Below are 132,334 nucleotides of genomic sequence, written 5' to 3'. Positions count from 1 at the left end.
TCCTATTTTGGCGCCTTCTTTGTACGGCTTCAAGTACAACACACTTTTACAGCGAGATGTAATTTTGCTCTTTTGGTCGATAACTTAGGTTCTAATTAAATTAAGTTTCCTAATAAAAGGAAGCCGTCCTAATTAAGATTTATAATACTTCGCTGTCAAAATACGCTTAATTTCGAAGACACATCCGCTGATGTCAGCGCCAACGTGCAAATCAATAGATATTCCATGGAATGGGATTGATTAAAGTGCTGAGATTGTGGACATGTGATTTCCTATTAATGTGAAGTGAATTTATGTCAATACTTTCTCTATAAACGTCTTCCCAAACTGTAGTTATACACGTGTGGTGCAACCCGCAGCAACCAAATATTTCATGTTATATGCTACTCCAGCTCCGCTGTTCAGAGAGCAAATAGCTACGCAGTCTTTGAATGATATGTTTTTCTTTTGAAATAAATGAAGTGTTATATTGAAAGGCATTCTGATCACATAACTTGCCTGAAATATTTAAACGGTTTGTCCTTGGAAAACCATCGAAGTATAAACTGAAGAAGTGTGGCATATCTTGGTTGTGTCTAATACTAACCTGATATGTCGCATTTTACTGATCATGTCCTGTAGTTGAATAATACCACAGCTGTGAAGTCAACTACGGGTGTTGGTAGAGATTATGAAAACCGCCATCAAGAGTCGGAGGTTTCATCAAGATGTTTTCGCGTCCCCACAAATGAATTAATTAATTTATTAACCAATTTATTTATTTATTCGCATGAGCGGGTGCCGTAATTAGATGTAAGGCATTTTATCATAAAAAGCAAAGTTAACCTGAATTAACCTCGTGTGTTTGAAATGCGATACCTCTGCATTTGTGCAATCCAGTGCATCCTGTTTGTGAGGAGTAGGCGGTTTTGTTAATGAATTTCCAGAAAAGATGAAAAACACTTCAGGTACGGGTGACAGGACCTGGCATCTGTACCATGAAGCTACTCTGTAAATGGGTTCCCATACGTGGATTGATCTAACAGGATCGATCCATCTCTAAGGGGTTTCTCGCTTAATTGCTTTCAGCTTAAGCGGCTTAGATGTCTGGCACGCCTACTGAATAATTATTTACCCCTTAACAGCGTTAGTATGCTTGACAAAAATCTAAGCCGCTGAAGTTAATTGTAATTAAGGGAGAATCCCCTCGGAGCTAGATCGACCCACAGTTAGTACGACAGGGTCTGGGAACGGTCCCTATTGCTTCCTACTTATAAGTGAACTTTTTTAAAAAAATCACTTAAGAGTTTTGTTTTGTCGATCGTTATATATATCAACGATATCATGTTACCTTAGATTGTTGTTTAAAATAGATTTACCTTTTTTCAGTCAGTTCAACAGCAATGGACGTTGCCGTCTGCGCGTTCACATTTAATCCCTCTCAACTCGTTAAAAAAAACCACAAGTACATGTATATTTGCGCTGTAGATTTGGTGACTGAACTGAATCAATCTTTGCATGTAAACGTTATTGTTCGTCTCTTGTTGTTTACATGCCAAAGTGGTTTGTTCGACTATTTGTCGCATACAAATTTTCTTGATGGGTACATTTGTAAGCCTGAAAGCGATAGTGGAAAAAGTCGCCCTCTCTCGCGTGTTTAGGTGTAGTCTGTATGGTGCGGTAAACATTAAGGAATCCTATGGCTTTCTTAATATCCCTTAAGTCTCTTCGTTCCGGTTTCCAGTTTCCTGCCTTTGCGTCCACAATGCCTGTTAAATGATTTCTTATGGCGTGTTGAGGTGTACCGTGTGTATAGACTGAAAACCATTGTCATGTTGTAAATGACATTATCCACAAAGATAAAGGTTGAGATGTTAGTATTACTACTTTTATGAAGTAAAGATGCTTTTATTCTGTCATGTCGTATCTAGAACTCATGAGGATATTTACTGGGAAAAATCAAACGCCTCTTGAGTGGCTTTACTTTATTCAAAATAAATGAGTAAGAACAGACCTCATAGAAATTTATAGCTTAAATACGTCATAAAATATTGAAATATATATATATATATATATATATATATATATATATATATATATATATATATATATATATATATATATATATATATATATATATATAAAGAAAAGGACTTTCGGATGAATTTCAAGCCTTATTAACATGCATGATAATCTATTCCCCAAAAATTAAGTTGGCTCCATTCACGTTTATGTCAAAGAAAAATCCCTCGAGTGAGTGAGGGAGGGAAAGTAGATCAAAGTCCGAGAGCATGCCTGTAGCCAGCAAATTCAAAAGGTTTTTTCCCGAACAAGTGGACCTTTTACAATGAAACTTATGTGTACCTAGATAAAATTTACCCAAAATAGACCTTTTCCTGACAAAAAGGGCAGTTCTTTCGAACCCCCCTCCCCCCCTCCCCCCTCCCCCCCCCATCCCGGCTACGGGCCTGGAGAAGTTTGAAGAGAGAGAGGGTTTGAAATATTGGGACCGATGTTAATGCCCGCCGCACACAGAACGATTTTTCGTATAGGCCACATCTATCACCTCTCTGTCATAATCTTGGACATCAAATCCTCTCTGATGACGATGTTTGATTATGACGAAATAGTTGGATATTATAGCTGGCATCATTTCTGTTCACAAAAGTCTTCTCAACTGTAGCCTCCGAGCTAACCCGACGCCACATTTGAGAGGACCCTACAGCAGAATACACACTACATGTCGGCCCGGAGGGAGGGGGGGGTCAGGATAACGTCATCCCGAGGTGTTGATCTCCGCCCTGCAGGGGAGGTGGTGTGTGACGCGGCACGTCTTTCTGCGCAGTCTTTGATTAAGCTTGACGGTATTTATTGCTGCTGTAATTATCTGATTAATTTATGAAAATCCGTGCAAATTACTTGGGTCGTCAACGCTGTTGTCCTGTCATGGTGTTTTATAGTCATGGCCACTGAGGCCTGCCAATACACGGCTGTTTGGATCACCTCCAAGGCCATGGCTCTCCCAACAACGGGGGCAGAGGAAACGTTCACTTTTCCTCTCCCTTCTCCCCTTACTTCTTCTCTCAAAACTCCCCTTACTTCTTCTCTCACAACTCCCCTCATTTCTTCTCTCACAACTCCCCTTGCTTCTTCTCTCACCCCCCGCTTCAAACGTTAATATCATGAGACACACGGACCAAAACCAAACCATTTAAAAATATTAGACAGCAAACGTACACGTGATCTAGTCGAACAGACATTCACGTGTTTGTAGTTATAAAACAAGGCTGTGGGGGATTGGATTCGAATTTTCTGCAAACTTCCTACCAATGGATTAAAAGTCAGCCACGGGTGCAATAATAATACGCAAATGACATGAAACACAGTAGAGTAACAGAAAGTATTGCAATTTTTATCATTTATAATAATAATAATAATAATATTTTTGTCCGTCACCGTTTCAAAAGCTACAAGTTCATGAATAGACACATTGAAATGTGTAGCACAAAAAGCAGACTCGTTTAGTCAGATACTTAGGTAAAACGTCACTGTAATGCATGCTTTCTGGGGTCTTTTTTTATTGACAATGCTATTTGTCAAGAGATGTTTCAATGTATTGATAAGTAATGTAATCTCATTAAAGGTTCATTGCCTCGCGTGTCTGTGCCGGTGACTTCATTACTCTTTCAACTCTAGGGTCAATCAAGAACGGTGCATTTCGCGTAGGCTATAAGCACTGACATCGTAAGAGAGACGCGCGTGTTAATTAATCAACAGTCACATTAGGTTTGCGTGGACATAGGGTCCGCTATCTGTATATTCAAGGGCTCCAATGACTACTGCTTTTAAATTCCCACCCGGCAGTAAAAAATTCAACCCGACTTTATTTCAATTTAAAACTTATTTTATTACACTGAAAGACATGCCATTAGGGAAAAGCGGTAGGTATGAGCATAGTATGTGACCCCGGTTATGCGCACAACTATGAACGTATAGCCTCGGTCACAACCGGCCGTACGGGCTCTTACGGGCTGTTTACGTCCAAATTTTGCGCAGAATCTCACGTCCCACGCAAGTCCTTCTTACGCAAGTTCGAGTTCGCAGACAGCCCGTAAGCACGTACGGAGGATGTTGGACAAGTCCAAAAGATTCTACGAATAGCCTGCGAACAGCGAGGCCGCAAGCGTAACTTGCTCCCCTCGCACGGAGTTAGCAAGACAGACGCGCGTTGTGCAAGACGCACGTCGCAAGCAATGAAGGAGCAAGTGCTCTTTGCGTGTTGAGTAAGGCGCACGCCCTCACAACTAACGAACAAAGTCGAGAGCACACCGGGAATGCGTCGCACGTGCGTCACCCCCACGCCTGGTGTATAAAAGGCGTGCTCACGACGCAAGCTCGTGTATATACAATGAACGTTGACTGTGAAACGCAAGGTATAAAATCATTCTGATTCCAGCATTTTGACATAATAACATATGTTGATATAAACATGTTGATATAAAAAGAGTATGAAATCGTTCTTTAAAATGCAAAAATGTTGTATCCCCCTCCGGGTCTGCGAACGTGCACCGACGTTTACCTGCGTACGCCAAACCTATACGACGTTAAGTCTAGAGAATATCTTGCGTTTGTGTGCATATGGGCCACTTTTCTCATACGGTGGTACTATACACTATAGTGTGACAGCACCTTTATATGTCACCGCGTTCAAAGCGTGACTTAAACTTGAAGGTAAATAAAAATCCAGGCACACAGCCGTCATTGTTGTACATTGACACCCTGTTGAAGTGGTTCACGTGACCTTGGCACTCCTGGTACACGTGACCTTTCGAGGTACGGGACCCAGGTCTCCGTGCCTGGAAGCCTTTTGTGTGCGCGACAAAATGTTTGGGAGGATTCTGGGATACATGGCGTTCTTATATAACTTAAGAAAAAAAAACAGGCAGAGGGCTTTTATCCGGAAACATGCCGGGACATATCAGACCCTATTATAGCGTTTACATGGAGACGGAGATGGGACACATAATGAATCTACGTCAGAGAGTTTGGAATTTAAATGTGCAACTTTTATTCAATATGGAAATGCCTACACGAATTATACTTAAACAATAACACAATTCTATTTGGCATCGCATTCATCGTATATTTTTTTTTCTAATTTGAATCACAAAATTGCGTCACATTTCCCAAAATTTTAATACTGGATTTTGATTAAATATACCATGCCATTGGTCACCATGCTCCTAAAGTACAAGATTAAATACACTGCTCTAACAAGGGCTTACTTAAAGAACCTACATCTGGCGAATAAGTATTGACGCCCTCCCCCTCCCCCCCTCCCCCCCCCCCCCCCCCCCCCACACACACACACACACTTAGAACGTAATGTTCTTCAAAAAGCTTGGCCTGAATATAAGCCGCTTTACAGTATCTCTTGTGAGAATGAAATAATCATTTAATTTGTATTTTCGTAATTGTACCAATTATATGTCAATTTTCCACAGAGTGGGTGATTCCGTGACCAGGTCAATAACTTGGCGTCACTCCGTGCAAACCCTTGGATAATTAATGACATGGGCATGGAAGGTATCGCCGCGCCATCTATACGATATTGTGGAAACCACGGTTACACTCACTGCAGTAGCTGAGAGCACATCTTATTAGAGACCGAATATTTTTAATAAAATGGTGAATTCCATATCATTTTTCAATATACATGTACATTAGTTTCACGTCATGGAAGGGCTCCGATGCTAGAGCAATTTATGTATAAACTTTGAATGAAAAGTGGATTAAAAAATTCACCTCTTTGCCTGGAGATTACGTCTGGATTTTCGGGTTTTTTTTTTTTTATCCGTGCAAGCCGCTTTCATATTTCACGAGTGAAACGTTCATAATACTTGCCGTGATCCGTGTACCATCCCGTTCCCGTGACTCGTGAATGCGACTTTTTTGTTTTCTATCCTTCGTGAAGCTAAATCATTATACCTGGTGATTTGTGATTTGCAACTCTCATTTTTAGAGAGGTATTAATTTCATTTAAATTTGATATAATATGTCCTCCATCTTGTGTCCTGACATGGCCTCTCTCCAGGCTGCAGGTAGTGCTATATCTCTGGCCGTGTCTCAAAAAAGGCGTCCTCACAGCGAGGCGTTCACAAACCTCCTCCATTGTGAGACGCTTTTCACCGTCCTCGCTAACGAGAACTTCAGAACGTCGATGTGCGCAGTCCTCGCTGTTGATATGTCGTCAGTCTACAGCTGTTTGCACATTTAACATTCTTATAAAGGCAGCTAAGAATACTGTAAACAGGTAGGCCTACCCCTGTATATTGTAATTTAATTTTTTTATATAAAAGGCATTTTCAAAGGGCAAGGTTGTGTCTTAATTTTTTTTATTACCTGTATACTGACTCTCTGGGGCGCACCTTTTTATAGGGTCAGTTGATATTAATGCGTAGCACTGTTTCAGTTGATAGAGGAGAAATGGCGTTCACAGCAAGAGATTAAAAAATGATTGTGCCCTGCATCGCACCGGTATGACAGGAATGGTGGTCCGGGGACCTATACGTTTTTATCACAGTTAAGGGTTAGTCGGTGTGGCAGGAATCGTAAAGTCCAAGAATTGGAAGTCCGGGGTCCCATATGATGAGTACAGGTCAGAGTTAGTTGGAGTATTGGGATTAGTATATGGGACGAATGTCACCTGTACAAAGTAATGGGACACGGACTAAGACTCCTAAAGGACTACATGTACTATTCTTGTCACACCTTGTCACAGTTGATAACTACGCAGTTCTGTTCCATCGTGTCAGGCTTTGACAAAGGACGCCATATGGAGAGGAACGTGAATACACCATTTCTCTGCGCCAGATGCTGTAATTTGAACTAAAACAGTAACGATTTGGACCCGATTGTGAGCCTGCCCCCCCCCCCCCCCCCAAAAAAAAAAAAAAAATGGCGGCTTATATTGTATACGCCCTTTTTTTCTCGTGATTGCTATAGGGGTGCCGGGGGGGAGGGGAGTTTTGATGACTTTGCGTAAGTGCAATGTAGGTCACATACCTGTATGTATGCAAGAAGAACAATACTGCAAATGTAAATAAAAAAGATGAATAAAATAATAAATTAACAAGTTTTTTTTTTTGTCTAAAAACGTATTTAACGTCCCATTCCTATGTACAATTGACAGTTGGAGTAGTATTATATACTACCTGTATGTCGAATGCAAATAAAAAGGATACCTGTAAATAAATTAATAAATAAATAAAAAAGCTTTTGTTTAAAAGAACATAATGTGCAGGAATAGTAGTCCGTTTCTCATTATGATGTACAATTAACAATTTTAGTACTACATGTATTCTCAACTATGTCATTAATTTTGATAGTTGTGAAGCTTTTTTTAAAGTTTTATACAAAATTCCAAAACTTATTCAGGATCTGAAAGAGGACGTCTTCATTGATTTGACTACCGGTCGACGTGACGTAGACTAAAACTGACCAATATGGCCGGCAAGGATGACCCCCTTATTAAGATGAACTGCAAGGCAACACCGCCAGTAAAGACCGTTATTAAGGGTAAAAATACTAGCCTCTCTCTCTCTCTCTTTCTCTCTCCCTCTCTCTCTCTCTCTCTCCCTCTCTCTCGCACACACACACACACACACACACACACACACATATTAAACTTATTATTATGAACAAAATAAGAGCACTGATCTCGACGTAAATTTACCTTGGTACCTTGGTTGTTTGAAAACTGACATTGCTTCGTTTCAGGCACAGTCCCTGCGGATCTCAGCGGCTCTCTACATCGTGTTGCTCCAGCCAAGTTTGAAGTGGGGAATTACAGGATGCGCCATTTCTTTGATGGTCTGGCAATGGTGTATAGCTTCACCATAGAACAGGGCACCGTACTATTTCAAAGCAAGTAAGTCATGGTGAACTGTTTTCTATAACATTTTTCAGTTTTTAAAGATTTTTTGTCTGGAAAAGAAAACGGCCATGGTGCAGTTCAAACATGTACTGTAACAAAGATTAGCATAACCAGGCAAATATTTTACACTGGACTTCAGAGAAACAGATCGAAAGGAAAATAATGTTTGTTTAGATATGTTGAATTAAGGTCAAACTCATGGCTTCTTTTCTCTTTAACTTCGTGAAAATTTATCACAACTATGCATCCATAACGTACAGTATTTCTGTCTGTTACTATAAAGATAGAATGACAGAATGGCTATTAACAAGGGCAATGTAGAGAGTGGGCTGCAGATTGTTTTCTGGAAATTAATTGTTCTTTTTCGTTTATTTGTTCAACGCAAAACTGTAGTTATTTATTTATGATATTGAAGCCGTAATACAGTAGTACACGGTTGGTACCAGTTGTAATGTGTGCGAGCAAGGTGAAGGACACGTGGAGACAGAACAACTTTTGTGTCCATCTATCTATCTATCTATACATATAGAAAGATAGATAGATAGATAGATAGATCGATAGATGCGTATAACAGGAGTGACGCCCATATTAAGGTACTGCAGTTCATATATATATTTATGCGTTGTTCATATTTCAGATATATTGAGAGTGAAGCCTATACCAAAGCCATGTCGGCCAACTGTATCGTCTACTCAGAATTTGGTACTGCTTGCTTCCCGGATCCCTGTAAGAACATATTCTCCAGGTATTTTGCCTACTTCTCCGACGACAGAATAACTGATAACCCATCTGTCAACCTTCTTCCCTGCGAGAACGCCTTGCTCGCCATTACTGAAACTAAGTACTGGACCAAGTTGGACCCAAAGACTTTGACAACAACGGAGAAGAGGATCGACATGTCGCGACTTATCAGTGTGGCCACTCCTGCACACCCGCACATAGACGCCGAGGGAAATTTCTATAACTTTGGTACGTTGTATGGCGGGAGGCCGTCCTACTGCTTGTCCAAGATTCCACCACGTTTAGACGTGATTACCAACAACGAAGGTCCCAAACCAGATGAAGATAAACCCCAACCAGAAATTCTTGCCAAGATTTTCGGCCAGTTCAAAGCGTTCCCAACATATTTCCACAGCTTTGCAATGTCGGAGAACTACCACGCGCTCGTCGAGCAGCCTTTGGGCATGAACGTGCTGAACTTGATGGCAAGGAAGGTGACCAGAAAGAGCTATCAAGAGGCAATGGAATGGTATCCAAACATCAAAGCACGGTTCCGATTGGTCAATCGAAAGACCAATGAGGAGGTAGCACAACTGTTCACTGCGGACCCCTTCTTCGTCTTCCATCATATCAACGCTTATGAAGAGGAGGATCACTTGATAATAGACCTGTGCGGGTACAATGACCCGAGCATCATTGACGCCTTCTATCTGAAGAATTTAGATCCTGAAAGCGGGTTGTTTTCGGACGAAGTGTTCCCCGAAAACACTTTGCCGGAGGTCCGTCGCTACGTGCTGCCTTTGAAACCGACATCCGACGCGATCTCGAGGAAAGAGAATCTCATCACCGTGGAGCGTTTCAGAAATCGAATGGAAGCTCGGCGTGACATGACAGACGGGAGCATCCATTGCACGTTCATCGTGATAGGCAAACCTGGTCTGGAACTTCCCCGAATTAACTACACCAGCTACAACGGTAAGAAGTACCAGTACGTCTATTGTTGGGGCTCGTTCGCAGGGAAGCACAGCTATCGAAATGCCGTAGTTAAAGTGGATATGGAGAGCGGCACGGAAGTGGCATGGCGCGGCACCTACACCCAGTACCCCAGTGAGCCTGTCTTTGTCCCTCTAGCGTCCGCCGGGAGTGATGAGGACAGCGGTGTGGTGCTCGCGGCAGTAACGGACGTTGGTCAAGGAAAGCCGGACTTCCTGCTGATATTGGACGCCAAAACTATGGTGGAGTTGGCCCGGGCAGAGGTGCCTACTGATGTTAGCGTTCCGTTCGGTTTACATGGGCTTTTCACTTCTTAAGAATGGGGGGAGAGCTTCATCAATGGAAACAAGGCACATGTCAGTAGTTATGGATATTTTAAATAAGCTTTAGAGACAATTTTTAGATGCGTTGAGTAACTGTGCCTATTAACTCCGACGACATAGAAATGACCGCGTCGTCGACGTCGCTGTGGCAGTGCCACCGTGACTGATCTCGTTGCCCTCACTGTCCAACACAATCAACTAAATCAAGGTATATAACAGCAGTAGCATTGCGTTTACACAATTTTCTGCAAACAAACCGTAAACTTTAACCAAGGAAAAAGAAACTCCAAAAGATATGCACTGTCTTTATATAATTAACAAGTTGATGGATTTGTTTTGACAACGAAAATTGCGACACATGGACCAATGCAAACAGTGAAACTGAAGTCAAAGCTTTCCCCAAAAATATTAAAAAAAAAAAAAATTGGAACTGCTTGAAAAAGGACGACTAAAGTACACGCTACTTTAAATATTGTTCATATATTAATAAAATGAAATGAAATATATTGAAGGGTTAACAACTGTTCTGGTGGTTAAGTGCCATAAAATTAATTTTTCTTTTTTTTTTTTTTTTTTTTGCCACAAAGGATCCTGTGTGACAAGCAGAATAAATCCATAATAATTGCGATGGCCGCCGTTTTTGTGGTAAAATTAATAAATAGTTCTATGTATTGTTTACAACGTACTTATTGTGGACTATTGAATCTCGTATAAAGAGCTGTTATTATTTTAAGAAAAAAGGGACACTGCACAATTTGTGGCATTTGCAATCATTTCTGTATTTTTCCACCATAATGCATTAAATCGGATTGATCGATAGCTGCAGCACATACATTACATTAGATAACTGTATAATATATATGAGTAGATAGTTATATGATATATATCAATAGAAAGGTATATGATGTAAATCAACAGAAAGGGTGTCGAGGGTTGACCTTGACATTTAACAATCTTCCCTTTATCCTTTATTCAATTTTACATGTGACAACGCATATAAACCAGTGAACGTTTGTATTTTTTAATCCAAAGGACATATCCTTTTAAAGCAGTTGAGCCAAGGGGTTTAACCACCATAGATGTGTTTATACATATACATGTACATATACATATACAAAGTTTTTGAAAACCACTTCTGCTTCTGGTGTATGACAGGGAACATTCTCACATTCTGGTAGAGTGTTTGGCGCATAGTTCTGTATCCTGTATATTCTGCTTTTTTTCAAATAAAAGCCCGTGGTGTTAGGTTCAATGGTTTTCAATGTATCTCCGTCGCAGATCGCGGTCTCTTATTACATACAAAGGATGTTTTATTTTGCAGATACAATTTTTTAATATGAATTTACAGCTGCATGCAACTTAAAGCAAAAGCATGACTTTCTTTTAGTAAAAAAACGACAAATCACTCTTTAACGTCTATCTCCGCGTCCCTTTTTATACAAAATTGCAGCAATTTATTGCACAATCCAAACTGCTCGACAATCACCTCCACTGGGAGAAAATGTACTCCTTAAACATATTTGATTGCCAAATTACCTCTCAATCCACATCCTTATGACGCAACTAATTGGTTATGGAACAATTCGGTCATCAGACTTTACTTGAGAAATAATGTCTCTCCTTCGGAAGCGATTACGTAAAGTTTATGGATTAATACCAACGTGAATATTGTCCCTGATCCAATTTGTGTTAAACAAATGACGGCAGCGGTTCTCCTCATCTGTAATTGCTGGCATCGCTTCAAACAGACCTGTGGGGTATTGCGTGCGAGCAAGCGGATTTCCAGTAGAAATAGAACAGCACAGCTCATTTCACCTCAGCAGAGCTGTTGTACAGTAGCCCTATCCATTTAATAGTTGTTTACTATTATGAAGAATATGAATAACTCTGATACTGGAGTTTACATTTAGCAACTGACCGACGTTGCGGTCTCATTCGCTGGACTGATCGCCTGATCATACGGCCAGGAATGGTCACCAGTAGCCCGACCAGTGCCCCATCTTATCGTTCTTATCATCATATCGACGACTTACGTTGAACTTATACAGGGGCCGGTCCGGGATAATTTGAAGGGGGGGGGGGGGGGCGCGGGCTTCGGGGCCTGCTGAAGGGCCGCGAAAAATTGTTGGTATTTTAGAATGGGAACGGTGCCATTTGCTACAGATTAGAAATATGATTAATCTAGTTAAAATTCTAATTTTAAGAGGGGCCATTGTGTTTTCAGAAATCAAAGAGTTGGGGGTCAGGACCCCCCTGACCCTTCCCCTAAATCTGCCACTGAACTAATAATAATAGGTTAGTAAGTAAGGTGGACCCATGTATATTGGAAACAGCCGTGGGCCGCGTTGTGATCTGGTTTTGAAGCGTGCGTAGTTCAACAGTAAACTTATACGAGGAAGTAATTTACTTTTTGATCTAGAAAGTAATTTTTTATTGCTGGCACTTCCGCACCAGAAATTGATGATGCATCGACTGGAAGCCTTTAAGCCCCATACAAGAAACATCAGCGTCATGTTATTCAAGTAAAATATCTATGGGACTATTCCCAGACCCTGTCGTACTGACAATGGATCGAACTGTCTCCTGGAGGATTTCTCGCTAAATTCAATCAACTTAAGCGGCTTAGATGTCTGTCACGCCTGCTGAAGCTGCTAGGGGGTAATTAATCATCGTTTAGAAGCTTCAGTACGCATGCCAAACATCTAAGCCGCTTAAGTTGAGAGCAATTTAGCGATGGTGATTTGTGATTTGCAACTCTCATTTTTAGAGTGGTATTAATTTCATTTAATGTCATTTGTGCATTGATTTTTATTTGGCAAACAGTGATCACAAACCCCCTCCTCCCCCCCCCCCCCCCCCACACACACAAAAAAAAAGGGACCCTCACTTTAAGCCTGGGATTTTCCACAAAAGAAATGTGGATATTTTTCTGACATCACTGCTTCACACATGTTGTTTGGTTACTACATAACTTTCTCTGTCTCTTATTTCCCCTAATACGCAAAGGTTATGAAAACAATACAGAACAATGCGCGCCTGAGATGGCACATAGAGGAAAATATGCTCGTTTACTGGCCTAATATGTTCTCCATCTTGTGTCCTGACATGACCTCTCTCCAGGTTGCAGGTAGTGCTATATCGCTGGCCTCGCATCAAAAAAGGCGTCGACCCTTGTGTAACAGAGAAGCGTTTACCCACCTCTTGTCTAGAGAGACGCTTTCCGCCGTCCTCGCTAACGAGAACTTCAGAACATCAATGTGCGCTGCCCTCGCTGTTGATATGCCGTCAGTCCACAGCTGTTTCCACATTTAATATTCTTATAAAGGCAGCTAAGAATACTGTAAACAGGTATTGTATTTTAATTTATTATATAAAAGGCAATTTCAAAGGGCAAGGTTGTGTCCTTATTTATTTTTATTACCAATAAGCCTCGCTTAGGTGCACCTTGTTATATGGTCATGTGAAATGAATGCGTAGCACTGTTCAAATTCTTTGAGATCTAGAACTAGCGTTCACCGCAACAGATTATACAAATAAACGCTGACTGTGCCCCGCATCCCCCCCCCCCCTCCACACAACTGGTGTGACAGGAATGGCAGTCCTTGGAATGAAATCCCGGGGTCGCGTGCGGTCATCTTACAGATTAGGATTACTCTACATAGTCGGTGTGACAGAAATGGTATAGTCCAATGATTGGAAGTCCGGGCTCCCATATGATTACTACAGGTTAAGTTAGTCGAATGTCACCTGTACAAAGTATAATGGGGAACAGACTACGGTTCCTGAAGGACTACTATTCCTGTCACGCCTTGTCACAGTTGGTAACTACGCAGTTCTGTTCCGTCGTGTCAGGCATTGGCCCAGGACGGCATATGGGGAGGAACGTGAATACACCAATTCTCTGCACCAGATTTAATTTGGACTAAAAAAAGCGTTAACGCAGCCCAATTGTGAGCCTGGGATAATAATGTATAAGCCCTTTTCTACGTGAATGCTATAGGGGTACGGGGGGGGGGGGAGTTTTGATGATTTTGCGTAAGTGCAATGTAGGTCACATACCTGTATGTCTGAAAGTAGAACAATACTGCAAATGTAAATAAAAAGATAAATAAAAATGGATTAACAAGTTTTTTTTTTGTCTAAAAACGAATTAACGTTCCATTACAATGTACAATTGACAGTTGGAGTAACATTATCATAGTACTCCAAATAAATACATAAATAAGTAAATAAATAAATAAATAGGGGAGACCGGGGCTAGTTGGCCCAGTCAGACACTTTTGGCCTTGTAGAGCCAACTAGGAATGAGTTAGAGTTAGTGAACCAAGCTACGTATGTAACGTCATTATTTTTCAAATACATATTGCCAGATGGCTCACAATTTGACAAAAAAAAAAAAATGCAGTTGACGTCAGGGGGCCAAATTGCAAAATGAAGTAAATAACCCGTGTAAACGCCTTGAAAATACTTTTTTTATACAATTTTTTTCAAATTTATTAAATTGATTTTTGAGAGTCTTTGATGAATAAATAGTTCAAATGAGGCAGATTTATTGAGGTTTCTGAACGTCACGTTGTAGGGGGGGGCTATGTGTTGCAAGAACCAAAATATCTATCAATAAATTTGTTTTGTTTTAATAAAAAATAAATTAATAATGGTATAAAGCAGGTTTTTAATGAATGAAAACGAATAATACATTTTCGCTTTAAAAGAAAGTTACAAATTCAGTTTTAAACCATTGAGTTTGTTTCAACAATGGTCTCTAGCTCTGTTTCGCGCAAAGGTTTGTGGGTAATATGAAGGTCCAACTTGTCCGAGTCAAGGGGGCCAACTAGCCCCGGATGCACACTTTTTATTTTAAAGGATGGCAGCCATTTATGGTGCTAGAATGAGCAACGATGATCCATCTCTGTGAAACTTCAAACAATGAGCTTCAGTTTGATGCCCTATACATATATTATCTTCGATCAAAAGCCTATGAAAATAGATTTTTAAATCTCTTAAACAAAATTACTTATAGGTGCAAGAATCGTTTATTTTGACTCACCGCTGAAGCAAAACTTTTAAACGTCCGACACTTCCTTAGCATTGTAGGCTACGGTCACTTTAAAAGAACATGTGGCCATTTTTTTCACCTCGTAGTTACTTTTTCATAAATTGACGGGGGGGGGGGGGGCAACTTACCCTGGGGTCCGACTACCCCCGGTCTCCCCTAAATAAATAAATAACAAGCTTTTGTCTCAAAAACGCAATGTACAGGAATAGTAGTCCCTCATTATGATGTACAATTAAATATATTGTACTACATGTATTATCAACTATGTCATTAATTTTGATAGTTGTAACGCTTTTTGATTGTAACATTCGAAATCTTATTCAGATCCTGAAAGAAGACATCCTCATTGCTTTGACGTCTGGTCGTGACGTAGACTAAAACTGACCAATATGGCCAGCAAGGATGACCCCCTTATTAAGATGAATTGCGAGGCAACACCGCCAGTGAAGACCGTTATTAAGGGTAAAAATACGAGCCCCTCTCTCTCTCTTTCTCTCTCACTCTCTCTCTCTCTCTCTCTCTCGCACACACACACACACACACACACACTCACACACATATTAAACTGATTATTATAAACGAAATAAGAGCACTGATCTCGACGTAAATCTACCTTGGTACCTTGGTTGTTTTGAAAACTGACATTGCTTCGTTTCAGGCACAGTCCCTGCGGATCTCAGCGGCTCTCTACATCGTGTTGCTCCAGCCAAGTTTGAAGTGGGGAATTACAGGATGCGCCATTTCTTTGATGGTCTGGCAATGGTCTATAGCTTCACCATAGAACAGGGCACCGTACAATTTCACAGCAAGTAAGTAATGATAAAATGTTTCTAATGTTTACTTATGTTTGAAATTTTGTTTGTCTGAAGATGTAGACGGTTATGGTGCAGTTTAGTCATGCACTGTAACAAAAATTAGTATAACCAAGGAAATTATTTACACTGGATTTAGAGAAACAGATTAGAACATAAACTGTGTTTTTTAAATACTAGGGATTAAGGCTCAACTCAAAGTTTTTTTTTTCTTTTAAACTTTATGAAACTTGATCACAACCATCCAAAATATATATTATTCTCTCTGTTACCTTAAAGATTGAATGGCACGATGGCTAAAGAAAGGCAATGTACATAGAGAGTGGACTGCATCTTGTTTTCTGTTTCTTGGAAATTAATCGGTCCTTATTTATTTCTTCAAGTATATTTATTTATTGATATATTATATTGAAGCCGTGGTTCTCGTTCACTCGACTGATTGACCAGTTGTGATGTGTGCGAGCAAGGTGAAGGACATGTGGAAACAGGCAACAACTTTGATTTTCGTTTGTATTGAGAGTGTAACTTATACTAAGGCGTTGCTGTTCACATATCTTTATGCGTTGCTTATCTTTCAGATGCATTTCGAGTAAAGCCTATACAAAACCATGTCAACAAACTGTATCGTTTGTCTTTCAGATATGTTGAGAGTGAAGTCTATACCAAAACCATGTCAACAAACAGCATTATTTGTCTTTCAGATATGTTGAGAGTGAAGCCTAAACCAAAACTTGTTAACACATTATATTATTTGTCTTTCAGATATATTGAGAGTGAGGCCTATACCAAAGCCATGTCAACAAACTGTATCCTCCACTCCGGATTCGGTACTGTTCGCTCCCGGATCCGTGTAAGAACATATTCTCCAGGTATTTTTCCTACTTCTCCGACGACAGAATAACTGATAATCCATCTGTCAACCTTCTTCCCTGCGAGGACGCCTTGCTCGCCATTACTGAAACTAAGTACTGGACCAAGTTGGACCCAAAGACTTTGACAACAACGGAGAAGAGGATCGACATGTCGCGACTTATCAGTGTGGCCACTCCTGCACACCCGCACATAGACGCCGAGGGAAATTTCTACAACTTTGGTACGTTGTATGGCGGGAGGCCGTCCTACTACTTGTCCAAGATTCCACCACGTTTAGACGTGATAACCAACAACGAAGGTCCCAAACCAGCTGAAGATAAACCCCAACCAGAAATTCTTGCCAAGATTTTCGGCCAGTTCAAAGCGTTCCCAACATATTTCCACAGCTTTGCAATGTCGGAAAACTACCACGCGCTCGTCGAGCAGCCTTTGGGCATGAACGTGCTGAAACTGATGACAATGAAGGTGACCAGAAAGAGCGTTCAAGAAGCTATGGAATGGTACCCAACAATCAAAGCACGGTTCCGATTGGTCAATCGAAAGACCAATGAGGAGGTAGCACAACTGTTCACTGCGGACCCCTTCTTCGTCTTCCATCATATCAACGCTTATGAAGAGGAGGACCACTTGATAATAGACCTGTGCGGGTACAGTGACCCAAGCATCATTGACGCCTTCTATCTGAAGAATTTAGATCCTGAAAGCAGGTTGTTTTCGGACGAAGTGTTCCCCGAACACACTTTACCGGAGGTCCGTCGCTTCGTGCTGCCTTTGAAACCGACATCCGACGCGATCTCGAGGAAAGAGAATCTCATCACCGTGGAGCGTTTCAGAAACCGAATGGAAGCTCGGTATGACATGACAGACGGGAGCATCCATTGCACGTTCATCGTGATAGGCAAACCTGGTCTGGAACTTCCCCGAATTAACTACGCCAGCTACAACGGTAAGAAGTACCAGTACGTCTATTGCTGGGGCTCGTTCGCAGGGAAGCACAGCTATCGAAACGCCGTAGTTAAAGTGGATATGGAGAGCGGCACGGAAGTGGCATGGCGCGGCACACACACCCAGTACCCCAGTGAGCCTGTCTTTGTCCCTCTAGCGTCCGCCGGGAACGATGAGGACAGCGGTGTGGTGCTCACGGCAGTAACGGACGTTGGTCAAGGAAAGCCGGACTTCCTGCTGATATTGGACGCCAAAACTATGGTGGAGTTGGCCCGGGCAGAGGTGCCTACTGATGTTAACGTTCCGTTCGGTTTACATGGGCTTTTCACTTCATAAGATTGGGATAAGAGCTTCATCAATGGACGCAAGGCACATGTCAGTAGTTATGCATATTTTAAATCAGCTTTAGACACAATGTGTAATGCGTTGAGTAACTGTGCCTATTAACTCCGACGACATAGAAATGACCGCGTCGTCGACGTCGCTGTGGCCTCACTGTCCAACACAATCAACTAAATCAAGGTATATAACAGCAGTAGCATTGCGTTTACACAATTTTCTGCAAACAAACCGTAAACTTTAACCAAGATAAAAGAAACTCCAAAAGATATGCACTGTCTTTGTATAATTAACAAGTTGATGGATTTGTTTTGACAACGAAAATTGCGACACATGGACCAATGCAAACAGTGAAACTGAAGTCAAAGCTTTTCCCCAAAATATTTAAAAAAAAACTTGGAACTGCTTGAAAAAGGACGACTAAAGTACACGCACTTTAAATGTTGCAAAATTGATTTCTTAACATTTGAATTCTTATTCAAATATCAATAATTTAGTATTAATTAAATATATTGAAAGGATAACAATTAAGATGGCTAAGTGCCATAAAATGGATTTCCTGGGGCAAATTGCAGCAAAGGATTTATGAATCCAATCCAATTTTTTTTTTTTTTTTTTTTTTTTTTTGCCATGAAGGTCCCTGTGTAGCAAGTGCAATTTCCAGAATAATTGCGATAACTACCGTTTCAGTGGTAAAATCGAATTTGTTATAGTTCTATGTGTTGTTTACAATGTATTGTTATCCTTTCAAGAAAAAGGGGACACTGCACATTTTATGGCATTTGCAAGCATTTTTTAAATAGTTTTGCACCAGAATGCATTACGAGCAGATTGCTAGGTAGTTTTATTCACAAACATGCATTATATATGTATAGTCTTTTAGTAATATATACGTAAGGTAGTATTACGATTTATAAAAATAGAAGAGTACATGATGTAAATTAATAGAAATAATTCAATATAGCATGTGTTAACAAATGTAAACCAGTAAACGATTATTTTTTAATTTAAAGGACCTATGCTTTTAATGCAGCTGCGTCAAGCGGTTTAACCTCCCTAAGTGTGCGTATACATATACATGTACTTAGTTTTTGAAAACCACTTCTTCTTCTGGTATATGAAATGGAACATTCTCACATTCTGGTGGAGCGTTTGGCGCACAGTTCTGTATTCTGTATATTCTGCTTTTTCAAATAAATACCCATGGTGTTAGGTTCAATGGTTTTCAATGCATCTCCGTCGCAGATCGCGGTCTCTTGTTACATACAAAGGATGTTTAATTTTGTAGATACAATTTTCTTAAATACAAATTTGTAGATGTATGCAACTTACAGCAAAGGCATGTTTTTCGTTTAGTAAAAAAAAAACGACTAATCACTCTTTAACGTCTATCTCCGCGTCCTTTTTTATTCAAAATTACAGTAATTTATTGCACAAACCAAACTGCTCGACAATCACCTCCACTGGGAGAAAATGTACTCCTTAAACATATTTGATTGCCAAATTACCTCTCAATCCACATCCTTATGACGCAACTAATTGGTTATGGAACAATTCGGTCATCAGACTTTACTTGGGGAATAATGTCTCTCCTTCGGAAGCGATTACGTAAAGTTTATGGATTAATACCAACGTGAATATTGTCCCTGATCCAATTTGTGTTTAACAAATGAAGGCAGCGGTTCTCCTCATCTGTAATTGCTGGCATCTCAAACAGACCTGTGGGGTATTGCGTGCAAGCAGGCGGATTTCCAATAGAAATAGAACGGCACAGCTCATTTCACCTCAGCAGAGCTGTTGTACAGTGGCCCTATTCTTTTGATACACACACTGGACAATAGAAGTATCACAGTAATCAAAGTTATAATGCCTGGTCTACTTATAATGTGACTAATGTGTATAAAACCGCTGTACCATGGAGTTTTATTGTTGGTCTTTTTGTCAAATTTGATGTTTATAAAATGATACCAGGAGCATATCATTCCACAGTCATTCATCTCCTTCAAAGTATTGGTTCAGTAGGGGTGACACTTCTATTGTCCAGTGTGTGTAGTTGTTTATTATTATGAAGAATATAACTGACCGACGTTGATTTCTCCACATGAGACCTTTCACTCTGTAAATGACCTGGATGAACTGGTCACCAGATCATACAGATAGGAATAGTCTCCAGTGGCTCGCCCAGTGTCCCATTTATACGTGCTTGTCATCATATTGAACACCTACATGTATGTTAAACTTATACAGGGGCAGATCCAGAATAATTTGATGGGGGGTCCGCCGATGTGAAGCCCTCCTCTCCCCCCCCTCCCTTGGTCTGGGGTTTGGGGCCTGCTGAAGGGCCTGGAAAATTTTAGTATTTTAGAGGGGGGGCGGTGCCATTTGGTACAGTTTAGAAATATGATTAATCTAGGCACAATTCTGATTTCAAGAGGGGCCATTGGGTTTTCAGAAATCGAAGAGTGGTGGTCAGGCCCCTCCTGAACTAATAATAATAGGTTAGTAAGTAAGGCGGGCCCATGTATATTGGAAACAGCCGTGGGGCGGCGCTGTGATCTGTTTTTTGAAGCGTGCGTTGTTCAGTAGTAAGCTTAATATACCAGGAAGTAATTTATTTTTTGATCCAGAACGTCATTATTTAACACTGGCATTTCCTCATCACACAATGATGATGCATCGACTAGAAGCCTTTAAGCTCCATATAAGTAACATCAGCGTCATGTTATTCAAGTATGCTGGTACAATATCCGTGGGACCTTTCCCAGACCCTATCGTATTGACTATGGACCGATCTATCTTCGAGGGTAATTGCAATCTGCATAAGCAGCTTAGATGTCTGGTACGACTACTGAAGCTAGCGTACCAGTAGACTACAGACATTTAACCCGTTTAAACTGAAAGCAATTGAGCTAGAAACCCCCCCTGGAGACGGATCGAACCTGTTAGATCGATGTAGGTATGGGAACCCAGACTAAGGGACCGTTCACATGGAAAGTCTATTTTCTAAAAAAATCCATTTTCTATTCGCGGTATCTTGTGATCACGGTCTGTGCCCTGAATATCCCGCGGCGTAATTACTGGCAGCGCGAGCCAGTTACTTCCAAAGCTGTAATTAATTCTCGGCTGTGCTCGGAGTGATCACAAGATACCGCGAATAGAAAATAGATTTTTAGAAAAAAAGATTTTTCATGTGAACGGAGTCTTTATCTCCAGACCCGGTGGCTCCACGTTTTTGACGTGTTACTTTTGCACGTACATGGGTCATGAGGTTTCACGAAACACGTCGTTTTAGGCGATAAAATAGGCTAGAGGGAGGTGACAGCCTACAGAATAGCTTTGGATTGAATCGATCACAATAAAATGAAAAATCAATGCCAATTTGCTTAAAAAACGCTCAACGGGAATAGACGGGGTGTTTTATGACGAACTGATTTCAATTATAACACGGACAATTTCCTCCGCTCTAATTCCTCTGAGTCGCTTCAGTTGATTTACTTACTTCTGAATTTCATAGATAATCAATAACAATTCCTTCCATCGATACTGCACGTGACGACTCCTCACACTGACGTATGTGCTATGTTTCCTTTTCGTCCATTTATCTAATTACCGCGGACTTTGGCAAGTGCAAGCTCAATTAGCGCTAACGACAAAACACAATTTATAGATAAATGAATAGAACTGCAACGATTTGCCACTGAATCTGAGATTTTACACATTTGAAAATTAATTGCATGCGAAGTGGAATTACTGTCCTGGAAATGCACTGTAAAAGTACGGCTGACCCCGGTGATGTGATGACGGGCTACAGGATATTTTGTCTGTCTCAGCTCTAGGGCACTTTCACCCGTCGATATTGGTTATCTGAGGTCAGATTTACGCACGCGTATAGTGGAAACAAGCTGGGCCTGTATCTCGAGAGCATCGCTCGTTGCGAGCGGGCGCAAGCATGGCGATTCTTTGCTATCCCATATCTCGAAAGCCTCGCAAATCGCGACCGTGCGCTAAAAACGAAATCATCATTAGTTTCGAGGGTATTATTTGCGTCGAGTAAAACCCGTCGCATTGGCCTCTGCGTAATTCGTCATTTTGGTATGCCTTTCATGTAATAAAGAATGGCGGCAAGTTTGGGTTGCTAGTCATAATAGCAAAATATAAAACAAAAACATGGAAGCTTATAATAGATTGAATCACTCGGTACCTCTGATAGAAAAACTTGCGGTATTTATTCTCGTGAAGAATGTTAGAGTCATGTTTTATTATGCATAAAAATTTCAAATTTAAACATTTCATACATCATTTCATATATAATTCATCTGTGTAGTCTATTGATATTAATCATAAATTTAAAAGTGTCATTTGCTACACAAAAAATAATTGTGTCAGTCCAAGGTTCGCTTATTGAATTGTTTTTGACATTTTATTGGTGTCGAACACTTAGCGGCTTCAGTAGGCGTGCCAGACAAATAAGCCACTTAAGCTGAAAGCAATTTAGCGAGAAACCCCTTGGAGATGGATCGATCCTGTTAGTTAGATGTGGGAACCCAGTCTATTACATCAGAGAATACTGCTGTAACCGGTCATTCAGATAAGAGCATCGGTCACGTTTTTCCCTGAGATAGAAGTGACAAATCAAAATCATTTGTTAAGGATAGTTTTATATCATTATTAAAATCACTGTGCACTAAGAACATATGTAACAGCCTTCAGTTTTCCTGAACTAATAAAGCGACGGTAAAACATCACCGCCCGAGACTCCCTGTTACTGTTGAGCAGGAAGTGCGCCCTCCAGCGGCGAGGCATTGGGGTAAAATCATTGCCAGGGAACCCAAGAGAGCCTGTTTTCTAAGGAAATAGACTAAACCAGTTCAAATGATTGTCGTAATCCGCCATTTACGCCATTTAGTTGATACACTGTTCATTAATCGGTGACATGTTTTTACCTTTGCTGAGTTTGATCATCTGGCGTTTACTGTGGTTTTCTGATTGATGTTGTCTTTGCCGACACGAATACGGAATTTTCTAGAATGAAATGATTATAAAAATTTCAAGGGTATTGATAACAAATGATGTTTCGAAATAATATTTCTATCAGGAATATCAGGTGAAATGTACGCTTACGCAGTAGTTGGAGGAACAAATATTTGATTTCATTTGTATTCATATACATATTCTTATATCTCTTCTTGTTGGAGTTATTGTTGTTATTGTTAAGATATTGTTGTTGGTAATAGTTACCGTGGTGTTGGTGTTATGTTGATGTTATTGTTGTTATTGTTAAGATATTGTTGCTGGTGGTGGTTACCGTGGTGTTGGTGTTATGTTGATGTTATTGTTGTTATTGTTAAGTAGTTGTTGTTGGTGGTGGTTATCGTGATGTGGGTGTTATGTTGCTGTTATTGTTGTTATTGTTAAGTTATTGTTGGTGGTGGTGGTTATCGTGATGTTGGTGTTATGGTGCCACGTGGGTACATGTAGCTAGTTGACTACTTGAATTATCTGTGACACAATGACAGATAACTGTTTGCAGTTCACAGAAATTGAATTTTAGTTTTTATAGTCCATTGTTTTACTGCAGGGGTGTGAGCGATAGACGGCTATCATAGGCGGCTATCATACCGGTGTGACAGGAATGGTAGTCCTAGGAATTGAATCCCAGCTCCCATATGATTAGTACAGGTTAGGGTTAGTCGGAGTATAGGGGTTAGTGTATGGGACGAATGTCACCTGTACAAACTTATGGGGAACGGACTACTTCCAGTCTTGTTACACAGGTCGATGGTCTTCTTAAACAATTATAAAATATAAAACTCTCATATATAAACGCAATTATTAATTTTATCCATTTTGACAATGACATATTTTGACAGTGATCAATGATTGTCGCACTTTGACCAACAAGGATGTCGATATCACAGGAGAAAGCTTAGCCCTGAAGACTGGTCTAAAATTCGAAAATATGTTTACACTTAGGGTCTGACAAAATCCTTCTATCTTCGTAAAAAAAACTGCAAATGTGAAAATCACAAGAGACGTACGTCCATGTTTTTGCGTCTTCCCGGAGCTGGAGAACAAGGAAATCATTAACCACACACTGTTAAACTATCGACTATCTGCTCAACAATAGGGTTAACTATTGATGAACAATTACCAACGCAACTCTTCACAGCTTGCTGTCAGACTACAACCGGTATGCGATAATTTATTATTTTAAAAATCCCCATCATCTTGAAATAACTTGTTCGAGGTACCATTAGATAGCTAGACAAGAAACTGGAATGTTGCCTTTGAAAACTGTTGCTAAAAGAACCGTTACTCAATATTCAAACTGGATATAGTTTTAATGTTCTCTTGGTTCCTGCATTACCCACAGTGTCATTGACCGTAAAGCACGCTATAAGCTGGCGCCTCCGAGTGGAGCAGGCGCCATTTTAGGTGAAAAGGTGTTTTGGAGGCAACAAGTCTAGATGCAATTTGTCAGCCGATATGCCTCACTTGGTCATTGAAACGAGGCGACTATGACGAGAATCAGATTAGCTAATGGCCCGTTGTATCGCATAAAAAGTAATAGCTTTGAATTGTGAAATGTCATCGGATGTCAGCTTTGTGGAGTACATAAACGTCTATTAAAGAGAGATTCTATCTTAATAGTTTGGTGTTTTCAAATTGTTTTGACATTCCGCTCAAGGACAGCATAATCGTTATGTAATTATTTTGATTTATGGGACAACAGCTGTGAAAAGTACAGACGATTTGAAGATATTTTAGCAGTAGGCGCCACATCGTGTGAACAGAACGATAGCGGTGAGGCTGAAAATTCGACTTACCAGCTTCATATTATCTCTTTCTGCCTTAATTAACTGCTTGAGTCAGCGCAAAGTTGGGCAAGGTGCACTAATGATAGTGTTTTTGATCAGTTTCTATTCATATCAATTTTGTAAAGCATTTTCCATTAAGATATTTCTATTGGAATCAATAAAGCGCTGCTGTCAAACATGACCTCGCTTTAGATGAGCAAATGCTTGTGATATACCTAAGCGTAATTTTCTCTGTAAACTTTCTCTCCACATGATTCAATCTCTTACCTAAAAATCACCGTGATTAAATGATATCCCAAGCGATTTTAAGGTCATATGCTGCTGGCTATTTGTACCAAATTAACGGCGCAAGTTTGTAATTCATTATATAAAGTTGACCTCATAGACAAATGTGTAGTGCGCGTACATAATATGGCTGAAATAATGGTATGATGTAGGATCATGTTCGCTAGAGCGTATATTTCTATGGTGATTGGCGGCCATTTTGAATATTTCACGTTCCCCATGCACGGATGATATGGGACTTTTAGTATGGTGCTTTGGGGACCTCAAAGAAATATATGATGAACAAATAAATTCTGTTGCGTTTTTGTTCAGGTTCACCCCAAAAAATGGCCAACCCCGTCTGGAATACTAAGGATGCTCCCCTTGTTGTTCCTCGTCTACTGATTGTTGTTTTTTGTTGGTCGTTTATCAATTTGGACGGAAATCAAACGTGACATCAAAATGCAAATGGAAAATCAGGTTTGCTATTATTTATGCATATGTCAGGCAAATTGCCTCTTGAAGTGCTTCCAGAAGTTAGCAGTGCTCCAACATACAAATTATTAGACTGAATCAAATACATAGCAATGACAAAAACAACGACCGCATACTTAATTAGGGGTTTTCAGGGCAATTCCCTTGGTCTGCCTTCGTCAGCCAAATGCATCTGTAACAGAATCTGGTAATGATCGTTCATCTCCTGTTCAAGTCGAGGTCGGGTTACTACCTGACCACTGGAAGTGACATTTAACTGGCGAAACCAAAATAGATTTTATAATGTCGTTCCGTCTATTAAGAAATCTGAGAGTCGTTTGAAGGCGCATCTGGTTACATGTAATGGGACTGTGTATTTGGAGAGCAGGTAGCTTACAGGAACTTGGACAGACGAATGGCAAAACCCTCGGGCCAAACTATCTGTCAAACGACTACGGTTTAACAACTGTGATCTTAAGTTCAAAGCTGCTCCAGGCTGGGCTGTCAGCTCGCCGTAATTAACACCTTAACCTTGAGTTCCCGGCCAATCGCTGAAGTAAACATGAGCATTTTTACCTCAAGGATCAACAAAAAAAAAATGAAATTTGTTTCCGGGCAGTAACCCCCAAAACAATGTTTTGCCTTCAGTATGTATGGCTGTACATGATGTTTTTACGTGTTTCTCACAAGGTTATGATGGCAGTTCATGTACTTTAAGCGCCAGTAAGACATCTTGATATAATAACAGAGTCCATTCAAATATCCTTTTAACTTAAAAGGCAAGCAGTGAAAGAGTCTTTAAGCTTTCCCTGTATTAGTGTCTGTGTTTCTGGATATCTGTCTGTTTGCGCTGGTTTTCTAGCTGTTAATTGTTACCTCAGCTTTCAACGATTCCAATTCCTTACTCTGACACACATGGGTGGAAAATTGACAGCGGCTTCCCCCCCCCCCCCCCCAAATCCTGTTCAACACATTTGTGATCAAAACATTGGTATAATCAATCTTTATTTTATTTCGGACACAATGAAGTTAACCAGGCTTGAAGGAACCTACGGAATAATCACTTCACAATCGCGCGTGCCAGCGTGAGTCTTCCCTTAATCCAATTCTCCCTGGTTTTATTATTACATTAACGCCAGCGAGCCAATGGGGAGTATTGCGTCAGAACACGTCATCTGATTGCAGCAGCAAGTCATACAAGGTCAACAGGGTGATCCAACGTGGTCCAGGTAAAATATCTCATATCGTCGGTCCTGTTTGCATTCAGCGGCGCAGCTGTACTCTAAAGTGACATTACTGATTTCTGTGTTACAAGCGGGCTTCATTACATCATGTTTTTAGAACTTAGTCCAAGGTGAGAGAGACAGGGTCAGAGGTCAGAGGTCATGTGAACCCGAGTCAAGGTCAAGTTCAGTGTGCTATCCTGGCTGAATCACTTGACAATAGTGCCTTGATGGCAATGGAGAAGCGCACAAAGAATCATGTCGAGTAATTGACTATTACGCAGTGAAGAAGAAGGTGGAGTCTTCACTGTCTGGTAAGTTACTTTTGGTGAACATATGCCTTTCGATGCTTGGATGTAGATAAATGTAGTAAGCAACATTTACCTTTCTCATTTGAAAGATTCGCGGAATGGCAAAAATCTAGCAATAACGCAGTGTTAAAATACAGGTTCACGTCTTCGACTGAAGGAAGTATTGAGGTGATTACCGCCGTTTTGGATGCTGTACAACAGTCATTGATTTTGCCGTTCAATTTTCGCTTGCAATATTACGAATATAGTTAATTTTTGCCTTTTTATATTATTAGTTCTAAAGCTCCATCACAGAAAAGCTTGTCAGGGGTTTGTCTTGAGTAGGTTTACCAAGTACTGACACGGCACGCTTGTGAACGCAGGGGCTGGCATTTTAGTCCACGTAACGTTATGAATACTGCAGAGATTAATCTTTCTTTCTATGGTTGGTCACTAATTGAAAGAGCTATTGCGTGAGCACACTTAATTGGACTGGGATATTAGGTTTGATGAACTCGTTGTAATATAGGAGAAAACGCGAAGGTCGTGCAATGGGATATCCATTTATGCTATAATATAAGACTTGGAATAATTTCATTGCATCGACCATTTTAGCAGAATGAAGATGGAAGGCAATAGTTTGCCATCAGAAAGGGATTTAGTTGCTATGATATGGCTGATATTCTGCAGTAATTATCTTTAAGGTTTAAACACCCCAAGCACGGCATAGCTGAGGAAAGGATCTGAGCTCTTTGGGATCCAGAAATGTTCCAATGACAGTTACATGAAACTCTGAAAAAAGCAATGCTCATATTCATTAGGGCTAATACAATAACGTATATTCCAATGAGTATGTTTCATTGCATGTATTGTGTTTATGTATAGACCCAAAATGCTGCATGCACAATATGCTGTAAACTTGCAAGGTATTTGCAGAGGCAATAACTTTCCAAGGGCACTGAAATACATGAAAGCCTATATGTCTTCACCCCGGCCAGAATATAGTTTCCCCCATATCAAAACATGCCCATAGTGTCCAGTAAAAACGGCTATTGATTGACGTTTACTGGTAGTGTGCGTGGGCTCAAGTTTTACATGGTAAACAAATCTCTTTCCACAAATAACTCAACAACGCCTGGTATCTAGGTATTCTTGTGCGTTTGTATTTTGGAAGCGCAACCTCACTTTTTGGTATTTTGATTAAAGATAAAACTTGCGTTTTCATCTTCACTCAGGTAGCGTTTCTGGCTAGAGTTGGCGAGAATATACCTCAGTTCATGCTATTTTATCACTCATACATTCATTCATTTGTTAATTAATTTTATTATGGTATCCCAGTTATATGCATAAGGAAAAAAACAGCCGTTCGGGCTTATAATAACTTCAAGAGATACCCATTGTTCATGTTGTCCAAAAATGGATTCACCATGATCTCCTACACTTACCAATAGTTAATGCTTCGGACATTCATAGTTAGTCCCAGTTTTTTCTAATTTTTTTTTTTGTAATCATCTCCTAAGAGTTTTTTTCAGAGGGAAGCCATGTGTAAATAAAATTAATTATATTTCTATGAGTAATTTACATTGTATTTATTGTGAAATATGGATCTCATACGAACAGTTGTTATCCCTTTAATGTATATAATTGCTATTGTCTTAAGTTAACCTTCCATTCAGTTCTAAGTGCTCATAGTTATATTTGATGTTCCAGCAGGTATTCTGTCAATGAGTGTTTGTCTTCAGTCTTTCTTATGGCGTATTGTGCCGAGAATCACTGGCGTTATCAGTGGTTTGGTTTAACATGTAAGTGCATGCACGCCGACATTGTTAGACATGTACCCCTACCAAAAACTGCCTGCCACAACGGCACTTTTACGCAACCATGATTGTTATAGTTTGAACTTATGAAATCATGCTATTGGACCACGAATTAAACAGCAACGATTCACTCTTTAGGCATTCAATATGCTTAATGAAAAACGAGTTCATTAGGACTCCCACACACACGGCAGTGACAGTTAGAGCCAGGAAGGGGGAAGGGAAAGGGGGGGGGCGGTGAAGGGGGTAAACACGCAAAGTTCCTAGAGGAGGGGTTTGGAGACATTTGTGATATACACACACTGGACAATGGAAGTGTCTATCCTTCTGAACCAATTCTTTGGGGGAGATAAATAACTGTGGAATGATATGCTCCTGGTATCATTTTATAAACATCAAATTTCACAAAAGAAACGGTTCTGACTGAACAATACAACTGTATCGATATTTTGACATTGCTTATATTCCGCCTCTTCAGGTTAATAACTTTGATTACTCTGATTCAGGGGGTGACACTTCTTTTGTCCAGCGTGTGTACTTTTCCTGGCTCACCGCACCAACTTCACTTGTGTAAATAGTTTATGTTTGTGTGCTGGGATTTTTTCTTCCTGGATAGATTTCATTATAGTCATTTAAATTATAATGATCATCTATGTGAGGTTACCAGTTTCAGTGTTGGTATATGTATTTCCTTCTATCATGTTTACCAACTATTAAAGTAATAACCTTTCATGATACATTTTGATTTGTAGTAAATTTCATTCTAAATGGAAGAAAAGAACTATTTTTAAACTTAGCTTACTGCGATGGTAGCTGATTCCACACGATGTTGAGATGTCATACGTTTCATTGTCGGCATAACAATGCTTTATTTTAGACTACTCATATCCTACGCATTCGTATCAGAGTCATAGCTGAATATAATAAAACACAAACACACAGAAGGTTCTCTGTCATCTAACCATTTATTGACTTCTCATATCAAATATCGGAACTAAATATATAGCCGCAAAGAGTTTAAGTGGAAGAAAAAAATATCAAGATAGCCGTGACGGATTCATTTCACCATGCATTGTATAGGTTCGGATGTGTCTACTCCAGCACAGCGGTGGTGTGGGCGGGGATACTGTTTATGTGAAGTAGCTACATTACACAGTACACAGGGAGGTCAGGAAGGAAGAACCTGGAATACTGGTCATTACAAAGACGCCCAGCGGATATTAATCCTCCACCGCAACTTCCTCTGTTAATGTTGAACGCCATTCAACCTTTAAAACATAGGAACGCATGACACATTTTGACTTAAGTATCAGAATACTGCCTTTGATCTTTGAAATAGTCCCTCCGTGATTCTTCCTCCGCTTTCCGTTATGTAATATCTCAGTTTTTTTTTTTCTTTGTTGTTGTATTGTTTTTTTCGTGTGCGGCGTAGAGCATTTTCAGTGAAAAAATCCATTCGTGGCACCGGAGAGCATCCGGGACTGTTTGAAATGACAGAACCAGGCGCAGTCATGGTGTGCATATTCTAAATGAACGCTTCTGCAACATACAGTACATGATGTATTTACTCTCATGTTTACAATGGAGTTAGGAAGCAACTCTTAATTTGTCTTTTAATTAGCTATAGTTTTGAAAGATTATGCAAGTATATTTTACTTGGTTGGTGGGAATGGGTTAAGGCTGTCTGTCTCCAGTACATTATTGATTATGAAGACTGCAGGCAAAGAAGCACAATGAAGCCTTTGGCAAAAAAAAAAACAAGAAATATACTGGGTTTAAAGAATGATTAAAGCTCAGCAGAGTTTGGAGTGCAACGTTGCTTATGAAATAGAATATTAAATATTAAGTATTGTTCTCATTCCAATCGTCCAAATGTTACAGTATTATTAATTAACAATTGCAAGATTCATTTTAAGTCGAAGTGAATTATTTGCGGTTATCATGTTGTTTTACAGCTTATGTTCTGTATAGTTATTTGCATATGTCGACGGATATCACTATTTTCCCTTCCCAGCCAGCGTCCACGCCAAGTAGGTGGGGTAGTTTTTTAACCTGACTATACCCTGTATTTTTTTCATTGTCCATGTCTGTAAAGTCTTTGTGTTTTTTGTTAGTATTGCTGTACTTTGTAGTATTGTTTCTCTATTTTGTTTATTGTATACTGTTAAGGTATTGGTGTGTGTGTGTGTGTGCGCGCGCGCGCGCGCGCGTGTGTGTGTGTGTATGTGAGTGTGTGAGAGAGGGTTAATATTTATTATATATTTTCTGCTGTAAATAAATATTACATTTCTGCAATAAATTTTTTAAAAGTAGGTGGGTAGTGACTGGTGTCATATTTACTTTAAAATATTCAAGAAGTATTTATTTATAGAAAGATATTTATCATTCAGTCAAAAACGATATATCAGGTGTCAAATTGGTGCATCCAGGTATTTATTGTATGGTAAAACATTATCTGTTCATTAGCTGTCTTATATTTCCTGTCATAAAGAACAGCCCACACACAGACATTACACACATCACCGTTTGTAGATCTTATTATCCTACATAAACGTACTTTCACGCGGAAAAAATCGTCTTTGTTGTCAACATTGTACGATGCAGTGCACACAGGAAATTATTGCGTAAAATGTTCCTTTTGAAAATGTTTGACTAATTTATCAAAGTGGATTACACAATGCGAGAAGCTGATATTGAAATCGACTGTTTTTGCACGAAAGCGGAAGGATATCTGTGTATTTTTCCAAGAATAAACGTGGGAAGCAGCAGTTTAATCAGTCGTTACGTGTGCGGCTGCAAAGGACAGTTCTTTAAAAGGTGTAGAGTCAGAACGTTCCATAGGAAATTACAATCACAAAAAAAGGCAAAATGCATGCCTGGAAATATTTGGTTATAGTTCTTTCTTAATATTTAAAGTAAGTCACGCAAGGTTTAGATTGCACAAAGAGTGCCTTGATATCGATTGAAAGCAGCCACAATACATATGGATTACTTGTCAAAAGTGCAAACGATTAAAATTATCAAGGTGTGGTCGTTTTCCTACAGATCCAGATTGTCAAGGATATTTTATAGTGCTGTTTATACTTCCATAAGTTTCATTTGTGTCAGAGAGCTTAATCATACATATGCAAAGTCATCTTTTTCTATCTTTATATTTATTTCCTTTATTTATGATCCGTAGCCTGCAAATTCAAGAGGGGGGGCTTTCTGAAAAAGTGGAACATTTACAATGAAACTGTCCAAGATCTAATTTTACCCAGAGTGGACGAAAAAGGTTCAGTTAGTTCTACCCCCCCCCCCCCCCCCCCAATAATTAGTGGTGTATAGTTATGCTATTCCGAACAAAAGTTTATGAAAAAATATCTTGTAATATGAGTTAGAGTAAACGCCCCGATCAACATATGTTTGAAATCTTAATTATTTCATTTCTTTTGTGGCATTTATCTATACTTTATGTATGGTTATGAGGCTAGAAGTATCTGTATTTGTGCTTCGCTTTCCCTGCTGAATATTGGGAACCGACAGTGGCCACCTTTCCCCGTTTTCGTCACAACTGCTACTGGCTGCGGCATGAACGGATGCATTTGGTGAGTCCTCCTAGTTTTCATAATATACAAAAACCTTAGTGGTACCATTTAACTGCGTTTTTATCCCCAGTGATGCTTTAAAATGGATTATTCTGCCAAAGTGTTTTCTCTCGGTGGAACTAATATGTTCTTATGTGATACCTTTTTGGTTTAAAACTGTGTAAACTGTCCACTGGGCATAACAACATGTGTTAAACGACGTCTGTCTGCCTTGTTCAAGCGGGGTTTAAAACACTAGAGAACGCTGTCGTTTCTTAGAGGAGGATTTTTTTTTAGTTTAACGGAGAATGGGTTGGTCATATGCCAACCAGACTAGGACCCCACAGACACACCAGTGATCCACGCAATTCGACCCAGCTCTGCAGGGAACCTCCTCCTTTTGTTCCAATGTACTTTTATAATCATCATCTTTGCTGCATTCTATTGAACGCCAGGAGCTTGTTAATCTGTTAAAGTGATTGCCATCTGTGAGAATCCCAGCAGTTTTGGGTCGTTTCACGCACCTGTAGACCGATGTTGTCTATATGGGAATGGGTCCGAAATGATGGCATGTTGGCTCACCCATACGTTAGTATAAATTCTTGTTGACGACTGATTAGTACGTGGATAGACGGCAATAGATTCCAGTTTTCCTCTGGAAAATACATGGACATTTTGTGGCGTACGCGAGTTTTGATATCTATCTGTCTGTCTGTCTAACTCTGTCTTCCTGTAGGTCTGAATACATGTTCTTTTTTGTCCATACTTAGGAATGTCTACAGAACTGTGTGTGACAGATATATTAAAAAACAAAGAGCCGGACCCATAAGATAAATAGCCGATCGACTAATTGGTCAGACTGACAAATACATGTGTATGTATAAAAGAGTCAACCCGGTCATAACTCGGGGACTTGCATATATATGTGCATTGGATTCCTGTTATTTTCTAAAATCAAAGAAACAAAAGCAAACGACAGATAATTAATGTGTATCTGCGAACACGGAACGTTAACGGGAGGAAGACATCTACAACATTGAGGAGCGTCATGACGCATTTTAACTGTTTTTAAACGTAGACCAAAGTCCATGTTGCCGTCTAGATATAGATAGGGGCCAGTGAAACACGTGGATGGGTACAGTTATAAACAATGCTTCGATCACTGTAGCTTTATATAGGAACGCAAACCGGTGGTCAACAAAGCACTAAATGGCACGTGATCTTAGTTTGGTCACACTGATACCGCAGCTTCCATACTTCGTCTTATTGTCTTATAAGACTTGGATTGGTTGCGATATTAAAGTCAATTCTACTGTGGCCTGGTGTAGTCTAGGTTGAGAGAACCCTTCCTCAACGACTTTTGTAACTTATTCAATATCTCTTACCTTGAATTAATACAGAGTGACGAACACTTAAGGATTTTTATTAAAAGATGTATTAGTCAACCAAATGTAACTATAGTTGTTTACTTTCAAATGGTATAACTTATAGAAATACTAACAGCCGTCGTTTCATACCAAATGATAATTTAATGTAATTTTCTGCTTGTTTCTGTGCTGTTTATAAACGGAGTAGATACCTAGGCCAGAGAAGTAGACCAAACTTACGACCAAAATTTGAAGAAAATGCAGTTTTAAGCTATTTTATGGCTGATTGAGTGATTAATTCGATGTATCCCTTGGCATGTAGGCTTTACTTGAGTAACATAAAGATAGTAGAAATAGTAAATATGCGTTCCTGGGAATCCACGCATCATCTACGCTCGGTTCAAATGTACCTTTAAAATACCTGACACCCAGTGTAATTGGTATGTACGATAAGGTCAGCTGAGTTCTCGCGGTATCTCGTGTCAGTTGTTACGCACACCGCTTCATCAGCGATTCACAGCCGCACAAGGAAACCAACTGGTAACACGCTGTTTTTTTATGACTTGGTGTATCTAATCAGAGAACAGTTAAAGCGAAATCGAAGACATATGAGAATCTAAACGTGAACTAACTCGGGATAATGCGCCGGATAACTTACCTGAATTATGGAGCAAGTTGAAAATAATTTCCGTTATTTTTCATGTATCTAAACGGGCACTAAATGCCAAGCGTCTATGGTGCGTGTTTCGGATAACGATGCTGAATAATAGGATCGATTATTTCCAGAACATGCATTCAGTAGACTGACGTTGATGAGGGCGTTATGTTTCAATTTCGTAACGTAGAATAATGCGTGTTCCAGGAAATAGCACCCTTCTTACCATGGAGTCCAGATTTACTTACAGACAACCCATCTCATCCCGTCATCCTCGCCACAAACAGGTGTATTACTTACACTGAACGTAAATCTGGACTTTGCAGTTTAAGCTTACACTAGTACTCCAGTTCACCCCTTAACCCCTTAAACCCCCTAACCCCCGATACTAATGCACTCCACTCCACCTCTTACTTCTTAATTCACCCTCGTACTATTAGCCCAACCCACTCTAACCTCAAAACCCTTGTACTATAGCTAGTAATCTACCCACCCTAACCCCTGTACAAGTAGTCCACTAATCCCCTAAACCCGCTACCCCCCATATCCCAGCACCAGTTGTCCACCAACTCACCCCAAACCCCCCTAACCATTACTAATATATCTCTTGTACCAGTATATACCACCCATCATAATCCCACTTACCCCCAAACCATTGGTCATCCCAAACCCAAACCCACTAACCCTGTACTAGTTGTGCACCCCCCACCCCCGCCCCCGCCCCTCACACACCCCCTAAACCTCGTATCATTTCTGGCCAGGCAGAGTGTTGTTGTGAAGCAGGCAAACTCAGAGTGCACGTCTCATATATGATCAATCAGTTTTGGAGCGGAAGAATATTTCACGGAGATAGCGTCTCATTTAATACGCCTAATCACCCATCTTAGAAATAAAATCAGTGAATCGTGTTACAGTAGCAGGCCGTATCTGCCGCTCTCACTATGCCGGGTGGTATTAAGAGGCGCCGTAGTGTACTGCAGCAGAGACGGGCTTATTACCCGCTCCGGGGACACGCTGCATGATACGTCTTCATTTTCTACCTTCCCCGTGTTCATGTTCAGCTAACCATTGAGTATCCATGGTGCGCCTGTGTGGGGCCGCAATGTCGGTCGTATCGGGCATAAGGGCCGCGCTTCAAAAGAAAAGTCTGATATTCATTGTCATGGATGTGAAAGGGGGAAGGCGGAAATATGACGGGTTAGATTGATGCTAGCAACCTTTTAAAGTCTTTACTCAATTACCAGTGTCTAATTACAAATTAATGAAGCCTGCTGTAGCCAGACAAAGAATACAGCGAGAAGAACTAGATTTCTCTCTCTTTTTTTATTAAATCTCAGCCGGCTTTTATGGCCAGTAAAGAGATGTATAGACCCTTAGCAGTTAATTACTTCAGTTGTTCGCAAACAACACAAACAACATCTGTTGCGCGTTTTCCTTGGCCGTCTTACAAATTGGCGGATAGCATTGAAGGAAATAACCTGACGAAAAAGAGCGTAGTAAGGTCAAGTATGTTTGGCAAGTTGATTCATGTATTTTGGAAACTTTCCCCGACTAGGAGGGCATAACACCCTAGCAAGCAATATGATAAACACGGACACGGGCATTCACACATTTTGATTTCTCCATATAGTGATTCACTGCTGCAGTTTGTAAATGGACATAATCTAAAATTTGTCTAATTGTTGCTGCTGCTGTTATGAAATTGACAGGTTTTAGGCTAATGTGTCCATGGTGACGCACTGCTGTTGCTAGTAAAATGGCGTAATGACAGGTTTTAGGCTGCTGTCTCCATGGTGACGTACTACTGTTGCTAGTAAAATGATATTTTATGGCTGCAGTCTCCATGGCGACGTACTACTGTTGCTAGTGAACTAACAGGCATTCAGTTAACGTGTCCATGGTGGTGTACTGCTGTTGCAAGTAAAATGACAGGTGTAAAGCAAATGTGTAGCTGTTTTAACGTATTATAACTAGGAGGAATGTTCTTATTTTGTTGATGCAACATTAGAAAATGTCCAGTGTTGTTTCGAAGCAGATGCATTTTCTACCAGTTAAGCTAATGATGAGTCGTTTCAAAGACTGGGTTCCCATACTTAGACTGCATCCCTCAGATTTTTAGAACGATCTATCCCCGCGGGGAGTCTCACTAGATTGCTGTCAGCTTAGCCGGCTTAAATGTCTGTCCCGCCTTCTAAAAGCTGTATGGGGATAATTAACTTCCGTGCGCGCTCGGCTGACAGCAATTTAACGTGGACCCCCAGGGAGTTAGGTCGATCCAGATGGATCGATCTAAATCTGTGGGAACCCAGTCTTAGATGGGGGTTCACGCAAAATTGCTATCAGCTCAAGAGGGCTAAATGTCTGTCACGCCTACCGAATCAGATAGGTGTAAAAGATAATTACCCCCTAACAGTTTTACTAGGCGTGATAGACGTTTAAGCCAGTTAGTTTGATAGCAATTTAGTGAGACTTCCAAAAAAATAGATCGACTCAAATATCTGTGGGAATGGTCCCAAAGACACGTACGGCTTTGTCCATCTTATAAAACGTAGCACATTTTTTTCTACGACATTATTAGGCTTCATTTTGTTACACTGGTGCTGACTGTAAAGGAAGTTCTCCATTTATCGGCGTTCATCCATCGAAGCAAAGTCTTGGTTTCCTGATCTTCCTCTTAGTAGACATGTGTTATGTCAAACTAAAACAGCGTGGCAAACGAATAGATCCACAAGCAATGTAACCTTGGACTGGAACAATTTGTTATTAAACCTTATCTATTGCCTTTGGCCATAATTAAGGTTATTTTGTAAACAAGGATGAAATGCATTTATTAAAATATTCCAGTAAGTTTAGTAACAATCTCCAATTTATTCAGTCTCTGCAATTATTATTATTATTATTATTATTATTATTATTATTATTATTATTTTATAGCAATAAGTGCTCGGGCTTGTCTACTCTTGATGGACGATTGTAATATTCTTTTATTATATACATTCAAAGAGAAAGTCATCCTTACTGCATTAGTATATTACAGAAAACACTGATAAGTTCAGTTACTTTTCTGTCCCTATAAGACGTATAAAAACAAAAAAGTGTACAGCTCACTTTACCAGCCATCAAGTGCATGTCGCTAGTGTGTACGTTAGACATGGAGTAATGAGGTTAACGTCGCCTGGAAGGTACCCATGTGTTCTCAGGTGTTCTCAGGTGAAACTTACTGAACTTTGGCTTGATTGCCAGTCAGACGGAGTACATTGCATTAGAAAAAGCGTGAAAATGATTACTTTTGATTTTGTGCCAAATTACAAAGATATGTATATGCATATTGGAATGACCACCTTGTGTTTTAGATCCGCAAAAATAAACAGATGTTCTGATACTAGGGCAAGATGTTGTAGTCAGTGTTTGAATAAACTAAAGCTGACCTTCCTGACGGTTTCTTGATCTTCGTTAAATTAAGAAGTATTATGGACTAAGAAACAAAAACTCCAAACGGTTCGTGTTGACCTTAAAAAAGTTGGATTAACGTGTGGAATGAAAAATAAAAACAGCGTTGGAATCGCCCCCAGAGGGATAAGGCCCTGAGCAGACAAGTAATTCCACAGCTGTGGAGAGTCACTGCGGGTAAGCGGAGAGCTGGTGTAGTCGTGCTTTGCCTCGGGTAAACCAGGGCAGTGTTGTCGTTGTCACTAAAGCATGTTTGCCTTAGGGCATGAAGATTCAGGTGTACGAGAAGTGTGACACATACAGGAATACATATATCTATCTCCACGACCATCGTGTCTTTTTGTCTTTTATCTTTCTATCTTTCTATTATTTTTTTTTTTTTTGCATTTCTTTTGCCACCTATCCATCCATCCATCTATCTATCTATCTATCTACCTACTGTATCTAAACACACGTGAACTATACCAGCATTGTAGAACACATATACAAAATGTTTATGTTTATTATAATTTAATGAGTCTTTATTTCGTGACGAATGAATTTTAAAACTTCTCTAACATCACTTGGTTTTCATTTTCGAAAAATGCAATTAAAACTTTTAAATATACCCCCACTCCCCCGTGTTCTATTGGGTATTGGTCTTTCTACAAACTCCCACAGTCGCCAGACTTGTACAAGGAATGGGAACAAATTCTGTCTAGAAACATGAAATATAAAGACAGGTGACCGGATTCGTTAACTTTGGTCGAGACAGTGGACACTGGTCAGAGAGACTATCCACGGTGTCAGCTTGGAATCTAGTCAAGATAAGTCACCGCTAGAGGTCAGCACAGGGCCGTGAATGGGCCAAGTAGGCTCTGGAGGTCATCCATTGTCATTAGGCTGCTGGTCATTTACAGGTCCTTAGAGGATTCAGGTGAAACTGAGTTCTATGTGGTGTTATCTATTTACTTATTTTATTCTATTTTTGGTCATTATTTTTCCATTGACCCCCATCAGTTCTTGCAGGCAACATTGTGGCATGTGGCTACACGATATGCGAAACAATACCCTATAGATAAGGGATTCTTTTCCAAGTTGAGTGAACAGTTATTACAAAATTAAATTTAGAAGAGCAAAGTGACGCATTTTAGTCTCGACTGAACTTGATAGCAATTACCAGAAAGCGTTTACGTGTTTGTCTACAAATTGAACACTGCCCACTGCAGTAGAGGAGCTAAAGAGAAGCATTAATCTTCTTCACTGCAGCTTAATATCGGCGACTATGACCAAATTAGTGTGGAAAACACGCATCTCTAACAGACAAAACGAATGTCGTTTGATAATAAATGAACGGTTGAAGACATCATATGTATTTGAGCGCGGTAAATTGACTTGACAAAACGTCTTGAACGCCAATACAATGACAAACAAGTCCGCAGAGGTTTAAGCAACCGTCAATAAACAACTTGTTTTAAAGTAAATTCCAAAATTAACTTTCGTAAAAACAAAGGGTGATTAGACTGATCGATTGTAATTGTAGACCACTGAGATGACTTGGCGTCGACCAGTTGCAAACTTTTAGTACACACTAATTGTGCAGAACTAGGCAGTGAATAAATCAACCAAACACTGTTGACCTCCTTCTATACATGTAGTGTGACGGACATCGAGATATTACAAAACAATCACTGGAATATTACGTTTCAGTTAGATTAGCTGTTTTTGTAACCGCTCTTATAACCAGTGCACGCACGGCGGTTGATGACGTGTGACGTGTACACGTATAAAGGTGTATGGAAGACCAGGGCTCCGTATCTCGAAAGCATCGCGAAAATCACATAGAGGCTACAATGTATTATACGGGGCGAGTATGGGCGAGTTATGGAATCGAGAGGTTTGCTTTCGAGTTACGGTTCCCTGGCTTGTCAACGCAGTAGCATGCAGTGCTTGGATCATGTTGATATTTTAATATATATGAACGGCTTTTAGGATATAATAAATAAACAAAAGATTTTTTTTTTGAACCAGGGCAGGTCTTTTACCTTTTCAATGCGATTCCTATTCAGGTTAAAAGTGTATTTGAAAGCACACATAAACAACTACAACAAGTACAACAATGAAGTTATAGTGATATAATAATAAATGTTACACGGACCGTCAAAAACGCCAATCACTTTGTTAAGATATTGTAGACCATATGAGATGCCAGTCGGCGTCCTCAAAATAAGATGATTTGTTTATTGCACTTGGCCATAAAATGACAGCGTGAAGCATACCTTTATCATTGGTCCAACGGTATCGAGTCCCTGATAACTTCACGCATGTGCAGCAGTGGCAAAGTATCCTTTTCTAGGCTTTCAATAACTGCTTGTCTCAGAAGCTGCAGTGGAAGCCAGAGCGTGAGTTACACAAAACAGGGCGGTCTACTTCCAGGCTTTTATTATCCTTGTGACAAGTTCGCTCAGGGTAAGTTCGTTTATTTCATAACAAGTCTCAGATTATATATATAGACCAGGGGATAATTATATTATATGTTATCGTTTAATGTAACTGAAGAAAAAGGTCAGTAGACAATGCTTCATGTGTTGACAATGTTTGTGGGTTGTTTACCCGCTGAGAGGAAAACCATGCAGTTTACACGCAGCTCCTGGTCCTGTGATTGTGTAACCAGGGGGGGTGAAAGACCCCGTGCATTCATGTATACTATTCTTGAAAAGTTCAAACTGTTTTATATTTAAAAATATTCAGGCTAGGCCTTTTTTCTCTGTTTACTTATTAATGTAAGTCTTGTAAAACAGTATACCGTCATATAATGGTACAAGTATTTTATTTAATAACTTTTCATAATAAATGATAGAAAGTCTAGTTCATCATATCCAAAACACTCATCGATATGGGAAGTGAAGAAAGATTTTTCTATACACCAGAGCTAGTCTACTTGGTTCTGTTCTAACACGCCATTTGTAGTAACTATGGAGGCAACTGTCTTTCCAACATACAACCACTGATATGAAATACGTAGGAGCAGGTGTATTCTCACGATGTCATACTATAAGAACCTGTTGTTTACACACACACACACACACAAACACACACTGATGTAGGTTTTCAGCTAGTGCCATCAACAGCTGAGAACACTATTTTCTTCACATTAATTTTTCCACTGTTTATGCGGGAATCATTCATTACATGTTTTACACAGCTGTGGTGTTATTGTATTAAAATAGCGGATGCATTCCTTAAAAAAGAAATCCATTGATATATTGATATATTCGAAAAGCACATGACAAGGCCTTGCCGTATGCTGTGAGAATGGGTGAAGGATATCCCCTACTTTTTTCAAGCAGGGAATTATGTTGGTTTGCTAGGGGATGGGAGTGGGGCGTTTGCTACTTATTTAAACCACGTGAATGATGAACTTTAATGATGCTGGTCATTGTTTTTTTTCCTAGATGGTTAGAGTTTGCTTCCTGGTGGGCATTATTGATGTGTGTTATTGTGTTCACTGTGTAACGTTGGGAGCTATGCTGCATTCATGGTCTGTAATAACCTTAACCGCATTCATACAGTGTTTCACATTTTATGGCGCAACAAAGGACCAGACGTTGTTGATCCGCCCACATATTTATTATTACCACCTCTTAGCTATGCAGCATATAAACGTGATCTTAGGCCTAAGTGTGCACGCCATCATATTGTAATATTTTATTTTAAGTAAAAAAGAACACGTTGGTTTTTAAGATGGCTTCTATTTTGGGAGAACAGATACATTGTAGTGGACTATAAGGCTGGACAATGGTTCAAACCCTTCCTGCTCTCTCCTCCTAATTGTTAATTAAATTATTCGCACGTTTTTGATTGAATGGCACCATTTTGAATTACGACCATTTTAAACCATAAGCTTGTACTGGGTTAATATGTCAAAGAATTATTTAAAGCAAAGCTGCGTTGAACTTAATGCATACATCTTGCAGCACAAACATATTTTCGTGTGCATTCATGAAGTTTTTATGTGTAATTATACCGGCATGTTTGTACGTAATAGTACTCATTTTGACATTCACCTACGTACTTTTATCCTTAAAACATCGATATAGCGGTGGTAATAAAATAAACCTCCACTGTCAATACACATGCTGATCTGCAGTATATATGAAGTATAGAAAAGATGTTATGTACATTCACTTTATCCAAATATACAACATGTTAGGATGTGAAGATTTGGTGCACACGATGTTACTATGATACTATATATATTATATATGTTCTTGCAATAGGGGCAGCAAAAGCAGTAGCATTAACGACTTCCTTACCAAATGGAATGACCACTTTTTAAGCAACGCCTCAACCCAGAGGGTCAGAGTAAGTAGTGACCACCTCCCCTTCGATTTCTGGTTCCCTCTTGAAATAAAACTTTTGACTAGCTGAACCGTACCAAATTGAACCGTTCGCCCTCTAAAATACCGAATATTTTTGAGTTTTTCCGAGGCCTTTCGGCGGGTCCCGAACCCTACGCATCCGCAGACCCCCCCCCCCCCCCCCTTCAAATAATCCTGGATCCGCCCCTGCAGAGTAACAGAATTGCACTACGAAGCTCCCAGAGGTATTTTCATACACTTACACCGTGTACTTGTTTCCCCTCAAATAGAAGAGGGTAATTTTTACCCTCAACTTGTAAAATCCAATCCTGATAGCCCGTAATTCACGTAGTGGAAGGCATTCGTCAGAGTTGAAATAATTGATCCAGTTGTCATCTCAATCAAAACACTTGGCAAAATTGTAGTCATTACCAAAATAATTTGCGTTTTTAATTAATCTCCGATGTGATGTCTTGACAACTAGATTGCAAAATACATGTTTGTATGTCAACATTTCAGACGTGCTGTTCTCCATCTTAAACAATTTTTGTTAGACACATTTTTATGGTGAGAATATCCTTTTCAAAGATGCATTTGAAGTCAAATTGTTGCTAAAAAAATTAGATCAAATGCCACCATATGGTCTAAAATACATGCAGTATTACTTAGAAAAACGGCAAATGATACATTTTCAAATTACCCGAAAAATGAGATTTAAACGGATAATATCTGCTTACTTTCTGTGCTCTCAATAACCGGTACAGACACGTAGGCTAATTAATAATGTCCTAAGATTTGAAGAAGATATAGTTTTAAGCCTTTTTTAATGCTGATCGAGTGTTTAATTCGGTTTATGACTAAGCATGTAGACATCACTTGAGTTGGATAACAGTATAACTAGTAGAAGTGGTCTATGCATGTATTGGGAACTGGGATTCCACGCTAAGTTCAAATGTATATTTCAACTTCTTTGTCATTCAGCGGGCTTTGTTTTAATACAGGATTATAGTTACAAATATTACAAATTAATGACAGCATCAAGCTCAAACATGATTCATTTATTTTCTCCGAAAGAAAAAAGGGGAGCAGGTGGCTTTATGTTGTGAGAGATTGACCTGACCGTACTTTGAACATTAAAAAGTTCATTTGAGCGTGGCACCTTGTCAATGTCTCTTTTATACGAAGATTGACCAAGAAGAGCCCAGGATGAGAAAATATAGCTGGTGATTACTCAGTGTATGCAGTTTACTGAGATATGAGAAACAAACAAGTCTTCACACACACCCCTTCTCTCTCTCACTCTCTTTCTCTCTCAGCCCTTAGTTTCGTATCTCTTTGTCGTCAAAGTACTTAATTACCAGGTCATTTGTATAGTACACCCGTTCAAAGTCCATTTGGCGTGACGACCGCCTGTCCGGTGCCTTGCGGGCTGTTTGTTGATGCAGTGCCTGAGACAGGTAACTAGAGACGACATCAGCACGCAAAACTGACGTTTCTAATGATTAACATGACCTAAGGGGAAAGGAACGCTCACGCTGTATCCCTGGGGGTGGAGGAAGTTCACCTGAAGAGAGCACTGGGCATGACGAGGGTTGTTTGGAGCAGGTGATACAAGTACTGCAAATAGAACTCTTAATTCAAAATAAGATGACACATTCCATATCTGAGTTCACAAAACTATTCAGTGACTAATAAAGTCGTGTATTTCTAGAGTAAAGTGATATTATTACGAAGTGAAAAAAAAGGAAAGGCAAAATCGCGGTATGAACCGCCTGAACAAAAAACAAAACCTGACTAGATGACAGTACAATACCAAGCACAGGAAGACAAACTGCCTTCGCCGTGTATAAAAATCTACGATGAATGAACGAGGTATGAACGTCCACTTTACAGAGACAGTAGTCAACATCGCTGTATGTAATCGCCCATTATAACACAAGTTAAGAAACGTCTCTGCATCTCATTCTCTTCACCTTTGTAAACCTTGGACTCCTACACTGGGAGTTGCTTGGACATCTCTGAATGCGCTCTGGGGCATGATATCAACCGTATATTTGGGCAGCTCTCCTCAATATATACCACTGAACATTTGGCCTGGTTGCCATTTTACTGTAACACTGAACATACGGTGATGTTGACTACTGTCTTTGTACCTTAAACACTGAACATACGGTGATTTTGACTACTGTCTTTGTAACTTAAACACTGAACATGCGGCGATGTTGACTACTGTCTTTGTAACTTTAACACTGAACATACGGTGATGTTGACTACTGTCTTTGTAACTTAAACACTGAACATGCGGCGATGTTGACTACTGTCTTTGTAACTTAAACACTGAACATTCGGGGATGTTGACTACTGTCTTTGTAACTTTAACACTGAACATGCGGCGATGTTGACTACTGTCTTTGTAACTTTAACACTGAACATACGGTGATGTTGACTACTGTCTTTGTAACTTAAACACTGAACATACGGTAATGTTGACTACTGTCTTTGTAATTTTAACACTGAACATACGGTGATGTTGACTACTGTCTTTGTAACTTAAACACTGAACATACGGTGATGTTGACTGCTGTCTTTGTAACTTAAACACTTAATTGACGGCAGTATTTGTACTGTCTGAAAATATTTTTTTTTTTTACTGTTTTATGTCACTAAAACACTTGTCAGTCCGGTGTAACATCAAAAGTAGGCCCCTTCGGAACCGTAGCCCGTTCCCCATAAAGCCTAGGTCCCAACTACGTTTTGGACGCACGGTTTTTAAGATTCCTTGCGTCCGGCCAGGACGTAGCTAGATCGCAGGGAAGGAATCAAGCGGCTGTTGATCATGTTGAAAAGTATCTGCGTGCTGTTTGCGTCCTCCAAAAGTCGCACGATGGACGTGCTCCTCACGCACGAACTCCCACGTTTTCCCCAATTTTTGGCCGTAGACCACACCTAGCAGCCCGTACGTTCGGTTGGGACCTAGGCTTTACTTTGTATAAGGGGCATTCGTCACATAAACTAACCCCAAACGTTTGAAAATCTTTGAAAAAAAATCGATGAATTGTCTCCATGATGAAGAAACTCGGGTTCCTGTGGCTACATACCACAAATCATATGATGGCTGAAAAAAGTTTTAGAATCGTGATGAAATGACTGTGTTTGTGAGGTTTTGAATATATTTGGTATACATGATTTCAGTATGCCAAATTTACGGTGCATTGTCTATAATATTAACATTCCGTTATATCGCAGGTAGAATAATGAAAAAAAAATAATAATAAAGAACTGTTTATAAATAAAGCTATTATATAAATATCTATTGATATATTGATTCATTACAAGACCTCTTAAAACAAATAGTTAAAAGCGTGGTCAATCCGCATAACCTTATTACTGTAAACATTTTATTAAAGATGTTCAATTCACAAGATACCATCTACGCTGTCACTACTATATGAGTCTCGGTGTATCTCAGTTTAAGAACGACCTGTCTAGGTCAGCCTTACATTCTTTGAAATAATTAATATGAAATGTAAGTGCTCTCTGAGGCAGACTGTCTAGACTGTACTGTAAGTGTGCGTAGGCAAGGCTGTATGGAAGAAGATCTGGGCTGCACGTAAATAGATATCACTTGCAATCTTCCAGGAGTTAGATCTGGTGTGACAGGAACTGAAGTCCGGGCTGCCATATGATTAGTGCAGGTTAGGGTTAGTTGGAGTGTTGGGGTTAGTTTATGGGACGAAATGTCACCTGTACAAAGTAATGGGAAGCGGACTAGGGTTCTTAGTGGACAAACATTCCTGTCACGTCCGATTAACACGTACAATTTCGTTGTACAAGTGTTTGAAGAATATTTCAGGCATTTAAGTCATGTTTGAAAAAAAAGTTGTGGATATTATGATTATGCTGATAAGCTCTTGTGTGGTTCGAAAACCTTTGGATGTTAAAATGAAAACTGCTGTTTCCATGGCATCTTTCGCATCGGTATTTTGCATACTTGGTCTTCAATCTGAAATTGTCAACATGCTTTCACCTTTTACTGTTGTCTGGACCTGTGGATCATGTTTTGACAAAAGTTGTTCTAATTTCAATTATTGTTGTATATCTCTAGGTTTTAATATTCAAATAAACCTATTAAATGTATCTGGAAATAGGCCAGGCCATTGCCTCAAGGAGCCACAGCAATGTGCTAGTCATATTTCGCTCTTTGTACCATGTTGTATGCTGTGAGTCTTATATCTTTCACATCTTTGCAGTATTTGTCAGGTTCATTACACAGTAAATGTTCCGGTAGTGTTCTCTAGTATTGCCCATTTATTATTTTTTTTCAGATCAGTCACATATCGCTTAAACAGGCGCCATATGGCTTGTACTCGGTGATATGGCGATTTCCAAGTGAGTTTATGGTTTTATTATATAGCGACAATATGTTTCATAAGTAGCCGAGAAGACAGTTTACTGATGGTGGATATATTTGCCACTTGAACCACAATCCAATAGACACAACAAGTGCTTCAATCCATAAAATATCTCAAATCGATATTTGGTAGTAATTTTAAGAACGGAAATATGTGTCGATAATAATGCAGGAAATAAACATCTGAAGTAGACCATAAAATCAAAATGGCTAAAGTGTAACTGATTGCAGATACAGTATGCTCAATGAAGTCGACTACCAATGATCGAAGTTGACTACTAATATTTCAGTCTTGATCAAATTAACCAACTGATTGCACAACGGATGCAGTATGCTCATGGAAGTGGACTACAAATGCTTCAGTCTTGATAAAATTAAACTATTTTTTCTTGAAACACTGACGCCAACTACCAACATATTTATAGTTTAGACAATACAATAAGAAACCGGGGACACACTCTAGAACTCAATACATTGCCCATACCCATCCACCCAAACACCATCCAACCCCTATACACACCCTACAACCCCATAAAGCACCCTCCAACCCCATTTTCTCCCAACCCCACACACCCTCAACAAACCCCACACACCCCAAACACCCACACACCCTCCAACGCCCACATACCCTCTAACCATCACACACCCTCCAACGCCCACATACCCTCTAACCATCACACACCCTCCAACGCCCACATACCCTCTAACCATCACACACCCTCCAACGCCCACATACCCTCTAACCATCACACACCCTCCAACGCCCACATACCCTCTAACCATCACACACCCTCCAACGCCCACATACCCTCTAACCATCACACACCCTCCAACGCCCACATACCCTCTAACCATCACACACCCTCCAACGCCCACATACCCTCTAACCATCACACACCCCAACCCTCAGACACCCTCCAAACCCCACACACCCCCCAACCCATATTCTCCCTACCCCCACCCCCCCCACCCCAACCTCACACCTCTATGAGCAACATTATCTTATGGATGACATTGAGTTAAACATTGCGGGGAATATTTAATCACTATTTCTTTTTTACTGCCAGTATCCAATGCATTGGTCTCTCAAAAGCGAAACCATGTTTTTTATTGTTCTTATGTTTGAATTTATACTGAGCCAGCATGTCGAATCCTACAGTCTATGTTTTCAAGCAAAAGTGAAAATTACTTAGGGTCTCGGTGTTTTTTATTGCTAATTGTTTTATTTTGATTCAAAAGATATGCAATTTTCTCATTTCAATATAAAACGATGTTAGTTTACGCATTCAAAACACTGTCCCAAACCGGTCTAATTTAATGGCCTTCAGCTGTCTACGTTTAAATGACTTTTCAGGGAAAATCGAAAAAAACTTGATTAAAGATTTTACTTCCGTGAAGCAATAGTTTTAATCAAATAACGTTAACCATAGTAAATGAACTTAAACCACGTTGTTGGAAAGTTACAAGAAAACCTGTAATAATAAATCAAGCTGATTTAAACATTGAATTAGCTCTTTTATGATGGCAATAATACGCTAAATTATTACGTTCTCTTCTTAGCTTGTCCTGCCTCAGGTTTAAGTGAGGGAAAACATATCATCAGCACTTGAACACTGGGATGATTGCATGTTCTTTATTATTTCATTATTGCTCTATTGCGTGTGATTCGTCAACTGTAACAGATCGTTCTAGACATAATCTGTCATGTTCTTTGAGGTAAACACACAGACACCGGAGAAGATGTTACGATTCATTGAACACATTACCAGTACATCTGGATAGTGTACGTGTTTAAATGATGATGCACTCATGGCGGCACAAAGATATAACTCGATTTGTTTAAAGTGGACATTTTATCCAAAAGCAATTACATAAAACCATGTTTTACACAAAAATGATCCATTTTACTAACGTACAAAAGATGTACTTAAGATGAGTGTACTTGGGCGTAAGGAAGAATTGATTACATGGAGAGAATATTCTATAACTTAAGCCCCTAAGAATATCCAGGAATATACAAAGAATTTACATTCCGACGGCATTCTACTAGTAGCTCATTCCGCCTCTAATGTGACTTGGGTATTAACACAATTTTTCGCGGAAACATTGAACGAAGCGATTCATAGCGACACTGTCCGAAGTTGACATCGTGTTTTTACTCATATCATTGACATATACGTGAAAGTCTGCCATGGCATCAAAACCTACTTTAAGTTTGGTAAGTTTTAAAGCATACTTCAAAGGCAGACTATAGTCAAAATAAGTTTTTCTTTCAGTCATCCTATTTAAAAACAATGATAGTTACCTTTAGTAATCTACTAAGGACACTGACCCAAGGGCTGAAGCTTAACACAATTAACTAAAATGCCATCCATTTACTGATACAGCAAACACTGCAGTGGAAACATTACAGTGGTTCAGGCATCAGACTGACGTTTGGTCGAAGAAAACCATGCTCACGGCGGAAAAAGAAAGAATTACCAGTAAAACTAGCAAAAAACAATGGAATACATAGCTAAAGTATTAAGGGCCAAGGGCTACTTGATATGGTAACCTAATTGTACTTTAGGTCTGAAGACGACCTAATAGTCTAAAACACGACTTCCAGTGTTCAATTATTTGTGGACTCGGACCCCAGGGGTTTACCACAGAGATGGGGAGGGGTGGTACAGATGCGGCGTATGTTACTGATTTCGACTCATTGTAGTACGGTAAATCTCAGAGCACAACCTTTCCATGTACTGCAGACACACAGATCTACTTGCCTGACAGACTTCAGAGACAACGCTTCCCACTGGGTTGCTCATTGCGTAAATATTTCTGTTCCCTCTGGTTCACCAAGACCGCAAAGCAACTTTACTGATTATTCTAACCTTGAGATAAAGAAAAGAAAATCAAGGCCACAGACTATCAATGCCATTTTCATTACGTTCACGCCAACAGGGACGTTGATATCTTCACAAATGAAGAAACGACCTCGATCTCATAGGCCAAAATGAATATCTATTGCATAATGTAGTGAATCAGTTTGGTCTCAGCGGCTCAGACACTAAACTTAGCCAGTTTCATTTCACACCTACTTGACTAAAACAGTAGAATAACTTGTCTGTCAACATAATGAAAAAAAATGGATTTAGATGCAGTTTTTTCTTAGGCAGGAAATTCAATATATATTTATTTAGTTCATTTACAATAGTTAAAATTAGTTAATTTTGTTAATGTATTTTAACGTACCTTAATCAATTAAATAAGTAACTAATCAATAATAATGATAAGTACGTTGAATGATTAATTGATCAATCAATAATAATAACGATAGTTGAGCTGCCTTGGCGGAGGTCTGCGCTATCTAAGCGTTACTAACTGCAGTTTCACTTTTTTCGTGGATCATTACGCCTTCCAAGAGGTCGTTTTTAATATCTCCTACAAACTGCGCCAGTTATGATAATTGACCTATGTGAGGTGAATGACCTAGAGAGGTTAGTGACCCACGTGAGGTGAATGACCTAGTTGAGGCAGTGACCTATATGAGGTTAATAATCTAGGTGAGGTCAGAGAACTAGGTAAGGTAAAAAAATCTAGCTTTGCTACTTTGTCTTCCATACCATATCTCTGATGTAAGCTATTGGAAATATACAACATATCTACTTCCTTATAACGGCAAAAAGTACTGTAGGTTAAAATATTATAATTCATTGCATTTTAGTATCTTATTAGTGAACGATTTGGTTACCCGATTAGCTAAGTTTACTAAGCATCATTGACCGCAGACATAAGTTGAGGGTAACACACGAATAGAATTATCTACGTAAAGGAGGTCACATATTTACATGCAAAAACATACTCGCCATACGCATGGGTATCTTCTGATACTACGGTGGTCCTTGGTATAGCCGGTAACAAAAATGAAGAAGAACCTTATCAGGAATTATGTAACCGACTGGTAGCGTCCGTATGTTCAGAGATTAGTCAGACCATTGGAGCGTATACCCCTGTTCCGTTGATCTGCTGGTCTCTTGGCAATATTCTGGTAAAGGTGATTTTGTTGAAGGTTTCGGAAATTGTGGGGAGTGGACACAGTAAGAAATGGGTGTTTGTGTTGTTGATTCATCTGTTAATATGTTATTATTAGTTTAAGGTTAGTCTGTCTGACTATGTAGGATTTTCGGAAATGTAGATAAGAAATGGGATATACTAATTTATTATTGGCAACTTCATTAATTTGGTTCATTGATTTATTTTAACTTATATTATTCAGTTTTATAATAATTGTATATTATGTGTGTTAATTAAGCTAATAATTAATAAATATAAAAGCTTAGTTCCTTTTTTTGGCGATCTGTGCTCTTCGAGTGCTTTTAATACATTAGTTTCTCTATTTTCTAATGGCTCGTCATAGCACCCATGGGGTGGTCTTTCATATCTCTTTCAAACTGCGCCAATTGTAATTATTTTCTGACCTCCCGCGGCCATTCTGCTACTGCGGACAAGTGGATGCCGTACAACCAAGTGTAAAGATAACCTTAAATCTTTCTTCCCAAATTAGCCGACTGAGATGATTGTCTAAACTATCGCGGCTATTGAAAGCAAGCGGCCTACGTCAAATTGAATTATGGCGATAATCCCATCAGTCCGTGGGTATCGCCAGTATGTGGCATCAATAAGGCAGTCAATGAATTCTGAGGCAAAGATTGCTATTGTTGCTTCAAATAGAGATTGGCTGTCATATCGGCAACAGGTGGTCACTGCTTATTTGATGCTAACTTAAAGAGATATTCTTAGCACAGAGTATTCCCGTAGGCGAGTGCAACAGTGACCTGATCTCGACCTTGATGGTTCACGAGGAATATTAAGTGTTAAAATTAAATGAGTTTTGTGCTTGCTAACCAAACCATGACTACAGTTTACCACGAGGAAGACGCGCTCATTACTGGTGGTAGTATGTGGCAATGGTAGAACACATAGTCTCAAACAAAAAAGAAATGTCAAAACGAAGAATAAGGCTAACTCAATCATCTGCGTACTAGCAGAATATCCTTTAATCTACCTAAATACTGAGGCTTGACTTGACGGTTTGACGACAGAACAAAGCTAAGCGCAGTGCTCAGTGACGTCTTCTAACGTATTGATCCTTTGATTGGTTGCATCACCAAGATCAAATCTTATAGCTTTTCTTCATATGGTGTCTTTATCTCTCGTCGCGTATTACCCATAAATACAGATGCGGGGAGTGATAATACAAGATGAATGTCTTCACCCACCTAACGTATTTTGTATAAAAAAATCCTCCCCTACATGCATTGAAGTCGATGCATTACTGAAGTGCCTTTACCCGTAATAGAACGAGTGCGCCGTAACTGGTCCTCGTACACGTACATCATTGTGTGCTTTAGCGGAATTTCTATACGACATCAGGAATGGGGACTACATGAAGTATTTCTTACTTGTAGATAAGATTTTGTTTATCACTTCCTGTTAGCGTTCAATAGACATGGTTTTAACAATGTACGTGTACTTATAATGCCGTATTGTGGCAGTTACATAGCCAGGTGCCAGCGTTGTCAGGCGAGACAGAGAATGCTCACTGGTAATTAATGTTATAGAACATCACTTTATGTATCTCCACTAATACTGCTCGGGGGATAAATGAAGTTAATTACCTGTTAACGTGTTATTTTTATCGTTGCATCTTCGTTGCCTTGGGCATGGTAAAGTTGTGTGGCTTTCAATCATTTTTATTTCGCTGTACCTTTTCATCTGACCGCGGGCCTTCATACGGACGTTAACATTCGTTAAATAGAAAACGTGTCAATTTATTGGCATGGAATTCTCCATAAATCGCATATTTATCGCGTTTTCCCTGCTTTACCCTTTACCAGCTAATCTTCATTCATTTTAGCACTTTATCCAAACCCGTCTTCTTAACCATTCCTGTCACATCTCTTCATTATCTCCCTTATCAGCTGCCTTGCGTGATCGCGAATGTCGATTGTTTTTGAACAAGTAGTGCTGTAATGATTTAATGTTTTAAACATGGCTAATAGAAGTCAGACGGTATTAATCGATCACAAAACGCGTCATCTTTGTCTTTTAAGGAAATGTCTTAGTGTTGGAGCCTGGCCACAGAAGTTACAGAGGATGCCCTCCTCCCCCCCCCCCCCCCCCCCCCCCCCCCCAACACACACACACAGAAATCCCTTTCCAATGACTTAGGGACCATTCATAATGGATGATCCGAGTACTAACTGATACGCCGACTAAATATGGAAACCACAGCCGATGATCTCCCCTCCTCAACACGCGCCATAAAACTGATGAAATCTCGGCTCCGAGGTTAAATTGCTGGGCCTCCGCGCGTGTGAAGGCGGGGAGACAATCACGGAATTAGCGGCATCGCTTTTGAAGTGGGGTCGGCCATATTTAGTCGGCGGATCAGTTCGTACTCGGTTCATCTCTTCTGGATGTCCCCTTACCTGCACTGTTGTACACACAGAACCAAGGTGAATGTCGAGGGGTTATGTTTTCCTCCCGCTCCTGACTCCCTGTTAGCATTCCACAACAGACACTGCGTGTGTTTGTATGTATGTGTGCTTATGTGTATGTACGCGCGCGTGTGAGTGCATGTGGCAACAATTAACTCGAACACACCACGGAGTGAAACAACATGAGCAGCACGACAGTATCCTCTTTAAAGGTAACATAGTAAGGGTTTTAAATCCATTTACGCACATTCGCAACTGTTTCTGCGAACAAATACATTCTACAATATCTAACAAAACAATAAACTTCTGTAGCTTGGGTCTGAGGCTGTCTATAGCTTCCAGTTGATCGATTTCTTTACATAGTTAACAATTGACTTCTTTATTAGGCGAATCAATCAACTGGTTTGAATTGATTTGCAAAAATACCAATTTTCTCCAAAGTGTTGATGCCCGATATAAAGTTGTGAAGGAAGATTCGCTATGTCAAAGGTGTCGCTTTATTTAGCTGTGTCAGCTTTTCAGTGAATGCTATGGTTTTCTCATTCATGCGTGAAGTAATAAACTGGCAAAGAATTCAGAAGACTAAAATACCTGCAGATCTACACATTAAAAAAATTCACAGCTTTTCTTAACCCACCGTTGTTGCCCGTTTTAAACGCACGGGGACAGACTTTCTGTGATGACATTGAGGCTTTATTCAATTTTTGTATTGAATGCAATAGATTTGCCATTGAGGAGCAAGGTAATTAACTGTCCAAGGACACATGTGTCAACCTTAGATAACAGGTGCCTCACGTCAGGGGGCGCTCTACCGACTGTCGTGATTGACTGAGGCGTCATTTCCTACAAAATGTCGTCCCCACAGGAGGTGAGCGATTCTTTCCAGGAGGAACGCTTTGTCACAATTTCGGTGACATTTTCACGTCCTGCTTCTCAGATGTTGGCTTTTGATAATAATCCGCTGAGGACGCTTTAAAGTGCCTGATTAATACGGATGACGTGCGTAAATGAAGTAGTTTTTTATAATTTCGTCGTTGTTTACGTTACCTTGAACAAGATAAAGAACTGAGACATTGAAAAACAAGGTACTTTAAAAGAAAGCACATGATCTAGAAATATCGTTAATTCAAATTAGAAGTTTACAACTTGTTTAAGGATGGAGCTACTCTACATCTGACCCCCCTGACTCCCCCTCTCCCCCCTCCCTCTCCCCTCCCCTCCCCCAACCTCCACTAGAATCATCGCCGCTAAAGGTTGTTGATAAGCAAATAATTTGCCAGTTTTTTTAAACTAATTGAAATAAGCATGAGTGCATGGCAATACTGTAAAATACCATAAAATATCTCCTTCAATAATGCATTACACCCATCCAATACACACCGTCACGTTAATAATACATCATATGATGTCACTAGGCGGATATATTAATACAACCAGTATAAGAGATACTTGGAAACAACCAACGATCAAAGGAGACTTATTAACACGTGATTCTATTTTCTATCTTCGCAGTTGGCGAATGGCAGCGAAATGAAGGAAGCGGTCTTGCCGCAATTACTTAGGCCTCCTCTTTGAACGTAATTGGACTTCATAACGCACGTCATCGTCATATCAGAAGTATAAATATGATAAATTGTTCGCCATTAGATTACTGATCTAAGATCATCTCTGTTCAGGTAAGATTTTTTTATCTCTGCTCACATCAGTTTTCTTAATTCAAATTACTACTACAGCGTCTTTAAACAATAAAGGTATCTGAATTTTAAAACAAATCTTAAAAATCCACGATTTATGAAATATTTGATGTGATGCCTATACGTATACGTGTCGGGGACGTTTAGAAATTCACAGTCTTCGTGAAGTTACCGAAAATGGTATAAATGTTTTAATGTCCCCGACAGGCGAGAAAAGAGAAGCTACATTGTACAACTTATGTGCATTTGACTAAAGGTGAGGGGAGGTGTATGCGAACAATAAAAACAGAAGATGTTTGAGAAGTAGCAAAGACTCACCGTAGAGACAATTTGCTAGTAATTTGACCAGAGAGACTGCTCTACAGAGAGACATTAACAGTTGTGACCAATAATTAGAATTTGTCAAAGCAGATATGCGAATGAAAACCACTCTCACGCGCACGTAATGGTTCTCAAAATTCGACATTAAAAGGATGTGATAGATTGTGCGCCATAAAATTACTAATCGTGGATCATCTGTATTCAAGTAATTAGATGACTTCTCTCTGCTCACATCAGCTATCTTAATACAGCCTACTACGGCGTCTTTAAAAATATAGGTATATATCAATCTTTAAAATCCATGATTTATAAAGTAAATATTTTACATGATATGTTTATAACGGCGAAGAAAAGAAATTTAACAACTTAAACTTTTAACCGACTGCAAAGGCGTTCTGCAAAAAGAGTTTGAGGCGTAACGAAGACTGTCAACGCTGAATCAATTTGCCAGTAATTTGACCACGGGACAAGACATTAACACTTCTGACCAATTCTCAGAATTTCCTAATGGATAAATAAACAGATATGCGAGTTAAAGCCACTCTCATTGCAGCTTTTGGTCGAATTGTGTATTTTAACCCAACACTCAAAGGAACAAATTATTAATTTCCTACGACGTCACATTACGGAGTAGAGAAATAACGTGAAACATGAACACAGAAAACCCACAATCTATTGTATGGCGCAGACGACACTGAGCAGAGAGGAAGACAGTTTTATTATGTATGACGTGATGCCATTCAACTACTCTTAGACGTACATACGTCCATTCGGAGAATTTACTCATGATTTAATTCAATATTCCGAGAAAAGGTTGACGTGGTTTTGTCATTTACTCCTGTGTGATAGATTAAATCTCAGTTTTAGGTAAAACAAAATAGTACTTAAGTCATGGTACTAGGACTATATATGTCTTTGTTTTTGTATATGCAATGCGCCTTGTATAGGTAGAGCATGACATGTATCTACTTTAAGTGGCGAAGTTGCTTAGAAAATAACACCAAAACCAGAAAACTCAGAAGCAACTGTTTAATACCATTTTTTTATCAAATTGAACACGACCTGAAATCCCAAATAGAAGATAGTAAATGTGAATAGCCGGCATGTTCCCATGGTTCAGATAATTTGGTTTCTCTGTAATCCCTGTTTCCCTGGTGGCAGGATTGAACATGGAGATCTGTCTAGCATGGCGCACATTGTGCAACAGGATAGGAAATTATAAACCTCCAAGGTACCGGTGGTATTTGGAGAGATTGAGATGATACGCTTGGCCTTGAGAGTCTCAATAAAAAGAATAAAAGGAATAAAGATGAAACGAAGGAACTAGAATATATGAAGCAATAAACTCAAAAAGTGTACCCATCATTTACAGTCATACAGTTACTTTTTATCCTGAATATGAAGCTATAGATCGTGTTTGGTACCAATTATTGACTGAATGATTGTAAAGCCTAGATTACATTTGAAATGCAATGCCCGTGCGGTGCACGTATACTGCCAGTAATACCCTTTTCGTACGGCGTCTGAGCGGAGGTAGACGGTGGCAGTGCGAAATCGCACGGAATCTTTCGGATTTAAGGCCATGTAATGTAAACATACTCGGCGTAGTTCGTAGCTCCTTACGATTCCAAAAAATAATAATAATAATAAAATCGTACGGACAGTTTCATCGCACGGCGCCCATGTAAAGCCTAGGTCCCAACCGAACGTACGGGCTGCTCACCCAAACCCAATATAGAGGTGCAAACGATGTCACAGGCATGTTCCTAAAAATATGTAGTGCACAGATTACAAACTATGTTTGATTATTTTAGGGTCCCACATAAAGAAGTTTGTATTAAAGTTTCACTTTCCTTGAACCACGAATAATAAAAAATAATTCATCATCTAACCCCAAAAAGGAACATACGTTACTGTCACAAATGCATAACGTCTAGCTGTGGAAACGTTTTAATCACTTTGAAAATTCGATCATCACGGGTTTTGTTCTTTAATTTATCTCCTACAAGTATAACGTTGTAAAAAATTACGAAAAGCTTTTGTATAGAGCAGTTAATTGTTTTTTAGCGACTTAAGTTTGCCTGTCACTGAATATTAAAAAAACTGGGAAAATACACCCTACCGACAGTAAAATAAGCATTTAATAAATTATTTTTCCCCTCGTGCTCCAAATATTATATCTGAAATGTCAAACTATCATGGAATCACTATATATTTTTCTGGCAGCAAAAGAAAACATTGTTTTCTCTTGCACCAAGTACTTGTAGAAAATGAAACATTTTGTCAATTTTCCTAGGGAACATACGTTACCTAGTATTAGCTATGACGTAGGCCCCATTAGTTATGGTTTAAATGTTTATAAAAAACGTCCTTACGTCATGTTTAATTTAACATGATCGAATCACTTTAAAATATATAAGAACACGTTATGAAAATAAAAATTAGGTGGCCTGGAACATACGTTACCGGAACATACGTTACCAGTGAAAATCTACTTGTGCCCGAAACTGGCTCCGAAAGAAAAATAGCTTCTGTTTGTGATGTCAGGTGGTTCTTTTTGACGTCTGCTCGAGCTAAAGATTAGATGAGGTTAGTTACAAGTGTAAATAAATCCATAAAATCCTCAGTAACGATGTCAGCGAAGTGAATGATTTTGTCGTAATAAAAAATTTAATTCAAATACAGAAATGAATGTCAAAGACGGAAATAAATGTCAAACAAGACTATGGAAGGAAAAAATAATCGCCAACGAGCGCAGTGAGCGCAGTGCCAAATACATTGATACCGAACGGAACATCATTATTTCAGAAAAAAATGCGAAACCAGAGCTGAGATTTAAAAAAATATATCGATCTCGTAAAAAATCGAGGGTGACGCTTATTTGGAAGCGAAAGAAAACGGGTTCAAAATACTATGTAGGCCTACCTTCCGCCTCCTTATAAATGTCGTGAAAGACAAAAGAGGCATGCGAAGACTAAATCGCAAAAACGTAGACTTCACCAAAGGAAAGAAGAGCTCCTAGCTGCTATAGAAGTTGCCGAGGCAAGTCCACAGCAATCACCAGCTGAGAGACTTGTTGTGTGTGCGAGGTGGCCACAATGTGGAAATGATTGAGAAGAAACTGAAGGCAGTCACAATGAACAATTAAAGAACTACAATCACAGGTTAATTCCGCAAGAAAGAGGGAAAATGCTATCCGGCAACGTTTAGCCATTGTAGAAGACGAAATACGGAACCACCTGAATTTCCCACATGCCCCAAAATTAAGACAGAACGCATCATACAGCAGGCTATAGACCCAAGCTAACACTAGTACTGTGCAGAAGCAATTACTTTTATGTCTCCTCCATCCCAGTGTACCACAAACTTTCATAGTCTTATTTATAACAAAAAGAAGGCAACAAAGAATATCGATTTGGTCAAACAATTTATTTTATATCTTATAACCCCACTACCCTAATTATTTTAGCAATAATAACAATGTAGCAAATTGTTGCCTTTATCCTAAGATAAAAATAATATTATATATACACATAATATTCAATAAGACTCATCATCCTAAAAATATGATGACTTATAGAAAATGTTTTTAGCTACAGTGGGTCAAGTTTAACGAGTTACACCAAGAAGTAAGATGAACATTTTGCATAATATAGTGGCTGAGAAGATTGCGAAGACGTACCGTTGTCTCAGATTTCTTTCCGCTGCTACTGGCATTTGCCGGAATCGTTGGTCGAAAACTCGCGAAAAGGGGATGAACTGATCGAAAAGTCGACGGATGGGAGTAGCAGGAAAAAAAGGCAAGCTGTATACATTTGAACGAGACGACTATAGTAGAGCCCAAGAGCACCAGTAACCAAAAAAAAAAAAAAAAAAAATCATCCATCACACTGTATGAACATCTAAGAAATCTCAAGGAAACTTTTACAACATATCATGCAGCCTATAATGTGTCTTAAATAGCGACTGATGAGGACCGTAGAGACCCTAGAACTCTAAAGTGATACCTGTTTCTTATACCCACTCAATAGAAAGACTTAAAAACGTAATTTTGTGAGCCACTTACTTTTTATAGATGGAACAAACATTATATATATACATTTTTTTTAATTCCCAAAAGTGCCGAAATCCGCAAGACAATTTAGACCTTTCAGAGAGGATAGTAAAGCTCATTTTGAACGAATTCTCTACTGTATTTGAAAACCTATAGGTGTGTTGAAAAAGGCTTCGTTTAAAGAGGTGGGAGGTTAGATGTTTCTGGGAACTGTATTTCTTTACATGCAAATGATTAAGACGTTTGATACGCGGATCGTGTTTGTGTAATAGGTTAGCACGTTTGATGTCTGAGTTACTTTTAAACACCTCAATAAATTCTACGAAAAGACGCGAAAAATTTCTTATCAATATTTATTAAACTCGTGTCCAGTATCTTTTCTATGGCTGTGGAACATACGTTACATTACGGTATGCGTAGGAAGCGAGGTGTAGTTGGTATTGTAACTAATACACCCAAAATTTGAAACTGTCAATGAGTTTTAAATTCACGACGAATATGACCAGTGGTAGATAACTTTTAGGTAACAAAGTTTTCAATTATCTATACAATTGACAATAACTGCTATTGAAAGAGTCATCAACGTGGACATTGTAATGAAAAATGATCTTTAGTTTGAAAGTAATTTTCCTAGATCTGGTCAATTTAAAGGTATTTTCCTATCACTTTTCCATTATTAATGACTCATAGGGTTCTGATAGTGTTTAGCTTGCACAAATTTCCACAGTGCTCAACTAATGATCGTGTTTGTATCAGGCGATTCAGTGGTAACGTATGTTCTTTCTTACGCTTTTTTCACTTCAAACGGCTATCAATTTATTTACTTACAAAAGAGAAACCCGTGGGCGTAAAATTGGGACATTTGTGGGTTTTTGTTCTATACACATGTAAGTTTTAAAAAATTGGATAATACATCGAATTCATTCAATTTCATTTTTTAAGACTTGAACTTGTGAAATGCACCTCTATATTGGGTTTGGGTGTGCTACGTGTGGTCTACGGCCAAAAATTGGGGAAAACGTGGGAGTTCGTGCGTGAGGAGCACGTCCATCGTGCGACTTTTGGAGGACGCAAACAGCACGTAGAAAATTTTCGACATTATCAACAGCCCTTCTTGCTTCCATCCCTGCGATCTAGCTACGTCCTAGCCGGACGCAAGGAACCTTAAAAAACCGTGCGTCCAAAACGTACTTGGGACCTAGGCTTAAATGTAATCTAGGCTTTAAGAGTGAAGTTAAATTCAGCATGGCCGGGCACGTATAAATTTTTTTTCTGTGCAAAGTAATTCTTGTGAGGGAATTACCCCATTGTCTCTACCCATTGTTAACAGTCCAACTAAATAAAACAACAAAAAGTTACATTTGATTGATTATTTCAGCAAATCTACCACGGCATGGATATGTGCTGATTGATGGTTATAATTGCACATCTGCATTTTCCCTTTGCATTTTGATAAGACCTTACATTAACCAAGAGTCGGGCATTGCCTTTGATCAGCGGGTCAATACACTGTAGTCTAAATCTGCCGCTCTCTAGGGCCCGGAGATCAAGTCATTTACCACTGTTAATGTGCCACTCTGTGTTGAAAGAGTCATTAATCAAAGTGCGTATCTTCCTCGCCCAGCACAGGCTTGTGGCTGTGAGATACAGATGGAATCGCTTGACCTCTGACCCGGCATGTGACCTGCCACCTGACCTGTGACCTCGATGTCAAGACAGCCTCGATTTCAGTTAATACAGTGTGCGCTATTTGACCTGAGATTCAATGGCGCGTTAAAGGTAAAAGAGCATCAACAAGAAACTACCAGAAATTTCTACAAATAACGGAATAAGTGGTAAAGTGGTAAAGTGGTAATTCAACTTAACCTCGCCATTAAGAGTATCTATAATATCAAGAATAACAAGGATAAGCTGAATTATCTTTTAGCCACCAGATCTTACAGAGACCTCAGATGTTACCAATTCAACTTTAATTTGCCAAAAAAATCAAGATGGAACGTTTCCGTAACACTCTCATCTGCATGTAGTTTTCTTTAACTTCCTTTACAGGTCCGTGTTTATTTTGAACTTAATTTTGATCTTAATGTAAATCGTTTCTTTTTATTTTTGCTTGAAGTCAAGTATCTGTTCGAGTTCAACCTTTTCGTTGCAATAATTTTGAATAAACCTATCATGATAAGAAAGGTCTGATATCTCCTCTCCGCTGGTGCCCCGCTATAGTTACATTACTTTAGGGACAACTTACAAGTTTTATCTAACTGATTTTTACCTCTTTTAACCTCAACTCATTAAATAAATAAATAAATAAATAAATAAATAAATAAATAAATAAATGCCTGTTATGATGTTCATTAGAAAACTAAAAACTGAACCTAACAAGGATTCACGAGCGCACACATGTACACACGCACGCACAGATACCCCAGTATCTGATAAAAGCAAAATCTATTTGTGACGTCACAAGACTGGAGACGCAATTCAGCCCTGGGGATGTGAGATCAAAGCTACCCCCCCCCCCCCCCCCTCTTCGCAGCCGTTGATTTACATCAGTTTACCGCCGTTTCCGTACTTACCGCCTCCCCTTGATTAACACCAGGCATTAAGAGGTTTTTAAAGCCCATTTCACTGATTTTGTTGACAAACAATAGTTTGATGTCCCTGTGGGAAGAGAAAACGTCAGATAATTCGCTTAACACTGTTTGCATATACGTAAAGGATTACGTACATTGTCTAACATCAAATGCTCACATACGTGTTTCCTGTTCGCAGACAATCTCTTTACTTGAAAACCAATTACAGTAAGTGCGGTTTACTGCCACCAGTTTTACCGCAATGAATTAGTTCTTGAAAACGTTTATACGGTTACCGTTTAAGTCAAGTCGCCTCAGAAGGGAACAGTACGGGGAATTGCTAGATCACGAGACTGTCTTTCTCGTTTTTACTGTCGGGGTATTTTAACACGTTGAAAGCCACCAGGTTAATTTGACAATGATTTGCTAATTCTTGGTCTCTCTATACAACAGTACCAAAGTAGGAGAAGGCAGGAGTCTGTGTAAAAATATGTATGCATTTATATAGCCTTTATATATATATATATATATATATATATATATATATTTTTTTTTTCACTCATGACCCATGTCTTGTCGCCCCTCTGTCCTCTTTCAGAGTGCCGTCTGATAACACGAACTCCATTAACGTTAAAGAACTTAGCTATGCTTGAGCTGCAGTGACATTTACCGTTTTCTTCTTACGTGTGTCCATAGGGAAATATCTTAAGATGATGCGTCCAGGAATTGCGTGCTTTTTTCTCTTCACAAACCATAAAAATAATCGGCAGTGATGTTTGAAGTGCCTATCACACATAAATGGACGTCTGTGGATGTTTTTACATTGTGGCATAAACGCTTTTCTTGTAAATCACATCAGGTAGTAAATATCTGAACCTCTTGTTTATTCTGGTTTCATTAAAGTGGCATGTTGCTCGCCGGCTGAAGTATTCAGTGATGTGCAGAAACACCGGAAGTCATCCATTAGATATTACCAGCACAATCATTATTGACAGCTTGAAAAGAAAAAAAAAGAATAGAACAGAACAGAAAAAACAAAACCTCAAACCTTACATTTTGATGGAGGTACAATTAGACACCTTTGAGTTTCGCATAGTATGGCATCTTTTTGTTCGAGAAGTCAGATGACAGTTGTGCTTTCAAGAAAAGAGGTGAAGAATTTCAACACTGAAAAACAGCAGCCAGCTTTGTGTCGTTCAGAGGTTAAGTGTGGACGGGACTTTGACAAGTGGAATCTGATTATGGAAACACTTCCTGTCCACTCTCACACAGTAAGGTCAAGGTCAGAGATTACGCGTCTTCGTACCCATTATCTCCATGCAGCATTAGAGAATAGTACTTATATGTAATTTGGGTATTGAGGGGGGGGGGGTACAAGTTTGTTTTGCTACTTTTCTAGTATATATTTGATGAAGTAAATAGATTGTTTTGTAGTCTTATGTTGTGGTAGTTTGTACAGCCAAGTTATCTTTGGAGACGTGTTTCGTGTTGTAGACCAGAAACAAAGAGAAAAAAACATGACAAATGGAACATAACCCGACCGCAATTTGTACGGTGTAACTGTCTAATGTCTTTCTTCATTTTATGAAAAAAATCGCCATCCTCCCGACTGGTAAATTCCTCAAATGACCCGCACTAATTCCAAATTGATGACTGGATCTGTCTACGATGATGGATGGTTGGCTGCAGGGAGCATATCATAGCTGTGCAGCGCCACTTTTTACAAGGAAGTTCTCTTTTTAGGACGAGACTATTTCACTGCCATATGATATACAGCTTGATTGATTGCCTTGCTGGAGTGACATATGATTTAATCCATGCATCCATCTACATTTAATTATCCTTTCTTTTTTTCTTTTTATCTTTATTAATGTAATCCGCGCATCCACGACATTTAATTAATCTTTATTTACTTATTTATTTATTTATTTATTTATTTATTCGACATCTGAAGTAGGAAACGTACAGACGTTTTGCGTTTTCTTGCAGTAACCGTGTGATCGTTTCGTACAGCAGCGTGTCTTAGTTTAACACATCATGCTAGCTGGGTCGGTCCAACTCTGCAGGGGATTCTCACTTAAGCCCGGGCAATCGGTGGAATCAGCTTAATTGTCTGATACGCCTCCACAAGCAGCTATGAGGTAATTAACTATCTTGTGCTGATTAAGTTGATTCCGCTGTTTGCACTTTAGCGAAAAATCCCCGACCGATCTAGTGCGATGTAATAATCTGAATGACCGTAATACACGTTTAATAGTTACGTTGGTTTTTGTTTTCTTATTTTTTTTTTCGTAAGAAAATGGTAATTTTATTGATAAGGCTCAAAGTGTTGTATGTCTTGTACAATCAAATGCCTCATCAGCCACAGAATACAGAAAACAGATTAGCTAATGGCAGGAACGTTTTCCATAACGTCGTATGTCATACACAATTGTCTGCTGATCAAATTAGGAACTAATCAAGCAATTGTGCGTCGCACCTCTGTCCGATCTCGCAACGTGGAAGCATGCATGCTCATATCCCTGATAAAACATCACGTGTATCAATCTGCACGGTTCCCAGTTCTTACGTAACCATTCCTCTCCAGATTAAACAACCTCCAGTTGAGTACAAGCATTAATATAGACGTGTTCAATTAAGACATTTTATTTCCTATTTCTTTTCCCAATCATTCTGGGAACCTTATTAAAATGTATGAATACATAAATGTAAGATCTAATGAAGTTTCGAGGTATCCAGAGACCTCAGAATCATGACCCTGACTATTAAGTGTAGGAACAATTAGTGATTGTTCCCATTAGCTCAGCCTCTAGTCACCTGGAGGAAATGTTCAACAGAATTTTGTCTGCCTGCTGTAGATGCCTGTGCGTCTTGCCGTGATTATTAAATAGGTTGTTTGGTACAATGCTGTCTTTATTGGAGGAATACTGTATTTCTTGACGTGACTGTGACATAGTTAATGTGGCACAAAGCTGTTTTGTGATTGATTGGTTGCTTCATTGATTGATGGATTAATTGATCTATTGGTTGCGTTAGGGGTGAGCAGAGTTCACATCTTTATTGAAAATTGATCACAAACTTTCCAAATGCTTTATTAGATACGGGTGACAGCCGGTACAGGGATATTTCAACCCTAAACCTCAGCTTTTTCTGCCTTGTCACTTTTGAATAATGTCTCCATGTCATTGCTCTGTCTATAACATGTAGATCCCAACAGCCATCACTCTGCGGTTGAAGCTCAATGTTTTAACGGTTCATAACAGTCGACCGAGTACTGGTAGATTGATCAGGGTTTTGGTTGAGGATGGTAATGGGGTAAAAGCTGCCTTGTCCATTTATTATATTTGCTATTTTAAATCATTGTTTATCAGTGACAGATACAACGCCTTAGGATCCCAGTGGCGCCACTCAATCCAATGAGCCACATGGGGTAGGTAGTCTGTGACGTCATATCCACCGGACCGGTGAAACGAAACTGAGGGTTTGCTCTTCATATAGTTATGATGGTTAGGGATAGCCTGACACGAGTGTGTCAAATTCTACTTACCTGTACCAATGAATGGGAAGCGGACTTTCTATCATGAGGGACTCTCTGTCACGTTACACCATCGCCCCCTGAGCGACAATTCCAATCAAAGCGCTTTGTTTGAGTATTTATTTGAAAAAAATATCTAAAGACAAGTCACTGTGACGTCAGAAAATTAAAAATACCCCTCAAGTGCTGTGCTCCAGCGACTACCCTCTACCAGGGCGAGTGATAGATTTTTTTTACAGATATTCTCAGATATGTCTCTAGCTAGATAGATGGTCATTTAGGGCTCAACTCAGTTCACTTTTTCAGAAAAAGAACCCCCCCCCCCCTTTGAAATTGCTGGCTACGGGCCTGAGTCTAATGTGCTTACATCCACGTGTTTTTCACGATTTTCACGCGGTCACGTGTATCCAGGTGTAAATAACATACAGATTGCCATGTGACAGGATCCACGTGTTTTCTCGGGGTTGAAGTCGTGGATGCAGTGTTCCCACAGTAATCGACATGAAAAGATCGTGATGGATGACCACATACAAAGAGTTCAAATGCAGGCCTGTAGCCAGGGGGGGTTCGGGGGGTTCGAAAGAACCGCCCCTTTTGCTGGGAAAAGGTCCACTCTGGGTAAAATTTGTTCTAGGTACATGAAGGTTTTATGGGAAAATGTCCACTTTTTTCAAAAAAAGAACCCCCCTTTTGAAATTGCTGGCTACGGGCCTGAAATGGATGGCTATCCAGTCCTCTACCTCCGGTCTACACATTGTATTATCATGGATAGCTATATGCAACAAATAGCATGATATTCTTATATAGGTACTAGGTAGCATAGCACAGTAGGACGGTATAGTGATGGCTGTTTCATTTTCAGATTTGACGCAATACATGCAGGTTATCACACAAATTGTTGACTAGGTCTCGCTGTAAATACCCTTAGTGTGAGAGCAACGTAAAAGCTAGCTTGCTAAATATACCTTGTGGTGGAGTCGCTTTTACTAGTATTGCTACTATGGGTTGTATATGAAATCAAGATTGAGCCGGCAATACCGGAATCTAGAACCTAGGTTAGCTGTAAAATGCAATGGCAGGAAACTCCAATATCACCAAAGATAACATGAGGTGTGAAAAGCCACCTTATTTTGTGTTTGGATTTTGTAATTACTCCGTCGTTATCAAAATAAAGAGACGATTGCGGGGGCTGACACAGAATAAACATATTATGTAACAAGGATTTCTATGTGATTGCCAGCTCTAAAATAAGACTCAATATAAATATTAAAGACACCTTATGATATCAAATCACCCCCCTTTCTGTCGGCCACCCTCCCTCTCCGTCTTCAACCCACATCTCGTAGCAAATTAATAACCCGCTCGTTATGTATCGTCCACTGCTGCCATGTTAGTTGCCAAGGTAACATCGTGCTCAGATTAATGTTGGATAAAAAGTTCTGATATTAATGTAAGATAAAAACCACTGAGTGTAAATTGCGCCTGATCATCACCTGCAGTAGAGTGGTATCATCCGCTGATAATGGTTGTCGGTTCCGTGAGGGTAGAACGTCAAGCAGTTACTTACACGGTGTGAAATATGGATATTAATCGCGTCCCTAGATCTAGATGATCGCAGTCACACGTCATTTGATACGAGGATTTATAAAGCTTCACCAGATATTGACAAGCCTTTTCAGTATTGGTGCCGTGTTGGTCCCTGTTGATGCCTGTCGCCACGGAGACTTCCAGCGGGGTATGTTTTTTTTTTTTTAACAAATTGCTCACTGTCTATATAGTTATCGTTTTATGCTGTCTATCTCCCCATTTAATCAAATATATATCAGAAAACGTATTAAAACGTTCATTCCGTTTGGTTGGAGTTAGACCTATTACGTTTCGTTAACTTTGGCTGCGGTTGCTGATATGGAAGGTTATTGCGTAGTTAACGGGACGTTGAAAATAATTATTTTCCCCTTAAATCTGATTAGCGGTAATACATTGTTAATGTTACAAAGGAGAGATTTATGAAACAATCTTGGTCAGAAACTCTCTGTTTGGCTACAAATGCCTGAAACAGCCATGACGTAGATCCATTTCTATGCCAGTTAATAGCATAGTATTAAAGGCGGCCATAGAGGCTTTTATAAGGGAAAATGTCATTTACCTGGAAATGTCAATTTACAAAACCGAGGTATCAAATTTTCACCACTACGGTTGACATTCACCCCCGATACTGTTTCGTGAGTGCCACATGAATTGGAAACTTACTAGTTGAAAAGGATATCGTATATAAATCGTAGTTTTCACAGCAGTTTTGTGCCGGATATGATTACATAGTTATGGACAATTAATTAAATATCTAGGATTTATTTCCCCTTTTTAATTCTGTATTTATGTATGTTGTGTAATGTATTCATTGCACTGAGCGCCTGCATATAAGGAATATACAGTTATTTGATAAACAGTATCTATTTAATTTAATTCCTTCTAAACTGAATCATTTCCCATGACGCAATTGTACCCTATTTGGTTCAATATGTCTCGTCGATATAATGGTTCCAGTCGCATAATCTAAATCGGATTTAATATCGAGTCTTGCACTGGTATTTTAATCGTTTAGCAGTTAAAATGGCATGTGTAATCAATAACAACTGCGTTTCATCTCTCTCTCTTTCTCTCTCTCTTAAACACCATGCACCACCGCTTTCTTTTTGACTGTGAAATCGTGCTCATTGCAAGGTAACTGCCATGGTTGTCCAGTGTTTATTTAATAATGAACAGAGCCGACTGAAAATGAGCAAGGTGTATATGTATGCAAGTATGGTAATTAGAATGGGTAGGTACAGCGTCAATTCCAGTTCCCTATAATGTCTTCTACCCGTCAATTCTCACAGGCAAAAGATCACGTCTAGAACACGACAGCAAGAAACCATGCCTCCATACATCATAATTCTCACTTCTCACGTCTCAACGGCGTCTGAGATTTATTAAGTCGAACGCCTTGATGTTATTACGCCATATCATATACCAGATCTACTTGTATTTGTAGAAAGACAAAGGGATCGAAGAATACTTTTTTTTTTCACTTCTAAACACATCGATCGTCTCAGGATCCAGTTTTGTTATGCAACGGCAATTAGATAAATTCAAATGGCTTTGCAAATTTAAACAGGAATAGAAGAAAGACCCATGAAGCCGTGGAGGAACAAATGCCACCATGGAAAAGCACAACGAAGCCAGACAAAAACAAACACTAAAGAAAATCGTGCTTTTCATTTCGGTCGGTCAATTTGAAGATGAATGGATACCTGAAACACAGCACTTTCATGAGACACTCGAAGAAAAACAAAAGGAGTAGATACACAAAATTCAATTGACGTTCACTTATTATAGTTTTTGTGGTATTTTTTTTTTTTTTTACCTTTTGTGCACCCAAACAGGTTTTTAAGTTGTACCCAGTATATTAAAGCTTCTTTTCCTGCCTACTTTTTGCAAATGACTAATATATCATCCGCACTTAATGCGCATTTTTTTTCTTTTCATATTTTAAAACTGCGTATAAACTGACATCAAAGTTTCCTGGACAGAATCAGTCATCTACGTGCCAGCCTTACATAATAGCCGTATCGATCAAAACGACGTGATGAGAAAACGCTTGAGCACAAGTACTTACCAATTTATATCTATTTGTACATGTATTTAGGTGATATCTGTACACGCGTAGTGTTAGAGTGCCAGATATGAAACTGCCTATAGGCTTGCTGCCACTGATACAAGCCCAAGGTACGTTATGAGTATCAGAATTTATACAAAATGTTTTTTTTTTTCAACATTTTTTTCTTAATCACCGAGGCATGCCAACTGTATTAGACTGGGTTCCCATACACATATCGGTCTGACAGGATCGACCCATCTCCAAGGGGTTTCTCGCTACATTTAGTACGATAAGGTCTGGGAACGGCCCCTTAAACACAAATTTGGGTACGAATCGTTCTGTTGAATTTTCTCCACTTGTCGCTGTATTTCAATGTTTGGTAAAGGCCCTGTCTGAATATGAAATTGATTATATACGCACAGCTCTTAGCGTATTCAGTCAGCCTTTTTCTTCACCGTATGAGAATAAGCATACAAATAGCGTTTAATTTTTTTAACGGGCGCAAAACATTTTATCTCCCTCCGCTTATTCAAAACACACATGTTCTCCAACGTGACGTATGTCTTACGAACCCCTAGTGTTTGTCTGCGTATAGGTAATTTTCTCTTATATATAAGTGCTGTAAGCTGGAGTGTGATAGTATCTTAATTATCGCCTGATATAGGAAACCAATTGCAACCAGAGATATTAACATTACAGACATTCAGCTGTCCCAGATAACGATTCCGTTCGACTTTGTCCAAAACTGAACAAAACGCCTCATTAAAACAGGATTATAACAGTAGCAGTAAGATATTGGAAGGCCGTGCGTCATTCTACACCGTAGATTCTCACGAATGCCATGTTGCAAAGTTTTCATATAACCACATTGATAAAGAATGCGTGCAATAAATCTAGCCAGACAAATGAAAGGTATTCATTTTGACAAAGACAATAACAGACGTCATCGAGTACGCACGTCGGTTGCCTGCAATGACTAAATAACAGGACTCAGAGTCAGCGCTTTATAAAAAGTGACGTATATTAAGATACGGTACGAGAGACCAAAGTGTGTGAGGAATTCATGAGTGCGTTTCACGTGTGGGGTATGACGTAGGATCTGGGCTCCGTAACTCGAAAGCATCGCGAATCTCGAATAGCGATATCACATTTTAATTCGAGGCTATTATATGGGGCGAGTAAATCCCGAGTTATGGAAAAGAGACGCTTGCGCTCGACGGTCGCAATTCGCGATGCTTTAGAGTTACAGAGCCCTGATGACGAGTGTTTTGTATGAACTTAGCTGCTAGATGTTAAATAAAGCATGCAAACATGGAATACACGTAAGAAAAAATAGGAAAACAACCAGATTGCAATTCTTTGACGTGGGTGTACTCTGTTGACATTCTCCACACGTTTATTATGTCTTCATTCACACATGATAAACAAGCACTGAGCTAGCATGCTATATTAGTACAACAATCTCTGAGACGTGTTCTAGCAGTGCAGTAGGAGCATTCCAAGTCCCTTTTCTACTGCCGCGGTGTTGTGCCCTTTCTGTTTGGCATCATTTAAGCCACTTTCTTGGAATTTCTCTTTAGATGTTTGTGGGTGCGGAAGTATTAATTTGATAAAGAGAAAGTTTTATCCAATCTTTGAACAATCCGGGGCATTTGATACCAATCACTGGGGTCACAGTTTGGCATCGTTTTCTGATTCTCTTTTATTTTCCACGAAATGACGTCAAACAGGAATTCTTCCAGGACAAGAAAAAGAAAATAACATCCCTTTTATCTGGCCATTAACTTGAACTGTAGCGTCCGTGGTGCAGTCTCATTTAAATCTATTTATAGTCCGGAGTAATGGATTGTAAACATTTCAAGCGAACTCCGATTGCACTGCCTATCACACAGTTCTATTGATATTGATATTGGTATGTGTATATGTACATGTATATGTATATGTAGTTCTATCCTAAGACATTTCACATTCGACCACTAAAACTTCAGGGGCGGATCCCAGGATTATTTGAAGGGGGGGGGGGAGTGTCCGGAACGAACTTTATCAAATTAATACTTCCGGAACGAAGTAGACAACCTGGATGTGGGGTTCAGGGCCTGCTCAAGGGCCCCGAAAAAATCTTGGTGCTTTGGAGAGCCGACATTGCCCTTTGGTACGGTTTAGAACTATGATTTAGCTAGTCAAAATCTCCAATTTCTAGAGGGGAATATTGATGTGACATAGTTTTCTGAAATTGCAGGGGGGGTCAGGAACCCCATGACCCCCCCCTCCCTCTAAATCTGCTTCTGCAATTGATGACATGGCCATATCGACCAGCCCGCTTTCTTCCCTGACCATCAGTAATTTCAGCTAAGCAGTGTGAGTTCTACATTTATTTTGCAAAATAGGTCAATTTCCTGGGATTTCCAACCAGTTTCCCTTTATCAACAACGGGCATCGTAGCCAAAACAGTGGAGGAAATTGAGATCTTCCACGTGTAACACGGTTTCTAGTTTTATATATCTATCTTTATCGTTGCCAGTGAAATTTACCTGTCTCCATTTCTTTTACAATAGTTGTTCAAATTGGGGAATTTAGAACTCAAGTTTGATTTTGAAGATCGTCATCTTGCTGGGACCGGTATGCCGTGGCGATAGTTGAAGAAGTATCGTGTTTTCCAGGAAAAATTTAATTTAAAAAAAAACGAGATAAAATGTAGTCGATACTTAGACGTAAAACCATGTGGTTAGTTTGCTGTTGACGTTGACATCCTGTTGACGCCATTCTAAATCTACTCACTTCTATACTAGTACGTACACCAATCCGGATACTGTACGTGTGGGGATATATGTATACCCCAGGTTTGTTTTAATGGGCATTTCGGGCATGAAAGTTGCTAAAAAAAAGCCAATTCAATTTAGGGGGCATTCAATTGCAATCACAATGTCTGTCACGCCTACTGAAGCTGCTGGGGGGTAATTAATTATCTTTTCGCAGCTTCAGTGGGCGTGCCAGACATCTAAGCTCCTTAAGCTGAAAGCAATTTAACGAGAAACCCCTTGGATATGGATCGATCCTGTTAGATCGATCTAGGCATGGGAACCCAGTCATAAAATCCTTGTATCTAAACTATTAAACTACGTAGCGACATTTATGGCGGATAAGTACATTAAAATAATTTGCAGTATGTGATGATTGCCTTTCTAACGCTGCAAAACTGCACTCGGGGACTAAAGGTAACAACAAAAAGGTATAGGGTTGTAAGGAGCGCATTTGTTAATAGTGGGCAGGCCATGTATCCTAAAAATAGCAACAAGGGGTGATCATCTCCCTTTAATTTCCACTTAATTTCTGCCCTTATGGCTGAGGTAGATAAAATGATGAGAACACACAGCTATAGCTACAAAGCCAACCCTTATACACTGTAAATACCCTCTGAATTCCCGAACATTAAAGACGCCGCAGAAGCCAAGGTCAATCCAGTTTGGCCTTTCCAAAGTACGTGCACCCTTGACTCTACAGAAGAACGCAAGCAGATGGGATGCGTTTCAACTTGCACTGGATTAACCTTTTGTCGTTAGTTTTGATCAACCCATGAGAAATCACTCCGGCTCAGTCCAGGATATCATTAAAGCCTGACTAGGCCATACATACTTCGGTTTGTCCTCAGTACTTAATGTCGCGCTCTCCCTCATGACTTGCAGCGTCCGTGACCTTAAGCTTAATACTATAACAGCCAGCCAATCCACTTAATGATGACAAGGGGCTTGTTTCACATGAGGACTTTAGTCCAAAAATTAGCCTTAACTTTTAGTAAAAAATCTGGTGATGATAATATTCCATAAAATTGAAATCAAGTATGTATTAGACGAAAATATGTAGCAATGTGTTTCTTGTTCTAGTACAGGCAGATAATATCAGTAATTTCTAATATCAGTGATAAAACAAAGCCAGGTCCACGTACACTTAAATTCCAGACAAATCCTTAATCGGTTTTAGACTAAAGGTATCTTTTAAAAACTGGCCCATGTTGTAGAGATTCTAGTTGCTCAGTGAGAGAATAATTATATAAAGTTATATAAAGTATTAGTGACTATGTCATACAATCTGTTTTTCAGTGATAACTATAAATGTACACATGTATAAGTGAAGTATTAGAGACAATATCATTACCTTTCGTACAGTGATAGTATAAGTGTATTATAAGTGGTAAAGTATAAGTGATATTAATACTCCATGCCATAACATGTCATTTAACCTGTTGCCAAAGGTCTAAAGGTCAAGTTTTATTATATATATATATATATATATATATATATATATATATATATATATATATATATATATATATATATATATATTGGGGGGGGGGGGGCAGGGGTCCCCCTATATCCAGTTCGTGAAACGTATCTGTTAAAATTCCAGTGGTAACAATTCTCCATTCGTGTCTCGTCTGACTTCATCTCCCTCGGTTTTATAGGCAATCCTCAAAAATCAAGCCGAAGAAGACGCCAAGCGGCAAATTCTGATTCATTCAGTTTGATAAATAGTAGGTCACTGCAAATTGCTACTCTAACTGATTAATTAGGCTGATTCCGTAGAGGACCAGGTACCATAATTGCCTGTTTCGACCCATAGGTATATATGGGTATGTATGATATTAAAGGCGCGGACCAGGAAGACGATGGTGTTCTTAAGAACAGCTTGCCATACTCTTCGACTCTAACTTCTTCATATTGATGACATCAAATTGTATGATTTTTTGTTTCGGTAGAAGATTAGCTTTTAAAACAATTGCGTACAAATGCACTTTTGTTAAACGTCAAACTGACTGGCAGCCATAAGGTATATCACTTTTCTTTCTAATGCAATCACACCATCGCACACGCAGTGGCATGTTGACTCGAAACAGCAGCAGTAAATTAAATTTGTTTTTTTAACAACCTCAGGGGAGCACAAAGACGCAGAAATTGAGAATTTTTGACGCAAATGTTGCTTTTCGGAAGGAGATATTGTGTTGTCTGTTATTGTTACAATCCTGCTAAGAGTATGCTAATTTCTTTTTAAAACCAAGGAATGCCATTTCCCAGAACATGTTGCCATAAGACGCATTTAAGGTCGCACTTGCCATAATTAGATAACCGCAAGGTAAATGCCACAGGGAAAAGCCTATACTTACAACGTGAGCAAGTATTGTTTATTGATTCGAATAAGAAATATTGTGACGGGCTTTAGAACTATAATAATAAGAACGATGAGATAGATTTCGAAAACTGTTGTCAGCGGAGGCTTTGAATTAACAAAAAAAGATGAAATGTTCCTGCCTGTCAATACACTTGAACGGAACTGAATACCAGAAATACGATTTCCCCTGTGCCAAACATGTACTAGAACATACTAAAACTGTATCGTCTACTATGCTTTTAATACGCCAAGGCATGTTATTTATGTCATTTACCCCCCCCCCCCCCCAGCATATATAATCTTCCATCTTTCAAACAACGGTGCATTTACAAGACCGTATCTGTAACTTAGGCAACGTGGGTTCCCATGAAAATATCATGGCACGCGACCTAAGGATTCCACATGTTACAATAGTAACATTGACTTCAATGTCATCTGTACTCTTGTAGAAACGAATCATCAGTTTGATTGAAGGAGGAATACTTTGGTTGCACTCATCACGACCTGGTCTGAAGTGGTTCCATTGATCTGCAGCGACCAAAATACATTGCGTGGCAGATCTAACTGCACGGAGTTTGAAGGGGAATAGATTTGTCAAAACGCTAAGGAATAATTTGTAAGGAAACTCTGTCGAGTTGAATGCAGCCATGCGTTGATCTGTCACCGTGTGAGCTTGCTCTGAGATGAAGGTCGGCTGCAGCCAGCCTTTGGAACCAGTTTCAGAACACGGTATGAAGGGAATGATGGACATTCCACACCACAAGCAGGAAGTAAATATATGAATGATGAGTGAAAATTTAGACCGACGGTTGATTTATATAATTATACGACGACGCGATTAACCTTTAGCAAAGAAGATCACAATGTTCGGCTTCAGATTTATGAACGGGGCCTGAACCTCCGAACTTGTGGTCTGTGTGGCGAGGAAAGCAGGGTTAGAGTGAACATAGGTTCACCTGAATGTTAAATAATCTGCAGTGCTCAGCAAGAATGACGGCATCAAGAACGAAAGGTATTGTTGCATTTGTGCTTGAGAAAGAAACACTTTATTCCGTTCCACTAGTTTAAGAATTTCGATTTACATACATGTATACCGTGCTGAAGCGCATATTTTCAGACAGCGCCATGCATATAAAGGCACCAGATTTATTTGGACTTTTTTCAAGAAAATTTAATGGCTCTCCAGCTTGAATGTTTGGAAATGTGACTGAATGAAACACCGGCTGTGGATTGTTCTATTTCTGCCAGTCATGTCATATTGACAGAAAACGGTATCTCATAATGAGTCGGTCTTTTGATGACCAAGAGTACATAATTCCACTAAAAATTGTTATAAAGAGATAAACCGTGTATTATTAACCCGGTGGCTACAGGTAGAGATGCAGTCATCCACTTACTGAAATCGGTCATTTGACGTGTATTTTTCTTATTAATATTACTTTCATGTTGAGCCAAGATAAAGACATGATTTTATTAAAACACTGTAAAAGAGGCACCCAACGGTTTGCTACTTCCTGACTTTAGACTATTAACCTCTGTAAAGTAATCTTGTATATGTATTAGGTGTCTTAATAGCCAATCATGTGCCCCTACTAACTATTCGCACTCTTCTTCATAATTATAACGTAGTCGGAGGCGGGACGCCAGCCAAGCTGCTAAGGCTGTTTAGGTAGCGTGGCCCGCTTGACCTGGTAATTCTAGGAGAAAATCACCGTATTTCGTGACAGACAGCGCGCATGACTTGTCACCTGTTGTCAAACCTGCTCCAGGTGTCACTGGCCGCATAATGAGGCGACTGTCACACTGAAAGGGTGACGCAGTTTGAGTAGTTATACGAAGTTGAACCACGGCTAGCCCTTAGAACGCCTGCGACTCGACAATACACTCGTAATATTTCACGTAAAGCTCGGCGACTCGTACTGTATCTATCACTTAAAGTCATAATAACTCTTCGTTTTGGCCAAAAATTGGATTTTCCTGGAAAAAACGGCAATTTTCCCGTACTTACCAATGGCCAACGACCCCATTCCTGCATTCAAAGTTAATCCAGGGTTTTTTTCCTAAACGTACGGTTTTTTGTTAAAATCTCTTAAGAGATTTTAACTGACGGAGCTCTCTCTGACATTGCAAAGTCACTGGTGACCTACTTAAAACCGCGGGAAAAGCAGACAACACCAACACTATATAAGATTCATGAGATATATTCGTCTTTTTGTTAAAAATGCATTTATATCCACAATGTGTGCCATTCTGGGCTTTTCGTTATCCGACGCACTGTACAAAAACTCGCAACTTACGTCTGCGTCTGCACTAATGCGTTTGGCGCCATGTTATTTTGGTCTCGAATGAACGCGAGAATCCGCGTGACACCATTACGTCATTAGCAACGAATGCACTTGTCGACCGGAAAAAAGGCATCGTAAGCCCTATTGACAATCACAGGTTTTAGTTTTCCTACAATAACGGCCGTTTTAGTGGTAAAATACAATAGAATATATTTCCATGCGTTTTTTACAATGTATTTCATGCGGATTTTTGAATCTCAAAGGAAGAGTTATTATTGCTTTAAGGCAAAATAGACTCTGTACATTGATCAGTATTCTATAATTCGGATCTGTATCAAACGAGGCATAGTGTAAATAATCAGTTCATGGGAATGTGATCTATATGCGATTGTGGAGCGAACACAGCGTGTTACGTGACACCCCTCGCTACCTTACCGTCGGAGATACAGCCTTCTACCTCAGTATACCAAACAAAATAAGGCAAAACCAAACGATCCCCCAATCCCAGTGCCATACACATTAAGCTTTCTGTAATATCCATGTAATCAGTTCTTTATCCGTTTAAAAGTCCGGGATCCCCAAAAGTACGTACAACGGATGGCTGTAGACCTATCCGCCGAATTTCAAGGTTTGACTCAATTTGCCTGATATGATACCGTGTTAATATCATATGAACAACAGCTATAACTACAATAAATATACTTATTGCAATAAAACGACAACAACAAAAACACCAATAATAATAATAATAATAATAATAATAATAATAATAATAATAATGATAATAATAACGATGATGATAATGATTATTGTAATCTTGACGTTTTTTTGTGAAATCTGTCCCTGTATAGAAGGTAATCTGGTAGACATTTCAATGAGAATGATGTCACTATTAACCTCTCAATAGACTCTCACACAAACATACATACACACACACATACATACATACACATACACATACATACACACATACATACACATACACACACAAACACACTTGTTTCCCGGTGAAGGTTAAACTGGCCGTCTGTCCAGGGCAGTGAAAAGTCAATGTTGACGTGTGTAATGAAATAAGCTCAAAGAGATGTTTTCAATCTGTTTTGCTAAATGAAGTCGACATCGAGCATCTGAGACAGACAGAAGAGCTAAAAAGAGCACTTCAATCGGGATTAAGATGAGTTGAAACATGTTTCATCTATAATACACATATTGTCTTGCAGTTGACGCTTTAGGAAATGTCTTTTTTTTTTCAAAATAAAGCTAGTACGGGAACTGAGAGCCAGTGTGCTATTTTAAATGACCTTGTACAGACATATCAGTAGCAGTAGGTGTGGAAACAAAACTAAATTAGATATTTAGAACTCCTAACGTGCTCGTATATATAACACAATATATATCTAAGTTGAACATAGTGTATATCTATGACGTGGTCATATGTATAACACAATATATGTCTAAGGTGAACTTAGCGTAAACCTATAACATGGTCACATTTGGAAAAATGATCTAAGTTGAACTTGGTGTTAAACTATATAACGTGTTCATATTTAGAACTAGAAAACCTCTAAGTAGAACGTTCATGTATTATGAACCTGCGTTTCATATTTAATAACAAAATTAACATTTCATGGATGAATCTTGACTCTGAATGGAAACATATTGTTCTGTAGGACTAACTGTTCGTATTGAAAAAAAAAAACACATGCCGTTTCCTGCGATAACGAACAAATCTACTTATACGCTCCAATGATTTATGACAGTCAGTATCTTTCATATCATTGCTATATTTGCGTCTCATTTAGTATTGGTCTTCAAATTGTTATGGCAGAGTCCGTCGTTTTACTTTTATGCAATATTCCCAGATATCTCGTCTATATTCAATTTGTGTCGACATAATTGAATAACTGGTAAAGTACGCTACGGTCATTGGTGATGGTGACTATGTCGAGATGAATAAAATATGTGTAGAAAAGCATCATGTTTATTTACGTCTGGTATCCATTGTTTATTATGGCTCCCGCATTTTCACACTGCAAATTATAGTCATCATGTCATTAGGGAGCATCATTATAGAGATAGAAGTGGAGGTAAACTCTGTACTGATCACATTTGGAATATTATAAAGTGATGTTCGTATATATTATACACTGAAACAGTACAATGAAACAGGTTAGATTCATGGAGCTTAGAGCTATTTTATTTATTTATTATTTTTTTTTTTTTTGGGGGGGGGGGAGGGGACTTGTGCCAAGAAGATAACCTACTTTGATATTGAAACAGTACAATGATATTGAAACAGTACAATGATACTGAAACAGTACAATGAAACAGGTTAGATGCATGGAGCTTAGAGCTATTTTATTTATTTTTTTTTTTTTTTGGGGGGGGGGAGGGGACTTGTGCCAAGAAGATAACCTACTTTGTTATCAAAAGCAGTGTAAAAGTATATAAATAAGAGTTTCAATAACGGATCGTGTAATTTGTCCTCTAGCGTACTGACATGTATATTTGTCTCTTTGCACTTACTTTCATTATTAAAAAGCCACGTTCATGGCAACTATTGTCAGTGTCGTATATAGGTGATATGAATCTTGTTGTACCGAAACCACAGTACCGATTATTAGTAAATTAGAGAATCGTTTCTTAACTGACTGAACATGTATTTTGGCTATGAGGCTACAATAGTCGAGTCTCATGAGATTTTATTGACTTCCTTTACTATCGTTACACAAGAGGCATTAAAAAACCTCATCGTGTACAATTCTTGTTTTTTGTTATTTGCAGGAAATGCAACATGCCTGAGCCACAGTCATTAGTGCTCAACGACGACGCAGTCTTCAGATGAGAAGTGACGTCAAGGTCTTTCTCGCAGTATAAAAAAATCACCGTGACGGTAAATGAGTGCCACATAAAACATGTTCATACAGACACGGGGACTTAGCGAGATACCACGTAACTAACGTCCACAGCACAATGTGTACTAAAAATATGTGCGCAGTGAAAGTGCCCGAGATAAAAGAAAGCAAAAATAGAAAAAGACAGATTGACTGTTACATTTCCAATCCACCTACTTAAAATCTTCGACGCGTTAATGAAGAAACAGTACGCAGACAGAAGGTGCTGACTAAATCCGCATTAAGAGCTTCATTCAGCAGATCCAGAGCGTTCCTTGGTGCCGCTTCATATGGTGTATTTCTACAGAAATGGATTACTGTTGTCCGCGGCAGAATACATGGATCTACCACTGGTTTTGTGAGGAGTAACACCAGCCCATCATGATCACTAACACTGTGCCTACCGTACGTCTCATCCAGGATATCCGTACAGAGTGACGTTATTTTCGATTAACTCCAATTCTCGGAAGGGCCATTTTTGTAAATCTCACGGTGCGTACGAACGCTTTTTTCAATTAATCCCAACAAAATTGACCGGGAGACGCGGCTACGTGTAAGTGATAATCACGAGGACATGGAAAATCAATTGGGTTTGTTTGCAAAAAAAGCATGACGCTACTGCGGTGTAAGAGTGCGTGAATTAGTAGATAAAAAGGAAGACATTCAGGACCTTCTTTAGCTGTCGTAGTGCCAGCCAGGTGAACAGAACGCCCAGAGTGATTCACTGTGCCGATGTTTTACTGTTCGCGGTTTTAGCGGAGTTGTTGTAACCGAGGGGCATTTAAGGACATTTCAGACACATTTCCATAGTGATTACGTAAAACACGTATTTGAGGTATCAAATACAAAACAAACTTAAAATAGCATTTTATATGCTGGTAAATATGTCAGTTGATGTTACCGCCGGAAGAAGTGAACCCAAGAGCCCGCCAGGCTGGGGATGTATTGATAACCTGAGCTAGTGCGTCAATGAAACTTAGTGAACTGGAAGATGTCAACCCTGAACAAATGAAGTGCAGTTTGTCTAGCAAACATTTGCGTTCATTGCAGGAGTTTAATGAAGACTAGGTAATTACAGTATCAGTGAAGGCTGGCAGTGTTTCGGGACATTCTACGTAAATAGATCGTTGATCGACAACGGCTGGAACGAGGACAACGAGCTTGGAAAGAGATTTTAATTACTCCCAGTGTCCTGCCAGAAAGGACTTTAAACTGTTATCTCAGCAGCCTACAATAAAACATCGGTGCCATAACGTGGACATAAAATAAGGCAACTCATATACAGCGAATAGAGAGTTACCGTCAAAAGACATTTATGGTACTGGGTTCTCTCATACTGAAAAGGGCAACAGACGAACGGCGTTAAAGGGAAGGCTAAAAAAACAACAGGTTTATTGCACGATACAGTTGACTGTTGCTTTGGATAGACCGACATCGATCTTTGTTATAACGTCTTGTCAGTGAGCTTTAATTAGACTAAACATGCATTTGCAGTAATCAAAGTGCTATCAATCACAAGGAGGAAATGGACGCATGGCGCTCGGCTTTTCTGACACCGGTTTCAAATAACGGTGTGAAAGTGCGTCTCTTTCTTGAACTGTAAGAACGACCTAGAACGCCCCCCTAGGGTGCTACACAGAAGTACAATTAGTACAATAATTTCGCACGAAACTGGTTAACATTAGTGTTCAATCGGCGACGGCATTTGGAAGTGGAATAACATCTGTTTAACACGGATTGCATATATGAAAATGTATCAATGGAAATTCACGTCAACCGCGGCAAGAAAACGAACCCAGGCAGCAACAAGGCACTAAGGTAGCGATAGTCGGGGTCCTACTGTACGTTATTGAGTGTATGGCGACTATCTGTGCTTATTCATTTTTTTCTCATCGGAAACGTAGTCTAGATATTGCGTCTGTTCTTTCAAGCGTTCGCTCCCCCTTTGTTGCAGCGCCGATAGCTTAATCAAGGGACTGATAGTGTATCAACATCATCTCAATCTCTCCAGCCAGGCGGACATACGGCGGATAACTCAGTATTTTGACAGTGAAGCGAAAAACAGACATTCTTTGAAAATTGATTTGTTCATAAAAAATGTATCTAGGTGGCGTATGCTTGGTGATCAATTACTCGCACAAGCAGTGAAGACTTGAATGCCGTCCAAAAAAGGGGAAAATTACAAATTTACTGGAATGCACTTCCTCTGAATTTGCGGTTCACCAAAGCCTTAGGAAAGTTCATCCTATAACTCACGACACCTTGATGTCCACTTGAACGAGTGGACACACAGTAAAAACGAGGTTCAATTAAAAAGGATCGCGTAAGTGTACACTTATGTTAGTGTATTTTTCAGGAGACTCAGTTATCTTAATGGTTTACCTCTGAAACTGTTGGACGTATTGTGTTAGTGGAGGAGCACATGGACTTTATTTCTCTTTCATAAGGAACTTTTCAATTAATTAATACTCTTCTATTGTTATGATTCAATATAAACATTGTTCAGTCGCCATGCAGGGAGGATTTTTTTTTTTTTCAAATAAACCAAATAAATTGTACGAGAGACAAGTTTCCTGTGATTCATATTCAGTATTGAGGAAGGTCACGTTAGCACTAAAGAGAAACTGAAGAAAAAAATCCTGGAATCTGTGAACGACGTTAGGTGATCTCTTGCTCTCTTTCTAAGGATCGCAGTTGAACTCGCTCAAAGGATGAATAATATAGTGTCTTAAGGGAAAATACTTTACATTTACACACAATACATAAACATCACGGTAAAAAATTGGATTTGCCAGCTGTGTGAAAAGGACACGTTTCATAGTGGAAAACTTTTGACGTGCCATCTACCAATAGCCGTGTGGTGTAGGATTATGACTCCCTACACTTCGCAAGGGTATTTGGGTGAGTGAGCAACGAAACGCGTGAGGTTCTCTCAGATTTAGTTCTCTTTTAAGGATTAACGACCAGTTCGAGCAAGAAAGGCCAGTCGGGTATCTAAGTCACATTAACGCGTGATACAAACACAAAGCTAGTAGTTTTATCAAAGGTGGACAGTTAATAACTCCAACTGACGGCATTGTAGAACCAGACAGGCAGCAAACTGCTTTCGGTCTTCACAAACGTAGACACAGTTTCACAGGAAGTGGACACGTTTTCACAGATTTTGCCGCCAACCATGGGGACGTCACAAAGTCTCCATTATGAAAGCACGGGTTCCGTGACGTTGTCTATATCCGCGGCCGACGTCACTAACAACCGCTCCGACCACGTGGCCAGTCCACTGGAGACATTTGAGACGTGGTATGCTGGTTACCATGGCTTCGTCAGCCTCGTTGTGTGTACCTTTGGCATCATCAGTAACATGTTCAACATCGCGGTGTTGACGCGGAAAGGCATGCGGACTCCTACTAACCTCATTCTGACGGGATTGGCAGTGGCCGACATGTTGACCATGATGTCGTATGTTCCGTTTGCCTTTCATTTTCGAATTTTACATAACACATCGCCAACTATAACCCCCGAGAGAGATTCCTACGGATGGATTGCTTTTTTGTTATTTCATGCTAATTTTGCAGTCACCACGCATACGGCGTCCATCTTCGTAGGAGTTGTTCTTGCCGTATTTAGGTACGCTTACATCCGGGCATCATCTTCTGGTTATGTCACATTTGGAATGGAAAAGGCGTTTTTCTCCGTCATGTTCGCTTATGCATTGTCCGTGGTTTTTTTAATCCCTAATTATCTTGCCCAATCTATTGTCCAAGAAACCGACAGAGTGACTAATAAAACGTATTTCAGATTAGACGGATCTCTGTCCGAGGAGCTATTCCCAAACATAAATCAAATAAACTTTTGGATCCATGCGATTGCCATTAAAATAACACCGTGCATATTTATGACTGTTTTTGGTGGTCTTCTCTTGCATACTATAAGACAGACGACCGCTAAAGGGAGAGAGATGCAGAGATTCGGGAGCAATAGGAGCCAAGCACTCAAATCTCGTCTGCGGGAACACTCGAGAACGACACGCATGTTGGTTGTCGTAATTATTTTGTTTCTTTTCACAGAATTCCCCCAAGGCGTTCTGGCCCTGTTGAGCGGGGTCCACACGGAGTACTTTGAGTCCGTCTACTCGCCCCTTGGAGATCTTATGGACATCGTGGCGTTAATCAACAACAGTATTAACTTCATACTGTACTGTTCAATGAGTAAATCCTTCAGACAGGCTTTTCTTTGCCTTATTTGTAGCGGTGTTAAGAAGTGGAGGAATACCAGCGTGATGGAGAACAGCCGCGAGGAGGACTGTACTTGTAACCAATACACACAGCTAGAAATGAGAAATCGGATCTCAAATAACTACCGCAGAGTGGACAGGACAACTAAAGGAACCTGCCTCAATGGAAGTGTATCGTAGTGAGATTTCTTTTTATTTCGTGTATTGTCACGTATCTGGTGTGTATAAGTGTGTACTGAGCGGTTAGTGTCAGTTTGCACTAGTTTACATAGATTTTAATATAACCAAGAACTGTATGGAACAGAGCAACAGATGCCTCGAACACTTGCAATGAGGAGTATACATGTACAAGTATTTTGTGTTAAGAAAGGGGGGGGGCGTCAAAATTAAGGACAATGGTTGATTCAGCAGCATTACATGTCATATATATGACAACTTCTGAACCTTTGCAACTGTACTGGCCGTGCAAGATACACAGCGATTACTCAGCAGTCTGTTACCTATTGTTGTCCAAGGTCCCGTAACTCGAAACCATCGCGTATTGCGAATAGCTATAGAGGCTACAATGTATTATATGGGGCGAGAATAGGCGAGTTATGGAATCGAGATGCTAGCGCGATTCTTTCGAGTTACGGGCCCAATTTGAAATCGAACAATAATGGAGTTACGAGGCGGGGGGGGGGGGGGGGGGGGGGGGGGGGGGGGGGGGAGGCGGAGTATTGGGGTATAGGGCAAATATCACCTGTACACAGAAATGGGAAACGAACTATGGTACACGCCTTCAGCCTGTTTAGTTTTGGGTGTTCAGAGGGTATTCAAGGGATTAGAGAATAGTTTGGATATAAAATATGGCGCATTGAAACTCGTTTGACTGGAACATTTGGCGCCAGAACCCCCCCCCCCCCCTCCCCCGCATTCCTCATTACCTAGCGGTTTTATTCTCGTGGACATTTCCTAATTTTAAGATATTCACTTGGTCAATAACTGCACCCAGTACAGGTGCGTAGGTTCCTAGGGTGGAAGACTGGTAGTAAGTAAGTATTCGAGATGTTCATCCACACCTCTTAGTGACTATATTGTGTAGTGCATCACTTATGTCATGTTTATAGAATGACATATTTTAGTATTATATATTATATTGAATTTGGTCAAATGTAGTGATTAAATTAAACTTGGTCTAAAGCAGCACCGTCACTTTTAACGTCCTTTGTGTTTTTTGTTTTATTCATTTGCTTGTGTATTTGTTATTGTCTATGAGTAACTATCAATTTATGCATTTATAAACATTTGTTTATCTCTAGTTTCGTTTGTTTTTACGCTTGCAATGTTTAGGGTATTGCAAACATCGCGTTTCGTCTAGTTTTCTCACCGCAGTGCAAGCTATAGGAATCTTCTGCGACGTTGTGCTCAAAAAACCTCTAATTTTAGACCCCATTCCCACATATGTTAGATCGATCTGTCCCTGTGGGGAGTCTCACTAGATTACCGTCAGCTTAGCCGGCTTATATGTCTGCCCCGCCTACTAAAAGCTGTAAGTGGGTAATTAACTACCGTGCGCGCTCGGCCGACTGCAATTTAGCGTGAACCCCCAGGGAGTTTGGTAGATCCGGACGGATCGATCTAAATCTCTGGGAATGCACTCTTATTCTTCATTGCAAGTTGACGATCCTCGTTCTGTGCTATTGCCTTAATTACCCGGTAGTTTGAGAACCATGCAGGTGGACGCTTTTAGGGCGTGAAACGATTAAACAGAAAATTAACCCAGAAATTCCCTAGTTAATGGACATTCTTACATTTTCTCCACGTGCAGTTTACGTCAGCAACGCCATAGGGACAATGTGCTATTCAAACACCATTTCAGAGCATCCTATTAACTTGCGGGAGTATGAATCGGGGGCAAAATTAAATGATAAAAATATGTGTATTGATGTATTATTCATTGCAAAAATAGAATTAATTTGTAGTAAATGATAAAAAGCCTCTTAGGCAAACTCCCGCGAGTACTCTGTTCTCTTTTTATATCAAAGATGGTAAATGATTAATGCAGCAGGACAAAAGAGCAAGATCAGGAGTAATTCAGTTCTGAAAAGTTCTAGCAATTGGAAAGCTATTAGGTGCCGCCACAAATGACTCAGCAGCTTTGGAGCAGGAAGTTTTGTATTAATGTATGTGTCTCAATAAAGTGACAAGCCTGTAATGAATGAATATAGCATCAAACGCCGATCGAGAGCCGCATTACGAAATGAGATTTTTTAAACATTTTCTGTCACTTTGAACGGGGATAAAATCTGTATCAGATCAGCTGAATTAATTAATAAATAGAAGCCTTTTATTCAATTTTCATGTACAAAACACGTCTATTTCTAGACAACTGACTGAGGCGGCTTAAACAAACTAAACGTCGATCTTTACGATAAGTTAAATATTATACTTTTATTTCCTGATCAAACATAATCTACTTAAATAAAGGTGTTTGCCTTCCACTGTCTCCATATCAATATCAATATTCCTTACACGCCAACTGATACGTTTGTCCGTTCGTCCACTAGGTAATCGCTCGTAGCTTTTCTTAATATTTGAACATATGCTGTATTTGCTCAAATCTGGCCGACTGTGAAGCACCTTGCTAATACCTTGGAATGCGATTTATAGTGCTTTTAGTGAGTACAAATCAATCAGCACGGACACACGTGCGGAAATGCGACTTAAAATAACTCTAACCTACGCATTTGTACCAGTTTTTTAACGACCATCATCAGTAAAACCTTCGTCTTCTTTGAACATCGTACCACGCCCTCATGCTCTTGAGCTTGAGAGTGGGGAATTATGAACTCCCTCAGTAAAAATATGAACTTAGTAAGCAGTGAGGCTGAGAGAGGTGGGCAAAAATGACTTAGTTCCAGTGTTGAAAGTTTTATTTCCTACCTTCTTCCCTAAACTGTGTCCTTTACGTTAGCACAGTTAAAAGTGAAAATAGTTTCACTGGATATCAGTTTTGAGTTAAAATCGTTTTCATTCAAGATTAATCCAAATTATTCTGGCTTGCCTGCTCACTATTTCGTCTGTTCACTTATTCTTCAAGGTTTGGGGGTGGTTAGGTTTAGTCTGACATAAGTGGGTCAATCTCTAAGATGGGGCTTATCCATCATTGGGAATTGGGCTCCGTATGACCTTGAATCACGTAACACCGGTGTGGCAGGAGTACACGTCCTAGTAACGCAAGTCTGCCCGGACACTAAGTCCTGGGAATGCAAGTCCTAGGGCATGCATTGCTAGGAATGAAAGTCCTAGGGCATACGTTACTAGGATTCAATATCCGTAGGACAAAGGCTCCCAAGTAATGTAAGTCCTACGTGTAGTAATGCACGTCCTAATGGGACGTGCGTTCCTGACATTTTAGTAACGCATGTCCTATAAAGTTTACACCAAGAAATGACATGATTAAATAGATATAGAGACATACTAGTTTTTTAAAGATATAATATTGTTTTATTCTATTTATATGACATTTTATCTTTATATTTTACAATGTTTTCAGATAGGCAGTTTATATGCATATTAATGAAGAAACAAAAGCAATTTATTTATTTTATGTGTATTTTTTATATAGTAAACGCAAATTTTGACGTGTTAACGCATATTTGTGGCGTACTCCTCCCTCAGTGCACAATATGTATGAGCCTGGTTTGCCAAATATTTTTTTAAACAAAATAAGGCACCATCCAAAGACATCCCTTATTTTCATCCTTTGAGGTATATGTACAGTGTATATTATTTAATGTCCTTTTCTACTGGGGTGAACCTTTTGTGTTTTGCGTCGAAATTCTTATTTTCTCTCCCTCTCTCTCTCTTTCAAAACTTTATTCCTAAGAGAAAAATCACTTTACACAAAACGCGGGATCTCCGTTCTTAGATTTATTTTTCGGTTTACACTCACTGATATGAAAAAATAACCTCAAACTCGACGGAAATTTGCTCTTGGAAAGTATGGGCTGAGATTTAAGACAAATCAAGACAGTTTAGAAATTGAAAAATGCAATATATGTATATAATGTTCTGTAATAGCCCTTTGCTATTTTGGTGCTTTGACACTTAAAAGACAAAACAAAAAAGTTGTACATGTAATGAGCACGGAATTTCGAACAAATATTAGACATTAAAAACACCATTAAACATTTTGCTACAAGTAATAAATAGTGGGAAGAGTGGCGGATGGGGGGGGGGGGGTAAGGTCATGTCAAAGGTAGGTCTCGAACCCATAGATGCAACAGAACGGTTCATAGATTCTTACCTTATGGTCTTGCACGCTAACCTCGAGCTGAAGTTGCAAACCTCTCATTTTTTGTCTGATATATGGCTCACCAGAAGGATTTCATATACATTTATAGTTTTATCATTTAACAGTATTATTGGCTAAGGATAGGGCTTTCAAATGGCCAGACTTTTATTACTGCCATAGGTGTAACAGGAATAAAAGTCCGACAGTAATACAAGTCCTACTTACTATAATTATGAGCCAGGAACCTAAGTCCCTGTAGGACTATTATTCCCAAGTAATGTTAGTCCTGGGGGACTTGGATTAGCCTAATGTTACCCCGGTTCCAGTTCCTGTCACCAGGAGTGCCATATCGTTATGCTGGACATCTAAAGTGTGCTAGGTGTGACTGATGAGCGACGACAGAAGATGTGAATGCATTTCCGATATTGATATTAAGTCCCACGTTCAACGTAAACTAAAGTGAGAATCTGCGGTTCCAGGTCGAGAGCGGAGTCAAAATGAAGGAAAGGTGACCCATATTTGATCAGCTGACAATGTTTTGTAAAGAAAATCTTTCTTTCTTTGTTTTAACCATTTTTTTCACTACAAAGCAATATGCCTGTTTAGACCTACTGGTAGGCCTAAATGATGCCCAACATAACTACGTGACTGGATCAGATATTGGGCTGAGCAATGTGATAGTTTTAACAATGTGGAAAAATTGACATTAGGAAAAATTGGCATTAATTGATTCTGACAGAATGTATTGTTGTGATTACGGTTGTGGCTTGTATTGAATAAAGCGCCATCTATTAATATGATGTTGCGCCACCTAGCAGTATGAGATAGACAGCGGAAAATTTGAGAGCTATCTTCACTCAACCATTCCACTGAGCGACCTCGCTAGAGAGACACCTCCGTAGGATCAGCACCTCCTTTGTATATATTCTTCACTAAGCAAATATTCCTAAGTTCTTCCTACTAGACAGATCCAATTGGTACAGATTGTAGTGACAGACTAGGAGATTTTTGAAGTTTGCATAGGAGTCCAGACAGTGGAAATTTAAAGGTAAGTTGTTCATGCCCCTGATCAGGGTGTGTCAGCCGCCTTTGTGTATCACTATCATTTAGACTGTAGTTATCACGAGAATAAGTGAGTTTAGCCACTCGGGTTCACTTCATTTGGCGACAAGGAAAACCGAGTCCGTTTCCTGTTCTTTGATCAATTTTTGGTGTGAGAAATTTTTAAATTCCTTTGTCTGCCGCCATATTGGATAGGTGGGGGGAGTGAAAGTTTATTTAACTCCACGATCCGTGTGCAGGGGTGGCAATACTTTTTATTGTCCAGCATACCCTTGTACGTCCACTAGGCGGTATATGAAAGTAATGATTTTGGTTACTAAATTTAAAGATTAAAAGGAAATTCTTATATCTAAATTTGATTATAAAGTAATCTTACTTATTCTTGGGGATAACGTGAGGACCCCCAGACTAATTGGTAGTGATCCCCCATATATACTGCTTATATCTGTTTCTTAAAGGTAAGGGTTTATTTTTACTAAATTTATCTTAAAAAATTACCATATTTGGAGATTTATTCAGGGTATTGTTTCTTATTTCTTTGTTTAGGGTTAAGTTTTTCGGGAATTTTGAATTAAATTTTTGAGGGAAGGTATTTTTGGGTTTACATTTATTTTCAATTTTTTACAAATTTTTAAGGTCAAAAGTGAACCTTTGACTTCATTTATTATATTTCCGGCTACATTTAGCCCAAGAACAGACAGCAGTATATATTTACATTGCCCGTTCCCTTGTCTTTTACAAAAGTACCCCTCAGCCCTATTTTTGACCCTTTTCCTGACCTTCTCGGTGAAACTGAAATTTCCGGATCACTAGAAGACAGGTCTTCTTATTAATTCTCACACTAATTGTGGACAAAAAGTGCCTCTTTTACAGAAAATAGCTGGATTAGTGTGATCTTTTGTTATTAATTATGGCAATGGCAAAAGAATTTATGGTAGATCTCACAAATGCTACCATAAATGATTTAATGAGAGTACCTGGCATAGGTCAGAAGCGTGCAGAAGCTCTTTTAGATTTCAGAGAACAGGGTATCTGTTTGGATGAGAATTTTCTTCTACAAAAATTAGGGTCCAATCTTTCATCTAAAGTGTTCCCCTATTTTCATTTCCAAAATAATTTCAGACCATCTAAATCTTTTGGGGGGGCCAGACCCAAAGAAAGAAAAGAAAACTCTTCCCAATCTCGTCCAACAAAGATGCTTAATCCTGTTACCGAAGAGCCGACGCAGCTATCAACGTCTATTGACCTATCTATTCCTGATGCTGTAAGCCATGAGCAACGTTCTGAAATAGAACAACTTTTATACCAAAACGAGCAATTAGAAAAACAAAAAATGCTCAATTTTTCAATTCTCAAAGAAAAAATTCAAAAATTTAAAAATCAAAGTGAGCCACCTAAATTAAAAGTTCCACCTAAGTCAGCATTTGAACCAGGTAGGCCACTTATGCAAGACTATCAGGAATTTGATAGGGAACTAGACGACATTACTAGACGTTTTTCTTTGCCTATTGACATTTGCTCCAATATTCCCCCACCTCATGGTGGTGGGAATCAACCCAATTTTGTTGGTACAGCGAACATTTTGGGTGAAAACAAAACATCAACTACTGCCCAGAACAGAGTTCCGGATCATGCTTTGTTTAATCCTCAGGGATATATAACACCTATCAATCCCCCTACTATAGCAGATCCTAAGCCACAGTTTTCAAACCCTGATCTTGATGATTCGCTACCACATTTGAGAAATCCAGGCCCCAATTTGTCCCAATTGCCCAATGTCCCTAAAACCCATTCATTACAAATACCAGGCGCCAATAATGGAGTAGGTGACACGCTTATTCCGGAACTTGGTATTCCTCAAAATTTTGGTATAAACCCCAATAAAATTTCAAAAACAAACCAATTCAATCCACCGGATGCTGAGCTTGGTAGGGGTACAATTCCCTTTCCAAGTGAAATGTTCAGTGTTCCCCAACCCGCTAAAACTGGATTCTCAAAACAATTGGGCCCAGCAACACTGACTGAAGAAAATCCTGTTGAGAGTTCTCTCCCACCTCTTTCAACTCTAAATTTTTTAGAGCCCCAAAAGGCAATCAAAATTAAACCATCAAATTTGCCTAGGGAAGAAGAATTATCTCAAAATATGCAGTGTTATCCAAGGTCAGTGAAATCCTCTGTCTTTCCCAAAGCTCATGTTACAGCCCCCCATGTCATTCAACAAGATAGGGGGAATCCTATTGATCTTCCTAAGAATCTCTCCTTCAATGGTAAAGAGGATTGGGAGGACTTTAGGTGCATGTTTCAAAGCTACAGGGAAGTAAATGGATGGACGGATAGTCAGTGCAAAGATTTCCTGCATTGGAGTTTAAAAGGGAAAGCCCTCAGTTTCTTTACGAAATTGACCCGCTCCAATCCCCTTATCACCTTCCCTGCCCTGATGAATAAACTTGACATTGTGTTTCGAAAGGAATATATCCCAGAAACTTCCCGTGCTGAGTTTCATCAGGCCGCCCAACTACCAACTGAGACTTTAAATGAGTGGGCATGTCGGGTGTTGTTACTGGCCACAGACGCGTACCCAGATCTCCCTGAATCTTTCACTCTTAAAGAATGTATCACCAAATTCTGCCAGGGTTGTATTGATCAGGAGGCGGGTAAATATGCGCGACTGTCTCAACCTAACACCTTAGAGGATGCTATGAACAAAGTCAGTTATTTCCAACATGTGTCCAAAGACTCTCTGGATTATAAAAGAAAAAACAAAAAGCCCAAGGAAGAAATCTCAGTTAATCCAGTTGGATTAAACTTGACTGAGAATCCTCCCGACAATACCCCAAGCTTGTTGGCCAAACCCCAACTTTCTTCGCTCCAAATTAATTCCATGTCTGAATTAGAAACCATTGTTGAGCAACTGATAGAAAAACATCTTACCCAGGATTTTCGGTGCTATTTTTGTAACAGCAGTGTTCATTTCAAAAAAGACTGTCCCCAATACCAACAGTGGGTAAGACAAAAATCCTATGTTCAGCGCCAAATTCCTCAAGTTCCTCAACAACAGCCACCAACAAGAGCTTTTCGGCAGCCATTTCAACAAAATCAAAATAGACCATTTTTTCAAAATCAAGCCCCTAGAAATCAATTTTCTCAAAATCAGTTTTCTCAAAATCAATTTCCACAAAATCAATTCTCCCAACCTCGATTCTCCCAACCTCGATTTCCTCAAAATCAAAATACCCAAGGCCAATTTTTTCAAAATTCACAAGTTGGGAGAAATCCACAGTCACAAAATACAAATTTTCGCCAAAACCAAAATAGATCCAGACAAATGAGTCAAAAAGGCAATTCTGGAAATTCTTTAAACTGACTGGGGCCAAGGTAAGCGACCGCATCCTTGGGAACCCTGTTCATTTCAGTCGGTCAGTACTACAACCTGAGGCGTTATCTTGGGAAAGTAATGGTGAGGACAATGATCCCTTGATCTCAGATGTCCTTCAAACTGGTACTCAGTATGTTGAAGCTAGTCCTGAGAGTAATCCAATAAGCGATTCCAGGCTGGTTACGTCAGCTATGGGTTGTTCTGTTGGGGGTGTCCCATCATATGCTCCAAATTCTGCTGATGCTGGCAAGTCAAATGTCAATTTTTGTATCTCTTACCAACCTGCTGGTCGGGGAAGTGAGGGAATGGAATTGACTGACAAAGCTGGTGCCGGTGGAAGGAGGGGACGGGGACGACCTTTTTGCTCTAGGGGCAAAGGCCGAAGATACTATGTACCGGAAGAGGGTGCTGAGAGTTATTCAAAAGGGGGAGTTGACACCACTGAACTAAGATCGCAGACTATAATGTCATCTCTCAGAACAGAACCAAGCGTGACCCAATTAAGCATAGTTTCATCTTTTGTCACAATGAAAGTCGGAAATATTAAAGTTAAAGCAAAAATTGACACTGGCGCAGAAGCTTCTGTTTTATCATCCAAAATTTATCAGCAATTACCCAATCCTCCCAAAAAACTTGGCGATTGCCAAATGCAGCTGGCCAGTGAAAAATCAAAAATTTCCGGCTTTGTGGTGTCACCAGTTTACATGGAAATAGGACCTGTTCATTTTAAAGAAAATTTGTATGTGGCACCCATTCAAGATCAAATGCTACTGGGTCATGATATCTTACAATTTCTTGGGGCAGTACTTGATTTAAAAGATCAAGCTTTGATTATTAACAACCAAAAAGTCCCTATTCAAACTCAAACAACCGGCAATGATCCCACCATTGCTCGGGTAAGTCTGAGTAGGGGTATCACGGTCCCTCCTAGATCAGTGTCTCGGGTCACTTGTAATATTAGTGAACCTGTAGAAAAATATTACATTGAATCGACGGAGGAGACTGTGTTAATCCCTCGTAGTATTCAGACTGCCTGTTCTAACCCGGTGGTGTGCATTGTCAATCCCACTGACTCTTTTAGAAAATTCAAAAAGGGACAAATTATAGCTAGAGCAGTGGAATTTGATCAAATTTTGTACCAAGTACCCCAAGGTTCTGTTTCTGAAAATACTACCAACCCGGCCTGTGATGCGTGCTTTTATGAAGGAAAATTTGATCTTGGGGGTAAGTGTAATCATAGTAGCACTACTCCTAAAACATGGATTGGATTTCCTGATGAAAGTGCCATCCCGACTCAATTACCCGATCATGACAAAAATTGGAGTCAGATATTTGGTCAAATGACTCTCCCGATGGATCCCAGTGATGAGACTTTGGTCAAACAATCTGCCCTTGATTCAGACACCCTTAGGAAACATGACGTTCCTAATCAACGCCCTATTAAGAAGGTTACACGCCAAATGTATGGGTATAAGTCACATACATCAAGGAGTCATTCCTGTAGGCCGTGTACACCGAAACCCCCCAATTCAAACTTGTTCCCAATGGTCAATGTGATTCAATCTGAGTCGACCCCTTCAGATGTAAACAATGATTCTCAATTTCTTCAAAATCTACCCGAACATGTCAAACCCGTTTTTCAAAATTCTAAAAATTTCATGTCCCAAGATCAAAAACAAATTTTATTTCAAATTTTACAAGAATACCAAGATGTTTTTGCAAAGCATGATTATGATCTTGGCAATTTTACAGAAATTGAACATGAAATTGATACAGGCGATGCAAGGCCCATCAAACAACGCATGCGCCGCACACCAGCCTGTTTTGTTAATGAAGAAGAAGAACACCTAAATAAAATGTTAAAGGCTGGTGTTATTCAAGAATCTACATCTGATTGGGCGTCAGCTCCTGTTTTGATCAGAAAACGTGACGGTAGTGTACGGTGGTGTATCGATTATCGTGCACTAAACAATGTGACAGTGAAAGACACATTCCCTCTTCCCCTTATGGAAGATTGTCTCGATACTTTGGCAGGAAATAATTGGTTCTCCAAAATTGATGCCAACTCTGCTTATTGGCAGGTTAAAATCAAAAAAGAAGACCAAAAGAAAACTGCTTTCGTGACAAAATATGGCCTGTTTGAACATTGTAAAATGGGGTTTGGGCTCACAAATGCCCCTGCAACATTTTCCAGGGTTGTCAATCTGTTAATGAGGGGTCTCACTTGGAAGACAGTTCTGGCATTCCTGGATGACATTCTGGTCATGGGAAAGTCTTTTGCTGATCACGTCACTAATCTGACAGAGGCTTTAGAGAGATTTCGAAAATACGGGATAAAGCTAAAGGCAAGAAAGTGCTTATTTTTTCAGAAAGAAGTAGAATTCCTAGGGAGGGTGGTCTCTAACAGTGAATTGAAAATGAATTTAAAAGATATAGAAACAGTCCAGTCATGGCCAAAGCCCAAAAATTCAAAAGAAGTAGAAAGGTTTATGGGTTTAGTAAATTATCATCGCACTTTTATCAAAAATTTTGGAGAAATCTCTCAGCCTTTGTATCAACTGACCGGGAACAAACCTTTTATCTGGGACTCAGACTGTGAGGGAGCATTTGTTGCATTAAAAAGGGCTTTAGCTGAACCACCTGTGTTAGCTTTGCCTAATGATACAGATCCATTCATTTTGGATACTGATGCTTCAGATGTTGCAATTGGTGCAGAATTAATCCAAGTCCAGAATGGTCGGGAAAGAGTTATTGCCTATGGTAGCTATGTCCTGACCCCTGAGCAAAGAAAATACTGCACTACCCGAAAAGAACTACTGAGTATTGTGAGGTTTACTCGCCAATTTAAATACTATCTTTTGGGAAGAGTGTTTACTGTCAGAACAGATCATTCCAGCCTGACTTGGTTATTGCGTTTCAAAGATCCACAGGGGCAGCTAGCCAGGTGGATTGAGGAGTTATCTCAATACCACATGATCATTACCCACCGGTCTGGTAAAAAACATACTAATGCCGACACCCTTTCTAGAAAACCAGATCGGTTAGCTCCCTGTTCTAATTATATTGCCGGCCTAAAACCCAAAGATCTCCCTTGTGGCGGTTGCAAGTTTTGTGAACGTGCCCACAAAAATTGGGGAGAATTCTTTGAAAACGTGGATGACGCAATTAACCTTGCTTCTGACGTAAATGTGGTGAGTCATGCTTCACATGGTAGTGACAGTCTGAATTTCCCAGAAAGACAAAGTCCCCAAATTGACTGTATTTCACAGCTCGTACTCAATCTTATTAGCAACTGGGATGAATGCCACAACCAAACTCATGGGCCTTCTATACAAATTTTAAGTTCAACAGGGGAGGTCAAATTAACATCTATTGCCCCCATTCAAGACTCCAGTCAAAATTCATCATTACAATGTTGGGGTTATTCTGTTGATACCTTAAAAGAAGAACAAGAAAAAGACCCTGATTTAGGTCATCTCCGACAATGGTTGCTAACAGGTAAAAGTCCTGAAAAGGGAGAACTCTTCGCAAGCAGTCCTGTTGCAAAGTGTTACTGGCTTAACAAAGAATTTTTCATTCTTTCACATGGCGTTATTTACAAAAAGAACATCAAAGCAGATGACCAGAAACTAGTAATTCCAGCTAGTTTAAAAAATGAAATTTTATCCCTACACCATGATATACCCACTTCTGGTCATCAAGGAATCTCCCGTACCAAATTCCGCCTGAAAGAAAAATTTTACTGGGTCAATCTCAATAAAGATGTAGAAAACTTTATTAACACTTGCGACTCTTGTAACCAAAACAAGAAAAAGGACGCTTATGGGAGAGTACCTCTAATTGAGTACAGAGCTGGAGCCCCAATGGAAAGGGTCCATATTGATTTCATGGGACCTCTACCAAAAACATCAAACGGACATGAGTATTGCCTTGTTATGGTTGATCAGTTCACCAAATGGGTAGAGTGTGTGCCTTTGCCTTCACAAACAGCTGAGGTTACAGCTAAAGCGGCAATCGATAATTTTTTCTCTAAATTTGGATATCCACTTAATATATTCTCGGACCAGGGGCGAAATTTTGAAAGTAAATTGTTTGCTGCTATGTGTCGTGCTTTGTGCATTCACAAATCCCGAACTACACCCTATAGACCTTCCGCTAATGGCCAGGTGGAGAGGTTTAACCGTACCATCATGGATGCTGTTCGTTGTTTCATCCGCAAGGATCAACATGAATGGGATAAATACATCCAACAAATAGCAGGGGCTATAAGATCAACCATTAACCGGAGCACAGGGTACACGCCCAATATGCTCATGTTAGGGAGGGAAGTTAATATCCCAGCCCATCTGATGTTTCCCCATGAAACAAGTAAGCAACACCAGGATTATGGTGAATTTGTGGCTGACCTGGTGCAAAGAATACAACATTCTCATACAACAGCCAGAGAGAGACTCCAATCTACATCAAGGAGAATGAAGCGGGATTATGACCTTAAGATCTTACTCCGACTTTATGGTGAAGGGGATCTTGTCTATGTATTAGACAAATCAACACCTAAAGGCAAATCTCGCAAGCTACACTCACCATGGAAAGGACCTGGAATCATTGAGGCTAAGCTGAGCTCATATCTGTATAGAGTAAAGTTAAAGAATGCCCTTGTCGTCTTAAACCATGATCTGTTGAAACCCTGCACTGATAGGAGAATTCCAGCATGGATAAAGGCGCATAATGCAAGGAAATCTCAAACTGACACTCTTAATGATACTACTGACACCACTTTATATTGTGTTTGTAGAGAACCATATGGTGGACGGTTCATGATTCAGTGTGATTTTTGCGATGAATGGTATCATGGGTCCTGTGTTAATATCACAGTGACTGATGCCTTGGATATTGATAAATATAAATGTCCTCGTTGCAAACAAACTGAACAACATATAACCTAAAATCTGTGTGTTCATTTATCATTTCAGATGGCCCAGCAGCAACAGTCCAAGAGTAAAGTTCTGGATGAATTGGAAATATGGAAGAAATTCCGTGTATTCCCAGCCATCCAAGCCGGGGACTTTGTCCAAAATCTTGTAGAAGCTCTGCCCGGTAAAACTGACAAAATCCAACAGTCAGTATTAGATGTAGTGGACTTGTGTAAAATCCAAATGGCCAAAGCTAAGAAGAAGGGTGAGTATTACTCATGGCTGCGCGAATTGGCGTCTGAGGTACTCTCCAAGGGGATTTCCAATAGAAATTGGGTGGAAAAACATATCTCCAAACTCCCACCTAATCCTAAGACTGGGAAATCCAGGAAACCAGTGCGACCCAAACCTATTGGGGAGCCAAGTGTTTTCTCGGGACCAGTCAGGGATATAAGGTTGGGAACTGACCCCACTATTACCCAAACCTCTTTTGTGGTGTCTGGGGGAGGGGGGACTTCCACACCAGTTCCTTCAACATCAGCAGAGGCCATGGAGGTGGACATCCTGGAGGGGGAGGTCTATTCTGGGGAGTCTGGCAATTCTTCGGAATTGCTTGGATCCTCAGATGGATCTGCTACCAAAGGGAGCCCTAAACCCCGTGAGTCTCCTTTGGAAAAGTCCCCAAGCCTTGTGTATTCCATGGAGGGTAGTAGAAGGGCAGCCTTGGCGCGTATTGCCGCGAATTTACCACCCCCATCTTCTGCTTCTGTCTATGTTAGTACGGGGGAGAAAGCCCATTCAGTTGGGCAAGTATCCCAAGCCGGAAAACAAGAGCCTGCCAGTACGGGGGAGAAAGCTCATTCAGTTGGGCAAGTATCCCAAACCGGAAAACAGATTAAAAGGCCAATTCCATCCTTAATGAGCCTCTCCTTCCCTTCCTTGCCTAGTACGGGGGAGAAAGCCCATTCAGTTGGGCAAGTATCCCAAACCGGAAAAAGCCTTTCCTTCCCTTCCTTGCCTAGTACGGGGGAGAAAGCCCATTCAGTTGGGCAAGTATCCCAAACCGGAAAAAGCATCAATCCCTTTTCTGAATCTGCGAGTACGGGGGAGAAATCCCAATCCGGAAAAAGCAGAAAGAAGAAAAGAAAGCCCAAATCAGCAAAATCGTCCAAGTCAGGTCAGTCTGTGCAGAAGCCAGCGACTGTGGCTGCATCTGGGGAATCTCGGAAACGAGAATCTCTGATTGAGTCTGTGGGGGAACCTAGCCTAAAAGTGGCTAAGGTTGAACCCAAAATGACAAAATGTCAGGTCCCTGGATGTAGTGACCCCAATATTGAAAGGGGTGCAGTCAAGGTACATGCTATGACCCATATACCTGAAATTTTTGACGAGGGTTTGGGTACCATCCCTGAAATCGTGGCTCTTAGGGTGAAAGCATTGGAGTGCGCCACATCGCTCATTTTTGGCATTAATAAACCTTTACAAAGCCTATGCGATTTTATATCTGCATCAGGCGAAAAATTTGGCCTCAAAAAGATCAGGGGGTTTGGCGAAGCCCAACGGCAAGCCATGCAAGCCTTCTGTAAAGAGCTTGGTGTCACTCTGCCCCAGCAAGTAACCCTAAAGCCAGCCAACTCTGTGGGTGCACTTGTACATTGGCGAGCTGTGCTGAAGCTAGCTTCATGCATGAATCCAGTCCAACGGGATTTATGGCTCAATAATTTCAAGGTGCCTGCAGGTATCCAGAGGACAACAGTGGCAGACGTAGTGATGGGAGTCGGAGTCCAGGCTTTCGATAGCCATTTCCACTTGGACAGGACTCTCCAAGCTTATAATCTGCCGTCCAATGGAACCCTGGAGAATCTGAGGGAGAAAGTTCCTGTGCCAGAGGGTAAGGAGGTCAATCTGGTGGGTTCGGTAGCGGTGTATTGTGATCCGGAGAGGTATCCAACTCGGAGTGCCTTGCTAACTAAGCCGGAGAACATGCACATAGCTATTGGATTTCATCCGAAAAAGGCCATCCAATCCCCTGCTTTGCGGGAACAGTATCTCAAAGACTTCAGGACGTTGGTTAAAGATTCACATGTCCAAGCCATAGGAGAGGTTGGTCTCGATTTCTCAGAGTCCTCCCATGTCTGGCAGGATCAGGAAGATCTGCTTAATGATTTACTGCCCTCAGTAGTTGACAGCAAGGTGTTAGTGCTGCATTGTCGTGGGATGGGTAGTGGTGACTGTGTGTATGCCATCAGGCATCTGTTGTCAATCCTTCAAAGGAACAACATCCCTGAGCATCAGCCCATCCATTTCCACTGTTTTACAGGGAGCAAGCAGCTCATGGAGATGTGGTTGCGTGTTTATTACAACACGTACTTTGGCTTCACCAGGCTGGTGAATACCTTCAACAAATCCCAGTTGGAGGCGGTCAAAGCTGTCCCGGAGTGTAAACTACTCTTGGAATCTGACGCACCATATTTTCATGCCCAAAACATCAGGGCTTCTACACCATATTTGCTGTTTGAGACAGCGGAAATCATAGCAGAGGCTAGGGGTGTCGAGGTTAGGCATATACTCGACATTACTGTCACAAATGGTATTAAATTATACCAAAATGAGTAAACTGGTCATTTACCATCTTACCAAAATATATATATACCATCTTACCAAATTACAAAGTACAGCTTTTTATTTAGTTTTTTACATTTGTATATATGAATATAGAACAAAAAACAAAAAGAAAAAAAAAATATATATATATATTAAAAAAAAAAAAAAAAAAAAAAAAAAAAAATATGCACTAATGTAGAATATTGCACCATTATTATAGATATATTTATTTTCATGTACATAGTTTGTACAAACTGTTTATATCAAAAAGGGAAGAATTGTCCCATATTTTAGTTAACAAGTAAAGCAATTTTTATGCAAAGGAAAAATATTCCATGATATCACTTCATTTGGCGACAAGGAAAACCGATCCCGTTTCCTGTTCTTTGATCAATTTTTGGTGTAAGAAATTTTTAAATTCCTTTGTCTGCCGCCAATTTTGGATAGGTGGGGGGAGTGAAAGTTTATTTAACTCCACGATCCGTGTGCAGGGGTGGCAATACTTTTTATTGTCCAACGTACGTCCATTTGGTGGTATATGAAAGTAATGATTTTGGTTACTAAATTTAAAGATTAAAAGGAAATTCTTTCATCTAAATTTGATTATAAAGTAATCTCACTTATTCTTGGGGATAACATGAGGCCCCCCAGACTAATTGGTAGTGATCCCCTAATATATACTGCTAGCATCTGTTTTTTAAAGGTAAGGGTTTATTTTTATAAAATTTATCTTAGAATTTACCATATTTGGAGATTTATTCAGGGTAAAGTTTCTTATTTCTTTGGTTAGGGTGAAGTTTTTCGGGGAAATTTGAATAAATTTTTGAGGGAAGGTATTTTTGGGTTTACATTTATTTTCAATTTTTACCTAGTTTTAAGGTCAAAAGTGAACCTTTGACTTCATTTATTGTATTTCCGGCTACATTTAGCCCAAGAACAGACAGCAGTATATATTCACATTGCCCATTCCATTGTCTTTTACAAAATACCCCTCAGCCCTATTTTTGACTTTCCCCCTGACCTTCTCAGTGAATCTGAAAGTTCCGGATCACAAGAAGACAGGTCTTCTGATTAACTCGCACACTAATTGGGGACAGGAAGTGCCTCTTTTACAGAAATATGCTGGGTTAGTGTGACCTTTGACTTGTCAAGTTATAACAATGTCAATGGGATCTAAGGTAGATCTTACCTACCTATGATGAGCTAATTAGAGTGCCTGGTATAGGTCAAAAGCATGCTGAAGCTCTTTTAGATTTCAGGAGTAATAATAAGGTATCTTCTTGGATGAGCACAAAAATTTTGGTCAAAACTAAATCTAAAATGTTGCCCTATTTTTATTCTTCGAAATTTTATCAATATTTTAAAGAGGGCAAAACCCAAAATACATTATTTCTCCCCAACCTCTTCCATTTATGATGCCTAAACCTGTCCACAAAGAGCTAATGCAATTCCCCACATCTATTGATTTCTCATTATCTGATGTTATAAGTAATGAACAAACAGCTGAAATTTAACAATTATTAAAGTATAGTGAACAACTCAAAATAACAAAGTTATAAATTTTTTTTGTTTATAAAACAAAATTAAAATTCTAGTGTAAAGTTTAAGTAAAAGTTTAAAGTAAGCCACCCAAATACAAGTGTAATACTCAATCAAAAATATATATTTAAAAACAGCATATCATTACTGGACATTCAGGAGTTTGAGAAAGATATGGATGAAATTACATACTGTAGTCTTTGCCAATTAATTTCTGCACTTTCCCCCAGCCCAATGTTATTGGAATAGTGAACATTTTGGGAAGGGAAAAAACATCAGCTGTTACCTTCTTTTAAAATTCATAATTTATTTACCCTTTAGGATATTTAACATCAACAAATCCCTTAATTCAAGCAGGTTTTTGGTGACAGTTTCCCAACCCTGATCTTGATGATTTGCTACCAAACTTGAGAAATCCAACCCAAAATTTACCCCCACTTTACAACCCATCCCTTTCAAACATCAGGCACTAATCCCAACATGCTTATTCTGGTGCCTGGTAGCCCCCAATATTTGGACAAATTTCTAAAAATCTTTAAACCCAAACCAATTTAATACACAGGGTGCTGAACCTGGTGGGGGAATAAACCTGCTCCAGGTGATGTGCCCAGTGTCCCCCATCCAACTATTAGTGGATTCTCAAAACCATTGGGTACAGCAGCTCTGACTGAAGAAAATCCTGTTGAGAATTCTCATCCACTTTTCCTACTCTTAAACGTTATTGAGTCAGAAAGGGCAATAAAAATTAAACCATCTTATTTGCCTAAGGATGAAGAAAGTTCTCAAAATATACAGGGCTTTCCAAAGTCAGTGAAAAACCTCCACCTTTCTCCAAGCCGAGGTTACACATCCCCATGTATATATATATAAAAAAAGGGGAAGTTCTTTAGATCTTCTTAAAAATCCTTTAAAAATGAGGAGGACTGAGAAGACTTAAGATGAGTGTTCCAAAGCTACAGGGAGGTAAATGGGTGGATGGAAAAATTAGTGCAAAGATTACCAGTATATACATTGGAGCTCAAGATGTAACATCATTAACTTATACACCAAATCACTGTGCTCCAATTCTTTTTACTGCCTTGATCAGTGAGCTTAACACTGTTTCAAAGGGGAAATCTCCCAGAAATTTCACATACAAAGTTCTATCAAGCAGTAAAAATCCCCAAACTAATCTTTAAATGAGTGGACATGCTACATGTAGGTTTTCTTTCTGGCCACAGACGTGTTCCTAGATCTACCTGAATCATTCACCTTAAAGGAATGTATTACAAAATTCTTTTGGGGGTGTTTGGATCGGGAGATGGGAAAATATGCACGTTTGTCTCACTTTACATCAATAGAGGATGCTATGAACAATGTCAGTTTTTCCAACAAGCCCTAGAGGCAACGTTGGGAATAATTAAACTGACTGGGGCCAGGGTAAGCAACTGCATCCTTGTAAACCCTGTTCATAGTAGTTGGTCAGTAAGATAAAAACCAATTTGCATTGTCTTTGGGAAGTAATGATGGTTAACAATGATCTTTTAATCACAGATGTTCCTCGGTCCGGTGCTGGGCATATGAAGCTAGTCTCATGGTGGTCCAACGGAGGGTTCCTTACTGGCTATATCAGCTATCGGATGCTTCGTTGGGGGCTGTCCTATCAAATGTTCCGAACTCTGCTGGTTCTTGTGGGCAAAAGCTTAAAAATTAAAATCTCTCTAACAACTCTGCTGGTCAGAGAAGGAAGGGAGAAATAATAATATAATACAGCTTGTCCATTTGAATTTGGTGGAGGGAGGAAATGGGGACAACCTATCCTCTTGTGTAGCAGTGGCTGAGTGTGTCTAGGCTTGGCTGTAGGTGCTGTGAGTTTATAAAAAGGGAGAGTTAACATCACTGAACAAAGACCGTAGACAAGAGCAGTCATCTCTCAGAGCAAAACCTGAACAGAATCTCGTTAATCATGCCTTTATCTATTTTCCATGCCATGTTAAAAAATCATGTCATTATCATTAATATTCTTCTCCTTATCATCATCCTTTCTGAATTTCACCTTTTCTTTTCTTTTTCTTTTCTTCTTTCTTTTCCTTTCCTTTTCCTGCTGTTATTAGACCAAAATCTTTCATAATTTGTATTTAGTCTGTATCTTTTTCTTTGTCCTCTAACTCTTTATTTGTAATTTCCTGTTTTGTATCTCTTATAATTTTTTCAAGTAAGGAGGCTCTTAGTTAGCCTGTGATTTGTCAGGCATTGTTTTGCTTTGCTTTGGTTACTTTTACTTTACCCAAGTCAAGCAAGGAACAAATATATTAATTCTTTCTATAACCCTATCCGTATAATAGAATCAATAAATGGATTTCTAAACAATTAACCACACTACAGCTGGTTGGCCACAAGTGTGATGTTTTCATCTATTTTTACATTTGACAATTTTTGAGACAGGGAATAATTTATATGGGTAATTTAGATTTCAGTTTGGTTTAAAGGTGATATTTGATAAAATTTCTACCCAAATAATGTAAAAGTCAAAAGTAGTTTTTGTAATAAAAACCATTGGCTTTGTAGTTTCACCAGCTGGCATGTTAATTGTCTCCAAAATAAATAAGGAAAATGCACATATGTACAGTACTTCCAGTTTGGAAATAAATAATTTTTGGTCATAGTATTGTATAACCTAAAGGGGTAGAATTCAGTTTAAAATTATTTGAGATCTGTCTCAGAGGTTCTGTTTCTGTAAATTTTAGACTGGCCATTACAAAAGATGTGTGCTCTTTGGAAGGAATTATTTGGCCTAAGGGGTATATGTAAGCATAGCAGCATTACTCCTAAAATATGGGCTAAATTTCCTGATGTACCATCTCATCTAGACCTTAAGTGGAGAACAGTTAGTAGATTAAGGTAAATGTACCAGTGACATAACCTAAAGAGATCCTACTGTCTTTCCCACATATTTGGCCAGGCCATTCCCAAACAGTGACAACCATGTGATAGGATTCAGATATTTGATGAGACTTCTCTCGCATCTGATCAATGCGACTGACTCTGATTCAATTATTCTGATCCAACCCGATTTATACCAACTAGCATAACCAGTTGTTCCTGTTGGGGTATGTGTTAGTGTGTATACATGTACTCTATCTCAGGGGAATTGACGATGCTAATATTACCCGATTGTGAAGGTTACACGCCAAAAATATGGGTATAAGTCTCATGTATTTGGGAGTCTGTCCCATGGATTGTGTATACCAAATTACCCGATTCATTCCCATTCCCAATGGTCAATATGATTCAAATAATGTTGGCTCAATTGGATGTTGAAAACTCAAAACTTTTTATATATATATTTAGTGACACAATTAAAACAACTCGTGTCACATACCAGCCTATTTTATTAGACAATAATTTAAAAAATAATTGAAAAGTAGCCCATTTTATTCACACAATAATTTAAATAAAAATAATAACAACAACAAAATAGTGCAAGGGCTCAAAGGTTGGTGCAGTAAAAGTCAACATCTGATTGGGATTCGGCTTTATTTTTGATCAGAAAATGTGACAGTAGTGCGTGGTGGTGTTATTATCATCGTGTACTACCTAATTATGTGATGGTGAATGACATTTCCTCTTCCCCTTATGGAAGATTGCCTAAATACATTAGCAGGAAAACTTGAGTTTCTAAAATTGACGGCAATTCTGTTTTTAGACAGAAGATGTCAATAGGAAACCAGTTAATAACTGCTTTTGTGGCAAAATAAGGACTAGAAAAGGGGTTAAGGGCTCACTAATACCCCGCTATCTCTAGATTTGTAAGTCTGTTACAGAGGGGTTCCATATGGAAGACAGAATTTGCATACCTAGATGATATTCTGGTCAAAGGAAAGTCTTATTTCACTTATCATGTCACTGATCTGAAGGAGGTTTTAGAGAGATACACAAAATACACAATAATAATTATTTATAAAATTTATTTCTTCCAGTACAGTATCAAGGTTCAAGTTTTGCAGTAAATGTATAGGTCCTCATTTGTAAATTTATATTTATATTTGTGTGTTTGTGCATATTAAAGATATATTGCACATCAAATATTTAATAAATTCAGACTTCAAAACAGTTTGGAATTAAAACTGGAGTTTATCAATAACCAAATCATTGAAAAAGTAGCAAAATAACTTTCTATAAAAAATTTCTTTTTTTTTTTGTTTTTGGGGAGGAAATCCCTTATCTTATTTTTTTATAAAATCTCTCAACCTCTGTATACACATCATTTGACCGGGAAGTAACTTTTTATCTGAGACTTGGACTGTGAGGGTGCAATTGTCATATTGAAAAGGTTTTGGCTGAACCATCAGAGTTGGCCATACCTGCAATTGGTACAGTATTAACCCCCAAGAACTACTGAACATAGTGAGGTTTACTCACCAATCTAAATGCTACCTGTTTGGGGAGAATAGACTTACAATCAGAAAAGATTGCTAACATCTGAATTCTGGTAGTTCTGGTGAGGAATACTTCATTTGGTAGTTTTAACAGTTCAATGCCTCAGAGGGAGAATCACCAAAATAAGTTAGCATTTTCCAAATTTTGCTCAGTTTCATTTACAATTTGGATGAATACCTGCATAAAAAAATGTATATATGTATGTATGTATATATGTATATATTTGTGTATATGTAATATATATATTTTATTTATATGTTTATTGCACAATTGCACTTTTCCTTTGCATAAATCAAAATCTGGGTATTCTCCGAATTGGATGAATTAGGTATAAGTCCTGATACAGGGGATCTAGTCCAGTATGCCCATGGAGAGGTTCCCTTGACTGAGAATTGGTAAGAAATGCAAGATAACTGTGGTGAATAAATAAAAAATGCCATTTATTTTCATTTATTCAGCCAAAGGTGATGATCCGAAATCTGGTTGATACTCTGCTTGGAGATTGTAGTTAAATTGACTCTCTCCAAAAACATACAGAGTTAAACCAGAGACCATTTTATTATATATCCCCAAAGACTATAACATTTAAATTAATGGGCTGGTCCCATTTGTTTAAACATATAATAGGCTGGTCCTATTGTTTTTAAAAGGAATTCGGGGATATTGTTTTAAAAGGAATTTGGGGAATCTTTTTATAACAATCTTTTAAATTAAAATTTTTATAAGTTCAAGCATTTCAAGGCTGGTCCTTCAATTTTTAAACGTGTATATTCCCCATTTTAGAAAATATGCAAAATTGGGATGGTCCCTTTTTTAAAAAAAAAATTATTATAAAATGGGGGGGAATGTTGTGATTGTGAACCAGTATGTTAAGGTTGTGGGCTGTCTTGAAGAAGCGCCATCCAGGTGTCGACACACGCTGAAGAAGCGCGTGATATGAATTGACTAACACTCGACTACGAGACACCGGACAGAACACACCTTGGGCGTCAAATCCACAATCTGCGAGTATTCCTTGACCAATACCATACCTACTTAATTATACCACTATAGCTGACATTCAGCAATAGTGCCATAGTGGATATTGATCATGGAGCGGTTGTGAGACCGTACCAGGATTCCTATAAGTGGAATATAAGGTAAGCGGTCTACGCCCCTGATCAGGGCGTGACAGCCGCCTTTATGTGTATCACTGCTAGTTAGACTGTAGTTATCACAAGAATAAGTGACTTTAGCCACTCGGGTTCACTCCATGATTGCATTTCTTACCAATTCTCAGTCAAGGGAACCTCTCCATGGGCATACTGGACTAGATCCCCTGTATCAGGACTTATACCTAATTCATCCAATTCGGAGAATACCCAGATTTTGATTTATGCAAAGGAAAAGTGCAATTGTGCAATAAACATATAAATAAAATATATATATTACATATACACAAATATATACATATATACATACATACATATATACATTTTTTTATGCAGGTATTCATCCAAATTGTAAATGAAACTGAGCAAAATTTGGAAAATGCTAACTTATTTTGGTGATTCTCCCTCTGAGGCATTGAACTGTTAAAACTACCAAATGAAGTATTCCTCACCAGAACTACCAGAATTCAGATGTTAGCAATCTTTTCTGATTGTAAGTCTATTCTCCCCAAACAGGTAGCATTTAGATTGGTGAGTAAACCTCACTATGTTCAGTAGTTCTTGGGGGTTAATACTGTACCAATTGCAGGTATGGCCAACTCTGATGGTTCAGCCAAAACCTTTTCAATATGACAATTGCACCCTCACAGTCCAAGTCTCAGATAAAAAGTTACTTCCCGGTCAAATGATGTGTATACAGAGGTTGAGAGATTTTATAAAAAAATAAGATAAGGGATTTCCTCCCCAAAAACAAAAAAAAAAAGAAATTTTTTATAGAAAGTTATTTTGCTACTTTTTCAATGATTTGGTTATTGATAAACTCCAGTTTTAATTCCAAACTGTTTTGAAGTCTGAATTTATTAAATATTTGATGTGCAATATATCTTTAATATGCACAAACACACAAATATAAATATAAATTTACAAATGAGGACCTATACATTTACTGCAAAACTTGAACCTTGATACTGTACTGGAAGAAATAAATTTTATAAATAATTATTATTGTGTATTTTGTGTATCTCTCTAAAACCTCCTTCAGATCAGTGACATGATAAGTGAAATAAGACTTTCCTTTGACCAGAATATCATCTAGGTATGCAAATTCTGTCTTCCATATGGAACCCCTCTGTAACAGACTTACAAATCTAGAGATAGCGGGGTATTAGTGAGCCCTTAACCCCTTTTCTAGTCCTTATTTTGCCACAAAAGCAGTTATTAACTGGTTTCCTATTGACATCTTCTGTCTAAAAACAGAATTGCCGTCAATTTTAGAAACTCAAGTTTTCCTGCTAATGTATTTAGGCAATCTTCCATAAGGGGAAGAGGAAATGTCATTCACCATCACATAATTAGGTAGTACACGATGATAATAACACCACCACGCACTACTGTCACATTTTCTGATCAAAAATAAAGCCGAATCCCAATCAGATGTTGACTTTTACTGCACCAACCTTTGAGCCCTTGCACTATTTTGTTGTTGTTATTATTTTTATTTAAATTATTGTGTGAATAAAATGGGCTACTTTTCAATTATTTTTTAAATTATTGTCTAATAAAATTTATCATTATTTTTTAATTTTCCATAGGCTGGACCTATGGTTTAAAAGGAATTTGGGGAACTCCTTGTACATATTCATCACCATTATAAATTATGGGCTGGTCCCATTTTTCATTTTCAAAAGGCTGGTCCTATAATTTCATAAATTTCATTCCCCTTTTTTATTCCAAATTGGGCGGGTTCCCAATCTTTTTTAAAAGAAAATGGGGGGGAATGTTGTGATTACGGTTGTGGCTTGTATTGAATAAAGCGCCATCTATTAATATGATGTTGCGCCACCTAGCAGTATGAGATAGACAGCGGAAAATTTGAGAGCTATCTTCACTCAACCATTCCACTGAGCGACCTCGCTAGAGAGACACCTCCGTAGGATCAGCACCTCCTTTGTATATATTCTTCACTAAGCAAATATTCCTAAGTTCTTCCTACTAGACAGATCCAATTGGTACAGATTGTAGTGACAGACTAGGAGCTTTTTGAAGTTTGCATAGGAGTCCAGACAGTGGAAATTTAAAGGTAAGTTGTTCATGCCCCTGATCAGGGTGTGTCAGCCGCCTTTGTGTATCACTATCATTTAGACTGTAGTTATCACGAGAATAAGTGAGTTTAGCCACTCGGGTTCACTTCAGTATCGAAGAATCATTAAGTAAGATAAGCCCAGTCTACTGCCGTTATCCCATCACTCTCACAAAGTTGACAGCGCAAGATCGTCAATCTGGAATCTTTCCTTGGCTTCTTGATCTTCTTGATAACTCATGTTGTCGACTTTATCCCAAGACTGTTCCTCGCCGCTCGCAAATATCAAGAAAAACAAAGCACCAAAAGAGTAGATGGCGCCACTTATAAAGAGAACCCTTTGCCACTCTTCTTTGGAGCCCTAAATAGAAGAATGTTTGAAATCAGCCAAAATACACCCACAAGTAGTAATATCCGTGTTGCTTGTAAGATCAAAAGACTGTAATATTTTAATAATTTAAAAACCATAACTTACGTTAGGCGTAAGAGCGCTGACCACACTGGGAGAGATCATACCGGGAATAGTGGCCACTGTGTTGGTAATGCCGAATATTTCACCGGCGAATCTGAAATAAATGTGTATTTTGAAAACATAGTTGATCAACTTAATATTTGTATATATAATTGCCCTACATAATATATTAAAATGCTTACAGGCGTTGAACCAGTACTTTACAACCATCCAGACATAGGACAAAAATTCTCGAAATACTAGTGGAGCATTTATTGCGTCTGGTTTCAATTATATCTTATTAAACCAGGACATATAATTCCCAGTGTGAAATATTTAAAATTGGTCAGTTTCAAACGTACAGGTAAGACACTGAACATTGTTAAGCGTCTCCCGGGTAGGAGGTTTTTCTGTTATCCGTGGCATACCTGAAATACGGAAAGTCCGAATCTTCCTACCCAGCAAACACAGAACGATTTATAACGTTACCATAACGTGGCCATAACGTTTTCTGGTAAAATTAACGTTATGGTAACGTTATACTAACGTTATGTATTTGCTGGGATAGCCCTGTACTCTCACCTGGGAGCGATGTCCGCGTGGTTGATCTGGTAGCCCGCTAGCGCCCCCGCCGAGAAGGTCATGGCAAGTGTTAGGAATGCCACCCCCGCCATCCTGGTATCACAGTCTATGAAAGCAGTGGCGACCATGAAGGCTGCGGGCAGGAATCCACCTGAAAGAAAACCCACAGTTAACTTGAACAACGATATCAAGTTGCATCTCGTCGGCAGTTACAGCTATTGTGGTAAATCGGAAGGAGATAATTGATGTTTTACAAGGTAAAGAATGGAATACTGCTTAATAGTAGATAGAAAGAGAAAGTACTTCAATGTGTGGAGCACATGTATGAATACAAAATTAACTGGTTGTGCCTCAATTCGTTCTTTCTTGTAATAACTTAACTTTTTTAAAAAGGCAGTAAACGCTTTCTAAACAGCTTTTATCCAAGTGCAGTGACGCATTTTAATTTGATCTCGAAACCAAATTCTTAATTTATTTATTTATTGTATTATTTTACTCTGTATATTGCTCCAAAAGGAAAATGATTTCCGATTTTTATAATTGGCTAAATAAACTCTTATCTTATCTTATCTTATCTTAACTGGGGAGTGAATGGGGGAGAAGGCAGTATCCCGCAAATAAAGGGGTGGTGGGGGGGGGGGCTTGGGGGTTGGGGGGTATTTACGTCAACATTTAGCACTGGCCGATTTCATGAAGGAAAATTAATATCAAAGACTGGTCCAGAGTTCTACCAGTAGATATATCTGTAGCAGTCCGCTGTAATAAAAACACTTTGGGTCTAAAACATTAAAAAGTTTGTTTTTTTTTTTTTTTTTTTTTTTTTTTTTAAATTTAAAACCTTGGGAGCAATATGCCATCTAAGTGTACCGATATATCTAGGATCAAAGACTATATATATAACAACTCACTCTTAAGACTATATAAGCTATCAGGCTAAATTTCTTTTGTGATACAATACCATGATTCTGCATACAGTCAGCAATAATTTAACTGAGACACGATTTTAACATTTAAATTGCTATTGCCAAAAACAGAATATTCGAGACACTGATCAAAATAACAATGGACAACGACTGTTTTTTTTTTTTTTTTTTTGTCCCATACTTACAAATGGTTAACGAGAAACCATTTTTACATTCAAAGTTAGTCCCTTGGTTTTTCTAAAAAGTTTGTTTTTTTTAATAATCTCTTAAGAGATCAAGAGATTATTACGGAGTATAGCCATCTATGGAGGTCACGTGATCTGATGACAAGCAAAGATTTCAGAATAATTGCTATAACTGCCGTTTTTGTGGAAAAATAGAATATATTATACTTCTATAAGTTGTTTACAATGTATTTATTGCAAAATATAGATCTCATACGAAGAGTCGTTATCCCTTTAAGCAAAATGTATCTAAACGCGACCGAAATGTTTTGCTAAGACATCTCAATAATCTATCATCCGTCTTAACACTAGGACTTTCTGTGATTTGTCTCACCAACGGCCTGGAACAGTTTCCTCGTCCACGTGGTGTTCAGTACGGCTCTCCGCCTCAGCTGGTCAGCTAGCTGTCCACACAACACCACACCACCGGCCATGGCAGCAAACGGCAGAGCAGAGTACACGCCATTCTGGAACGGAATCTTACGTTAAGCAGGCGCCTTTTCAAAAAAAAAAAATTTGGGCATAGTATATGGCCCCATGCAGAAAAGATGATCCGAGTACTAACTGATCCGCCGACTAAATATGGCCGACCACAGTTCAAAAGATATGCCGCCGATTCCTGACGGTTCTTCCGCCTCCACACGCGCCATTAAACGGATTAAATCTTGGATCCGAGGTTTAATTGCTAGGCCCCTGCTGCGACGGCGCGTGTAGAGGCGGGGAGATCATCGAGAATCAGCGACATCTCTTTTAAACTGTGGTTAGCCATATTTAGTCGACGGATCAGTTAGTACTCGGATCATCTATTCTGAATGAGGCCTATGTCACTTAACTTAGTCCACCTATGCTACAACGCCTTACTTGTTTTATGTCAAACGCCAAGACTTCCTTCATAAAAAGAGGCAGCGATGTCATGAGTGTGTAGTGACCCCAGTTATTACATGTATGAGCCACGACTATTGCCCAGACGGCGGGAGACCTGGCAAACTGCAGCCAGGGGACGGCAACCCTCTGGAAAGACCAAATATAATTTTGCAAATGCAGATCCAGCATTGTTTATTAAGGGGTGGAAGTAAATAGTAATAGCTGTAGATAAAACAACAGTCGAGATCAGTTCCGCCATGATGCATGCATGCAGGACATAGGGAAGGAAAATGCCTTGACTTTGCCTTGCTTTAAACGTCTAACATCTTTGAAGGATGAGAAACTATGTCTCTTATCGACGCTTAAGGAGGGTCACGTGTCACACTCCCACTAACTGTTACATCAAACAATCCAACGGTAAAATTTGTTAAAAACTTCAAATGGTACGCATGTAGCAATAATCAATTTAAGTAATCTGAATGATTTAGGTTTATTTATTTTTACCAAGATGTTAAGAAATGCCATATGTGGTCACCTGCGTTTTTGTACGAAAATGGATTAAAGTTTATCATTTTCATTATATATCGAAATGGTTTACTTAATCTGTGTTCATTGATGGAGTTAAAAGTGCATCTGACCTTTTCTCCAGGAGGATGTCCAATAGCCCTTTCTATGTATCTCCTCTCTGATTGGCTAATTCGCGGATGTCGTGCAGGAGAGTCAAACACAAAGATGTGCCAGCAACAAAGCCACAGAAAACACGTCGCACCTGACAAAAATCAAGTGAAAGTTTTTTTTTATTATTTTTAGTTTTATATTTGCAATATTTATCTAAAACATCGCCCTATTTCGAAAATAAAGCTCACTTATGGCTCTCAACCTCGCCTTGCTAGGTCCAACGCACCGCAGTATGAACCCTGTGGGTCTTTTACTGCAGTAGTCAATATCACGTGAACCAAATACAATGGCTGACAAGAGGACACTCACCGTAAACGTAGAAGATAAATGGCCATCCTCCATCCAACTGTATCTCACACAGTACTCCAGAGAACGACAAGGCCACGATTATGCCAACAAATATACCTGAAATAATTAACATGTAATGCTTTTATATTCAGTTCGGAGAGTCGGAGACTTCAATGTGAATTCATACACGTTCGTGTTATATGCAATGTTATTTTTCGAAATGTAAAATAATGGCATGTAATGTAATCTAAACAATAGTTGACGAAGAAGGAGATGAAAGTTGTGACCGTAATATTGATAAACCAAAAAAAGGAAGAAACAATTGTCTCAAAAAGAATGAATGGTTGATATGAAGGTGGTTGGCAATATAACAGGCAATTTATTGTCTGTTTTCATTGTTTTTGCCGACCGCAGTCTCTATGTTTGCTCGGATGATTCGCCAAACCTTGACCAAGTTCGAACACAAAGTAAATCAATGTATTTGGCAATGCCAATATGAATAGATACCTGAGTAACAGAACGTCATCAGTTTACTCCGCTCCAATGGCGGCGCCCATTGGCCCCATAGTGTATGCATTGAAGGGAACACCACCCCCTGCAAAAGATCTTAATTCTGGCAGTGAGAGCTACTGATTTCTTAGTGCTTAAACCGATTGAAAAACAATCTCACCAAAAATTCTAAAAAAGTAATAATTATTCCCCTTGGCTGTTTTGTTGATTTATCTTGTTTGATACCAGTGACCATCAATTACATTTGTATGTAAATTTTGAGTGAAAGTCTTACATAAATTTAGGGAGACAGATAAACCTGATCGAAAACGCAGATGTAGCTATATAACCTGTTCCTGAAATTACATCTTTTGTTCATATTTATTTTGATAACGTTTATGTTAATTTCCGTGATGTAAATAGCAGTGAGTTCCGTCCTGGTGTTGGAGCCACATGTGACGTCACTCACATCTGCCAGTCCCATCAGGACCCGCACAGCAATCACGAGGTACGGGTGTGTCCTGGCCGCAATCGGCGTCACAACCGTCATCGCTAACACAATCACCATGGCGGTGCCCAGCACGTGTTTCCCGCCATACCTTCCCGCCAACCAGCCGCCGAGGATCTGGGTACAGATGTACCCATAGAAGAACGAGCTCAAAATGGTGCCTCGTAGACTTTTATCCCAGTCAAATTCACCCTCCTAAAATAAATAGAAAAGAGTTGAAAAATATAGTCACATTCGGTTTATGTTTGCCTTTAAATGGTTTCTTTTCGACTCGAATCAATTAGCAATCTTTTTAATAACCAGGCTGTTGTGACAAAAAATAAATAAATAAAAAATATATATATATATATATATATATATATATATATATATATATATATATATATATATATATAAAACGTCTTAATCGTTTCCTGGTAAGTGTCATGAACGAAACGGGAAGCATCACTTTAATAAAAAAGATACCATATGTAGTATGGAATGAAATAATTTGGCTTATAACCAATCTGTGACGAGAGCATACGCAGTTTTAGTAGAAGATATTGCATGGAACTTCTACAGGAAATACTAGAAAAAAATATTTCAGAAGTTGATATCTGTAAATAATTGTCCTATCGTACAAGATGATCCGTTCAATTTTATATTATGTAATAAAATTTTTAAAAGATGGAAGGTTAAATGTGTAACAGTTGTGACACACAATGTAAAGAGGAAACGTAACGAAAATATATTCAACCACAGAGTTCTATAAAAGAATGACTGTGAAAATAAAGATAATTCAGTGCATAGTTGCAGGGAAGAAAGAAATGATATTGAGTTATATTTTGAACTATACCAATTTTATTCTTCATTTTAAGTTGCACACGTGGATTTGGGAAATAAATTTTAAACAAAATGCTTCTTATTTTTGCGTTTGAAGAAATGCCCTGTGTTAACATCTTCTACGGGTATGGAACTGGTGTGATAGGGAGCATTCACATCGAGAAGAGCCGAGGTCTAGTAAGGCCGCGACCTAAATATGGCCGACCTGCATGAAAGGAAGACCGCTTAATCTTGTAATAGTCTCTCCGCCGCTCACACGCCTCCCCACGCGTTGATTCTCGACCGGTTGAATTGAGCCTAGAGATTTAATCACTGTGTCCCTGCTGGGACGACGCGTGGGGCAATTAAACCGTAGTTATTGGCATCTTAAGCTTCATTGATTTCATATTTATCTGCTACTTACGTACGACCGTCTTGAATCTCCAACATCCACCGATACACATCTTGATCTGATGGAAGCATCGAGAGTATTATTTTCATCATACCTAGCGCCCCGTACCGACGTGTTGGTCCCATTCAGAGTCGGCCCGTATTCTTCAGATATATTCTCCTTCACCATGCAAACTATGGCAAAACTGAGGTTTGTACGGAGGGCATAGACGTTGATCGTGCACATAAAACCCATCAAGGCTAGCAGGACCCGGCACGACGTCCAATAGGGAACTGTAAGAGAATAAAAAAAAAAACATTCTGTTTATGCAGTCACTGAGGAACTTATTCCACAGTTAAAGCGGCATGAATTCAACCCATTCAAAAATAAATCCGAAATGGTTTTTGCGGCACTAAAAATTAAGACACCAATATGTTCATATGGGAAAATGTGAAACACGATGCTTCTGTTCGAACACAGCGAGCAATTACCGTGCCAGCCGTTATCCACCCACAAAAGTGGAAAAGGTGAGATAATTAACTATGGCACACAAATAAACCATACTACTACTAGTAACTGCAGTTATGTTTATGCAGACTTTTCATAATCAGAATGCTCGCAACCTATAAGTAATATTGCGACTATCAAAGGGATAACAAATGTTCATTTTGCCCCCCCCCCCCAAAAAAAAATAATAATAAAAAAATTCAATGGTGACCAAACGGCAATCTAACGGCAATTTCCCCATAATTAGCAGTGTTTAATTTATCCATTTCTTCATTTAAAGCTAGTCCCCGTTTTTTTTTTTTTTTTTTTGTAATAATCTCTTAAGATTTTAAGAGATTTCTTAAGCGATTATTATAGAGTATAGCTATTTATAGAGGTCATGTGGTCTGATCACAAGCACAAATCCCAGATTATTTGCTATAACTGCCGTTTTTGTGGTAAAATAGAATATATTATATTTCTATGAGTTGAATACAATGTATTTATTGCGAAAAACATCTCACAAGAGGAGTTGTTATCCCTTTAATATTTTCTTCATGTAAACAATCAATTATGCATGAACAAAGTAATGATATATACACGCCACCTGTTTCCCCGGCAGACTCCTATAAATAACATCATTAAGTAATACATTCATTTCTCCACATGTTTTCTGCATGCAGTGTTACACGGCAGGATGGAGCCAGTCTCTACAAAATGGACCAACATGCCTCTGCAAGAATTTCAAGGCAAGCAACTATGCATACAGGTGCTTTGCTTTGCATCTCTCTCACTCCTACATATACCTGTACTGTAGCTGTTAATTTACAGCTTCTCTCATGTATGATCTGCAGGTTTTGCCTTGTGATTCTTTCTGCACAATAACCTACAGTGTCGTCCGGTTCAGCTCCTACTGCCCGCGGACTATTTTTCTCAGTCACCGGCCTAGCCCAGTGTCGTAGATATAGCCCCAGTGTCGTTGATATAGCCCCACTGTCGTTGATATAGCCCCACTGTCGTTGGTATAGCTCCACTGTCGTTGGTATAGCTCCACTGTCGTTGGTATAGCCCCACTGTCGTTGGTATAGCCCCACTGTCGTTGATATAGCCCCACTGTCGTTGATATAGCCCCACTGTCGTTGATGTTGGCCACGTGTCAGCGGGTGCCGTAGTCTTCGGTGCATAATATCAGTACATAATATCAGCGTCATATTCACACAGCCTGCTGAGGTGCATGTTTCCAGGTTGGGTCGACCCATTTCTACTGTAAACAGGCCTTGTGTGCTGTTCAGCCGCACATGTACTAACAATACTCCGGCAATACTTACCATTTTCCTTTAGTGGCACGTTATCCTCTGCGTCTTCCATGTCGCCTGTAGTCCGAGAGTCTGGTGACATAGGAACAGTCTCGGCTTCTCTTCCTACTGCCATGACTTACGATATGGAACTGTTTATATACCAATCATTAAACGGCATATACAAAACAACCCGGAGTGCGTGTGTGTATTTTCAAATTAATGATACGGCTGTAGGATGTAAACAGCACCGCTTGCACTTGCGTTGGAACCTATAGAAAAATCACGTCCATGCAAACGAACCCTACTATCAGTTGTAGTAACGTATTTTAAAGTTCATATGTCAATGTCTGTAGTGGACATGGATTTAGTTTTAGCTCCGCCTCCTGTTGCCTACTTTGTATATATTCACGCCCTGCTCACTGGGGGGCGTCTCGATAGTCCGAAGGTTCAGCTCGAAGGTTCATTGGTCCGAAAAGTGCTAACATTTTCATCGATTTTTTAATCAAGGGTTCATTGGTCCGAAGGTTCTATAGTGAACATTCGGACCAATGAACCTTCGGACTATTGAACCTTCGGACTATCGCTACGGCCCCGCTCATTGAGTGGGCAGTTTTTGATCAGTCGCTGCAGGTAATAAACGTGTAGTTTTTCAGCTTTCTTTGAACCGCATATCGACAACTTGGGTGTGTTATTTCCATCCATTCATAACTTCAGCTGTCTACAGCGGTCAGCAGCTGACTTGGGTCCCTTTCACATGATAACGAACGCGTACTGCACCAGTCAGAATAAATCAAGAAGTGCACTAGCTGATTCTTTCACTAATTAATATTTTAAGACACCGGCATCTTTCACGCTGCGTGGTTCATGTGGTTTATCACGTGGTTAGAATGACCTTGACACTGGATTCATGTTTGGTCTAAACCCGTTCACATTGACAGAACCTTTCAGTGAGGATCCTGATATATAGATCGCGCCGTGCCCTTTAACAGATATATGTCTCTGGCTAAGTTATAATTCAGTTCTCCGGATTCTCGGCTGCTAGTGAAAAGTGCAACATACACTGTAATTAATCTGCGGTCACGATATAGAGGGCAGGGCAATGAAGCTAGGTAGAGTTCCACAAGACTTTGACAAAGTACTGATTATGTCACTTAAATATAGGGATTAACATTTAAATGAACGAGGTCCGCTACGTAGCTGTGACTGTCGGATAAAAGCACTAGCCTTGATTTATATTTCTGTTTGACATCGTGCTTTGTTTTGATTTATAGTTGGAGTCACTAGCTTTGCTCGCACTTGTTGTTTTAATAAACAAGCAGGGGCGGATTTAGGCGCAGGGGCGGATTTAGGCCGTCTTCTGGGTCTTCTGGAAGACGGTCAGATTTTAAAGTTTACATTGACGGGTATCTAATATTTTCTGTCGGAAGACGGTCAAAAATGGAGGATGGATCAACAAAGATAATTTGGAAGACTGTCAGAAAATATCTCTGGATCCGCCCCTGAACAAGCACATGAAGCGATATACCGGCGAACTACAAGGTACGTTTCAACTAAAAGTACAATAACGCACCTGCCTCCGGTGAAACATAACTTTGTAAACACAACTAAATATAGGACAATTAAGTACATTGCTTTTTGGTAAAGGATGCCTTTTTAAAAAATATCAAACTATATATTATATCCATGTACACCTCACCAATGAGAATAAATTGGTTGTATTATTGTGCGTGAGCCGTAGTCATATCCAACATGAAAAAAGAATTAAATAAAATTTTAAACACAGTTTCTCTGCGTCAACATTTCGCATGCGAAACATGTGAAATTCGCTGCTCTATATATTATGAAAATGACACACACACACACACAAAAGGTTAAAGTCAATCAAGATTGATGTTATGTATTTCAGTGAACTGTTTTGGATATGGTGTGCCCAGTGTTAAAAAACACAGTCGATGCGTACATGAGACAGGTGTGTTTATTACCTGAACAATGGTTGGTATACAGGCCCGTAGCCAGCAATTTCAAAAGGGGGGTTCTTTTTATGAAAAAGTGGACCATTTTCCATAAAAACTTCATGAACCTAGATCAAATTTTACCCAGAGTGGACCTTTTCCTACCAAAAGGGGCGGTTCTTTCGAACCCCCCGAACCCCCCCCCCCCCCCCCCCCCCCCCTGGCTACGGGCCTGGTATTGGAAATCATTCAAGGTAGCCTAAAACGTGGCGTTTGGCACTGATCTGACGTCATACAAGGCCATAAAACGTTCGAGAATCCACATGTTACACGTACGGGTCTTCCATTTTGGCAATAAGTAGGAAATTATGAGCTGGGAATTTTGTCTGAAAAATAAAACAAAAATAATAAATGAGTGACGCTGTAACTATTTATGATTCTAATCTTCTCCAAATCTCCCTTGGTAAAGAAATTGGACTATCTCGGATTACGCCCATATGGAAAAAGAACAGGGAATACAGAAAGTTGCATGTCACCAGTCACGCCCGTAGAAACGCACGGCTTTCTAATTTATACGGATTCATATAAATGATTCCGCGCATTAATAGGTAAGCTAAACAATTAGTCCATTGTTGTCCACTGATGTGAATTCGTGTGTACAAAATATAAAAGAGGGGAGTCAACAGTCCTGTGGCGTAATGAGACAAGATGGCACTGAGAGAGGCTCGCTCTGTGCGTTTCATATGCGTGTGTTACAGTCGTGCACCCTATTACATTCTCCATTGGCTAGTGCAGAGCAATATCAAGGTTTTTAATAAAATCTACTCTTTATTAGCACCGTCAACTACAAAAAAATGGATTTGCGCTTTGAGGTGGATCATCTGTCCAGACATTGTAGCGCTGAGTATATACTAGTATAACTGCATGAAAAATCCTATACTGAAGTGCCAGCGAGTTTCTGACGCGCACTGTTAGTCTGGCTCTGTTCTTATATAAAGTCCAATACGGGAGTGACAGTCTCTGGTGCAGTGCACACACTTTAAGTCTGGCTCTGTTCTTACATGGTGTGCTCTGGAATAGTTAATTAAGTCGCTATTCCTTATATCCTTCAATTTCAGTTCCTTTTTAAGGCCTTTAAATACAGATTGCTTCCAAAAATCCACGATATGAATTTGGTATTTATGCAAAAAAACACAACACTCGCTCTTTTAGAATTAACACTAGTAATAACAATCATTATAAAATTTGACAGCACAGCACCCTCAGTGGATTCTACTTATAATACCAAATAACGGCATGCAGTGACTTTCTACGCTAACTAGACAAAAAATAGAGTAAATGGGATAGGCCTACTAATAGTACATCGTCCTTCTAAAACTGTTCCAGCGAACTCAGTTTCATATTTACACGATGTAGGTCTCAACCGAACCTTTATTAATTACAATGTCGTATTTTCCAAGTCATCCTTTTTCTCTTTTTCCTTGAGCTCCTGATCGTCCTGGTAGTGAAGATGATCCGGTTTGTCCCAGGTCTGCTCCTCGCCGCTTGCAAATACCAAGAAAAACAGTGAGCCAAACGTATAGATGGCGCCACTTATGAAGAGCACCCGTTGCCACTCTTCCTTGGAACCCTTAAAAAGAAGAGTTATACGCACTCATAACAACTGAAGTCAAATATATTGCACTAATCAATAAAATCACAATATGTAACATTATTTTCCATTCATGCTATTATATGCACGGTTACTGTACATGTGCACATAAATGTCCTCTTAAAAGGTATTCGAGGTACTCATGAGCTATAAACCATCTGTTATTACAAAGATTCTTTGAAATTTTACACAAAAATAAACAAACAAACAAATAAATAAATAAAGATAATAAAAAATTTGAAAAGTTGTTAAATCTGCAAAGCAATGGCCATGGAGTGAGCATAAACATGAATTTTTGCAAGTGACCGCTTACGTTTGGAGTTAAAGCGCCCACAGCAATAGGGGAAACCATGCCTGGGATCGTCGATAGCGTGTTTGTTATGCCGTAGATTTCACCTGCGAACCTAAAAAAATTAAATTAAATTAAATTTTAAAAAACGTTTATTTTCTACCGAGCTGTCGATTATATCCATGAGCGAAATCTTTTAAACAATACCCCATGTTAAAGGCAGGCTACACAGGACATCATATGAGGGGGTGAAACTACATGTATAGTAATCAGTGCTGAAATTTTTAATTTTTAATTTTTTAATTTTTAATTTTTTAATTTTTTAATTTTTAACAGCCATATTACGTCACACCACGCATTAAGGACTTCAAGTACGCGAGTGTCCGCTCTTACCTGGGGGCAATGTCCACGTGGTTGATCTGGAAGCCTGCACGCACGCCTGCAGTAAACGCCACGCCCAGTGTCAGGAAAGCCACGCCTATCATCCGGGTCTCACAATCAACAAACCCCGTTGCTATGAGGAAGGCTGCTGGCAGGAAACCACCTGAAAATATTGGGTACCTTTTGTTTTTTACGGTAAATTTATGCATTTATTTGCTTCTAACAATAAAACCATGCATACATTTGATTCCGCTATATAAAAGGTACTACCGAGATGCAATTTATACTTGTTACACTGCAGCAGACCTGTTTCTGACGTGGGCTGCATTAATTTTTATACTGAGGATTAAGATTTAATACAGATTTATATTTTTCTTTTAAAAAAAACAGCATAATTATGCAAATAATCAGTTTTGTGTCAAAATTATCCAAATGAACCAGACTGCCACTGACCGATAGATTGGAACAGTTTTCTGGTCCACGTGGTGTTCAATACACGGCGCTCTCGCAGACGATCAGCAATTTGACCAAACAAGATGGTACTCACGTACATCGCTAAATACGGCAACGCTGAAAATAGCCCGTTCTGAAAGAAAAACGTTGTGAAAGTTTAACAGTCTGTAAAATACAACTAGTAGCTCTATATTAACAGTCTTTAGTCAATGCGTGTCACTTATTGTCGTTTAATTTCACCAAGCCTGTTTTTCAGAATACTTTCTTATGAAAAGTTTCTCAATAAGCACAATTCCATTCTATCCAGCCTGATCAAAAAATGCTTTCTAATCAAATCTTTCTCAACTAACACAATCCCACCTCACCCACCTGCTTCACGTCAAACGCTAAAACTTCCTTCATAAATGTCGGCAGACTGGTCATCAGGGTGTAGTTGCCCCAGTTATTGCAGGTATGGGCGACTATTATCGCCCACACAGCAGGCGACTTGGCGAACGTCAGCCACGGGACCGAGACTTTCTGGGATGGAAAAGAAATTCCGTTGTTAATAGTGGCGTGTAAAGACTGTTGACATGGAAGTATGGGTTCACTGTCCTACATGTATATGTATATGTATATTTGTACTACTAGGCCTACATGTAGTTCGTTACATTCGGGTGCAGAAAAAGAATGATTTTTTCATCTATTTCTCGCACCATGTATATTTATTAGTCTCACCATACACGTAGGTCCCTTTCTTATTTCTGGGGAGGAGGTGTCAACTGTTTTACAAATTCTTTGTACTTCTACTTTTGCAAAAGACACAAAATACCCGATATTTCAGCAAGGGTATAGCAAAGTTACTTCAACATCATAAAGGGTTGGGTCATACCATTATCGTATGCACGGAGGGCAGATGTTCATGAACATGTAGGCCTATTACCGTAGACAATAGGATGATCCAGGAGAACGAAATCTCCAACATTTATGCATTATCTCGTATATTTTCGTGTATTCTCGCACAGTCTCGTTCAGATTACCTCCAGTCCCGGATGATGTCCTATAGACTGCTGTATGTACGTTCTCTCTGGCTGACCGATCCTTGGATGGGACGCCGGGGTGTCAAAAACCGTCAAATACCAACCACACAACCACAGGAAACAGAACGCCCCTTTAACAGAAAACACACCACGCTTAATATTTTTATATCCCATTACTTGACAGGATTTGCACCAACTAGGAATTAATATCAAGCAAAATGGGTCCCATACGAAAATGCCCTAAAGCAATCCTACCGAATTGGAATTGTATGTGAATTCTGTCGGACGCTCTTTAGGATTCTAATTTTGGACATATAACCTTTAGGACCCTATAATATTTTGGACCAAGTTCAAATAAGACTTCCTAAAATCAGCTAACATAGAACGTTATTATAGCGTTACCATAATGTTTAGATAACAAAAAAAAGTTATGGTAACGTAATAAAAAAAAAAGTTCCATGTTTGCTGGGTAGGATCCTACAGTAACATGTAATTTCCGTAAGTAAGCGAATTTTCGCGAAATCAACCGGAAGCCATGCAACGCTGACATACCAACGAGAGGGTTGTGGTGACGAAGAACACCTGACAGCGGATATTACTGCAGAATATATTTATAGATACTATATTATTATATTATTATTAGGATATTATTACAATCCTAAGCAGTATAGTGCGTATTCTTCATGTTTTGTATACTACTTTTGTATTTTTTTTAACTGACATCTACGCCCCACGGAGTTTCACTCCCATTGTTAAATGTTATTACTGAATTATTATTATTATTATTATTATTATTATTATATGAACACTGACCATAAACGTAGAATATAAAGGGCCATCCATTGTCTAGCTGTATCTCGCAGAGGAACCCGGACAAGGACAGTGCCACAATGTTTCCAATAATGGTCCCAGAGTAACAGAACGACATCAGTTTACTTCTCTCTAATGGCGGCGCCCATTTCCCCCATATAGCGTGCATTGCTGGGAAGACGACTCCCTGGAAGTTGACAAGGTCGATTAAATCATTGTACTGCGTAGCATAGAGCCAAAGGACCGCAAATAAATAAATAAATAAATGAATAAATAAATAAATAAATAAATGGATTGACTAACTATATACATGTAGCGGGTATTTCCGGACAGACTCCTGCCTGGAAGTGTACACAGCACATTGCATCATACAGGTATTACTTGGTTGTATAGGTTAGTAAATAAAAAAAATTAATGAACTAATTAATTGTAGTAATAAAATACATCAATATCACTATCAGTCAATCAACCTTATGGTAATCGAGACGAAAATCGAGCAAATATTTTTATTGAAAAAAGTTTTATTTGAAAAGCCATTGATATAGCTATGATAATTTGCCAATGCAGTGTTTCAGTGAAGTTATTCATACTAAGATCTGTACGTGACGTTAATAGCTCGATCTGCACGTGTCATGTATTCATACTCACAGTCGCCAATCCCATCAGCACCCGCGCTGCTATCACGAGGTACGGGTGTGTTCTGGAAGCAATCGGCGTCACCATCGTCATCGCAAACGCAATGACCATGGCGGTGCCCAGCACGTGTTTCCCGCCATATCTCCCCGCCAACCAGCCGCCGAGGATCTGAGTGCAGATGTACCCATAGAAGAACGAGCTTAAAATGTTGCCTCTTAAGCTCTTATCCCAGTCCAATTCACCGTCCTGCAATATGATCAAGTATGTTGAGGGTCATATTTGGTGTTTTCTTGTTTATCATAATAACACCCTGGAATCTGTTGTACAAGAGTGGCATCCTGGACAGAACATGTGCTACACGGTGTAATTTGATAAATATCAGATACCATACTTATAAATATCTTACGCGAATACCCTACAAATGAGAACTTCTGTTTGTTTGTTTTATCTGATATATATGTATGTTGTTTAAGTGTCAAAGTATGCGTATGGAAGAACATAAATGGAATCACTTATTTTCAAAAGTGGAACACTCACATATCTGAAGCGGGGCCGTAGCGATAGTCCGAAGGTTCAATAGTCCGAAGGTTCATTGGTCCGAATGTTCACTATAGAACCTTCGGACCAATGAACCCTTGATTAAAAAATCGATGAAAATGTTACCACTTTTCGGACCAATGAACCTTCGGACCAATGAACCTTCGGACTATCGAGACGCCCCCTCTGAAGCCACCCTCAGCATTTTAAAAATTCAGAACTGTTTAATCTGTTAAGATTGTTACCCTGTAAGCGATCAAAATCGTCAATGTATGAACTTCATTGCATTGAACTTGAAGGATTTATGTTTAAGTGGAAATTATCATGATGTGTCACTTTTATCACTTTCTTATAGTGCCTATACAATCCATTTTACAGTTGAAAGAGTCCATATTATAATAAAGGTTATTATTATTTTAAAATAATAATAACCTTTATTATGATATGGACTCTTTTAAAATAATAATAATTATTATTATTTTAAAATAATGATAAAATATAATAATAATAACTGCAAAATTTGCGATATGCGCGTACTTAAAACGTGGTATTTTGGTGTTTTGAAGGTCAAATGGTGCCATTTGGAACGGTCAAGGACTATAAATCAGTTAGTTAAAACTCTAATTTAAAGAGAGGAATATAAGTGTGATTTTTTCAGAAACCGAAGGTGGGATCAAGACCCCCCTGCGCCTGTCTAAATCCGCCACAGCTGCGTTCCCCTGCTCTCAGTGGTAGCTAAGATAACAGCCGCGCATCATAATAAAACACTCCTTTATAAGTCACTGCTACACACGACCAGAGTAATAGTACAGCACTCGCCTTCATTGATGAATTATATCAGTATTTATCCCTCATCTGTATTTGCATTAGTAAGATATTACAGGGACGCAGGACTAATCCGGAATTTATCAGTATTAAGCCACTCTAAAGTGTGTCAGCGATCATAGCCCAAATAACTAGATATTTGACAGTGCAACCAGGTCTGAGTTTAATAGCATTCTAGTTTTATTCGTCACGTCTCTTGAACAAAAAAAGTTAAGGAACATTGTCATTATTGATTTATACTAATACTGAAGCGAATCCTTCAATTTGCCAAATAGCTGCAGCATTAGGGCCACAAAAAGTTGAACATCGGAGTCGTGTTATTGACGCACATATTCCGTGTAATGTTGGCATTTTTTCTGCTGTTTACATTACGGGGTTGCTATTTAATATGGAATATTTTTATCATTGTTATTTTTGAGTGCTGATTAATTTTTTTTGGCTGGATTCATCACAAAAAGTATGTTACTAAGTGATAAAAACATCCAGTCTTCTGTTGTGAGATATTTTGGTCAATAATATCAAATCTGACATAAGATGCCATTCAAAAGAAAGGAACACCCCCAGAAAACCATATCAACAGTTTGATGTCAGTATTAACTTTAAAGACAGTCTCAGCGCGTTAAACCCTTAAAGTAGCACGAAAATGAATTTTCCTGAAAATCTCACCAATTTCCCCATAATGATCAAGGTATATCCTATCCAAAACCGTTCAGAAAATGAAGCTACCTAATACCGTTTTTAAGTTCCATTAAATAATAAAAGACGACTCGTCTTAAATACTCAGCTACCACCTCACAGTACGGCTTCAGAACGCGCAATTTCTCGCTAAGTCTCGCGGTTTACTATGAATGAAGTACTACGGCTGAGACCCGGATGTTACTATTTGGCGCCAAAACAGCAAACATGGAGACGCGCGTCAAGTCTGAAGAGGAGAGCGACAAAAGGGGACGAAAGAAAATAGCCACTCCAGTTCGAAAGATACGAAAGAAAATTAGAGACAGACGAAGAAGCACTCAGACTGTGTATGTTGGGAGGGAGGTGGGGCGGTGGAGGACACTTAAAGCTGAGTTAGGAGGCAATGGCGAAACTACTCCTCGACACGTGAGTATGCGCTTCACAGGTCTCAAGTGTGTCTCATTATCATATTATCCTGTTCACAATAAATGGCAATATTTGTGCTCATACAAAGTTGGTTACGTGTATAAGAGCGTTTTGGGATTTACGTTTTCTGTTTTTGATCGGTACATGTACCGAAAAGGTGGACAGGCGGCATTTACATGTCTGACAAGTTTTGCTCTGTAGTCGTGACGTCTATCTCATTCTGACTGAAGCCTGCTGTGATTGGTCGTAAGCGTGGGAAAATCGAGGTCGTGACCTTGAGCCGGAGGTACTTCCGGCTGTGCTCCGAAATCATGATAAATAGTTTTCGTTTTCTAATTTTTTATTCTAGTTGTCTAAACAGAACTTTTGTGACCCAGACTTATCAATATAATAATAAACAATCTCACAAAACACAAATCTGACCAAAGTTTTACATAGAACCTGCTTCTATACATTAATCTAACCCACTGAGACTGTCTTTAAACTAATATATTAAAGAAAATGATAGCCTCCGGACAGTGATATGTTACACAGTCAAAGAACTCACTACAGTAAATCATGAAAAGTCAGTAATTGTGGGTATGACCTCCAGCAGCCGCTTGCAGCGCCCTCAACCTACATGGCATGCCCTGTGACACGTTTTTAGAGTTTGGATGGGGATATCATTACACGCAGTGATATTTGCCTGTCGCAGTTCATCACTATTTACCGGACGATGACCATAGCCATTAATTCTGTGAGTTACTTTTGCCCAAAGTTTTTCAATTGGGTTCAAATCTGGAGAGTTTGCAGGCCAGGGCAGTTGCTGAACCCATTGGTTTTGAAGAAAAACAGTGATTCTGCGGGCTCGATGTGGGGTTGCGCAGTCGTCTTGGTACACAAATTTGTTCCTGAAGTTTGCTGTAGAATGTCTCTGTAGGAATCCTGGATGAGGTTGCCTCCTAGAGAAACCAACTGGTTCTGGGCACCGACATGAAATGCTCCCCAAACAGAGACGTTACCATCCCCTGCTTGCACCCTAGGCAGTACACAATCATCGTTTTATGTCCCTCGTACACGTCGGTGGACACGGATTCGACCATCAACCCCCAAAAAATTCATATCTGGACTCATCACTGAAAACGACGTGATTCCAGTGTTTTGGCTGCAAACGCACGTGGCTCCCAGCCCATTGCAAACGTCGCTATATATGACCTGCTGTTAACAGTGGTTTCCATACTGGCCTTCGTGCAAAATAACCAGCTTGCAGTAGTCTCTTGTTCACGAGGAACCTTGAAACGGGCGTTTGAATGGCATTCTGCCTCTCTTTTCTGAGGACACTGGTTGTCTTTGTACGACCAGCACGGCGTCCTCTACGGAGATGACGATCCTGTCTTCTTGATGTCTAACGCAGACACCCTGGTCGAGGTATTGGAGTAGGTGCCCCTGTTGCAGCATTTCTTTGGAGGACTTTACAAACAGTTCCTGATAAATGTTGAATTTCCTGGCAATGACTGTCCGTTTCTGGCAATTTTCTCTGAGAGCAAGAATCCCATAGTAAGCTGCGTTGCTTAGATGTCGAACCATATCTTCACTAAGGTACCTGTCAAGTTTCAGAGCGATCCCTTTGTTGCTTCTCTTAGCACACTCCAAAGATTGACCTAACCCATGCGTTTTTATACAAGGGCAGAAATTGCCGAAAAGACCACCCCTCACATTTCTGACCACAGAACATGCAACTGCATGCATCAATTGTTTCGAGAGTTGTGTGGTAATTAGTTAACACACCTGGCTACACATGGAGTGACACCTCAGGTTTAGATTTAAAATAGTTATAGAGAAATTAAATATTTTATAGAAAATTTGCTCGCCAAAAAATAATATTCCATATTTAGTGGTAACCCTGTATATACAATTTGGGAAAATACCAATAATGGTAATTAAAAAACGTTTTACGAAAATGCAAATATATGAACGAGTATTATATGTGTGCCTCACTTGCGTAACTCAAATTCTTACATTCTGCGGAATGACCAACATGTAATTAAAAAAATATACCAAATCATCTTAAACCACATCGACCAATCAAAATAAATAAATAAATAAATAAATAAATAGAAAGTGGTGCTAACATTGCTTTCTATCTCTTCGTTAGGCTATTAAATGCGGCAAATACAAAAACATGTGGAAATATAGGTCTAGTGCCTTAACTCTCCAAATCCACCTGTATACATGTAACAGTTCAGTGAGTGTATGTGTAATAAAATACTTACAAACGCTCTTGATGACCCACCACTCAGTTGGCCACATGGCGTTACAGTGAAGTCGCTGTTATTAGTAACATTGGCTCCATCTATCGTCGAGTTGGTTCCATTCAGATTAGATCCGTGGCGAACCATACACACCATGGCGAAGCTGATGTTAGTACGCAATGCGTACACATTGATCATGCCAATAAAACCCATGAGTGACAGCCACACCCGGCAGGACGTCCAGTAGGGTACTATAAGAGAAAATAGAAAGTAAGGGACTGAGGAAGGAATGGGATGCTAAGTAGTCATTGTTGATTAAATACAATGTGTCTCACGTTTTAAATTGTGTTCTGTGTTTGTATTGTTACCAAGACTAGACAAAAAAATAAAAAATAAATAAATAAAATAATAAAATTAAAACTATTCGATTGTGGTTTTACATTTTAGTACATAAACTGAATATTCCTCAGCAAAATGTTAGATTTCTTGTAAACTGTTATCACAAGTTTAAAATTACTGTTTGCAAAATGCTTAGGAATTTTACTGTGCAAATGAGCTAATGTTTAAAATTTAAGGGAATATAAAAATTTATTGTAAACGTGCTGCTAACTGGAGATGCTGTTTAAAATTTGCAGCAAATTTAGAGCAACAATTATTTTTGCAAACCCTGCAAACTCGATACTTGCCGCACATTGTATGGTTTGCAACAAAATTGCAGCAAAGTTTCATATTGCTAAGTGTACCTATTCATTAATTTAACACGTTGGGATTTTATGAATAAAACAAAATCACGAAACTCGCTTGCGTCTCGGAAACGTTAAGCCTTTGGGAAATTTTATGGATATCAATTTTAATAATGACCATGCATCTACTCATGTAGGCCTAAACTAAAATCACAACGATTTATTAATTGATAAATACTGTGATGTTGGTCTTTCTATCTATCCCATGGCCGCAAATTAAACCTTGTCACCATGTTCCTTTCTGGTGCGCCGTAACCTGAGTGGAACGGGTTTAAGGTGAGGACTTACCATCTTTATGATCTAAACGAATTTCTCCTGCCTCGTCGTCTTTACTCTTCGTCATCTTAGAAGGTTTTGGATCTAATGACAACAGTCCCCAATCTGAAAAGCCTTACCGTCACTTGAACGGTGTGGAGGAACAGATGGTCGTTATCAGATTGCGATGCCTTGGGGCGCATATCTTCCGTAAATAGACGATGTTTACACAAGGGGGACAGACGTTGACATGGCGAACATCACGCTAAGATCGCTCGTAGCAAACACAGGTGGCAATGCTGCGTTCCACAAAGGATCTGGAAGATCTCCTTTTCGGTGTTCTTGCTTGTGATGATGTGATTGTCTTGACAGTGAATTTTACTCCCAGTGTTGAGAATGGCCCATTTGTTGTAGGCATGTCTGTTCGTTGCGGGCCAGTCCTCCATATATAATGACACTCTTAATTTCAATATTGTTATGTCGAATTTACGAAGTCGGATAGCCAAGTTTAGCAGGCTTTGTTTAGCCAAAAGAAAAAAAAAACGGATACAATAATGATATTACATCCACTGTAGAATGGTGCTCTGTAGACTACAACCAAGGTGCCAGTTTACCAAAATGAATTGGGATCGAAAGTGAATCAAGTCTTTTAGACTGAACTGTTTGTCCACAGGTTGATCCGCCGACTAGATATGGCCGACTCCATTAAAAGCAGCGCCGACTAATTCTCTGATGGTCTCCCCGCCTCCACGCGCGCCGTCGCTGCAGGGGCCTAGCAATTTAACCGCGAAGCTGAGATGGAATCCATTAAATGGCGCGTGTGGAGGCGGGAGACCATCAGAGAATTAAGCGGCGCTGCTTTCAAGTTTGGTCGGCCATAGTTAGCCTGCAGATCAGTTAGTCCGCGGATCATATGTTCTGAATGACCTCATTAATTAGTTGTACAAATGCTGTGCCTTCTTCTGTAGCAATGGCCTCTGTACGACCCAGATAGCGCTATATTTTTCAAAATGGAAACGCGCTTAACAAAGAACACCGTGAAATTAGGTGAAAACTGTAAACATGTCTGTTTGTGCCCATGTGACCTCAAAGTGTGACAAACCATAACTAGGTCTCATTTAGTTTTCCCACAAAAACTAACTCATTTGTGACATGGACTGACCCGATCAATCCTTACTGTACTTTTTATTTACTGTGAGGTCAAAAACCCGATGAGTCCTGTGTATGGTCGGCCATGCATCACAGCTGTAAACGTGCTGACACAGGTAGATATCACACAAGTCTGCCGTAGATCCAATGTCCACCTGTCAGTAAGGACAAATGGGGACGATATCTACGTTAAACAACCTACATGGGAAAAATGAATAGATTAACACAAATTTAAAGTCTTGCTGCTAGGGTTATGCGTTACCCAGCAAACTGTTATTTCGACTATTAATGGCTAAAAATAGTCTACTGATAGTTCTGATGACCTGAAACCTTATTACCATCCTTTCTAAATCATTTAAACTGGACAAGAAAGGTATATTAGCATGCTACTAAGGTTATTCACTTCCCTAGCAACAGTTTCTAAGCAACACTTTGGAATTATTACCACTTCCCCTGAAAATGATCAACATGATTCAAAGAACATTTGTGCCAAGTTTGGTGCTTTTTGTACATTCTGACAATTTTGACAACATACAGCACCAATAATATAAACTATTGGTTTCTTCAAATGGAATCAGTTTTCGAGAAGTTGGTATGAAAACAAAATAAAATCCTAGTTAGGACTCACCACATAATCAGTGGAAACACAGTTTTGCCATCCCATATAAAGCTGCGTGTGTCACTTGCGAGGAGCTGGGCCGAGGGATCCGAAAACATCGTATTAAGATGGATCGATACTAGGCCAAACAAGGTGTAATGTACCTAAATAGGCCCTATAAGATAAGTAATATTTTGGAATAGCAAAAAATGGATATGCAAATAACTATGAAAGATGTATATTTTAAAAGCAATTTTAAGTGATTGATAAAGAAAACCCCCTTTTTTGTTTTGTTTTATTTTAGACCTTCCATCCTTTGAATATTATCTCTTAGACTGATATTTTTGCTTCTGTGCTTTTTATAATTTACTCTTAATATGTCGTTCAAGCACTTTTTTGTCACTTTTAGATCCTAATTAATTTTAAATTTAATTCCTAAATTGTAAGGCAAATGGGGAATTTAAGAATAGGAACTAATTAGTTACCCTAGGTTCTAGATTCCGGTATTGCCAGCCCGATCTTGATTTAATATATAACCCTTAGTAGCAATACCAGAAAAAGCGACTCCACCACAAGGTATATTTAGCAAGCTAGCTTTTACGTTGCTCTGACGCTCAGGGTATAATTAGTATATTGACTGTGAAAATGAATTGGGCTTGCGGAAATGATCCCTGATAAGGCACCCCCCCCCCCCCCCCCGAAAATTGTTGACTGAGCATCGTGCTGGTGCCGCACTTGTTGATTGCAGAAGGGGGGGGGTGTACTTTGGTTGTGCCTT

At 39.3% G+C, this 132,334-nt stretch overlaps 6 protein-coding genes and 1 pseudogene across 9 annotated transcripts; 5 read left to right on the top strand and 2 right to left on the bottom strand.

The window, feature by feature from the left end:
- Positions 1–6,090: 6,090 nt before the first annotated feature.
- On the top strand, positions 6,091–11,203 carry LOC106163250 (carotenoid-cleaving dioxygenase, mitochondrial). Its single transcript, XM_086996079.1, has 4 exons — positions 6,091–6,292; positions 7,417–7,557; positions 7,759–7,909; positions 8,553–11,203. Exons 2-4 carry the CDS (start codon positions 7,485–7,487, stop codon positions 9,943–9,945), a joined length of 1,617 nt encoding a protein of 538 aa, XP_086852205.1. The 5' UTR covers positions 6,091–6,292; positions 7,417–7,484; the 3' UTR covers positions 9,946–11,203.
- Positions 11,204–13,127: 1,924 nt separating this feature from the next.
- LOC106181210 (carotenoid-cleaving dioxygenase, mitochondrial-like) lies at positions 13,128–18,133 on the top strand (annotated as a pseudogene). The gene is made up of 4 exons (XR_015331189.1): positions 13,128–13,299; positions 15,332–15,469; positions 15,666–15,816; positions 16,582–18,133. The product of XR_015331189.1 is annotated as a carotenoid-cleaving dioxygenase, mitochondrial-like (transcript).
- Positions 18,134–40,267: 22,134 nt separating this feature from the next.
- On the top strand, positions 40,268–84,219 carry LOC106178005 (G protein-coupled receptor dmsr-1). 2 transcript variants are annotated; one of them, XM_013560980.2, is made up of 2 exons: positions 40,268–40,348; positions 79,177–84,219. In XM_013560980.2, the coding sequence occupies exon 2, from the start codon at positions 82,462–82,464 to the stop codon at positions 83,698–83,700; it is 1,239 nt and encodes a 412-aa protein (XP_013416434.1). In that variant the 5' UTR covers positions 40,268–40,348; positions 79,177–82,461; the 3' UTR covers positions 83,701–84,219. The 2 variants fall into 2 exon arrangements, with proteins under 2 accessions (XP_013416434.1, XP_013416435.1); XM_013560981.3 differs by lacking the exon at positions 40,268–40,348 and adding an exon at positions 66,784–67,042.
- Positions 84,220–86,986: 2,767 nt separating this feature from the next.
- Positions 86,987–117,336, bottom strand: LOC106160107 (sialin-like). Of its 2 annotated transcripts, none has more exons than XM_086995956.1 (12): positions 116,957–117,336; positions 115,176–115,435; positions 113,912–114,145; positions 113,461–113,548; positions 112,975–113,070; positions 112,626–112,756; positions 111,985–112,134; positions 111,458–111,590; positions 109,977–110,127; positions 109,419–109,509; positions 109,060–109,304; positions 86,987–88,545 (listed from the first exon to the last, which is right to left on the bottom strand). In XM_086995956.1, exons 1-11 carry the CDS (start codon positions 117,057–117,059, stop codon positions 109,113–109,115), a joined length of 1,629 nt encoding a protein of 542 aa, XP_086852082.1. In that variant the 5' UTR covers positions 117,060–117,336; the 3' UTR covers positions 86,987–88,545; positions 109,060–109,112. The 2 variants fall into 2 exon arrangements, with proteins under 2 accessions (XP_086852082.1, XP_086852083.1); XM_086995957.1 differs by lacking the exon at positions 116,957–117,336 and adding an exon at positions 116,435–116,557.
- LOC106164908 (uncharacterized) lies at positions 88,545–99,938 on the top strand. The gene is made up of 2 exons (XM_013542953.2): positions 88,545–88,847; positions 97,211–99,938. Exon 2 carries the CDS (start codon positions 97,211–97,213, stop codon positions 99,764–99,766), a length of 2,556 nt encoding a protein of 851 aa, XP_013398407.1. The 5' UTR covers positions 88,545–88,847; the 3' UTR covers positions 99,767–99,938.
- LOC106164909 (retrovirus-related Pol polyprotein from transposon 412) lies at positions 88,854–97,215 on the top strand. The gene has a single exon (XM_013542956.2). It carries the CDS (start codon positions 92,429–92,431, stop codon positions 97,181–97,183), a length of 4,755 nt encoding a protein of 1,584 aa, XP_013398410.2. The 5' UTR covers positions 88,854–92,428; the 3' UTR covers positions 97,184–97,215.
- Positions 117,337–120,038: 2,702 nt separating the features above from the next.
- LOC106160105 (putative transporter slc-17.2) lies at positions 120,039–130,642 on the bottom strand. Its single transcript, XM_013536622.3, has 10 exons — positions 129,843–130,642; positions 128,833–129,062; positions 124,130–124,363; positions 123,485–123,668; positions 122,672–122,802; positions 122,022–122,171; positions 121,653–121,785; positions 121,212–121,362; positions 120,843–120,933; positions 120,039–120,508 (listed from the first exon to the last, which is right to left on the bottom strand). Exons 1-10 carry the CDS (start codon positions 129,895–129,897, stop codon positions 120,317–120,319), a joined length of 1,551 nt encoding a protein of 516 aa, XP_013392076.3. The 5' UTR covers positions 129,898–130,642; the 3' UTR covers positions 120,039–120,316.
- Positions 130,643–132,334: the final 1,692 nt, after the last annotated feature.

This window comes from Lingula anatina, chromosome 9 (genome assembly GCF_051362555.1).
Source record: "Lingula anatina isolate TDL-2025a chromosome 9, LinAna3.0, whole genome shotgun sequence".
NCBI classification, from domain to species: domain Eukaryota; kingdom Metazoa; phylum Brachiopoda; class Lingulata; order Lingulida; family Lingulidae; genus Lingula; species Lingula anatina.
This window is presented reverse-complemented; position numbering and strand designations above follow the sequence as displayed.

What these genes read in the sequence shown, in the direction of transcription:
- LOC106160107 (XM_086995956.1), bottom strand. Translation starts at nt 117,059, where the DNA reads ATGGCAGTAGGAAGAGAAGCCGAGACTGTTCCTATGTCACCAGACTCT. An exon ending in GATGACGTTCTGTTACTCAG is followed by an intron (nt 113,071 to 113,460) that starts GTATCTATTCAT and finishes TAATTATTTCAG; the next exon opens with GTATATTTGTTGGCATAATC. An exon ending in GAAACTGTTCCAGGCCGTTG is followed by an intron (nt 110,128 to 111,457) that starts GTGAGACAAATC and finishes GTTTTCTTTCAG; the next exon opens with GTGGATTCCTGCCCGCAGCC.
- LOC106178005 (XM_013560980.2), top strand. Translation starts at nt 82,462, where the DNA reads ATGGGGACGTCACAAAGTCTCCATTATGAAAGCACGGGTTCCGTGACG.
- LOC106163250 (XM_086996079.1), top strand. Translation starts at nt 7,485, where the DNA reads ATGGCCGGCAAGGATGACCCCCTTATTAAGATGAACTGCAAGGCAACA. An exon ending in AGTAAAGACCGTTATTAAGG is followed by an intron (nt 7,558 to 7,758) that starts GTAAAAATACTA and finishes GCTTCGTTTCAG; the next exon opens with GCACAGTCCCTGCGGATCTC. An exon ending in ACCGTACTATTTCAAAGCAA is followed by an intron (nt 7,910 to 8,552) that starts GTAAGTCATGGT and finishes TTCATATTTCAG; the next exon opens with ATATATTGAGAGTGAAGCCT.
- LOC106164908 (XM_013542953.2), top strand. Translation starts at nt 97,211, where the DNA reads ATGGCCCAGCAGCAACAGTCCAAGAGTAAAGTTCTGGATGAATTGGAA.
- LOC106160105 (XM_013536622.3), bottom strand. Translation starts at nt 129,897, where the DNA reads ATGACGAAGAGTAAAGACGACGAGGCAGGAGAAATTCGTTTAGATCAT. An exon ending in GACATCATCCGGGACTGGAG is followed by an intron (nt 122,172 to 122,671) that starts GTAATCTGAACG and finishes TTTCCATCCCAG; the next exon opens with AAAGTCTCGGTCCCGTGGCT. An exon ending in AAAACTGTTCCAATCTATCG is followed by an intron (nt 121,363 to 121,652) that starts GTCAGTGGCAGT and finishes CAATATTTTCAG; the next exon opens with GTGGTTTCCTGCCAGCAGCC.
- LOC106164909 (XM_013542956.2), top strand. Translation starts at nt 92,429, where the DNA reads ATGGGTTGTTCTGTTGGGGGTGTCCCATCATATGCTCCAAATTCTGCT.